The sequence below is a fragment of the Lagenorhynchus albirostris genome, chromosome 9 (genome assembly GCF_949774975.1).
Source record: "Lagenorhynchus albirostris chromosome 9, mLagAlb1.1, whole genome shotgun sequence".
NCBI lineage: Eukaryota > Metazoa > Chordata > Mammalia > Artiodactyla > Delphinidae > Lagenorhynchus > Lagenorhynchus albirostris.
The window spans coordinates 8,547,313-8,673,499 of NC_083103.1; the positions used below are offsets into that span (position 1 = coordinate 8,547,313).

General features: G+C 42.2%; 4 protein-coding genes across 5 annotated transcripts; 1 reads left to right on the forward strand and 3 right to left on the reverse strand.

Annotated features, from left to right (window-relative positions):
* Positions 1 to 13,843: 13,843 nt before the first annotated feature.
* Positions 13,844 to 21,257, reverse strand: LGALS12 (galectin 12). 2 transcript variants are annotated; one of them, XM_060157636.1, is made up of 9 exons: positions 21,174 to 21,257; positions 19,360 to 19,448; positions 19,052 to 19,265; positions 18,108 to 18,227; positions 17,508 to 17,546; positions 16,849 to 16,875; positions 16,136 to 16,224; positions 14,519 to 14,669; positions 13,844 to 14,054 (listed from the first exon to the last, which is right to left on the reverse strand). In XM_060157636.1, the coding sequence occupies exons 1-9, from the start codon at positions 21,240 to 21,242 to the stop codon at positions 13,908 to 13,910; spliced, it is 945 nt and encodes a 314-aa protein (XP_060013619.1). In that variant the 5' UTR covers positions 21,243 to 21,257; the 3' UTR covers positions 13,844 to 13,907. The 2 variants fall into 2 exon arrangements, with proteins under 2 accessions (XP_060013619.1, XP_060013620.1); XM_060157637.1 differs by lacking the exon at positions 16,849 to 16,875.
* A 9,196-nt stretch (positions 21,258 to 30,453) lies between these two features.
* On the forward strand, positions 30,454 to 63,774 carry PLAAT5 (phospholipase A and acyltransferase 5). The gene is given in 9 exon segments (XM_060157639.1): positions 30,454 to 30,529; positions 30,532 to 30,705; positions 31,259 to 31,352; positions 32,641 to 32,740; positions 49,224 to 49,242; positions 49,245 to 49,336; positions 51,266 to 51,523; positions 53,601 to 53,792; positions 63,736 to 63,774. Coding segments are annotated over 8 exon segments (906 nt in total). The 3' UTR covers positions 53,694 to 53,792; positions 63,736 to 63,774.
* Positions 63,775 to 66,594: 2,820 nt separating this feature from the next.
* LOC132525120 (organic anion transporter 7) lies at positions 66,595 to 99,944 on the reverse strand. Its single transcript, XM_060157638.1, has 10 exons — positions 99,543 to 99,944; positions 98,783 to 98,886; positions 83,396 to 83,550; positions 83,125 to 83,293; positions 81,871 to 81,994; positions 70,841 to 70,956; positions 69,956 to 70,170; positions 68,225 to 68,333; positions 67,555 to 67,758; positions 66,595 to 66,655 (listed from the first exon to the last, which is right to left on the reverse strand). Exons 1-10 carry the CDS (start codon positions 99,942 to 99,944, stop codon positions 66,595 to 66,597), a joined length of 1,659 nt encoding a protein of 552 aa, XP_060013621.1.
* Positions 99,945 to 114,562: 14,618 nt separating this feature from the next.
* Positions 114,563 to 116,326, reverse strand: LOC132526111 (steroid transmembrane transporter SLC22A24-like). Its single transcript, XM_060159956.1, has 3 exons — positions 116,221 to 116,326; positions 115,703 to 116,012; positions 114,563 to 114,671 (listed from the first exon to the last, which is right to left on the reverse strand). The coding sequence occupies exons 1-3, from the start codon at positions 116,324 to 116,326 to the stop codon at positions 114,563 to 114,565; spliced, it is 525 nt and encodes a 174-aa protein (XP_060015939.1).
* Positions 116,327 to 126,187: the final 9,861 nt, after the last annotated feature.

Consider the following 126,187-nt stretch of genomic DNA (forward strand, 5'->3'; position numbering starts at 1 on the left):
CCGGAGTCCGTAGTTTACCTTACGGGTCACTCTTGGTGTTGTACGTTCTACGGATTTGGACGTGTGTAATGACATGTATCTGCCGTTACCGTATCATACAGAGTAGTTTAACTGACCTAACAATTGAGGTGGCTAATTTTCAGCATTCAACCCAGGGGCAGCTGAGCCATGGGCAATTCGGGCATAGAAAGATAGTGTCATTCCATCTGGTAGTCCCAGAGGAGTGAGGACTAGATCTCAGGCAGGATCCTACGTGCTCGTCCCTCCCTCCCCGCATCTCCAGCATCCAGCGAGGGGCCTGGCTTGGAACGGGAGCAAAGCAATTGTGCAGGCAGGAGGGCTGGAGGCTGAAGGGGCCAAGACTCCTGCCCGGTTCCTCTGCAGACTCTCTCACCTCAAGGCACCCCGTCAGCCAGGGCCGGGCCAGAGACGGTTCTCATCGGAGAACATGTAAGGACTCATCCCTAGATGTCCGCAGATGTCTAAGACCATGGCCAGGGCACTGACGACAGCAGCCAGTGGAAAGGCAAGACTTCAGCTGTGTCCCTACTTGGAAAGGAAATGGAGCAGGACGTAGGCACAGAGCAGCACAGAGCAAGGCTAGATGCTGCCCCTTTCCCCCTTCCTGTGAAATCCGAGACACCTCTCCCCGGAACTGGTTGATTTTCAGTAATGGCAGGAACCGAGCTTGTTCCTTCCCAGCTGCACACCGCAAAAGGAGCCTGCCGCCCACTGAAACTTCTCTCATTCAGAAACATTGGGCTACTTGGGAGGGGAGATTTCAGAGTCAGAATACTGAAATGCAAATGCGCTTTCCAGGGCGGGACAAATGCCTTGGGGGATGGAGGAGGCCCCAAACTCCAGCCAGTGGCTGAGGCGGAATAGGTGGGATGCGCTCACTCCCCAAGTCCCAGGGTACCCCCCTCACTCCCCAACACGTCGCCCACAGCACCCGCCGCTCCTCCCCGCGGAGGTCCCTGCCCCTCACTGAGCTGGACGCAGAGAGGAGGCTCTCTCTGCCCAAAGACCTCACGGTCCTACAGGAAAAGGGACTTCCAAACACCAAATGTATTTTCGCATGAAAGTCTTCTCAAGACAGGCTGTGGCAGCCAGACTGAGGCCTTAATATGAGCGGAGCTGCCCTCTCACCACAGAGTCAGTGATGGGAACTTTCAGGGCACTTACCGAAGCCATCTGGAAGCCAGGGCTGTGTCTGGGGTTCAGCTGTTCCTGAACCCAGTTTTATGTTAAAGTTAAGAATTTTGCTTTCACTTTCCTTCTGACACTTAAAAAGCTTTAAACACTAAACTTTTCTTTTAAGGGAGACTAAAGATTTGCTTTAATTGGAAAGGTCCATAGTTACCTACATCAAAACATGGAATCGCCGAGGCTTCAAAGCCACCTAAAAGCAGTCAGAGTAGGAGGGAGACCTTATGATCTGCTCCTGCTTGAGAAAACCAAGGTCTCTTTCAACAAAAACCTGGACAACTATTCCTACTCCAGGAAGGGGGGCCTTTAGAGGCACAGAGGTGCCAACCCCGAGTGCACTTACCTAGGCCATCATAAAAACTCCAGGAAATATTAGGTCAGAAGCCATGGGGGAGGCCAAATGGGGTGCTGCACTCCACAGGGCAAGGCTTCAGGAGGTGGGGGCCTTGGAGCACGTGGATCCAGGAGTTCATTGCCCCTGGAGGACACATCGGGCTGCAAGAAGCAGAACTTAACTAAAGGGGGTTTTGACAGCCTGGATAGTCAGTGTCTCCGTAACAAAAAGACAGAGGCAGGTGACTCCGATTCAGTTCAGCAGCTCACCAAGCCCACCAAGGACCCAATCATTTTACAAATCTGAGGAAAACTGTAAATTCAAAGTTTGCAAAGTTCAACAAGTCCCAAGCAGGACAAAAACAAAGAAAATCACACAAAGTCAACAGCACAACCAAATTGTCGAAAAGCAAAACATTAAAGAGAAAAGCCTTAGAATCAGCTAGAGAAAAAGACACATTAAAAACAGTAGAACAGGGCTTCCCTGGTGGCGCAGTGATTGAGAGTCCGCCTGCCGATGCAGGGGACACGGGTTCGTGCCCCCATCCGGGAGGATCCCACATGTCGCGGAGCGGCCGGGCCCGTGAGCCATGGCCGCTGAGCCTGCGCGTCCGGAGCCTGTGCTCCACAACGGTGAGAGGCCCACGTACCGCAAAAAACAAAACAAAACAAAACACAGTAGAACAGTTTATCACCAGAAACAGAATAAGCCAGAAGACAATTAAACATCTGTAGAGTGATGAAAAATAAAATGAGAAATCAGAGTACGTATCCAGCTAAAATATTTTTCAAGAGCAAAAGTGAAAGAAAAATGTATTCTGATAAATAACACGTAGGAGACTTCATTGCCAGCACTCTTGCACTATAAGAAATATATTTCCTCTTTCACCTCAATCAGTTTTCACCTCATGTATTTGAAGCTCTGTTGTTCGGTACATTCATATTTGCGATTGGTAAATATTCTTGGTGGATTGACCCCTGTATTATTATAAAATGTTCCTCTCTGTCCCTGGTCATTTTCTTTGCTCTGAAGTCTACTTTTTCTGATATTATTATGGTCTCCCTGATCTCTTCTGAGTAATGTTTGTGTGTGTATATTTTTCTCTCTGTTTACGTTTGACCTACGCATATCATTATATCGATACTTGAAGTGAGTTTCTTGTAGACAACATGCTTTTTAAAAAATCCATTCTATCGATCTCTCTCTCTCTTTTTTTTTTTTTTTTTTTTGCGGTACGCGGGCCTCTCACTGCTGTGGCCTCTCCCGTTGCGGAGCACAGGCTCCGGACGCACAGGCTCAGCAGCCATGGCTCACGGGCCCAGCCGCTCCGCGGCATGTGGGATCTTCCCGGACCGGGGCACGAACCCGCGTCCGCTGCATCGGCAGGCGGACTCTCAACCACTGCGCCCCCAGGGAAGCCCTCGATCTCTCTTTTAACTGATTTATTAAGCCATTTGTATTTTATGTAATTGTTGATATGTTAGGGGCATGGGTCTGCCATTATACTGTTTTGAACACTTTCTCTGTTCCTTCTGTATTTGTTCTTCTGCTTCACTTTTCTTGCCTTTGTATGTCTTACCTGAACATTTTTAGAATTCTATTATCTATAGTGTTTTTGTAGATTTTTTTGGTGGTTGCTCTAGGTATTATATTATCGTTATAATCGATGAACCCACATTGACACATCATTATCACCTGAAATCTATAGTTTACGTTCACATTCACTCTTCCAAGGGACATTTTTACGCAGTTTTGGGGGCCTCTTTCTCTGCAGCTCCCTGTTCTCTGGTACCCTACTCCTTGAATCCCAGTGGTCTTAGAAAATCCCTGAACTCGGATCTGCTTCCTGTCAGTCTACGTCTGACCCTGTTTACCTGCACCAAGGTTTGGGAAATACCCTCAGGCATAAGTCTGGGCGCATGTGAGCCTTGCCTCCATCACGTCCCTTCTATCAAGGATCTTTGTTGCTCTCCAGTGGTTACAAACCCTTTTGAAAATAGTTCAGAGATTCACAGGAAGTTGCAAAGATAATACAGAGAAGTCCTGTTATCTTCAGCCAGTTTCCCCCAATAGTTACATCGAACAAAACTATAGTACAATAACAGAACCAGGAAATTGTCATCAGCATAAGTGTGTGTACAGTTTTATGTCATTTTATCACATGTATAGATTCATGTAACCACCATAACCACCAGAAGACAGACGGTTCCGTTACAACAAAGCTCTCCGTCAAGCTACCTCTTTATAATCACAGCTCTTCCTCTCCCTCCTACCATTGCTAACCCCTGGAAAATGCTTATCTGTCCTTTATAATTTTGTCTTTCTTGAGAATGCTGTATAAATAAAATCACACATGTGAAGTTTTGAGACTGGCTTTTTTCACTCAATATATTTCCCTCGATATCCATCCAAGTTGTTGCCTGCATCAACAGTTTGTTCCTTTTTTATTGCTGAGTAATATTCCTTGATATGGGTGTATCACTGTTTGTTTAACAGTTCACTTGTTGTAGGATAACTTTAGTTGTTTTTAGTTTTGGGCGATTACAAATAAAGCTGCCATGAACAATTGTGTCCAGGTATTTATGTGAACATAAATTCAATTTCCTCCTTCCATGTGTGATGGGCCAACTGCATACTGTGGTCCCCTTCTCAGGCTTCGGAGTTTTGATCAAAGTTTGATCAGTGAATCATAGACTGAGCAGTGCAGATGAAACCAAGAGTGAGGCGCTGGAATCCATCTAGAAGGCCGGGCAGGAGAGCACACACAGCCTGGGCTCCATGATGTCTACGCTATGTCCTCTTGATTGATAAGGGAAGATCCGTAGTGGATTGGCTCCCTCACTTCCCTTTGCTGGTCTTGGGAAGAGCGGGCGTCAGCTGCTATTTTGCAAACTTGTATAAGGATTCTGCTATTACATAAGAGCCTCTTTTCCCTGGGGGACCATGAGGTCTTTGCAGAGTGGGTATCTCTTTTCTGTGACCACAGACTACATGTCTGGCACATGGGGGAGGGGGAGGCACTGTGAGTGATACAGGTGGGGATCTGGTCCTTGTTCTAGAAGCTGTGTCTGTCTGGGTCTTGGGGCCCAGCTTGTTCACGCCCAGTTCACAGAGGAGCCTCGATACTGAGTCTGTGGGGGAAACCTTGGGTCTCTGGGAGGTGAACTAATCCCTGTCTTTCCTCCCTCTGCTGCTGGTGAGGGTTTAGACCCTTCTCAGCCCCCAAACAGCACCTCTGTCCCCCGTTTCCTTTCACAGTCTTTTCCTCCCAGTTCAAGACCATTCTAGTTTAAGCTGTGTAATATCCAGCAGCGTTGATTTTCTGTGTGATTGAAGTTCTAGGCGGGGTGGGATTCAGCTCAGGGGTGTGCAGCTGAAAAAGATAAGCTGCGTTCATACATTTATTCCCGGAATCGGAACAATTCCAGGAAGGCATGTATCATAATCTTAAAAAAAGGAGCTTGTCTGGCCTAGTTCCAGAAGGGAACTTCCCCACCCCTAGTGACCATTCCCTGTTTCTTCATCCAGATGGAGGTCAAGGGTAGACTTCAGCTCAGCATTGCTATTGACAGTGCCCTGGCCATGGTCTTAGACATCTGGGGACATTTAGGGATGGAGTGAATAGTCCCTACATGTCCTCCAGATGGAGACCATCTCTGGCCCTGCCCTGGCTGACAAGGTGCCTTGGGATGAGACAGCAGAGGAGCTGCGTAGGAGTCCTGGCCCCACGGAGCCTCCAGCCCTCCTGCTTGCACAATTGCTTTGCTTCTCTCCCAAGCCAAGCCCCTCAGTGGATGCTGGAGATGCAGAGAGGGAGGGACGAGCACACAGAATCCTGCCTGAATGGAGCTCCAAGTCCAGAGGGGTGCAGACAGGAACAGGGAATCACAGCACGACACAACCATGGGGGAGATGGGGAGGTCCTGGGCGCCTGGGGACCCAGAGGGTGGCAGCTGACCGGGCTGGGGCCTGCAGGGCAGCTTCTCAGTTGTGGGGTGTCTGATGGGGAAGAAGAGGAGGGGGGGTATGGAGCAGGGTGTGAGGTCAGAGAGAACTGGATGTGCACAGGAGCTGAGGCAACGACAAACAGTGGGTCAGGGAAAGGGCAAATCATCCAGTCAGCCTGGGTGGAGCAGGAAGGGCGAGGAGAGGTGAGGAGGGCAGGTCAGGAAGAGCTGTGAGCTGCCCAAAGGACCTTCCCTGTGCTCTGACGTCAGAGGAAATTCATGGGCAGACGTGCCCTTAGGAGGCAGGTCACAGAGAGTCTTGGGGACACTGGATGTGGAGTGATGGGAGCAGGGGGGGGCACAGTCAGAGGGCCGAGGGGGTCACAGAGGCAGGGACGGGGCTGCCCTGGACCAAGTCAGTGGATGGGAGATGGACAAGGCAGTGAATTCAGGAGAAACTTCCAGGGTTGGCATTGACTGGACTTCGTGATTGGATGCAGGTGGCAGGAGTTGGGGTGAAGGAGGGGAAGAGGGAAAGGATGTGCTAGGGAGATGGAAGACTTAGGATGGTCCTCTTTTGGGACTGGGAAACCTGGAGGAGGGGTTGGAAGGGGGGATGGCATTCCCCAGATCAGGAATGTAGAGGGAATAGAAAAAGTATTAGTTCTTGCAGCTGGGGTGCCCTGGGGTGGAACATGGACGGTGAGGAATGGGGTGAGGAAGGGAAGAGAGTCAGGACCATGGGGTGCCTAGTGAGAGATGTGGGCAGAGGAAAGACCCAGTTCGAACTCTTCACACAAGTGACCTTGAGCAGGTCATCGCCCTTGAGGGCCACATGGTAGACACAGCTGTGTGATCCCACAAGGTCCTGGTCCCTGGCCGAATTGCCTGTTGGGTCACATTAAGATCCCTTCAACTTGCATCTTCAGGACATCAGCTCTGAGAGAAGGGCATCCTGAGGCCAGGAGGGGATCTAAGTGGGGGCTCAATGTGACCCTGAACACCACGAGCGGGGGGTGCCGGGCTTGAGGGTCAGTGTGCAGGAAGGGCAGGGACTCGACTGACTGCTCAGTGCTGTCCTGGGTGGGCCTGGCTCTTGGACATGTTGGAAAGATGCTGTACATACCGTGTCATGAGTACACATGTGCAGAAACACATCCACACAGCCCTGTGCATGTGGAGGCACATCTGAATGAACGTGTACTCAGCCAGCAGAGTCCCTGGACCCTCCCTCCTTTCCCATGTCTCAGTGGTGGGGGGGGGGGTGCCGGCCAAGACAACTGCTTGCACCTTCCGAGTTTCCCACCAGTTGATGAAGCTGAAGCATCCCCCCTTACCCCCAGAGAAGCCACTCTCTGGGCGGTGGGGCTCAGGTTCATGTACCTCTGGCTGTTCTAGGGCAGGCAGGCCCGACACTACACCTGGAGACCTGGTTGAGATTTTTCAAAGTGGCTACGAGATGAGAACGTGATCCATCTGGCCCCCGCAAGCAGGGAAGGATTTTCTGTCTAAATATCATCCCTTGAGTTTGGAAGCATGAACGTGTGCACACTGGATTGTGTTCTTTTCCACCTTGAGTTCTTTGGACATATTGTAAAAGACTCCGAAACTTTATTCTCTATAGGATGGAATTTGTTGTACATTGATTGAGCTGCACTTTTTGGTAAGTCCTCTCACATGTCCCCAGAGGAGCTTGTTTGCAAAAGATCCACACAGCGTCAGTCTGGCTCCAAGGAGAGGGCAGGGCCTTCGGAGCTTGCAAGTCCTGTTTCCAAATCCTGGCTCCACCATATCTCAGCAGAGTCCTTGGGTGCTACTCCATCTCCCTGAGGCTCAAGAGACAACTTCTTAAGGGGAGATGATAATACTTGTAACCCTTTGGAATAGGGGAGGGATGAAACGAGACAGCAAGCTCTAGAGCGCAGGCTCAGTAGTTGTGGCGCACGGGCTTATTTGCTCCGTGGCATGTGTGATCTTCCTGGACCAGGGCTCGAACCTGTGTCTCCTGCATTAGCGGGTGGATTCTTAAGCACTGCGCTACCAGGGAAGTCCCAAGAGAGTAGATCTTATAAGTCCTTATAAGTTCTCATCACAAGAAACAAATTGTAACTATGTATGGGGGTGGGTGTTAACTAGACGTATTGTGGGGATCATTTCACAATATATACGTATATTGAATCATTATGTTGTACACCTGAAACTAATATCATGTTATATGTCAATTATATCTTAATACAATTAAAAAAAATTTAAGTATGTATATTATAATTCCTAGAGGTAGCACTAAAATAATTATGCAAAGAGATATAGTAAAAAAAGACAATAGGTTAATTGAAATTGGATGCTAAAACTGTTCAAATAATCCAAAAAAAAAAAAAAGAAAAAAGGCAGGAAAGGGAAAAACAGAGAACTAAAAAACAGTGGGAACAAATAGAAAACAAACAATAAAATGGTACACCTAAAACCAAACCTATCAATGACTACTTTAAATGTAAATGGTCTAAACACACCAATTAAAAGAAAGATATTGTCAGAATGGATTAAAAAAACAAACCAACCAACAAACAAAAACTAAAACCATAACCCAACTATGTGCTATATACACAAAACTCAGTTCAAGTATAACGATACAGATAGGTTAAAAGTAAAACGGTGCTCTGTGATGATCTAGATGGCTGGGATGGTGGGTGGGGTGGGAGGGAGGTCCAAGAGGGAGGGGATATACGTATACATATAGCTGATCCACAAACAGCAGAAACTAACACAACATTGTAAAGCAATTATACTTCAGTTAAAAAAAAAGAAGTAAAAGGATGCCAAAAAGATACAACATACACACACTAATCAAAGAAAGCTGGAGTGACTATATTGATATCAGACAAAGTGGACTTCAGAGTAAAGGGATAACTAGGGACTTTGCAAAATGACAAAAGAGTCAATTCATTAAGAAGAAGACATATGTGTTGGGGATCCCCAAGACCACCCCAGGTTCAGTGATTCACTAGAAGGACTCATAGGACTTATCATATAGTCATACTTCCAGCTAAGATTTATTACAGTAATGGATACAAAGTGAAATCAGCAAAGGGAAAAGGCACATGGGGTGATGTCCAGAAGAAAACCAAAGGCAAACTTCCAAAGTTCTCTCCAGTGCATTCACACGGGATGTGCTTAATTCTTCCATTGATGAGTTGTGACATGTGCAGTGTTGTCTACCAGGGAAGTTCTCTGAGTCTAGAAATTCAGGCTTTTATAAAGGGTAAGTAATATAGGCACCCTCTGCCTAGCGTGTACCAAAATTCTAGATTCCCAGAAGGAAACTGGGTATTCAGCATAAACTATATTTTTAATATAAACGGTTTAGGCACAGTGAGCCACTCTTAATAGTTAGGAATGTTTCATGTCAGTATAGGGAATTGTTTACCAGTTAAGTTTCCAGATACTAGCCAAGAGCCAACCTTGCAAGCAGGCTTTTCTAAGAATCGCTGTTTCAGGACTAGCATGGTCATTTTTTTTCTGCACAACATAATAATCCAAAGTTTTTTGCACAGTATTTTTTTTATTCTACATGATTAATATACAAAATGTCTCCACTTCCCTGGAGAAACAGTATCATATCTAAAACACACTTTGATATGCACTGAACAATAGAGCTTCAAAATAAAGGAAGCAAAACCAGACAGAACTGAAAGGAGAAATAGATAAATATGCAATTGTAGCTGAAGGCTTTCACATTCCTCTCTGAAAACCTGACAGGACCTGTAGACCAGAAAACCAGCCATAATACAGAAGAACTGAAAAACACCATCAACAAATTGGATCTAATTGACATTTACTGAACACTCAACTCAACATCAGAGTACACATTCTTTTCAATTGTCCACAGAACATTCACTAAAGCTTATATTCTGGATCATAAGAAAATAAAATTTTAAAATTTTTAAATAATTGAAATGATACAAAGTGTGAGTTAAACTACAGCTCAATGACGGAAAGATATCAGAATGATCTACAACACTTGGAATTAAATGACATACTTCTAAATAATCCATTGGTCAAAGAGGAAGTCTCAATGGACATTAGCAAATATTTTAAAATGGACAAAATGTAAACCCAAAATATAAAAATTTGTGTGTTATAGCTAAAGTGCCGAGAAGAAATTTATTGTATTAAATGCTTGTGCTAGAAAAGAAGAAAAGTTTAAAATCAGTATTCTGAGCTTCCAACTGAAGAAATTAGAAAAAAAGAGCAAAATAAACCAAAGCAAGCAGAAAGAAGGAAATAATAAAGATAAGAGTGGAAATCTATAAAACTGGAAAGTGAAAACAGAAGAGGAAATCAATAGGGCCAAAGCTGTTTTTCTGAAAAGGTCAATTAAAAAAAGGGAAAAAGATTCAAATTACAAATATCAGAAGTGAAAAAAGGGCTTTCACTAAAGATCCCCCAGACATTAAAACGATAAGAAAATAATATTATGCACTCTACCTACATATATACATTGGATGACTAAGATTAACTGGACCAATTTCTTGAAAAACACAAACTACCAAAACCAACCCAAGATGGAATAGATACGTAGCCTATTTCTATGTCCTATTACAGGAATTGAATTTTTAATTAAAAATCTTCCAAATGGGAATATCCAGGTCTAGATAGCTTCCCTGGTAAATTCTATGAAAGATTAAAGAAATAGCCCCAATTTTTACAAACTCTTCCAGAAAATAGAGGAGGGGACAGCATTACCCTGATACCAAAAACAGACAATGATAGTGCAGGAAAGTAATATTAGAGATCATTATCCTTCATAAACCAGATGTTAAAATCCTCAAAAATATTTGAGCAAATCAAATCCAGCTACAGGCATACCTCAGATATTGTGGGTTTGGTTCCACATCACCACAATAAAGCGAATATCACAATAAAGAGAGTCACAGGAATTTTTTGGTATTCCAGTGCACATGAAAGTTATGTTTGCACTGTACTGTAGTCTATTAAGCATACAATAGCATTCTATCTAAAAAACAACATACATACCTTAATTAAAAAATTATGCTGTTGGAAAAAATGGCACTGATAGACTTGCATGACACAGGGTTGCCATAAACCTCGAATTTGTTAAAAAATGCAATATCTGTGAAGCACAATAAGATGAAGCACAGTAAAATGAGGTATGTCTATATTTTCAAAATGAATAATACACCACGGCAAAGTAGAGTTTATCACAGAAATGCAAGTCTGGTTGAATATTTGATTATCAATTATGTAATACACCATATTTATAGCCTAAAGAATAAAAAACAAATGTTCATATCATCTGATGCAGAAAAAACCTTTGACAAGATTCAACATCCATTCATAATAATTTGTGATAAATTCATAATAATAGTAATAATAATAAAAACTCTCAGTAAACTAAAATATAAGGGTATGTCCTTAACTTGATAAGGGGCATCTACAAAAAATCTATAGTTAATATTATAAGGCTTCCTCCCTAATATTGGGAACAAGGCAAAGAAGTCTACTCTCATTCGTCCTACTCAACATTGCACTAGAATTCTTAGCCAGCATAATAAGACAGGAAAAATAAAGCCTTATAGATTGGAAAGGAAGAAGTAAAATTGCCCCTTTTCACAGACAACATGTAAAAGATTTATGTAAAAGATTCTGTGTAATAGACAAAAACACTTCTATATATAGAAAATCAATCATATTTCTATATAATTACAATAAACAATTGCAAACTGAAGTTAAAAAATACCACTTACAAGAACCCTAAAAAGATGAAATACTTAGCTATAAATCTAACAACACATGTATAGGATTTGTATGCTAAAAACTAGAAGATGCTGATGAAATAAATCAAAGACCTAAGTAAATGGTAAGACCTGTTGTGTTAGTGGATTGAAAGATTCAACATAATAAAGAGGTCAATTTTTCCCAAGTTGCTTTATAAATTTTAATGCAATTCCCTTCAAAATCCCTGCAGGATATCTTGTAGGTATGGACAAGCTGCTTCTAAAATTTATAAGAAAAGGCAAAGGATCAAGAAGAGTCAAAATAATTTTGAAGAAGAATAAAGTTGGAGGAATTACATTACCCATTATCAAGATTTACTACAAAGATGCAGTAGTCAAGACAGTGTGGTATTGGCCAAGAGACGGACACATAGATTAATGGAACAGAATAGAGTCCAAAAATAAGCTTGCCCAAATATGGCCAATTGATTTTTGACAAAGTTGCAAAAGCACTTCAACAGAGGATAGATAGTCTTTTCAAAAATGTTACTGGAATAATTGGACATCCAAATGCAAAAACCAAACCAAACCAAAAGAAACCTCATAAAACTTCAACCTAAACTGCACAACACAATTAACAATTAATTTAAAATGGATCATAGATCTATATGTGAACTATGAAGTATAAAACTTTTAGAAGAAAACAAAGGAGAAAATCTTCATTAGGCAAAAACTTCTTAGATATGACACCAAAAATACGATTCCAGAAAAAATTGATGAATTGGACTTTATCAAAATTAAAAACTTTTGCTCTGTGAAAGAAACTGTTTAGAGAATGAAAAGATAAGCTAAGACTGGGAGAAATTACTTACAAACCACATATTTAACAAAGGACATTTATCCAGCCTATATAAAGAAACTCTTAAAAGTCAGTGATAAGAAAACAAACAACTCAATTAAAAATGGAGAAAAGATCTGAACAGGCACTGCACCAGAGAGAATACACAGATGGAAAATTAGCACATAAAAAGATGCTCAACATCTTTAGCCACTAGGCAAATACAAATTAAAGCCACAATGAGATACCCCTACACACGGATGAAGATGGCTAACATAAAAAATACTGACAATTATGAGCATTGATGAGCATACAGAACGACTGGAAATCTCATAGATTGCTGGTGGGAAAGCAAAATTCCCAAAACTACTCTGAAACAACTCTGGAAAATTGTGACAGTTTCTTATAAAGTTAAACATGCATTTACCATATGATCCATCAATCTCACTAGTAGGTATTAACCCAAGAGAAATGAAAAGTTACATTCATACAAAGACTTGTATACAAATGATTTTAGCTGCTCTATTCATTAATTGTCAAAAACTGAAATGTTCTTCAGTGGGTCAATTGTGGTACAACGGGATACTACTGAGTAATAAACAGGAATGAGTCACTGATACAAACAGCCACTTAGATTAATCTCCAAAGGGTAATGCTGATTGAAAGAAATCAGTTTCAAAAGGTCACATCCTACCTGATTCCATTTATATGACATTCTCAAAAACACAAAATAGAGTCATGGAGAGCAGATCAGGGAGTTGCTGGGGGTTAAGGGAGCGGATGGAGGAGGTGCAAACACACAGAAGTAACACCAGGGCATTTTTTGGAATGATGGAGCTGTTATATATCTTGATTGTGGTAGGGGCCACACAGATCTACATATATGTTAAAACTCAGAATTTTACCCACCCCCCAAAGTCAATTTTATTGTGTTAACTAAAAAAATAAAATAAAGAGTAAGGACAACCACTAGAAGTATAAAATGGAATTTACAACTTCCAAATCAGCATAAGGAAAAAAAGGGGGAGGGTGATAAAGAAGACTTTATCAATCCAATAGCAAGTCTGAAAGCTGAAAATACGATGAAAAATAGCAATGGTAAATAGAAAACACAAAATATGATGGTAAAATGTAAATAAACCAGATATTCCGGGAACCACAGGAGTAGAACTACGGTCAGGCACGTGGTCCTCCCGTGGAGGACGCTTCCAGCCTCCCTTGCAGATAACGTGGCTGCGTGACTGAGTACTTGCCAATGAGATGTGAGTGATAGCGTGTGCTAATCCCAGGTCTGGGCTTATGACATCAGATGGGCCTTGTCCGTATTCTCTATTTGCCTTCTCAGCGGTTGAAACCTAGATATGGTGGCTACTGAGCTTCTGCCATACAGGTGATGCTGATGCCCTGGGGGGTGGTGGCATGATGACTAGGATGACCCAGAAGGCCCATAATGAACAAAGTGGCCCCCCTGACCTGGACGATTTTTCTGTTTAGATGAGAAGGAAATAAACATCTAAATGTTTAAAGCCGCTGCATTTTGGAGTACCTTCATTGGGCTACAAAGCCTGCCTCCTCGTCTAGGCCCTGAAGGAAGGCATAGTCAAATCCCAGGCTCCTGGTGGAGGGAACTGCAGTTTCTGGAGCCTTCACACTCTTGTGCCCCCTTTCTGCTGTGGGGTCCAAAGCACCTGCAGACTCAGGCTCCTGGTTCCAGAAGTGAGCCAGGCCTGAAACCCTGTTGGCAGGTGGAGATTTTAATGAGGGTAGGAGAGTGGGGCCTTCTGGTGGGGCCCCGGCTATAGGCTGGCCCTCTTCTTCTCTGGCTGGGCTCTCTGGACCCCTCCTCAGTAGTGGACGCAGTAGAGCTGGACGCTGCCACTGATTCGCAGCTCCCGCAGCCGCTCCAGGGCCTGCTGGCCCAGGCTGGTGGCCCCCACACCCTGCCCACTGAGCGCCAGCTTCAGCTCTCCCTCTTGGCATAGGAGCAGAACCTGGGAAAGGAGGGCATGGGGCTCTGCAGGCTTCCAGACCCTCCCTTGCCTGCCTGATGCCCCACCTGGCAAGGACACAAAGATTGCACCCATGGGGCACCCAGTGGTGGAAAAGACCAGGACTAGGGGCCCAGCTCATCATCAGCCCTTCCACAAGGATCTGCCCAGGCTTTGGCCTCAGTTTCACCATCTGTAAAAGGGGTCGTTGCTCTCCCTGGACGAGTGGTCTCAACCTCAGCGGCACACTGGAGTCATTAGGGGGGCTTTTTGATAATGCTGAGGCCAGGGCCCCCCCTGATTAATTAAAGAGGGGTTTTTGGGCATGGGACCCCCAGCCCAGATCTCCTCTCCCCCAGTGGGCACTGGCTTCCCTGCCCCGCCCCCGACACACCCCCAGTCTCCCGGATGGGAATGTGGCTCTGCACTCCACCCCAGAGGGACCAGGCATATTGGCTCTGACCCACCTCGAAGAATCGCTGCGGGTAGAAGAGGAAGGGGGCCAAGATCAGTTTCTTCCGGCCCCAGCGGGAGACCCAGGCCAGAGTTCTGTCGGCGAAGGAAGCCCTGAGCGTCACAGGAACGTGGGCGGCCTCGTCCAGCAGACTGAGCGTGAAACTGCGGAAAGGGGCCGGAGAAGGGGCTGAAGGCTTGCTAAGTGCCAGGGGCGGTGCTAAGCCTTGATGTCTGTGGCCCAGGGCTGACTTAACCTGTAGAAATGTTCTGGCTGGTCCACGGCATTCTTCAACTTTAAAGTAATACCATTTTCAAAAATTGAGAAAGTTTATATAAAAGATAGCTTTCAGCTTCTCTTTTAAATAATTAGAAGATCTGGCGTCAGAAGATCTATGGAAATATTCTTTCCACTTCACCACATTCCCAACCTGGTGCCTCACTATGTGACCTGCCTGGCCTCTGAGGACACGTGAATCATGGCCCTTGAGAGAGACAGCAGTAAAATCATTCGCTGTGTCACTAATAATAACCACGTGAATTGAGCTAAGATAAGCACCTGGTCTCCTGGCTCCAAGCTTGGGGAGGAGTGGGGTTCTTTCCCTCACTGGGAACTTTTTCATTTTCCCTGTAGAGTGGGATTATCTTTCTCCTTTTTTTCTGATGGGGGAACTCAGCACTCCAGGCTAAGAGAGGTGTAGTGACCTGGCCAAGACCACAGATTTTTTTTTTTTTTTTTTTGCTATACGCGGGCCTCTCACTGTTGTGGCCTCTCCCGCTGCGGAGCACAGGCTCCGGACGCGCAGGCTCAGCGGCCATGGCTCACGGGCCCAGCCGCTCCACGGCATGTGGGATCTTCCCGGACCGGGGCACGAACCCGCGTCCCCTGCATCGGCAGGCGGACTCTCAACCACTGCGCCACCAGGGAAGCCCTGCACAGGTTTTAAGTGTCCTCAGCAGAAGTCAAACCCAGGAAATCTGGCCCAGAAAAGTCATGAAATCCAATGCAATTCCAGAAGGAAGGAAGGGAGGAGGGAAGGAAGGATGGAGGGGAAGAAGGAAAGGAAAGAAGGAAAAGGAAAGAAACAAAGGGAACGAGAAAGACACTTGTCTAAGTGGCGTGGAATCCGCAGGTTTGGGAAATGAAGCATGAGCACCCCCTATGGGAGAAGTCAGGAAGCATCCACTTGGTTACTGCGTCCCTCCAAGTCCCCACCTCCCAGCACTGGGCCTCTTCTCTGGGGTCGCCTGGCTGCGTTTCCTAAACCAGGGCACTGTGGGAGGTCACATCCTCTCTCTGGGTCTCAGCCTGTGCCTTTAAGGGCCTTTCTTGAGGCTCCAGCTGGGACCTGCGGTGAGAGGCTGGTTGGCCTGACCACATGCACGGACAGGGAAGATACTCCCGGAGTGGGAGTTGCTGGTGCCACGAAGGCACCAGAGCCCTGGACCCGACCCCAGATCAGACTTTCACAAGCCCTGCAACCTTGGGCAACTTACTTCTGCTCTCTGCTCCTCCGTTTCCTGATCTGGAGGATGGGGATTGAGCAGTGGTGCTGGGGGTTAAAGCGATGTTTATCAAGCTTGTGCCTGGCACAGAGATGCCCCTCCTGCCCCTCCTCCTGCATACTTACTCCTTTGGCTCCGGCAAGACCAGCCCCCTCACTATGATGACCTGTCCGGGCCAGAGACCCTGGGGAAGGGCACGCGAGCAGGGCACCTCCTGAGGGAACACGGGAGATGACTGAGAGGGGGACTCACAGAGGGGCTCGGGGAGGGATACTGCCCCTAGGAGCTGCTTCATGGGCTGCCCTCAGGGGCCAGGGAGCCCCGGGGCTGGTTAATCTCTGCCTCTAGGCCTGCATCCAGGAGACACTTCTGCTCAGTTATTAAACACCTACTGCAGGCCTGTCTCCAGTACTCGGCTCTCTCTGGCCTCCCCCCCACCCGCCCAGCCCCCGTGCTGGGAGCCCCTAATGCTGTGCTCCAAACTGTAATGGCTCATTCATTGGTCTGCCCCCCTACCAGCCTGTGGGCAGCTGGGGGGTGGCGCTGGGACTGATTTGTCCCTCCATCCTAGAGCCTGGCTCTGGGCCTAGCACAGGAGAGTATCAGATAATTGTGTGCAGAATAAATGGAGAAAAGGTAAAATGAAGCTGGAGTTTCAGCCTGAAGTCGACTGGCCCACCCATAGCCTGCAGTTTCCTATAAAGAAGGGGAGACCCTGATGCTGAGGCCATATGCCACCAGCATATGGGATATGAGTGGGAGGGGGTGCCCTCCCACTCCTGATGGAGCAGGTGAGGGACTGTCCCTCTGCCAGGCCGAGAAGGGGGAGGTCACTCACCAGGCTGGGGCTCTTCAGCAGGAAAGGCTGTCAAGGAGAGAAAAAGGGGACATGGAGGCCACATGGTGTTTGCTCATTGAAAGGGAACCTCGATATTATTCTTTAAAAATGGGGATATTTGGGGTTTGCCCCTCTCAGAGATAATACAGGGAAATGACTGGAACCCCAGTGGGGCCCTCTTGAATTCAGATGGACACCAGCTCTGGAATAATGCAGGAGAACTGGACGGGGGTGGGGGGGCGGTCCTGTCATGCACGCACTCTGTGGCTCTGAGCAAGTCCCTGGGCGCGTCATCTCCCCTTCTGCCCTGCTGGCCAACCCACTACCTCACAGGGATGCTAAGAACTGAAAGCTCCAATTGAGACGGATCTTCTGATAGGAAGACTGGGGCCCTGCCCGTTCCGGGAAGCCAGCCTACCCCCAGCCATCCTCCCGAGCTGGTCCTGGTGCTGGGAGAGGCAAATCCAGGCTCCCAGGGACTGAGGTGGGGCCAGCCGTCTCCATGGCAACCGCACAGTGAGGGAGGGGGCAGCTGGGCCTTGTGCAAAATGAGCAGCAGCCCAGCGAGGGGCGGGTCCCGCTGGGGGAGGAGGGAGAGTCAGTGGCTCAGCTGGCGTGGCTGGGACCGTGAGGGCCAACCCTGCTCGCAGGAGACTCACGTGTCCAATCGGATACTCGCTACCGCCCTCCACAAATGGCTGTTAGGAGAGAGAAAAAGCAGCAGGCCATATTCGGGACCACTGCAAGCCCCAGAGCTTGATTGATTTCGCTCCCACCTGCCCTCCTGTGCCTGGGAGGGGGCAGAGGCCAGCTTTGGCCTTGAGAGCTCCTCCTCTCCCCGAGGCCTCGTCGGGGCTTCTCCAACCCGGCATTTTGAACACGCTGATTCCCGGGCCCCACCTCCGACTTACTGAATCACAATCTCTGATGGCGGGTCTCAGAAATCTGCATTTTTAATCAGCTCCTCAGCTGGGAATGATACCCCACAGGTCCAAGACTCCAAGTCATCTGCCTCTGGCCACTGCTCCTCATTGACCAGACCCCATGCCCAGGCTAGGATTCTGCCCGAGGCTCTTGGACCCACCTTCTGTGGTCACCTCACCCCTCCTCGTGTCCAACACCTGGATGGATGCCCTCCACCTTGGCTATAATTGGTGTGACAGGGCTTGTCTGGGGCGGGAGGGGGTCCTGGGCCTGTCCAGGCATCAGGGGAAGTCAGAGGCTGCTGCCACCCAGGACTTGGCCCCAAGGGAACTTACGCTGATGTTCAGGAATCCAACGGCCGTCACCAGGATGTCTCCATATATGCCCAAGGTGTCTACACGAGACAGCGGGAGCTGGTAGCGGTAATGGAGAAAGTGTTGTCCATTTACACTCACCTAGAGAGACAGACAGACTAGGCTGGCTCAGCAGCAGCTGATGGTCCTGAGTTCATACTAACGTGCCAGGCATCATGAACATCCTTTCTGGAATTTTCCTCATTTAACTTCACACCAACTCTACAAGGCAGGCATGTTTTACAGACCAGGTGCCCGAGGCTTGGGGAGCTGGCAACTTCAACGCCCCTCCGGGCCCCTGACACCCCATGCTGGCCCCATTTCGCCTCTCAGCTGACCCACCAGCAGCTGGAGCAGCAGCCCCCGAGCCCTCCCCACCATCCACAGGTGAGGAGCCTCCAGAGGCTGTGTGACCCCTGTCCCACAGGTGCCCCCCTCCACTGCTGGCTCCCACCAGCTCCCTCTCCCCTGGAGAAGTCTGAAGATCTTCCTGGCAGGAGTTCACATCAGCGGTGGAAGCCCTGAGGCTTCACTCTCCCTGTCCCTTCCCCCTCTTCCGTGAGACGGGGAGAATGACGGTGCCCTCCTCATGGCTTGTTGTGAAGATGCAGTGAGCTAATATTTAAGGGATTAGAACAGCGCCCGGCATACTGCAGGCGCTCTCTAGACGCTCCCTGTGACGGTAGCAGTGGCACCCTCTGCAGGGCCGGCACCATAGGGCCCGCTGAATGCTGCCATCTGTATCGGGCCAAGTGGGCCCAGGGCAGCTTGGGACTGGGCTTGGCAGCTCCTTGGTCCTCTGGGTACTGGACTCTGTGCGCCATCCCCCGAAATACCGCTAACGCAGTGACATGGGGAACTTGGCTGAAGGAAAGAGAAGCAGAGGGACACAAGTTCTAGACTCCCTGATTTCCCCTTCCGTTCACCTTCATCTCCTCATTTCCAAAGAGAAAGAGGATGAGGAAGCTCGCTCCTTTCTGCAGGGCCAGATGGGGCCACCGGGCCTCGGCTTGCCAGCGCCCGCCGCGCAGGGTGTTGCAGATGACGTGCGGCTTGGTGGTGTGGAAGCGAGGGTTGAAGTGGATGGCGATATCTGGCCGGGGGTGCAGGCTGCAGCCGCACTGGAAGTCCACCTGGAACCTAGGGGAGATGAGGCCCCCAAAGGGCACCTGCGGTCAGAGACTCCCGGAGACCCTGAAGGTAGAGAGGGAGCCCTGCCGAGCACTTCCCTTACCTGCGTGCATTTAGAGGAACCGCTCCCTGGAGCACGACCATCTTGCCTGCTCGCAGGCCACCAAAAATCGTCGCGACATAAGGAACCACCTGAACAAGGGGATAAACCCATCCATACAGGGTTGAAGAAAGGGCCTAGGGACCCCTGGGTCGGGGGGTGCGGTGGGGAGGAAAGAGGAACAAGAAGACTCAGCGCTCCCACCCCAAACTGAAAATGTCCTAATGGGGAAAAATTAGTTTTCTCTGAAGTGTTCTCTTCCATCTTCTCCCCTTTCCTGGACCATCACACATCAAAGCCACACTCACGGGCAAACCAGATTCAGCCCCACTGCCCCCTTGGAGCACCTGTCCAGCCCCTTACCCCAGCTCCTAGGGCACAGTAGCGCCCCCAGTGAGGCTTACTGTTCCCCGGTTGCCACCCTGGCCTCCAGAAGCCTGGTGTCGAGGCTTCCCAGGGACTGTTTATTGGCCAGAACCTGGGAAGTGGGAGGCAGAAGGGTGGACAGATTGGGATCTGAGCGCAGACCCTGATATGGACACCTGGAAAGATACCTGATAATGACCCCAGCCTACCTTCCCAGCTCACCTTTCCCCTGGCATCCCTAAAATACAGCGTACACTTTGACCACTCCTGACCCTTGCTGGGGTGTTTCCTCTGCTCTCCTTCTACTCTGTGAAATCTGACTTGACTTTCCAGGCTCTGACACCTTCTCCAAGCATCACCCATTCTGGTGCCTGCATTATTCCTTCCCTCGCCGTGCTCTCCCCTGGCGTGGCTAGTTTGGCCCTCGGCCGTCTGGCTTCGAGGGAGCCGTGCGGCTGGTGGTTCGTGCTGGAAGGCACAAGCCCTTCAGAGCCGAAGCCCTGTCTTTCGCTTCTGCAGGCTCAGTGCCTGGCCTGGCACAGAGTGGGCTCTGAGCAGGTGTGTGCAGAATAAATGTGAACATGCAGCAGGTACTCATTGGGCAGCATCTCAAGATTGGGCCTCGTGCGGTGTTCTCCAACTCCCAGCAGCCTTCAGAAGCCTGACCTGCCCAGAAAGAGCTGAGATCCAACAGCGTTGCCCTCCAGGTGGGATTTCGCAGCTTGCAAAGCAAGGAGCCACTGTAACCTGGGCGGCTGCTTCATCCCATCACTCAGGCACCTGGGGAAGTGTGGGAGACCCCGGGCTGTCAGAGCACCCACAGCTTAGCCAGGCTCAGCACGTCAGTCCCTCCTGCTTCCCAGGCTCTGGGCCTGGCCTGTAATTAACTGAGCCAAAGCAGTTCTCCTGGGAGGCGAGGACCAAGTAAAGGGAAAGTGATAATTAGTGTTCGTTAGTGGGAGGGTGGAGTCTGCTGGGAGTTCAGCCTTCTGTAAAGCGCTGTCAGGCTTCAGGAAATCTGCAGGGCACTGGGCTGAAGGAGGAATTGAGGAAACCCCGACACCATCTCTCACTTGGAGGTTCCGACCTGACTCCCAGGCTGGAGATGAGCCTGCCCTTCCTAGTGATCAGTGTTCCCCCAATGATACTACGCACTCCCCCAGACCCTCCTAGCCACCCATCGTACAGTAGGGGACACCACTCTGTCTCCAGGCCCTACTACTTTTAAAATGCAAGGACCCTGTGAACCCAGCAGTCATTGACACGCGAGTGGGAATGAGCTGTCAGCCACTTTGCTAAGCTCAGGATGGCCTTCCAGAGCCCGTGGGCAGGGGCCAGGGAAACAGGACCTGTGACTGAGGGCCTCTCCAGCCCCCAGCCCGGGATACTGGGCCCAGGTGGAAGGGGGAGCCCTGAGACCCAGGAGGTTCTGGACCCGAGCGGCTGCTCACCGGGTGGAAGACTGGCGGCTGCAGGATGAAAGTGTCAGGAAGCGGGTCCAGTTTTTCTCCAGGCAACATGGTGGAGGGGGGGCCTCCAACTTGGGCTGCAGGTCCTGATTCCAGGAGCCCTGCCCCCACTGGACTGACTCACCTTTCCCAGCCAGGTCCTAAATGCCTGGGGCAGCTCTCCCAGCTGTCAGTCTCACCTGCACCTGGCAGGGTCCTTCCTAATGGTGCTTGGAGCAGGTCTGGGAGGGCAGCTGTCCAGTGCCCCACACCAGCTCCAGCCCCACCGGATGGACTGGGTGTCAGAAGAGATCCGTGTTGAAGGGCGCGTAGCTTGTACTAACTAACCCTCAGGGTCTGAAGCACAGAGCCCGTTGCCGAGGGAAGCCAGAGGCTGGCTCCTTTGGGGCCAGCGGGGTTTGTGATTTCCCGGGCTGCAGCCTGAGCCCTCCAGGGGTCAGAGGCAGAGGCGATGGTACACGGGGGCAGGTCCCAGGAGAAGCCCCGCCCCCAGCTTCCTGGACACCAAATGAGTGACTTCCCCTCCCCTCCCCACAAAGGTTTCCATCTCTCTCCCTCATTTCCCCACCCCTTTCCCCACTCTTCTCCCTTTGGCAAATTTTACAGTCCTTTGGGGTTCCATTTCAGCACTGGGTGGAAATGCCGGGGCCCAGACGGGGTCACAAGAAAGTGGGATGGGGAGAGGTGAGAAAAGGCAGGGAGAGAGAAGACCGTCTTAGGCTCAGAAAAGGGAGTGGTGGGCAGTGGGGAGCACACAGCTGCACCGAAGGAGACCTGGGTTCTTGCTCAGCTTCTGCTCTACTGTGCTGTGTGCCCTGGAACAAGTCACTGAGCCTCTCTGGGGCTCCCTTTGATTATCTGTATATAGAAAGGGTGATCACAGTAGCGTGTCTCCTGTCTCGAAGGGAGGTCTGTATCTGGGGGTGGGTCTAGATTTCTGTCTTTTTGTTTTTTTCAAGCTCCCCTATGATCCTCTGGACTGGAATCATTCCGGTTCTGGTTCAAATTCCAATAAGCCTTTCCCTTTAAAAAGCAGCACAACCTCTCAACTTTATCCTGAGTTGGGAGGCCCCAGGATCTGACCACAGCGTCAGACGTGGCAGCAGGGAATTGCTGGCAGGGCCGGGCTGGGCAAAGGCTCAAGGGCACGGGGTGGTGAGGGAAAAGTAAGCGGCTGCTCTGATGGTGGGGCGAGTACTTGGGCAGTGCTGCGGAAAGACGTGTGTTAGCCGTGCTACTGAAGGGCTGCCTGGAAGCTTGTCAGAAATGCAAGGGCCCCACCCCAGAACTACTGGGGGGCAGCGCCCAGGAATCAGCATTTTAACGTACTCTCCCGGTGATTCTGATGCATGTTAATGTTTGAGAAACACTGACTTAGGTCCAAACCGGCAGGGCTTGGGATACAGAGCCAAGGTGTTTGTTCAGATCCTGCCGGGTAGGTGGAGCTGCGTGGCTGAAGGCGTTTCGTGCGGGAAATTTGATCAGAGGTGTATTGAGGAAGGAGGAGAAATGAAAGGTGGAGAAACCATTTGGGCAGGGACAAGGCTGGCCTTGCCGCTGGGAGTCAGATCTGGGTCCTGGTCCCAGCCTAGTAGCGCCCCAATGGTGCCCCTCCCCCACTCCCATCCCAGCCTCAGCGCCTCTTCTGTGAATTGAGGAGCCAGGGCCACCATAGCGAAATACCAGCGACTGCGTGGCTGAAACAACAGGAGTTTATTTTCTCACAGTTCTGGAGGCTGGAAGCCCAGATCAGGATGTCAGCAGGGTTGTTTTCTTCTGGGGCCTCTCTCCTTGGCTTGCCGATTTTGTGTCCTAATTTCTTCTTGTAGGGAGACTGGTCATATTGGATTAGGGTCCACCTACTTGACCTCATTTTACCTTAATCATCTTTTTAAAGGCCTTATCTCCAAATACAGTCACATCCTATGTACTGGGGGTTAAGGCTCAACGTATGACCTGGGGGTGGGGAACACAGTTCAGCCCATAACAGAAGAGTAGTTATAACTGTTCTCTGTTTGAAACTCCAAGGTATTGCAGCAGTCGGGAGAGGGGGATGCTGAGGGCCTGCAGTGGGAAGGCAGCAGAAGGAAGGGGGATGGTGCATTTCATTTCTCTTTTCAGGTGACCCCAGCTTTTGACAACTGGGAGGGACCTGGTTGGCTTAAAGCATATGTCCAGAACTTGTTGAATCTGATCTAAGAGGCTCCAGCATAAGAGAGGGTCTTAGTGTCTGTTGTTCTGTCTTGGGGTGGACACAGGGGGGTAAATTCCTCTTCCTGAGCCAGAGTGAGGGGGGGACTTGTGGGAGAGCTCCAGGAAAGGGCTGATGGTGACCCTGACACTGGCAGGTGGGTTTCCCCTGCCCCAGACGGGCACCCTCCCACCCCATCCTCCCAATTCCCGCCACCCTGTGCTTTTTCCTCAGAGCACTTAACATAACTTGTCATTATATACTGAAGAATTGTTTGGAACTTCCCTGGTGGTCCAGTGGTCAAGACTCCGCGTTCCCAATGCAGGGGGCCCGGGTTCGATCCCTGGTCAGGGAACTAGATCCCGCATACCACAACTAAAAAACAAAACAAAACATCCCACATGCTGCAACGAAGACCTGGCACAGCCAAATAAATAAATAAATATTTAAAAAAAGAATTGTTTAATGTTTGTCTCCCATTCCCCCTACTCCCCACCTATAAGTTCCACGAGGGAGAGTTATTCTTACACTCTCAGTACCAAGCAAATGCCTGACACAGAGGAAGTGCTCAAAATCTATTCGAAGACTGAATGACTATAAGAGGGGATGGTTTATGGCTCCTGTCCTGTCTCTGCCTCCTTCTCTGTCTCTCCCCCAGCAGGTGTGGAATTGTGGCCCAAGTACAAAATTGTCCCTATACTCCCCTAGCTGGCCACAGACTGTAATTGAGGCAATTTTATTGGTATCTGTCCATTACCAGTTAATAGCCTGGGAAACATTATCCATTTTCAGGGATCTCAAGGTGCCCCACTCTCCCCCTTTCTATGGTCCAGCAGCCTCTTTCACAGTCCCTGCTCCTGAATGGGTATAACTCTCCGGGCCTAGGGAGGGACTAATGCATAGATTAATCTGCTTTGGTCTACATTTCCACCCCTTTCTTCTGTCTGATTCCTTCTATCTGGAAACTCTCATGGATCCTCTTTCTCTTGGGACCAGTTTTGCATCATCCTGGAACAGAGGGTAGGATAATTAGGAGAAATACTAGGCAAGAAGAATTGACAGAACCCAACAGCTGCCTGGATAAGGGAGACAAGGAGAAAGGGCCCCCAAAAGTGACTCCAGCATCTTGAATCAAATGATTGGGAAGGGCTTCCCTGGTGGCGCAGGGGTTGAGAGTCCGTCTGCCGATGCAGGGGACGCGGGTTCGTGCCCCGGTCCGGGAAGATCCCACATGCCGCGGAGCGGCTGGGCCCGTGAGCCATGGCCACTGAGCCTGTGCGTCCGGAGCCTGTGCTCCGCAACGGGAGAGGCCACAACAGTGAGAGGCCCATGTACCGCAAAAAAAAAAAAAAAAAAAAAAAGATTGGGAAGATTCTGGAAAAACAGAGAAGATTTACGTATAATCTGGGGCGGTGGCAAGCGGGCTAATTTCAGCCAAGACCATTTTGGAGGAGGTGGGCGCACAGGAATCAGTCTGGATGGAGCCCGGACACCAGGGATGTCCAGTCAGTGTTTTTGAAGGAATGGATGCTACTGCCTAAAAGCATGTTCATATACTCTTGAGAAAACAGCTTCAATTTCTTTTGGTGCTATTCTGCCCTGTAAGTGAGTTTTAGTGGCTGCAACAATTTTTCATAACTGGGTGCTGTGGACGTTAAAGGGATCAACAATCAATCTTGCTCTCAGGGAGCTTCCAGTCTAATTGGAGAGAGAAGACATACACTTGGAGGGGAGAACCAATAGGACAAAGCCAGCTTCTTTTTATTTATCTTTTCCCCCCAAAGAGATAGAACCATTTGATTAGAAATATAAAATCGGGCAAAGAACAAGCATCACCCATAACCTCAGTAAGCTAACACGACACTTCTTGTTACTTTGATGTATATCCTACTGAACTTCTTCCCTCCCCCGCGGATCATATATTTATTATGGAATCTCAACTCAAAACCTGAAGTAGCTTGATTTTTTTCCAACCACTGCTTTTGCGCATATATGTTGACTCTCTCTTCTCTGATGGGTCGAAGACCCCATAATATCCCAGGCAGTTCCTATCACTTTCCAATCACTTTTGGTTACTGAAACTCAACCCTGTTTAGCACTGATCATCAATGGTTGTTGACATCACACAAAGAAAGAGAAGCAGACATATTTACTTCCTGATGGTAGAACACATCGTCACTAATGACATCCTCTTGAAGAAAAAGCCATCTGACCTAAATTTGATTGAACCTCTAGACTTAACCACCAGCGTACAGGGATACAGGGCACAAATGATCATCTCGAACAATAGCAGCAAAATTCAGATGCTGGGAGACTTTACAGGACCAATGACCCAGTTTCTTCAATTAAAAAATTAAAAGGGAAAAAAAAGGTGGAGGAGAAACCCATAAGATCAGAGGTTGGCAAACTTTTTCTGTAAAGGGCCAGAGAGTAAATATTTTAGGCTTTGAAGGCCATGAAGTCTCAGATGCCACAGCAACTATGCGACCCTGACCTTGTAGTGGGAAATTTGCATCGACAATATGTAAACGATGGGCATGGCTATGTTCAAATAAAACTTTATGGATGCTGAAAGTTGAATTTCATATAATTTTCACATGACGCAAATATTCTTTTATTTTCGAAACCATTTAACAATGTATAAAACCAATCTTAGCACTTAGGCCACACAAAAACGGGCAGTGGGTGGTAGTTTATGGGTAGCTTGCTGACTCCTGCTTTAGTTAAAGAAAGTACGAGGCACATCAACGAGTTCTAACTTATGGGGTTTTTAAAAATTTTCTTAATTGATTTATTTATTGGCTGAGTTGGGTCTTCATTGCTGCATATGGGCTTTCTCTAGTTGCGGAGAGCGGGTGCTACTCTTCGTTGCGGTGCGCAGACCTCTCAGAGCGCAGTCTCAGTAGTTGTGGCACACGGGCCCAGCTGCTCCGCGGCACGTGGTATCCTCCGGGACCAGGGCTCAAACCCGCGCCCCCTGCATTGGCAGGCGGGCTCCCAACCACTGCGCCACCAGGGAAGTCCCTAACTTACGGTTTTATTTGGATTTTGGTTCAAAAAAAAAAGAGTTAAACAACGTACAAACAGTCAGGGAGACGTGAATGTTGATTGCCTATTTGAGGACATGGAACTGCTAGAATGTTTTAAAATGTGCTAATGATATTGTGTTCATCTTTATTTTGTATCCTTTAGAAATATGTAGTGAAATATTTACAGATGAAAGACTAAAGCATCTGCCATGTGCTCCAAAATAATCTGGGTGTAGAGGAAGCGGGTGGGGATATAGACGAACCAAGACTGGCCATGTCCTGATGACTGGAGAAGCTGGGTGAAAGGTAAATGGGGGTCCATTATTCTGTTCCCTCTATTTTTATTTGTGTGTGAACATTTTCGTAATAAAAAGTGAAAATACCCAAACCAAACCAAAACCAACATCAACCGAACGAAAAACCCAAATCCAAAACCACAGCTCAATCAGTGTACAGCTTTTGATCTCCTATACTATTCACCTGGGGAGAAATGTATGGCTTAATGGCCTGGAAGTGCGGGAGCACAGTCTGCTCCTGTGGGCACCGTCCTACTACAGTACCCTGAATGGCAGGGGTGGTGGGAGCTACTGCAGTTGGGGGCAGGGGTGAAGAACAATGTTGACAGTTCCCAGGCAAGCTATGGGGGCTGTCATGGACTCGCTCTAGCTCTGGGCAGTTCTAGTCTTAGGGGTGGGAGCCTTGGTAGAAACAGTGTGCACTATTTCTATCAAGTAGTAGAAAGTGTTCCAGCGCTCTCTGCCATGGAGGAGCCCCTCAGAGAGATACCTGGAGCTCCCTCTGGGCCCTTCCAGAAGTAGGAGCCCATCCCCCCCCAGCCCTCCTGCCCAGCCTGGCTGCCTGAACAGCCCTGTGGCGCTCACTGCTCCACCTCAGTTCCTTCACACGATGCCAGGAACCTCATGAGAGCCAGGAGTTAATCACCCACAGATGTTCACTACAGGAATTTCAAAGGGCTATATTTTAGGAAGAAGAAAGATGACCTCAGAGGGACCCACCGGGCAAATCTAAGCAAATGTCTGTATAATATAATAATGGTAATAATAATAATAATAATGTGAATTTGGGGTTAAAAAAAGGGCAGAACTAAAATAGCGTGGAAGGGGCAGATTGGAGTGGGAGCATTCCAAGGCCCTCACATTGTTTCAGAGGGGTGTTCAGGATATTACTTTTAGACTTTGAGCATGAATGTTAAAATTTCAAGGGCAATAAATAAAAAAATAGAGTGTAAACTTCCAAATGAATAGAGAGAAAAATGTAATACACAGCTAAGATCAGATCTGTATGAAGAATATTATAAAACTCCATTGAAATACATTAAAGAAGTCCTAACAAATAGAGAGACATAATACGTAATAGATCGAAGACTCAATTTTGTAAAGATGTCAAAATTGCCAAATTGATTTATGGATTCAGTGTAATGTCAATCAAGATGCCAAGAGAGTATTTTGAGCACCTTGACAAGCTAATTCTGAAATGTTTATGGAAGGGAAAAAGCTCAAGAAGAGTCAAGAAACTCCTGAGGAAGAATAAGGAGGGGGAATCTGAAGATATCCGTATATTAAGATTTGTCATAAAGGTATAGTAATAAAGATTGTATGAGAGTAGCACAAAGACAGACACATTTGCCAGTGGGGTGGAATAGAGCCAGCAACGTTCTGCTCATCCATGAAAACCTGACACGTGACAGAGGTGGTCTTGCTCATCACGGAGCGGGGGAAGGAGAAACTGTCAGTAAGTGATGTTGAAATAAATGATTATTCATATAGGGAAAAATCAGATTGGATCTCTGCCTCACACATACACAAAAATCAACTCCAGGTTGATTAAACGAAAAAGACAACATTTTAAAACTTTTACAAGAAAATACAGGAGGGGCTTCCCTGGTGGCGCAGTGGTTGGGAGTCCGCCTGCCGATGCAGGGGACGCGGGTTCGTGCCCCGGTCCGGGAGGGTCTCACATGCCGCGGAGTGGCTGGGCCCGTGAGCCATGGCCACTGAGCCTGCGCGTCCGGAGCCTGTGCTCCGCAACGGGAGAGGCCGCGGCAGTGAGAGGCCCGCGTACCGCAAAAAAAAAAAAAAAAAAAAAAAATAGGAGAATATTTTTCTGACTGCAGGGCAAGGAAGGACTTCATGAAAAGACACAAAGAGCTGACCACAAAAGAAAGAATTGGTAAATTCTACTTCTTTGAAGTCCATAATTTCTCTTCATCGAAAGACTTCATAAAGAGAGTGAAGAGACAAGCCAGGAACTGGAAGAAAATACGTGTAAACAAATACAACCGACTAAAGATGAGTATCGAGGATATATAAACAGCTCCTCCAAATCAGTAAGAAAGCAACTCCAAAGAAAAATGGGCAAAAGACACGAACAGGCACTTTTTAAAAGAGGAAGTCTAAATGACTAATAAATACATGTAAAGGTCTCAATCTTATTAACGATCAGTTAAATGCAAATTAAAACTTCAGTGAAGTACTATTTTACATCCACTCACCTGGAAAAATTAAGTTAGATAGTACTAAGTGTTGGTGAAGATGTAAATCAACAAGAATTCTTACACATTGCTGGTGGAAGTGAAATTGGTACCACCAATTGGGAAAACGTTTTAGTGTTCTATTGTAAAGTGGAACATTTTCATACCTTCTTAGCTATTAAATCCTATAGACTCTCTTGCATGCATACACCAGGATACAATTTGGGTTCTTTTCAATAGTTTTCTAAATCCAAATTAGAAAACAAAACAGAACAAAACCAAGTGGTTTTATCACCATATCAATAAAATGTGGTCTAGTCACATAATGGAATATTTTCCAGCACGGGAAACAAATTACAGATCTGTACAGCAATGTGTATGTATTATAGAGACAACTTTTTTTTTTTTGCTGTACGCGGGCCTCTCACTGTTGTGGCCTCTCCTGTTGCGGAGCACAGGCTCCGGACGCGCAGGCTCAGCGGCCATGGCTCATGGGCCCAGCCGCTCCGCGGCATGTGGGATCTTTCACGGACCAGGGCACGAACCCGCGTCCCCTGCATCGGTAGGCAGACTCTCAACCACTGCGCCACCAGGGAAGCCCTAGAGACAACTTTAAAAGAAGCAGATTGCAGAAGATAATACAGCGTGATACGATTTTTTTTTCTGTGTGTGATACGATTATTACAAGCTTCAAATAAGCAAAACGAAACAACGTGTTAGGACTACAAAGAAGAGATTTTTTAAAAGTTTTAAAAAGCAAGAGCATGATAGACTGGAGAGAGGTGACCTCTGGGGGATGGGGGTGGAGGTGAGGATGGGGCTGGGATATGGGATAAGGGAAGAACACACAGGTAGGAGGAGCCTCTGTGCTAGGTGTGTTGCGGTTCTTAGTAGGATGGTGTTTTCACGGGTGGTAATTTTATCGTCATGTTTCATAACTACATGTATTCCATGGATTCTTTTGTATATATATTACATATTATGTATATAATTTTAATAAAAACATATAAAAGATTATCTATCGATCGCTCGATCTGGTCTGAATCGCCCAAGACTTTAACTCCCGAGCGTACCTCCCCAAGCCCTCCTAACTTGGCCTCAACCCCTATCTCCAGATGTCGCTCCTCTGTCTGCTCCGTGGACCTTCAGCTTCTCCAGCCACATCAGATGCCACCTCTGAGTCTTACAGAAACTATTCTGTTACTTTCCACCCCAATCGCCTCCTACGCCGCTTTTCCCTGCCTTTCCTCTCAAAGCGCCCCCCAGCCCCCGGCCCCGCGCAGGTTCCTGGGCTTTCAAGCGCCCCCATCAGCGCCGGCTGTGTTCGGACACGTGCTCACCGCGCCCGCGCCGCCCTCGCCCCGCGCGCTCTGGCCGCGCGCCCCCGCCGTTCGCTGCGCGCTCGTGTGCCCACTCCGCGCCCCTCCGCCCTCCCAGCAAGCAGCGTCCCGGACCCCGCGGCTCTGCCGACCCGGGGCCGCGCCGACAGGGAACTGGCCTGGCGCGTCGCCCCCAGCGAGGCCCGGGGACCGGCGGGGCGGCAGCAGCGGGATGGGCCTGAGCCCCGCCGCCGAGCGCGAGTGCGGGCGCCTCCTCCCTAGGTTCCCCCGGCCCCGCCTCAGGCCGCCTCGGAAACCGCGAGTGGACGGACGAATGACACCCAGCCTGCTCCTGGACTTTCGCCTGGGCCCCAGTCGGGTCGCCGCGGGAGGGGGGCTCCTCCTCACCAAGCCCCCACGCCTGGGCCTGGAACCTTCCGGGGTCGTTCTCCAGGCCCCAGCAGGCCGTTGGACTCCCAGAAAGGTCACCGTGGTTTCTTTCAACTCTCCTTCTCGTAGATATTTGTTCATTGTGCGAAATGCTTGTTAACCGAAATGAGTGAATATTTTGGAATGATCGTTGGTTATTAATGTAATCGAAGCGAACCAGGCGTCCAGTGACTCTCTCGAGTATTTACCTTCCTGTTGTATTTAGGGTGGAAATGGGACAGACGGGGTAGCTGCCGGGCAGGTAGAGTTATAACAGCTCTGGCTCCGCAGAAGCTTCTGCCATTGGGTTTGGCCCCGAGGATTCTGCCATCTGGGATAGAGGCATCCTCTTCCCGAGTCTGTACCCAGGAATTCCAAAGCCTCTCTTTCCCGGAGGAACTGAGCCCTCTCCAGGATGGTCTCACAACCCCCTTTATCCCAAAGTTTATTGAGGGCTAACCAGGTGCCAGGCTTGGTTCTAGACTGGAGCTCCCACCTCTGCATAGCTGTCAAGGTGCTCGCTCCAATCCTCCTTTCATGGGTTTCACGCCCTATAGAAGGCAGTTGTGGTTTAAATATTCAATAACATTTTTTTCCCCTTGAATTAGAAGAATCTGTGGGATCTCAAGAGTTGGTCCAGCTCTTGCCCAAGCAGCCACAGCAGGGCACGTTAGAACAGGGCAGAAGCAGCGTCCGGCAGGGGTAAGATTCTTTCTTCGTATGTAAGGACTGGGTCTTTGGGTGGTTAGAAGCCTTTTGAAGAACCGACTTTGATGACAGTTTTGTAAAACAAATCCTGAGCTGGTTTTGCGAACCAGCCTACCACTAACGAAGGCTGGTGTGCTCCTGGTAATAACAGCCAGAGGGCAGTCCTGGGACCTGGTGGAGGGAGGCTACCTTGTAGCAGTTTCTAGCCGCAAGGCCATTCTACAGACTCTTGAGAACTGAATTGCTTTCCAAGAGTGCTTACAATATTTTGCCAGCTGGGCTCAGTAACTAATGAATGATGCAACCTTCTTGCCAATTTCTGCAATTCGCTTTCATTAAAAACATGATAGTTGCTTCTGTTTAAAATTCTGAGAGCTGAAAGTTTGGAGAAGAGCAATATGGAAAATGAGGGGTTCCCCCACTCCCCCGCTCCCATATACTGTACTTTTGGAGAAGAGTTAAAATTTGGGGAAGGTAAAGAAAATGCCATTTGGGAGTTGGTAATGTATTAGATGTGTACATATGCTTTCTCATTTAACCCTCTTGACAACTCTGCGAGAAAAATATTAGCATCTCTATTTAATAGACAATCAAACTGAGGTTCAGACAGACTAGTTTACTAGCTCAAGGTTGAACAGCACATATCAGAGCCAGGATTCAAACCCAGGTCTTTTTGGCCCCCATATATTTCACTCTACTTTTCTACCCCAAAAGCATACTCCTACCTTTAGTTTCAGTCCTCTCCTGTAACATTTTGTTTCTAGGGACAAAATATACTGATTTCTTTCACATTACTTGCAGTTACAGTGTTGTCAACAAGATTTCTCAGAAACATGGAGCTAATTATTGGAAGAAACAGCTCAAGAGTTCCAGGGGCTTGCCTCTGGCCAGGAGGACTGGGAGGGGAAGGGAAAGAGCAGAGGCCTGTTGCATTTCCGTATAAGTCATTATGTACAGTTACCATTTTTTAAAAAGCTATGTCCAAGTATCACTTTGATAAATATTAAAAAAAAAAGATTATCAGAGGAGGGGGGGAAAGCCCCTGAAAGCAACTCATTGCTATCATTAGCATTTTAAACAATTGTCTGAAAAGCAAAAAACAGCCATTATTTTGTATGACAGCAAATGGCATCACAGAAACAAGCTTGGGGGGGGGGAATGTTTCCTATAATCTGAAAACTAAAAGATATCTTAAAATCGTAAATCTGAAGTAATACAGAATTTCCAATAATTGTGAAAAAGTGTTTTGTTTATTAACTGTATAATCACAAAATTCATTTAGGGAGAAGCCCTTGGAGTCCACACCCAACCAGAAGAGAGCAGAGTGGAATTCAGCTCTGGAGCCTGGGAGTGCGGGAAGGTTAATAAAGCAGGCAGCAGAGGTGGGTATCTCGGGAATTCTCAGACCAGGCATATCTTTAACTTCCTGGCGACTTCTTCCCTACATAATATTGTCTTTTACTTTATTTATACTGTGGCAGGTTGAATTGCACACTGATTTGGGATGTTGCTTATGCCTTTAACATTTTTTAAAAACAGCTTTACGGAGCTGATTATTGAGCTTTATTGAGGTGTAACTGACATACGATAAACTTCATCTATTCAGAATATGCAGTATACATTTGGATATGTTTTGACATATGTATTCACCCATGAAACCATCACCACAATCAAGATAACGAACATCTCCATCACTCCCAAAGCTTTCTTTGTTCCCTTCTGTAAACCCCTCCCTCTTCCCACTCCCATCCCCAGGCAACAACTGATGCACTTTCTGTCATTATGCGTTAGTTTGCGTTTTCTAGAGACTTATATAAATGGAATCATATTGTATGTGCTCTTTTTTGTCTGCCTCCTTTCACGTAATTATTTCAAATTATATCCATGTTGCAGGTTATCAGTAGTTTATTCCTTGTTATTACTGAGCAGGATTTCATTGTATGGATAGACCACTATTTATCCATTCACCCGTTGATGGGCATTTGGGTTGTTTCCAGTTCTGGCTGTTACAAATAAAGCCGCTATGAACATTTGTTTACAGATCTTTGTATAGACATATGTTTTCTCTTGGGTGAATACGTAGGAATATAGTGGCTAAATCATTTGGTAGATGTTTGTTTAACTTACTGTTTTCCAAAGTGGTTGTGCCATTTTACCTTCCCACCCGCAGTATGTGAGAGTTCCAGTTCCTTCTCGTCCTCATCAGCATTTGGTTTGGTCAATCTCTTTAGCTTTAGCTCTCCCAATATGTATGTCGGTATCTCATTGCTGTTGTAATTTGCATTCCCTTAATGACTAATGATGTTGAAAATCTTTGCATGTGTTTATTTGCTTTCCTTATATTTATATATAATCTTTGGTGAAGTATCCAAATCTTTTGCCTATATTTTCTCTTGGTTTATCTGAGAGTTCTTCAGAAATTCTGTATACAAGTACAGATGGAGTTCATCATCACTTGCAATATTCTCTCTCAGTCTGTGGTTTGTGTTTTTGTTTTCTTAACAGTATCTCTTGAAGAACAAAATATTTTAACTCTGTTGAGGACCAATTTATAAGTTTTTCTTTTATGAATTGTGCCTTTGGTGTTGTATCTGAGAAATCTTTGCCTAAACCAAGGTCACAAAGGTTTTCTCCTCTTTTCTTCCAGCTATTTTAAAGTTTTAGTTTTTACATTTAGTTTTTACACATTACCTTTACATCTTTGATACATTTTGAGTTGATTTTTGTATATGGCATGAGGTATAGATCACGTTTATTTTTTTTTCCTCGTGGCTATCAAGCTGTTCCAGCACCATTTCTAGAAACGACTATCCTTTTCCCACTGAGTTGCCTTTGCACCTTGTAAAAACCAGTTAGCCACATACTAGTGGGTCCCTTTCTGGGCTGTTTTATTCCATTGATCCTATTTGCCTATTGTAAGGCCAATACCACACTATGTTGATTACTGTAGCTTTGTAATAACTCTTGAAGTCAAGAGTGTTAGCCCTCCGATTCTGTTGTTCTTCTTCAAAGTAGTTTTGGCTATCCTAGGTTCTATAAAACGCCTGCTGAGATTTTCCCTGGAATCACATCAAATTTTAAGAGAATTGGTGTCTTCACAATGTTGTCTCCTGGCTCATGAACAAGGTGTTCTGTTTACTTAGGTCTTCTTTAATTTCTCTCAGCAGTGTTTTGTAAATTTCAGCTTCGGATCCTGCACATCTTTTTGAAAGTATTTCATACTTCTTGATGCTATTGAAATGGTATTTCAGAAAATTTAAAATTTCAATTTTGAACATTTAAAGTGAAAAAAATGTCAATTTCTGATTGTTTATTGCTAGTAATTGGAAATATAATTGACTTTTGCCAGGGTACTTAGATAAGGATACTTATCTTGTATCCTTCAACCTTATTTACTGACTTATGTACTTGAGTAACTTTTTTGGGGTCGATTCCATTAGACTTTTTACATATCATGTCACCTCTAAAGACAGTTTCACTTTTTCCTTTCCTAGCTGGATGCCTTTATTTTTGTCTTAAATTGTACTGATACTAGCCAGAATCTTCAGTACAATGCTTAATGGAAGTGGTGGGAGCAGACATCTTTATCTAATTCCTTAACTTAGAGGGAAAGCATTCAGTCTTTACCATTTAGTATGATGTAAGCTGTAGGTTTTTCATAGATGCCTTTTATTAGGTTAAGAAAGTTCCTTTCTTTTACCAGTTTGTTGAGAGTTTCTTTGGGAAAAAAAATCAGGAATAGACATTGAATTTTAACAAATGCTTTTTCTGTACCTATTGAGATGATCATATAATTTTTCTTTTTTAGTTTGAATTATATTGGCTGGTGTTCAGATGTTATAACAACCTAGAAATCCTGGGGGGGAAAAACACATGTGACCATGATGTATTATTCTTTTTATATATTGTTTTATGCAATTTACAAAATTTTGCTTTGAATTTTTGCATTTATATTCATAAAGGGTATTAATTTGTTAAATTTTATTTTCTTGTATTTGTCTGTTTTGGTATTACGGTAATGCAAGCCTCATAGAATGAGTTTGGAAGTATTCCTACTCCACAGAATTCTTGTGAAGAATTGGTATTATTTTTTCCTTTAATGTTGGTTAGAATTTACCAGTGAAGCTGTCTGGGCCTGGTGTTTTCTTTGTTTGAAGGATTTTAAACTACAAAATCAATTTCCTTCATATATTTTGGGATATTCATATTATCTGTTTCTTCTTGAGTGAGCTTTGTCAAATATATTGGCATAAAGTTGTTCATAATTTTCCCTTGTTATCCATTTAGTATCTGTAGGACATGTAATGATGTCACCTCTCTCATTCCTGATATTGGTAATTTGCGTCTTCTCTTTTTTTCCCTGATCAATTCGGTTAGAGTTTTAACAATTTTATGGATTTTCTCAGAGAACCAGCTCTTGATTTCATTGATTTTCTTCTGTTGTTTTTCTGTTTTCTATATCTCTGATCCTGTTCTGATTTTTATTATTTCCTTTTTTCTATTTACTTTGGTTTTAATTTGCACTTCTTTTTCTGTCTTAAGGTGGAAGTAGAGGACACTGATTTCAGACTTTTCTTCTTATCTATTATAGGCATTTATTACTATAAACTTCCCCTTAAGCACTGCTTTGTGGTGTCCCACAAATTTTGGCATGTTGTATTTTCATTTTTGTTCAATTCAAAGTAATCCCCCCCTTTTTATCTCCTGTGGGTTATGAAAAATGTTATTTAGTTTCCAAATGCTTGGAGATTTTCCAAGATATATTTTGGTTATTAAGTTATTCTGTTGTGGTCAGAGAATGTATTTTGTATGACTTGAATCCATTTCAATTTAACGAGACTTGTTTTACAGCACCAGATATGGTCCTTCTTGGTAAATATTGTTAGTTTTTGGGAAGAACGTGTATTCTGCTATTGTTGGATGGAGTAGTCTATAAATATCTATTAGGTCAAGTTGGTTCATAGTGTTATTCAGGTCTTCTGTTTATATTTTTCTATTAATTACATAGAGGAGTACTGAAATTTTTGACTATAATTGTAGATTTGTTTATTTCTCTTTGTAGTTTTATCAGTTTGTTTTTAATGAATCATAAGGTCGTATCATTAGATATGTAAACATTTAGTATTGTTATTCATTATTGATGAATTGATTCCTTTATTATTACAAATAATACCTTCTTTATTCCTAGAAAGATTCATTGCTTTGAAGTCTACTTTGTCTGATATTAATATAGTCACTCCAGCTCTTTCAATTAGTGTTAGCATAGTATGTCATTTTCTTCCTTCTCCTTTTAACCTATTTATGCATTTATATTTAAAATGTGTTTCTTGTAGGCAGCATAGAGTTGGGTTTTATTTTTTTATCCAATCAACAATCTCTACCTTTTCACTAGGACGTTTAGACTATGTACTTTAATGTGACTATTAATAGGCTGAGATTTAAGTCTGCCATCCCTATTTGTCCTATCTGTATTTGTCCTATCTGTTATTTCCTATTTGTCCTATCTGTTTTTTTGTTTCCTTTCTCCTTTTTTTCCCTGACTTCTTTTTGATTGTTTTTGTGATTCAGTTTTATTTCATTTGTGGTTTATTGACTATAATTCCTTGTGTTTTGTAATTTTAATTCTTGTTTTAGTTTTTATATTCTACATTTTTAACTTATTATGGTCTACCTTCGAGTGATACTGTACCACTTTATTTATAGTATAAGAAGCTTACAGTAGCTCCATTTCTCCATATCTGGCGTCACTGCATTATTAACATCCATTTTGCTTCTACATATGTTATAAATCCCAACATACGTTGTTGTTATCGTACTTCTGCTTAAGCTGTCAGTTACCTTTTTAAAAAATGACAACCTTATTGAGATACAATTCACGTATACCTAAAATTTATCCTTTTAAAGTGTACCGTGTGGTGGTCTTTAGTATATTCACAGAGTTGTGCAACCATCATAATGGTCTAATTTTAGAATGTTTTCATCCCCCTAAAAAGAAACTCCACCTCATTAGCAGTCTCCTCATTTTCCCTTGTCCCTAGTCCCTGGAAACCACTAACCTGATTTTTGTCTCTAAGTATTTGCCTCTTCTGGACGTTTCATGTGAATGGAATCATACAATCTGTGATCTCTTGTATCTGGCTCCTTTCACTTAGCATAATGTTTATAAGGTCCATCCATGTTGTAGCCCGTGTCAGTATTTCATTCATTTTTATTGGCCAGTAGTGTTCCATTGTATGGATATACGATCAGTACATTTTGTTTAGCCATTCATCCGTTGATGGACGTTTGGGTTGCGTCCACCTTTGGTTGTTAGGAATAATGCTGCTATGAACATTCATGTACAAGGGTGGACCTGTGTCCACACTTTCAGTTCTCTTGGATATGTACAGTTATCTTCTAAAAGAATTTAAATTATAAGAAAACATGAGTAGATTGATCCGAAGTTTTGAAGGTGTCTTCTAGCAGTGATTATAGTGTCACGTGATCCGAGGTACTCAGGGTCTGCTAGAGAGCTTGGCCATCAGTTACTGCTGGACTTACTATGACTCGCTACGTTGTACTTGTTCAAATGGTGGTGAGACTCTTAATCTCTTTAGTAAAATAAAAATCCTTACAGTCAAAGGTTTTTATTTCTCATTCTATGATGGGAGAGGAAGGCGCCAATTGAGTTGGTCTCAATTGTATGGTTTAGGAATATAGAGGCGTCAAGATTCCAACATTATTACCAGGCCCAACCACCAATAGGAATTTCAGTTCCTCCTTGAACTACAACAATTTCTAGAATGTCTCAACACCACTTTGTTCAGATGATATTCTAAGGACTGATTTATATTAACAGAGAACAGAACAAGTTGGTGACGGTTAATGAACATTCAGGAAGCCTCCATATTGCACAGTATCTCAAACCTGATACTCTTGTGTTTTCAATTTGATACTTTGTCAAGTCAGATTCTTTAGCAAGCTTGATGCCATGGAAAGATACAGCTATCTCTGCAGCTGCAGGGTGGCCATCACTTTAAACACTTAATTTTATTTATTTATTTTTAACATCTTTATTGGGGTATAATTGCTTTACAATGGTGTGTTAGTTCCTGCTTTATAACAAAGTGAATTAGCTATACGTATACATATATCCCCATATCTCCTGCCTCTTGCATCTCCCTCCCACCCTCCGTATCCCACCCCTCTAGGTGGTCACAAAGTGAAGATTCCTTTTAAATGGAAATTTATAAGGACTTGCTTTTTTTTTTTTTTTTTGCGGTACACGGGCCTCTCACTGCTGTGGCCTCTCTCGCCGCGGAGCACAGGCTCCGGACGCGCAGGCTCAGCGGCCATGGCTCACAGGCCCAGCCGCTCGGCGGCATGCGGGATCCTCCTGGACCAGGGCACGAACCCGCGTCCCCTGCGTCGGCAGGCGGACCCCCAATCACTGCGCCACCAGGACTTGCATTTTTTAAGGTTAGGCTCTGGAGTTTCTTTAGTATATGTGCTGCCGAAGTGAGCACTCTGGAGTTTCTTTTGATAACGTTATAAGCAAAAGCAGGTCTGTAGACCTCAGTGTTAATGGCAAAAATGTAATACAAGATGAATAGGATTTTACTTAATAGCGAAATCAGGAGTGTATAGCATTGCTCCTCTACAGTGTTTTACTCAGCAGAGATCTGGGAGGCTAGTCTTGTCCTTGGCCTCAAGGTGCTTGTGGACTATTTGGGTAATAGGAGGAAGAGAGGAATTTATCTTATAAAATGACAAGCAACATCATTACCAGCTCCCCATATGAAACTTTGTGTAACATTAATACATGGTTTCATTCACTTGCCCCTGTTTCAGAGAGTCAGGACAAAAACCTGCTGGGATGTATCACTTCAAGCTGTTCTGTTTTCATCTTAACCCGATTGAGGTCTATGTGTAGGTCTTTGACGGACATGCTTACTTTTCACCTTCACTAACCTCATGCCATTTTGAGGCTCTATCATTTGACTCCTATTTCTGCTGATTTCATCAAGACATGTACATACCCTTTAAAATACATGGAACGACTTACTGCTTTGTGTAACAGGGGTGAATTAATGCCAAGATAGGACAGATGAAATAAATGCATCTTGAGGTCCTAGCACATGAGGAGCGCCAGCTCTTTTACTCAAATGAGGCCTCAGAGATTGCTCACCATGGACACACGTCCACCCCCCACCCTGCCCACATTCTCTCCTTTTGGCTTTCTATTGTCTGGATCTGTATATCATCTCCAGGTTCATCTTGTATCTCTCTCCTCCCCCGATCACCCTGTACCAACCATCCCCGCCATTCTGTACAGTTCATGAACCCAAGTCCTCCCTTTCTCAGAGCCTTTGCACTCACTGGGTTGCCAAGACTGCTCTTTCCTGGTTTTGCAAATCCAGCTCACATATGTTGTTATGGACTCAGTGTATGTGGGTCCCTCCCTCCCCCCACCACATTCATATATTGGAGTCCTAATCTTCAGCATGACTCTATTTGGAGTAAGAAGTAATTAAGGTTAAATGGGATCATAAGGGTGGGGCCTTAACATGATAGGATTAGTGCCCTTATAAGAAGGGACACCAGAGAGCTAGCGCTCTCTCTCCACACACAAAGAAGTAGTCACTTGGGAGTTCCCTGGTGGTCTAGCGGTTAGGATTAGGAGCTTTCATTGTTGTGGCCAGGGCTCAGTCCCGGGTTGGGGAACTGAGATCTCCCATGTGTCGTCATGTGAGCTTGCAGTGAGGTGGCAGCTGCCTACAAGCCAAGAGAAGAGGCCTCAGGGTGAAACCTACCTTTCTGGCACCTTGGTCTTTGGATTCACCAGCCTCCAGAACTGTGAGAAGATAAATTTCCCTTGTTTAAGCCACCCAGCATGTGGTATTTTGTTATGGCAGCCCAGGCATACCAGTGCGTGTCTTCTGGTCAGAAAGGCCCTCCCTGACCTCTCTATGGGGAGGCCAGCTCCTCCTCGGGGGCTCTTGATCTCAGCCCCTCCCACTTTTTTCAGGACCCTTTGCTGCTGATTAATCTTCTCCCTCTGCCGCCTTCAATATCTCCCTCCCGCTAGAGCCGTGCTACCAGCACTCATGTGCTGTCGTCCTTCCTGTCTTGAAAATGCCCTCCCTGGACCCCTGTTTCTGTCCATTTCCCACCTGGTGCCCCTCCTCCCTTTCACAACCAGTATCCTGAAGGACTCGTCTGCCCTCATGGTCTCCTGTCTATAACTGGTGTCGGAAAGACCTCCACCTCTACCACGACGGGGTCCTTTTCTTCTTCTACAGTCTCATCAGACCTTCCCTCCCTTCATATTCAGCCACACTAAACCCTCCTGCCCAAGAGTCTTTGTCCTGCCCCTGCCTGGAGTGACCCTCCAGATGGTCACATAATTTTCTTCCTCGTGCCTTTACCTTCTCAGCCTAAATCTTACCTCTTCATAGAGGTCTCTCCTGCCCTTGGGGCCCAGAGTGTAGCCACAGTCACTCTGTGTCACACCACTCCCCTTTCAGTTGGATTATAGAAAACCAGCTTTGCTAGTATAAGTCAAGAAGAGATTTTTTAAATTGGAAGGTTACTAGGGTAACTTAGAGTCAGGGAGGACTCACCGTAGGAACCTGGGCAGATCTGGGCTCTTAGAGACTGGAACCAGGATCTGGGCCTCTGCCGCTGCCAGGGGATCCTGTCTGTCTGGCCACCTCTCCCCTTGGTTTCTTTCAGATCGATGGCCTCAATTTTCCTCTACATCAACAGCTTCTTCCATGCGGTTTAGAGAAGGGAGGTCCCACTTAGCAACCCCAGAGGAAATAGACAGCATCTCTTCCCTTGCTTTAAACACAAAAAATCCTGAAAACAGACAAACCAACCCCAACCAACCAACCAAGCAAACAAACCCCCCCCCACGAGCTCATAGATACAGAGAACAGATTGGTGGTCGCCAGAGGCAGGGGGTGGGAGATGGGCAAAATGGGTGAAGGGGGTCAAATGGTACAAATGTTCTGTTATAAAACCGAACAGGCTGTGATGTACAGCGTGGCGGCTATAATTAATAATGCTGTATTGCGTATTTGAAAGTTGCTGAGAGACTAAATCTTAACAGTTCTCTTCACAAGGAAAAACAAATTCTGTAACTATGTATGGTGATGGGTGTTAACTAGACTTATTGTGGTGGTGACCATTCTGCAATATATACAAATATCAAATTATTATGTTGGATACCTGAAACTAATATAATGTTGCATGCCAGTTATACCTCAATAATAATTTAAAAAAAAAATCCCAAGGGAAAGGCTCGGATTGGCCTGAGTTGAAAGGGTACAATGATTGGCATCCCCACGAGGATCACAGGGCTGGGGAGGAAGGGAGAAATTACCTGAAGAGAAATGAGAGGGCTGCTGTCAGAAGAATCCAAACCATCTACCATGGCTACACTTTAGTACATATGGTACTAAAGTAGTCTTAGCATTCCATCACATCACCCCATTTATTGCCTTAATAGCATGTATCACATTATATAGTCATTTTGCTTATTGACTGTCTGTCTCCTTCCAAAAGAGGGCAGAGCTTTTGTCAGCCTTATTCACTGCTGTATTCCCAGTGCTTAAACTAGTAGGTGCTTGATAAATATTTGTTGATTGAATACATAAAGGGAGAATTTCTGAGGGGAATAAGACCATCGTATTCACTGCAAGGGATTAGAAAAAAGTTCACCATGGCAGATTCATAACAGAGTAATTAGGAGTGAGGCGCTCCATTGGGGCATACAATAATCTTTCGACATTTGTAAAATGTTCTTTTGTAAAGACCAACATCTTTGCTTTCTCGGAAGTTCTCCTGAGAATGTGTCGAACACCTAGTAAGTGGCAGAGTTGGGATTTGAATGAGGTCTCCTAACAACAAACCCTGTCTTCTTTCTATGACTTTGTAGCTGCCTACCATTCTTTTTTTTTTTTTAAAAGAAATATGCACATTTTATTTCAATAAATACATACACACAAAACCCCTACAAATGAACATTTATATGTATATATATGCTAATCTGTTGACTTGGGGTAAAACTTTTTCTTTGAGTATGAATCTTGCTTAAGTACAGAAAGTATCTTCTATGATTTCTATTTGCCATTTCTGTTAGATGGTACATAAACTTGAAGATGCTTGTTAAGCAGTCTGAGTGCAGATATCTTTTAAGTATTTACAATTTTTCCAAATCTTTTACGATTATCTTCCCTATACCTTTTTCTTTCTTTCTTTCTTTCTTTTCTTATTAGTCATCCATTTTATACACATCAGTGTATACATGTCAAAACCAATCTTTGTTTGGTTTGTTTTTGTAGGTCCTTTTCTTCTCTTGTGTTTCCCACTTAGAGAAGTTCCTTTAGCATTTGTTGTAGAGCTGGTTTGGTGGTGCTGAATTCTCTTAGCTTTTGCTTGTCTGTAAAGCTTTTGATTTCTCCATCGAATTTGAATGAGATCCTTGCTGGGTAGAGTAATCTTGGTTGTAGGTTCTTCCCTTTCATCACTTTAAGTATATCATGTCACTCACTCCCTTCTGGCTTGTAGAGTTTCTGCTGAGAAATCAGCTGTTAACCTTATGGGAGTTCCCTTGTATGTTATTTGTCGTTTTTCCCTTGCTGCTTTCAATAATTTTTCTTTGTCTTTAATTTTTGTCAATTTGATTACTATGTGTCTCGGAGTGTTTCTCCTTGGGTTTATCCTGCCTGGGACTCTCTGCGCTTCCTGGACTTGGATGGCTATTTCCTTTCCCATGTTAGGGAAGTTTTCGACTATAACCTCTTCAAATATTTTCTCGGGGTCCTTTCTCTCTCCTCCTTTTGGGACCCCTGTAATGTGAATGTTGTTGCGTTTAATGTTGTCCCAGAGGTCTCTTAGGCTGTCTTCATTTCTTTTCATTCTTTTTTCTTTATTCTGTTCTGCAGCAGTGAATTCCACCATTCTGTCTTCCAGGTCACTTATCTGTTGTTCTGCCTCAGTTATTCTGCAATTGATTCCTTCTGGTGCATTTTTCATTTCAGTTATTGTACTGTTCATCTCTGTTTGTTTGTTCTTTAATTCTTCTAGGTGTTTGTTCTTTAGTTCTTGTAGGTGTTTGTTCTTTAATTCTTCTAGGTCTTTGTTAAACATGTCTTGCATCTTCTCTACCTTTGCCTCCATTGTTTTTCCGAGGTCCTGGATCATCTTCACTATCATTACTCTGAATTCTTTTTCTGGAAGGTTGCCTATCTCCATTTCATTTAGTTGTTTTTCTGGGGTATTATCTTGTTCCTTCATCTGGTACATAGCCCTCTGCCTTTTCATTTTGTCTATCTTTCTGTGAATGTGGTTTTTGTTCCACAGGCTGCAGGATTGTAGTTCTTGCTTCTGCTGTCTGCCCTCTGGTGGATGAGGCTATCTAAGAGGCTTGTGGAAGTTTCCTGATGGGTGGGACTGGTGGATGGTAGAGCTGGCTTTTCTCTGCCTACCGTTGTAACTCGAATTCTCTGCTTGGTGTCATGTCTGTGTCTGAGGCTTCAGGTTTTATTTCTGAGGTATCATCTGGGTTAGGATCAGAGCTGAAAGTGAAATTCCTAATACCTGTATCATGATGATTTTCTTCTGCTCCCAGCTTCCCACATCTGCTCCAGTGCCTGGTCAGGAACTGACCCAAGAATCAGTGTGTTTCAGAAACAGCTAGGGACTTTACATTTTTACTCCCAGGAGTTCAAAATAAAGCTCTGTCTTTGTGGTTTTGTTCCTGCCTCCCTGCCACATGCTGCAGGCAGGAATGAGCCCTCCACCCACTTCCCTGCACCACCCCTGTCATAGTTATAAGACTTTCAGAAACTGTTATCATCCAGCGGCCTTATGAAAGACTGGTTTTTCCAACCAGGTGCCTATTTCTGGGAGAAGGGCCAGAGCTGGGTTGCCAGCTTGTGCAAAGGAAATAAATAGCAGATGGATGGAAGATTTCAAAGTCATATCTTATTCCAAAGAGAGAAAAAGGGGCAGGGAAACCTTAATCTGGATTTGAAGATTGGAGCATCAGCTGGGAGTGGAGTTCGCCCTGGAGGATATAGACAGGTTCCCTAAGGTTCATGAAATGCTGGGGACAGGCTAAAGTTAAGGAAAAAGGAAGGATGGGACCTTGGAAAAGCTCCCAATATGGCTACAACCTTGGCTGCCATTAGAGTCACCCGGGGAGCTCTTAAAATTCTGGTTCCCAGGCCATACTCCACATCAATCTTAATTTTTAAAAGCTCTGCAGGTGATTTCCGTGTGCAGCCAAGGTTGAGACTCAAAGCTCAATACCATCAATTTATAGAGGGAGAAACTTCAGCAAGAGAGCAGGTAACTCTAGGTGACTGTTAAGTCTGTTGTGAATCCCATTCAAGTTTCCACCTGACTACCCCTATCCAGAGGCAATATTGCAGGTGGAGAGTATTAAGGAACAAAAGAAAACTTAAAATTCTAAAATCCACTCCCCTCAACCCCAGAATTTTTTGTTTCCTGTACCACAAAGCTTGTTCAATATCCTTGATGACCAGCACGTGGATTTCTTTTGTTTTTTTGTTTTTTTGCTTAGACTAGCATCACAATGAATTGTGCTGTCTTCTTACTGGCAGATAATTCGAGGAAAAAACAGCAAGGATAGTGATTCTGCTTTCCAGATGAGAAGGCTAGTTTGGAGCGCCCTCTAGTGGGAGCTCAGTTGCCACCGTATTTTCTCTTTAAGGCAGAAGGAGTTGGTTTGGTCCAGGACCCCAGTTCTGGTCCTAGCTCTGCCACTGACTTGCCTAGGACCTTGGACGAAGCACTTCATCTTTCTTGGCCTGATTTTTGCCCATAAAAATTCTAAAATCCACTCCCTTTCTTGGCCTCAATTCCTTCCATGTAATATCACTGAGTAGATGGTCTGCTTTTTGCCCATAAAAATTCATTCCGTCAAGTGGGCAGGACATCTGGAGTGGCTAACTGAGCATCTCAGAAAAATATCCCCAAAAAGCAAAAATAAAGCTGGACAGAACCATCAAAGACAACCATTTAAAGACTCTGGAATTTGACCAAAGGCATACAACAAATTGATAAGTGTTGAATTAAGAAAGCCTACTGAATCTTGGAATCTCAGAACAATGGAGAGCTGTAGTGTCTTAGTAAGTCCCCCACCTCCCCCAGCTCTGTGGTGGGGAAGTTGTTACCTGGGTGGGTGGGACCTGCCAGGAGGACTGGCAGTGGCAGCAGAGGGCAACTTTATTTGTTGGAAAATTCCACGCCCAGAGATGTTGTGGAAAACAATAGTTATCTCAGTGACAAACATCATGGAAGGCCTAGCCTGAGGTTGCAATACTGGTTGGGACAAATGATGGACTAACAGACCAGCCAGACCTTTAATACGGAAACCCAGGTAATGAGACAGCTGAAGAGGGTCTAGAAAAGCTGCTGTTCTCTAAGGGGTGCACAAGGCTGCACACACATTTGGGAGAGAACAGAGGGGCCTGCGTGAGTCTCTAGCTCCTGGAGGAACACGAGGCCTTGTGAATGCAGAAAGTAACAGCTGGGACAGACTTCTAAACTTGAGAACCTGAATGAATTCTCCAAACCACACCGAGCTCCGTAGGAAAGGAGTGATGCCTTATTGGCCCAAGATGTGGCTTAACCTCTGCCCAGTCACTGGCTGACCATTATTTTTATGCCAGGCTTGAAAATAAGAGCAAGAAAAAACAAACAAACAAACAAAACTGAAGCAGATACACCAGTGGTTGCTCTGAGGGAAACAGACATCACAGAACCAATCCAGGCAAACCTCTAAACAAACAGACAGACAACGGCAACCACCAGCCCTGGGGGGGAATCAGAATCCAAACGGCTGAAAGCCAAACACAAAGAGAAAATCTTGAAAGCAGCAAGAGAAAGAAAGACTCATCATGTACAAGGGAACCACAATAAAATTGATAGCTGGCTTTTCATCAGAAACGACGGAGGCCAGAAAGCAGTGGAATGGCATTTGAAAAGTTCCAAAAGAAAAAATGTCAACCAAAAATCCTATATCCAGTAAACTGTCTTTCAAAAATGAAAGTAGGGGCCTCCCTGGTGGCGCAGTGGTTGAGAGTCCGCCTGCCGATGCAGGGGACGCGGGTTCGTGCCCCGGTCCGGGAGGATCCCACATGCCGCAGAGCAGCTGGGCCCGTGAGCCATGGCCGCTGAGCCTGCGCGTCTGGAGCCTGTGCTCCACAACGGGAGGGACCACAACAGTGAGAGGCCCACGTACCACAAAAAAAAAAAAAAAAAAGAAGGTAGAATAAAGGTAGTCTCAGATAAGTGAAGACTGCCTTAAAGGGAATAGCAAAGAAAATTCTTCAGGCTGAAAGGAAGTCACACCAGATAGTAACTAATCCACATGAAAGAATACAAAGCATGGGAGATTCCTGGTGGTCCAGTGGTTAAGACTCTGCTCTGTCACTGCTTAGGGCCCAGGTTCAATCCCTGGTCAGGCAACTAAGCTCCTACAAGCCATGCGGTGTGGCAAAAAGGAAAAGAAGAAAAGCACCCATAAAGGTAATTACATTGGTTTTTATTATCAAAGAGTATAAATATATATTTTAGCTTTTATCCTAATTAAAAAGACAATCGAATTAAACAGTAATTATAAAATTTTATTATTGGCCTTTTAACATGCCAAGATGTAATAAATATGACAATAATAGCACAAGGGAGGGAGGCTGAAAGGAACAGGGAGAAATCCAATCCACAGGGAGAAATGTGACTCAATTAAACAGTCCAGAAAAGGCAGAGATCATCTGACTTGATAATACAAGATCCAGTTATATGCCACCTACAAGAGGCATAGTTTAGATTCAAGGTCATAAATAGGTTGGAAGTAAAAGGATGTAAAAAGACGCAAGCAGAACCACAGCTGGAGTGGTTACACTAATACCAGAAAAAATAGACTTTAAGGGAAGAAGTATTACTAGGAAAAAAGAGAAACTGTTTGCAATGATAAAACGTTAATTCATCATGAAGATATAACAGTTATAAACACACACATTTAACAACATAATCCCCAGATTCATGAAGCAAAAGTTGATAGAATTGAAGAGAGAAATAGACAATTCAGAAATAATAGTTGGGGGTTTTAAATACTACACTGTCAATGCTGGATAGAACAATGTGACAGAAAATCAGTGAGCATATAGAAGATTTGAACGACGATATTAACCAACTTGACCTAACTGACGTTTACAGAATAGTCCACTCAACAATAGCAGAATACATATTCTTCATAAGCAGATATGAATGTTCCCCAGGATAGGCCATATTCTAGGCCATAAAGCAAGTCTCAGCAAATTTAAAGGGATTGAAATAATATAAAATATTTCTTTGTTCACATGAAATTAAATTAGAAATTAATAACAGAATGAAATTTGGGAAATCTACAAGTATTTGGAAATTAAAAAACATACTTCTAAATAACCCATGGGTAAAAGAAAAAATAGAGAAATTGGAAGATATTTTGAGTTGAATGAAAATGAAAACAGCATATCAAGTTTTATGAGATGCAGTTAAAGCAGTGCTTAGAATAAAATTTAATATGGGCTGGTGTGGGTTCGATCCTTGGTCGGGGAGCTAGTATCCCACATGCATCGTGGCCAAAAAACCAAAACATAATAAACAGAAGCAATATTGTAACAAATTCAATAAAGACTTTAAAAATGGTCCACATCAAAAAAATCTTTAAAAAAAAAAGGAAGATTTCAAATCAATAATCCAAATTCCTACCTCAGTAAACTGGAAAAAGGAAAGCAAACTAAACCCAAAGCAAGCAGAAGGAAGGAAATAATAAGTATTGGAGCAGAAATCAATGAAATAGAAAACGGAAATAAATGGAGAAAATCAGTGAGGCCATATGTTGGTTCTCTGAGAAGATAAATAAAATCGACAAAACCTTGGCTACGTTCATTGCCCAAGAAAAAGAAAACTCAAGTTACCAAAATCAAGAATGGAAGAGGTGGTTTACTACCAGTCTTACAGAAATTAAAAGGATAATAAAGGAATACTATGAATAACTTTATGCTAACAAATTAGAAAACTTACATGAAATGAACAAACTCTTAGAAAGACACAGATTACAAAACTGGCTCAGGAATAACTAGAAAATCTGAACAGACCTATAACAGGTAAATTGAATTAGTAAATAAAAATCTTTTCACAAGGAAAAATTCAGGCCCAGAGGGCTTCACCATACATTTGAAGAAGAAGAATTACCAATTACCAGTCCCTCACAAACTCTAAAAATAGAGGAGGGAATGCTTCCCAACTCATTCTGAGGTCAATGTTACCCTGATACTAAAGTCAGGCAAAGAAAAGAACTACAGACTAATATCCCTTATGAATGTAGATGTGAAAGTCCTCAACAAAATAGTAGCAAACTGAATTCAGCAACATATAAAAAGGATTATACATCATTACTAGGTGAGATTTATCCCAAGAATGGGAGTTTGGTGTAACTCCCCAGCCCAAAGCCAGAACCTGCAGGAGAACCTTTTCCTCTTGCAGTGTCTCTCTAGCGCCCTCTATTGAGAAAGCTCGCATGGTGCTGAGTTTCAAGGAGAAATGCTTACAGGAGCTCCTTCGCTTATCACAGGGCATGTATGCAGACGGAGCTGTGCATTTGGAGCTGGGACTGTCAGCCTCGGTGGCTTTAATAACGAGGGTGGTAGCAGGAGTGGGCGGGTGCCTCGGTCATTTGTGTGAAGAGAGCTTTTTGCAGCCTGGGTTTCTGTAAAGTGATGAAAGGCAGTGTCTTCAGGCTGCGCTATAGCTGATCCCCAAACAAGGAGGTCTCTGGACTTCCTCCATTCCATTCCATTTCTATCATAGGGTAAACCAAGACCCAGACCTGAGACCTGATTGAGATTTTCCGGGTTGGCTACGAGCACCGGGCCGTCTATGTGGAAGATGACTGTGTGGTCCACCTGCTCCCACAAGTCAGAGTGAATACTCTATTGAAATATTGATATTGAAGTTAGCAAAGTAAAAAGAAGGACAGCTAATTACTGTGTTCCTCAGCTGCTGCCTTACTTTAGCAACAGAACACCCAAAGCATGACTGGACCTTAATTTACTGTGTGACAGAGCTTGGTCTCTGTCCACCAAAACCACTGAGTGTCCAGCCCTACGACAGATAAAAGTATAAAGATCATTCCTAAGTTCCCTGACCACCTAGACCACTCTTTCTTTTAAAATAGAAGCGTAAGAACCAGAGCCTCCATTTGGTAATGACAGCAGTTCAGTATCCTTCTGAGGGTCCCCTGGGAGGGGTGCAGATGCTTACGCGTTCTGATTGTCACTTGCTTCCTATTGCCCCAAATGCTGCATCCATCTGGCTTCCTGGTCACCTCTGGCACCTCCATCCTCACCTTGTCTCCCTGCTTTTCCAACCCGTCCCAGGCTGCTCCATCCCCAGTGTGGGCATCGTTCTCCTTTCATTGCAGCATTAACACAGGGCTGAGATTAAACGGGTGACTCATTAAATTTTGGTGGAGATTCGATGGGGGCAGAAGTGGTGATAGTGGAAGATTACAGCACAGAATGTGAAACAGCTTAAAACTGGACATCCAGAACCATTGGTCACATGGTGGCCTCAGGAGATGGGGGAGCTGGGAGAAGGGGAGGCAGGGGCTCCTCTGTGTAATCTTTGATGCTTTGGGGATTTTGCCTCCTGTGCAAGTACTGCCCGTTCAAGATTAGATTACAGAAGGGCTCTGGTACCAAATGCCTGTGGCCGCACCTTGTTCACAGCTCTCATCCTTGTCTCCTGTCCCCCTCGGTGGGCCCCGCCCCTCACCTGGCTGAGACCTTCCTGCAGAGCAGAGTCCCTCTCCCCTCGCTTTGCTTCCCCACCCCATCCACCCACACCCGTCCCCCTTCCTGCCTGGATGCCTACACGAAGAATGAAAAATTGCTCCACATTGCATTCATCTTCACCTCTCCTTTCCAGACTAAGTCCAGGAGCCTTCCTCTTGCATAACCAAAGAGTTGTACAAGTTAACAGTTTTGTCACCACCGCCCCCATCAGATCTTCCTTCAAAAATGAATTCTGCCATCTTTGTTCCTGAGAGCCGAATTGCCTACTGCCAGCTTTTGCAAAATCAGCAGATAGTCCTCAAATACTTCAGAAAGGAACAAGGGACATTTCTTGCACTCAGACAACTTACAGAGGGGGAAGGTTCCCACGTTTGCCTGTCCATATGGTTGTAGCAGAAAAACAGTCCTGATATTAAATCACCACCCACCTGGCCTTGGGCAGCTTCCAGACCTTCTCTGGAGCTCTCTCTCCTCTAAGGACTGAATATGATAATACAGCAGTTTTCAGAAGTTTCTGTTTTTCCAAGCTGTGGAACCCTGTTTTCAAACAAACACTCAGTGAGAATCCTGATACTTGAGCAGAGGGAAAGGCAGAGTGCCTCTGGGTGGAAGCGGGTTGGAGCGGGTCTGCATGGTGGCAGAGGGAGGCCTATCCTGGAACCGCATGACAGCCCCTTGTCCAGGAGCTGACTCTTACCTGTAAGGGGATTCGTCACATGTTTGTGAAGATTGCTGGAGTCTGGTTAGGAAAGCAAGACCCCAGTCCTAGGACTTGATCAGGTCTGTACACGGAGTGGAGTCTGGGCCTACACCATAAGGTACCCCTGGAGCTTGATGAGAAAGAGATTGAGAGTGGTGGTTGAAACTGGGGAGTGCGGAAAGCTGGCCCTTTGCAGTTCATTTAGTCCAACTTCCCATCCTCTGCTGTGCCTTTTAGAGACGGTGAAACCAGGACCCCAAGAGGAGCCACTGATCCAGCGGCTGGAGTGAGCCGGTGCTCTGCCCCACTGCCCCTTGCAGCTTCCAACTTTGGCTTGTCTTTGGCCTCTAGGTGAGGAATTTGAGGCCAGCAGCATCACGTCTGTCTTCAGCAACCGGGCGGTGGTGAAATACAGTTGTCTGGAGGACGTGCTGCATGGCTGCTCCTGGAAGGTCAACAACGAGCTGGATGGGACATACCTGCCCCTGCCCGTGGACAAGGTCATCCAGCAGACGAAAAAGATGACCAGCAAGATAGTGCAGTACAGCCTGATCGACGGGAACTGCAAGTGCTTTGTCAATGACCTGAGGTACGGCGTGCCCAGGAGCCAGCAGGTGTGGCACCCCCTGCCCCCGCCCGGCTCTGACCCGGGGTCTTGGGGCTTGTTGCTGCATCAGGGGTCCAATTGGTGATCGGTGTTTTCATTATTATTTGTTGGGCTTGTGGGGCCTTCCGTTGCTCCAGGACGGCTCAGGAGGTGTTTTCACCTCTACTGACGCATGGAGGAGTAGAGGGGGCACTGGGCTGCATAGTAAGACCACCAGGTGGAATCCCTCCTCAGCCACTTAAACTGGCATGCTCTCCTCGGCCAAATCATCTTATTTCTGAAACTGTTTTCTTCCTTTACAAAAAGGGGAAAAACTGCGGTAGATACTCAGAGCTAAAGTTGCAAACTAGCAGCCCGCGGGCCACATCTGGCCCACAGATGTGTTTAGCTTGGATGACTAGTATTTTTTTTTCTTAATTTGAATGACTTGCAAACATTTAAGAATATAGAAATTTTATATAAAAAGATCTGGATTCCCAGCCTCTCTTGGACAACCTATTTTTTAATTTAATTTTATTTTTTAACATCTTTATTGGGGTATAATTGCTTTACAATGGTGTGTTAGTTTCTGCTTTATAACAAAGTGAATCAGTTATACATATACATATGTTCCCATATCTCTTCCCTCTTGCGTCTCCCTCCCTTCCACCCTCTCTATCCCACCCCTCTAGGCGGTCGGTCACAAAGCACCGAGCTGATCTCCCTGTGCTATGCGGCTGCTTCCCACTAGCTATCTACCTTACGTTTGGTAGTGTATATATGTCCATGCTTCTCTCTTGCTTTGTCACAGCTTACCCTTCCCCCTCCCCATATCTTCAAGTCCATTCTCTAGTAGGTCTGTGTCTTTATTCCTGTCTTACCCCTAGGTTCTTCATGACATTTTTTTTTCTTAAATTCCATAGATATGCGTTAGCATACGGTATTTGTCTTTTTCTTTCTGACTTACTTCACTCTGTATGATAGACTCTTGATCAGGCCACTGGGCCCTCGTTCCAGCTTGCTAACACTCTACAGGGCCGAGTAGGAGCTCCCCCTTTAGAAGGGGTGTGGGGCATCGGTATGTCACCTACCAGCTTCACCCACATTCCCTGCCTGGCTTGTGTGTACTTGGGTCTGTCATCCTTCCCCCCCTCGCCCGCTTCCCCCACGTATAGGATGGTGATAAATTAAATGTGGTACGCTATGTGTGAAAAAGCTTTGGAAGCCTAAATACCTGTGACAATTTGAGCTGCTCTTGTTACTGTTTGGACCTTACTAAAACCCCATGAGATGAGAGGAGGAAGTGTGTACTGTTGCCTTTTTAATAGATTAGAAGGATCAAGATTGAAAGGTGGAACATAATTTTCCCATTTTCTTTTCTATGTTACCTGTGTTCTCTTGACCTATGGGGCTCGAATCCCAGTGCTGGTCTCTCTACTGTCCCTCTCCCGTTTCTCAGCGAGGGTTAGCAGCCCCGCCCACTGGCCCCCCCTCCACTCTCTGCATCTTCCTCCTTCCTGCTCTGCCTCTTCTCCCAGCCATTCCATGCTTGTGAGACCTTGTACTAGTGCTCGGGCCTGGTGGGCTCTGGTGTGAGGGATCTCCTGTCTCCTGAGCATCTGTGCATGGAAAGAAGACCCCAGGGCGCAAGGGGGTTATAGGAGGTCCTGCTAAGGAGTCTGGGCCTGGCGTGCATGAGACCCGAGCCCAGATCTAAGTGCGGATGCCGTTCACTGTGTGACTTTGTCCAAGTGAGCTCCCCTCCCTGGCTCTCAGGTTCCCTGTGTGTAGAATAAGGGACTCAGTGGCTGTGCTCCTCTGAGCCCCATGCTAGTGGCAGACCGTGGGCTGAATGGCTCTCGGGGGGAGGAAGGGGACCAGGGGCCCTGGATGCCTCCTGGGGAAAGGGCTCGCTCCTGCCTCTGATGTGCACCTCAGGCCGTCCTGGCTTCTCCAGGTCTCTTGCAGCTCTAGGGTCTTTGGGAATCGAGGGTGGCTGCTTCTTAGGCAGGCCAGCTCCTGACGGGGTGTGGTGAGGTAGGGGTGGGGCAGGGTGCGAGCCTAGGAGCCTCACGGAGGGTCCTATGAACTGGTCAGCTTTGCAGGTAGAGCACATGCTGACAGAGGGAGCCAAGGCTGCAGGGGCGGTGCTTTCAGCCGTGGTGGACAGCCTAAGGCCCAAAGCAGCAATGGCCTGAAGCCTCTGAAGAAGAGGAAGAGCTACTGACCTCGGCAGAGAGAATGTGCCTCCTTCCCTCCCCTGCCTCGCTCTCCCCACCGCCCCGTGTGAGAAAATTGTGAGTTTCTGGAAGAACCTAGAATGTACCCAATTACCCCACCAGAAATACATCCAATATATGTGCTCATTGACCCCTGGCCTCTCAGGGTGGGGAGAACCTAATATTTATTCTGCATCTATTAGGTGCCAGGCACTGTGCTAGGCATTTCACATACTTCATCTTACTCTCTTTGGAGGAAGGAGCCTTACTTGCTTTTTAGGCTGAACCTAGTCTGTGGCGCTTGAAACATCCTGGAAATCTCTGCCGAACGTTCCCAGGAATGAAGAACTCTTTGCAGAAGGTCGTTTTATTGCCCTTTCAGACCCACAGTGCGAGTCAGGGGAGGAGGCCTTTTAGGAAACCTGTAACTCGCTGCTCAGGGCCACCTGTGCCTTGATCTAGGAACACCTTTCCCAAGAAATATTTTCTTTTAAAAATTATACATGACTTTTATTTTTTTTTATTGAAGTAAAGTTGAGTCACAGTGTTGCGTTAAATACTGCTGTACAGCAAAGTGACTCTTATACATACACACGTACATTCTTTTTCATATTCTTTTCATTATGGTTTATCACAGGATATTGAATATAGTTCCCTTTGCTATACAGTAGGACCTTGGTGTTTATCCATAGCTTTATTCTTTATTGTCTAAAAAACCTCCCAACTTAAAGTTTAATCAACGAGAGCATTTATCTTGCTTTTCTGTCTCATAAGCACCAGAAAATTAGAAGTTTCTATCTTCACCGATTTCAGAGGAATACTTAAAATAACTTAATCAATGGACTTCGGTGTGAATGCGGGAGAGAAAGGAGTGGGTTTTGTGCTTTGAACAATGTGGACATGATGGAAGGTCTATGATGATGGCTGGAGATCCTTAGTGCCGGCTGAGAGCTGAAGCCACCCAGAAAGCCAGAGAAGGGCTCTCGAAATGCCCTGGGGAAACATGAGGAACGTGAAGAGAGCGGGATGGAACCCCCGAGCATCTTACGTAAGATCTGTTAGGATCTTCTAGAGTCTTTCTCCTGTTTGGAGGAAACAGACCTGCAGGGAAACTCTTCAGTTTCCCCCGCTCTGTTCTGTTCTTAGCAGTCCAAGCTTGACTGCCTCTCTCTGTTTCCTAGATGCTGGAGTCTGGGTGTGTCTCTTTGATGGTCTTCCCTCTGCTCGTCCCGAGCGGCCCCTCTCTCTGCTTTGCACAGCAGTTACAGGTGCTGGTAGGTGGAGCTCGCCCCCGTTTCTGTGAATCACGACTAGGATAAAGCCATTGTCCCTAGTTCCCGTAATCACCTCCTCCCCACCCCACAAGATCACTGGAGTTCCCAATACCCCTCCCTCAGTCTCTTTATTCATGATATGGTCTAAGTTGGAATCTTCCTTTGGAGGAGAACCCAAGTGCCGGGAATTTATACTTTATAAATTTTAGCTTTGAATTAACTCAGTCATGGGTTAGTAAACCTTTTGATCTGAAGATCACTTTGAACTCATAGACCATATTAATCATTAATCAAGGGAATCAGGTGTTGTTTGATTAACAGACCAACAACTCCCCCACGCCAGGGTGTACGTAGTAACTTCGAAATACAGCACACATCTGTCTCTCGCTTATTATGCTTGGGACAGAAAGACACTTCCCTGGGTCCTTTCTGGTTTGTACCCAGTGAGGCAGAGACCCTCAGGAGCATTTCAGGGCTTATGTTCACTCATTCATCCAACAGACATTTTGGAGTGTCTGCCACGTGCCAAGCCCTGGCTCCGCCCGCCTCTGCCTGAACCCATGAGCGCTGGTCAGGGCTGGCAGTGAGCAGTTCTGAGATGGTTGGGGGGATGCAAGACACAGTGGAGCATGGGGTGGAGACTACCTGCTGGACAGTGGTCTCCCCCTGCTTCCGAGCTGTCCTTAAAGTCATGAGCTTTGGAATGCACACACCATACTTTGCAGATGAAGAGGGGAGCATTTCCTGAAGTGTTACTAAAAAACCTGTAGCGGTTCCTGCATTCTAGGGTAAAAACAACTCTGCTTTGAGTGGGACCCCTTGGTGAGCCTATTTGGTCTTGTAGATATAAGGCACACACCCACTGTTGGAGGGGAGATTCCAAGGGAAAGTCATCTGAATGCAAATGTTTCTGAGATGTTAAATACTGATCTTTTGTTTGTGTTCTTATTTTTTTTTTAGTGTTTATTCCTTTTTGCTTTGGGGGCATGGGTGAGTGGGGACAGTGGTGGCATTGGTTCGCTTGGCATATCACAGGGAACAGAGAACAGAAGCGTGCTGTGTTCCTTAATTAGGGAGGCCCAGTCTAAGTGACACATGGCCCGGCAGGTGCTACGTACAACCCAGATGTTTTGCTTAAGGATGGAAAGATGGACTTCGGGAGACCCTGAATAACCTCTGCAGAGATTATTGTGATGACAAAGGGATCTGGTGTTGCTGGCCAGGAGTGGGAGATAACGAGGGGAAAATATACCAGTCAGGCGTGCCAACTGACACGTGGGGAATGAACCCCATCTCTGGGGCAGCAGGCCAGAGGCTGCGGAGAGAACCAGACAGAGGGGACCCCCTAGTGACACCGGGAGTAGGGATGAGCTGCTCCCCAGTTCCTAGTTTTATGTTTTTGTCTTACGCTTATAATCACCTTCTGTTAGCCGCAAGCCACCTGCTCGCCGTGTGTGGGGGCCATAAAGGAAGGGGCTAGTGTGCACGGCTTTTAGCACCCGAGAGGGCTGCAGCTACGGGGAGAAGAGGTTCAGGGACGCCCCAGAGGGAGTCCGTTGGGAGCAAGCAGACCAGAGTTTCCATGTGGGAGTCCTCTGGAACCTTCTGGGACGGAATTGGATTTCCCGCAGTCAGGCGGGAGGGGAGCTTGTTCAAAATGTAAAGATTTAAAGGGAATCATGACTTTTGATTCTGCAGGACTGGGATTTTTATGTCACATGTAGTCAAGCACAGCACAAGGGGAGGGGGTGTTGGATGCATGGCATGCTGATGCTAATAGACCATTCTGACCCTACACTGTTCCTGTTGAAACTTCTTTTATCACTTTAGCCGAACAATATAAACTCTAAGAATGCTTTCTGAGCCACTCAAAGTTCTGTTCTCTTCAAGTGTCTGTTCCCAGTGCTTTTTTTTTGTGGTACGCGGGCCTCTCACTGCCGTGGCCTCTCCCGCCGCAGAGCACAGGCTCCGGACGCGCAGGCTCAGCGGCCATGGCTCACGGGCCCAGCCGCTCCGCGGCATGTGGGATCTTCCCAGACCGGGGCACGAACCCGTGTCCCCTGCATCGGCAGGCGGACTCTCAACCACTGTGCCACCAGGGAAGCCTAGTTCCCAGTGCTTTTGAAGCCCACCAGCCCATCGTTAACTGGGCAGATGCTTTAACCAGAAGACAACTATTTATGGACCACACGATGTTTCTTGGTGCAAAGTGGTTCGTTTTTTTGTTTTCTTCTTCTTTTTGTTTGATTATGGTGGGTATTAAAATATATTCGGTTAGCTAGGTTAAATATAAAAAGACGAATTTTTTCCGTGTGCTTTCAGAAAGATTGCTTAAAGTTCAACTTCAAAGTTAAAGCATATTTGAGTTTGTAGCAACATGGGGGGGTGCCTTGTAAATGAGTAATTTGGGGTTCTGCCAGTTCCGTTTCAAAAGAAGGGCGTTTGAAAAGAAACCAGTGGAGGCCACAGGTTCCTGGTATTTCCGTCTTCATGCAGGATGGCTCCCCCAACCTTTGCTTGATCCTGCGAGTCCTGAGCGTGTTGGCAGAGAGAGTTCTGAGTTGGAAAGACAAGGGAGGTCTGGCTGGCTTTAGTGGATTTTCCAGAGCCCTGGCTTCTGCACTTTGCATGAGCATCAGAACCCTCCCTTTAGGCATAATATCATCGAGCTGCCTGATGAGTGAAACGGGGAAAATGGAGCAGCTCTGGGCTAGGCAGGGCCCAGAGCTTCACTTGGGCAGCCTTGGGGGCGTGTGCTAGACCCGAAGCCCTGGCGGACAGGCTCCACCAACAGTTGAGGGCAATAAAGTAATAATGACAAGGACAGCAGTGACATTCGTGGAGCGTTCACGCTGTTCCAGGCGCCGTTTCTTTCTTTTTAAAAAATTTATAGTGAATTTTGTTAAAAAAATTTTTTAATGTAATTTTTATTTTATATTGGGGTATAGTTGATTTACAATGTTGTGTTAGTTTCAGATGTACAGCAGAGTGGTTCAGTTATACGTATACATATACCCATTATTTTTCAGATCCTTTTCGCATATAGGTCATTACAGAGTATTGAGTAGAGTTCCTTGTGCTATACAGTAGTTCCTTGTTGATTATCTATTTTATATATAGTAGCGTGTATATGTTAATCCCAGCCTCCTCATTTATCCCTGTGCCGTTTTAAATACTTTTGGACGACCTTCAGTCACCCTGTGGCTCTATGTGTTCATTATCTCCATTACAGACTTGGCCCCCGTGAACACGTGGCACCCACTCACCCAGCTTTACATGGTGCTCCAACTGGGTAAATGTTTATAGCAGTAATGTCTCCACTTGGCAAAATAAGGACTTTAAAATCAAGAGCTGCTTTATCATGAACCCAGAGATAAATACCAGAAGAGGGTATTTAAGGCCCGGAGATGCATAATTGAAAAGGGAAATGTGGGCAGGGAGAAAGGGCTAGTCATCCACGGGGCTCACAGCAGAGGCAGAATTAATTGCATATAATCCTAATACCAGACCTTGGCTTTTGGGTGAATAGTAATAGATATTCATGAGTAGGATAAGCTTTCGAGCTGACCTATGATACCTTTGGGACAGAAAGTCCCTGCAGGGTACAAACACTGAATTGTGATTACCCAAATTCAGTGTCTCTCACAGGGCTGAAGCAACAAGGTATGTGCTCTTTACCGGGAGGTGGCGGGAAAAAACTCAATCCCGGGAGGAACTCGGGAGCCGTGGATCGTCAGAACCCCTTTGGTGGGAATCCACTTCCAGGATTGATGCTGCACAGGCCCCCCCACCAGTGGCTGCAGCAGAGCTTGCCCGGACGCTGAAACCCACCGGGAGGGCAGCTCTGGCGTCTCGGGGATCCCCGTCTGGTACATTGTAGCAGCAGCCTTCACCGCCATCTCGGCTCAGGGCGATAAAACAAGAAGTTTCAATATTTCTCACTCACTTGCAGACGCTGAGGGTTCTGTTCTTCCACTCCTCTGTGCCCCATGGGTGGCAGCCCTGGGGCTTCACTGGGCAATAGGAAAGCAGTGCTCTAAACTGATGAAACTGCCTTTTGGGGGCTCACACTCAGGACTTCTACTCTGCAAGGCTGGGCTCCGGAAGGGCGAGGCAGGAGGTTACTTGTCGGTTTAAGGGCACTACCCAGACCCCAAACACGAGGACCCGGCCAGACATATAATATTAAGAAAAGTGTGGAAAGAAGGATATTTGGCATGGTTGAGCTGTGATCCTCCAAATACAGGGAAATGACCTGTTAGAGACGTCTTGAAGTCTCACCCCTGGACATTCCCTGAGCCACAAGTAGACCTGTGTCAGGACTCTCTTAGTTTCAAGGGACAGAATACTCAACAACAAAGGTGCTTAAGCGAAGTGACGCATTTACTGGCTGAAGTGACTGTCAAATCCTGGAACAGAAAAGAGTACATCTGGACTTAGGCCTTCATAGCATCAGCGTCAAAATACCCTGATGGGCCAGTTCTCCAGAACTGTGTGATTATTGTGGATTCGGAAGTGAAGGAGTCAGACGGGCAGAAACAGCCAATGACCACAGTATACCTTACGATCTCAGATCTTTGCTCTTCCTCTCCCAGTAGGACCCCAAACATGCTCTAGTGCACAGAAGCTGATCGTTCCGTCCAGACTCATGGCTGGGATTCCTTAGAGAAGCTTTCTATGTGGTGAGACACACGGGTAGCACTGGTGAACAGATTTCCCCCCTTAGGTTATTCCATAGGAAATGTGTGTTTTCTCCTGCTCCTTGGACAATAACATATTCTCTTGTGTTTCTGGAAAATGATTCCGCTCCTGGGCAATAAAAACCACAGAATTAAAGCCTGCACGCAAACTATGGTATATGCTCTTTAGGCTACTGGGCAGTTATACAGGCCAATTGAAGATCCGTACTGTAGGACTCTTACGTATCTGATGATTACTTTAGGGGGTACCCACAGAAGTGACTGATAACGTTCTCATGATGGATGTTACCTATTGATAACAGGCCAGCAAATGGCAACAGAATTTTAAGATCCAGATTGAAGATCAGTGAGCTCTCTCATTTATAGTGCAAAATGTGACTCCCTCCCGCCTATGCTGAGTGGACTGGTATTGATTCAATGACTTTGACGTAATCCCTGTAGTCAAACTTTATCCGTTCAAGGAAAAACAGAACTGGGGCAAAGTCTAAAATTCATCAGTTCCTAAGGAGCACCAGAGACGTTATGCACTGATGAAGGTGTATTGGGGAACTTATGGCAACAAAGGAATCTCTTCATATTTTTGGATACTGAGGAATAATTCACTGTGCTGCCAGGAGGTACTCATGTTACACTGGGAAATTACTTTAACTGGATATGGAAATAACTTTCCGATTGGACAATGGACTGTTATAATTTTGTGGGTGGGAACTTCAGGGCTGATACACGTCAAGTAGTGGTGATTGATACTGCTGAATGTATTGTGGGAATCAATATGTTATAGATGTGTAGTATTCTGGTTATTGTAAGGGATGTTCCCAATGGGGAAATGTTGTAATTCGAAGCAGATTAGTAAGATAAGTGCACACCAAGAACCATCTATCTTCCCCAGCATTGTCACGTAGTTCCTTTGTGATAGTAGAGGATAGCATTGTAGAGGGAAGCAGGTTACTACAGTAATCATGGAGATAATGGAGGAAGAAGAGCTTAATAAAAATACCACATTATTAAATAGCTTTGTGTGATCAATCAAAAAAGTCCAATGAAGCTTGGTGGTCCACTGTGGACCCCTGAAATTTAGGGAGGCATTATCTCCCTTGCAACTGCAGTTGTGATATCATGAAGTCATGGAGTCGTCATGGAGTCCGTTGTGCAGACCGAGGGCACGTGTTAAGCAGTGATGATGACATTGCTAATGCCTGTTAAGAGACAGTTTCTTATTGCCATTTGGGTTCTAGTGAGGTATGAGCCTTCCTGCTCTGCCTCCCTCAGAAAGGAGCTGCCGAGTATAAAATAGATATTTTAGCTGCAGACTAGCATCAGCTCTGCATCAGTGGGGTGTCCCACAACTCAGACGGTAGTCTTCTGATCCCTTTGTGTGACGTCCTTTGTGGGTTGTGGGACAAAAACGATGAAGAACTTGTATCCTTGGCTACTTGTCACTTCACTGTCTATGTAGATAAATAAAAATGGTTTGTTTTATCTGGACTCTCTGAATCAGTCAAGGCTCTGATCTTTTGATGGGATCTTGACAGACGAAGGATGAGCTCTTGGAGTTGTGGTTCGAAAAGGGAGCATGGAGGAAATATAACCAGCAAAAGAGATGTTAGGAATAGCTAGGAAATCTATGTTAGATATTGTCTACTTCAGATATTCTTTTACTTATCATTGCTTGCTTCTCCTGATGTCTCTGTACATTTTACCCTCATCCATACAAATGGATACAAATCCATGTAAATGGATTAATTTTCATTTCATCCAAATAAAATGCCTGGTTTTCCCTTAACTCTTTATTGTCATTCCCTCAAAATTCAAACAATGTCAAATTCGGTCAATTCTATCCACTAAATCTATTTCTATCATCATAATGAAATCAGAATGAAAATCATAACATTTCCTGACCTAATACAATTTTAACCCAAAATGAAGAAACAGTATCCACGGTCTCTTGGTGTGCAGTAAAGACTTTAACTCAATGGCCTAGGATGTTCAAAACCTGCTCTATCTGAGGAAAGGACTGGCCTTTTTCTCTCTCCTGGGAGACAACCTATATGTCTTTTGAATATTTGATTTGATCAGGGTTTATTTGTATATTTGGGACTTGGGCTGTGACAGATAGTTTAGCTATGAATCTGATTTACGGTGAATGAGTGCTTTTGTTAACCTGGGGCCATGGGTCATTTTATATCAGTCTGACCTCTTGGGGGACTAGAACTGAGTAGTTAAGGGCAGTCACCTGGGGCTGTCCAACTTATGAGACAGACGCCCAATAAAAACCCTGGACACCTAGGCCTGGGAGAGTTTCTGTGGCTGGAATTTCTTCATACGTCTTGTCATGTACCACACACGTGTTGCTGGTAAAATTAAGCGGTGTACTTAACTCCAAACAGGAAAGGCCAACAGGAAGCTTGTGCTTGATTCCTTCTGGGTTCCACCTAAGGCATTTTTCCTTTTCTGATTTTAATTTTTCTTTTCGCTGTAATAAGCCATAAGCATACTATAAGAGCTTTTCAGAATTCTGTTACTCCTTCCAGGAAATCATGAGACTCAAATGTGTTCTTGGGGACCCCCAACACTCTTGGGATACTTCAGTGAAGGTAAATTAACAGATCAGTCTTTGTTTTGCGTCTGGTGTTTTGGGATTAAAAAAAACCTCTTCACCATTCATTTTCATGCAGGAGGTGTATTAGAACTACAATCTATAAGTTTGTGAGGAAGGCATGACTGGTTCCAGCTAAATGTTGAACCAGTATTGCTGCAACAGAGTGCCCAGGCAAGCTACGGGAGGAGGTAGAGATGGAAGAGCCCTTCAGAAATGTCTGGTATCGAGTCACAGAATGAGCCAAGTTAACGCCACAAGGATGAGTTATTGTGTATGAGCAGTCCCTCAGGAGTGTAACATTGAAGGGTGTACGTCACTTTGACCAAGGACCAGTCCAAGGAATAGATGTGTGCATTAAGTCATACTCTTGTTGTAGCCCATCTGTCTTGCCCATAGGGATGGTATGCTGTATTTATCATTGCCATAGGTTATCTAAAATGGAACAATATCTCTATATCTAGGAAGTGAAACACATTGATAAATGACAAAAAGCAGCTCTTTAGTTGAGATGTCCTTGTATAAGAGTTTTCAGCTCCTATAGAACATGCTATACAGACAGTGGCTTATGGTGACTAAGCCACTTAGTCTCTGTCTTGTGATCCACAGCAGCTCATGGACTCTGGAAAAAATAGATTCTGGGAAACAGGGATCAACTAATGTATCTTTAAGTTTTCTGAAAAGAAAGACGATAGGATGGTAAAAAACAAAAACAAACAAACCCCAGCTTTACTAAATTGCATGAGTGCAATTGCAGGTCTCTAGTTTTCACACATTTCCTTTTCTCAGGTTCACTACAAGACTGTATTCCACTCAGTGGTGTCCTAATAACTTTGAGAATAATAAAGCGTAATAACTTAGAGAGGGTACCGACGGAAGCCTCCTTCAGCAGAGATTTCCATGCCACGTCATTACATAAATCACCTGTGTCCTAAAAATAGCTGCACTTGCTTTATGTACTGTCCTTCTTTAGGAACCATGATAGATTCCATGATACTATTTCTGAATAATTAATAGAATCAGATTTTATATAACGATTGTCAAAAATTATATACCGCCTCATGGTTCAAAAGGGTATGGTTGACAAGGCCTCTGTTAGTGGGTAGTCTGTGTCTATGTCCAGGAAGAAGCTCTGATACTACAATTAGGAGGCAAGATTTGCCATATAGCATTTCCTCACTTGATTTTAAATGTCATTAGTTATCTGAATTCGGTTTTTCCTTTTATAAAAATCCTTTTAAGAAATACTACAAAATACAGAGTAAACGAAACATGTTCACGGATAATCCTGTTGCAGAACAATGACAGATTGGACGTTTTTGAAGAATGACCCTGCAACTCTGTGTCAGACTGAAAGGAAAATTCCCCAACCCTCTCACCACAATTTTCTATACTTGTGCTTACTATACTTCTCCACCAAAATATACCTCACTCTACTCTCTCTATCACAGAGCATCTGCTGGGCCACAGCTGCTGGTGTAATGTCAGAGACCCATGAGGACCTGTGGGACTTTATCTGCCATGAAACATCAGATTTTATGGACTGGCAGCTAAGCTAGCCTTTGGGGTGATGCACAATAGATGCTGTCTAGTCTTTCTCCTGATGGGATATCGAACATTTCATTAGGAAGAAGACCAGATAAACCAATGACATTCATTATTGATAATTCCTTGGCATTCCCTTTCTCTCTTTCCCACTTTCTGCAAGTGGTAATTTCTGTGCTTCTTGATCTCTTGGAAGTCATTTGGCAGGAAAAAGGCAAAAGAAGACATAAGACTGGGGCTTCCCTGGTGGTGCAGTGGTTAAGAATCCACCTGCCAATGCAGGGGACACAGGTTCAAGCCCTGGTCCGGGAAGATCCCACATACCGTGGAACAACTAACCCCCTGAGCCACAACTACTGAAGCCCGCGCACCTAGAGCCTGAGCTCCGCAACAAGAGAAGCCACCGCAATAAGAAGCGTGTGCACCAAACGAAGAGGAGCCCCCTCTTTCTCGCTGCAACTAGAGAAAGCCCTTGCACAGCAATGAAGACCCAACGCAGCCAAAAATAAATAAATTAATTAATTTATTTATTTTAAAAAGAACTGAAATTAAAAAAAAAAGACTGTAAGACTGATTGACTTGATTGTGTTTCAAAAACTAAAGCCCATGGGGTAACTAGAAGGTTTGTGTGGAAGAGCTAATAAGAGAAAGAAGTTGAGTGTCTAGGAAGTCTGAGGATGGAGGAGTGCTTGTAGGCTCTGGGGGAGCAGGAACCCAGTCCTGAGCCCTGGCAACACTCTATGGAAACAGAAGACCCCTTCCATTGTGACTGTAAAAGGAGCTGAGTGTCAGATGAGAAGCCCCAGATTCCAACATTTCGTTGTGGTGTGAATGGCAGAATTGCTGCACTTGAGTGTCCACTGGTCCAGTAGCAACCTCTTTGAACAGGTAACTGATAACCAGTGCAGCTCCTCCTTGTAACCGTATATACTCCTGGAATCTGGATAGCTCTGGTGTGGAAGTCTTGTGGAAATAATTTCCCAAAGTAACTGATTTGCAATTTTCTACCAGCCTGGAGGGAATGAGGACTTTAAAATAAATTTTCTTTGCCCATAGCAAATAAAAATGTGATGCCACGCCAGTACACAGAGACTAATATCTGCTACATCTGTTTTTATACATTTTTTTTTCATTTCCTCTTTGTATCCAAGGCTCCTGTCATACTGCTTGGTAACTATTACATGCTGAATAAATGGTTGCTGAATCAGTGAAAGATTTTTAAAGCTCTTTATAATGACACCATTCTGTTTTGTGCAGTTGTGTGGTATATGTTATTTTATAACTCCACCATCAATTAACAAATTTCCATTTACATTCCTCAGAAAAGTTGGTATTTTACTTAGCTTGTATGTCTTCAAATTTCAGTCGTTTTGTAGTTTTTCATAAATTTATTAGTCATAGGATTTTTTTCTTTTGAAAATTATATGCTCTTGCCTTTTGACCATCTAATATTGAATTATGTATTCTTTTCATGAATATTTATTAGAATCCTACATATTAATATATAATAATTTTGAAAATTGTTAATTTGTCTTTTGCAGTTTATTTTTGATAGTATCTTGTAATATTTTAGAATGTTGCATTATCCTTTTAAAACTTAGAGTACAGAAACTTACAAAGAAGCAAGTAAAATCTCATAAAGGTACACCACTGGCTTCCCTGGTGGCGCAGTGGTTGAGAGTCCACCTGCCGATGCAGGGGACGCAGGTTCGTGCCCCGGTCCGGGAAGATCCCACATGCCGCGGAGCGGCTGGGCCCGTGAGCCATGGCCACTGAGCCTGCGCGTCCGGAGCCTGTGCTCCGCAACAGGAGAGGCCACAACAGTGAGAGGCCGGCGTACCACAAAAAAAAAAAAAAAAAAAAAAAAGGTACACCACTAAAAGTTAACAGCTTTTATCCTTTTGGTGAATATTTTGTCTAGACGTCTCCCATAAGTTTTTCGAGTTTTGTCCAGCAGAGGTTTTAAATGAGTATTTAGTCAAATCTACCTATATTTAAATCGTTGGCATTTGCTTTACTTATCAGAACATTTTCTTAATCCCAAGACCTTGTATCCACGTTTTCTATTGAATAACATGGCTTAATTGTTCCATTTGTCATTTTAACCATATGGAATATATATTTTTTTGGTTTAGAGAATGAAATCAAATTATTAGTCATTTATTTCTAAAGTTAGTTAATGATATTTATTACATAATCATTTTTTCTACCAGTGATTTATGATGCCCAAATTATCAAATTTTAAGGGTTCTCCACACCACCGTCTCATTCTGGACTTCTTTTGATTTGTAAATACATCTGCATTTCATTTCAGCGTATGCGGCCCCAAATACTTGCACCACTTTCCCTCCATAAACTTCATTTTTCTGGATCTTGTCTATAATTAATTTGTAGATATATTTGGAACTTTTTCAGATTGTCCCCAAAGTAATTATTACATCACTTACTCTGTCATTAATTAGAGCAGAATCAATGTTTTAAATACTATTCTATCTTTCTTTCCAGAAACATGCTAGGGTTCTACAATTATACACATATTTTATTATGGTCCCTTTAAAAGTATTATGACTTTCCTCAAACTTCTTATTATGATTAGTCATAGGCATTTTTTATATAGTTATTTAGAACTGCAATTGTAAATGGGGTCCATTTTTCCTTTATATCTTTTTATTTATTTGTTTTCCAAATTTTGCCAATATCTGGGAATGATCCTAATTTTTCTTGTTTATCTTGCTCTTTGATTAGCAGTTAGTTCCTGGAATCCTTTAAAACTGTGTCACTTTCATGGAAGTATCTTCCTGCTTTGCTTTTCTTGAGCCTTTTCTCCTAGAACAAATACAATGAAAACAACAAACGAACAAAATTTTAAAAACATGGAAAAACATCTATGTCCTGCATTCTTTAGAGCAAGCTGATTCTTGGTCCACGAGTTTTGATAAAAACCATGACACCTGCCCTGAGAATTTGAGTAAATTTTGTGAAGAAAAAAGCCAAGCTCTCGGGACAGAATCTGGAGAGGCAGCTTTGATAGTTTCAGCGCTCACCCTTGGACACCATGGTATTGGCTAACGGGGTCTTTGGAAGAGACAAGGGAAGTATATTAAAATTTTTAAACCCTTTCAAATTCTTGATCACTTAAAAATACCAATAACTACCACCCTTTTCCTCTCTTTTCTTAACACTTTCATTCCCAGTGAAAACCAGATGGTCTGAATCTTACAGGCAGCACAGTAGGACTCCTTCCCCTGAGATATATTGTCATCTGTGGAAGGGGATCTTGTCCTCTCCCTGATCTCCCTCAGATCTTCAGTGACCAGGGCAGGTCACAGACCTACAGACACCAGCAATCTCAGGGAGGTTACTGCCCTCATTGGGCTGAGGGCTGCCAGGATCTGAGGGATGAGAATCTGGTGTCTGGATCTGTGCATGTTTGTGAAACACTTTCAAGGGTATGTATGTCACACTAGGGCATTAATTTTGGCTTCTTCATCACTAAACCTACTGGTGCCTACTGGTGTTGGTCTGTGTGATCTAGGGAGGCTCGGGGGAGTCTGAGGTCACTGTGAGGAGGGATGAGGCTGTAGCTAAACCAAACGCACTGACCCCCTGGAGTAGTCTAGGTGTAAGCCTTCTCCTGGGGACAGTGACCCTGCATGGTGCCTTGCCCTCCTAGCGCGAACCTGTATCACACAGCAACCCGAAGGGAGAGCCAGCGGTTTACTCACTCCTTTTCCACATCCTGGATGGAGTCAGGCAGAGGCTTATTCCTGGTTTCAGGAAGGAGTGGAACAACAAGGCCAGCGAGGATGGAGCAGGCTCCATAGATGATCCAGGGTAGGTGGGGAGAATATACTGTTAGGATCATCAAGAGGGGAGCCAGGGCTGCCCCAATATTAGAAGCAATTCCCATGAATCCTGAGGCTGTTACCCTTGGAGTGCAAACAACAATACAAAAATAATCTGGTATAAATCCATACAAGTAATTTGTGATTTATTATTTTGCTTTGATTATGGGAGACACCTCAGCAATGTTTAGACACATGAAGGCTGATGACGTACTCTTACGTTTAAAATATGCTCTTATTTGCTCACAAATTTTTCAAGTGCACAAGTGCATTAAGATATGTTTTCATTATTGAAAAAATACTCTTACCAACAGCACCTACCCTTTAATGGTTCAGCAGATTATGGGAGATGATACATTAAAGGGCTTAACTCATGCCTGACAAAAGTGAGATTTTAACAAAAATTTTGGCTATAATTTTTGTTATTATTAATACTATTATAATCAATGCTTTTGGTAATGAATCAGATTAGTTTTCTTTCCACTATAAGTCTTGATTAGCTGGGAAAGGTCTGTTTTGACCCTGATAGAGCTTCCATGAGATTGTGTACCTGACAATGGTGGGGACTAGTTCATTTCCATGGGCAAAAGAACACATGAGAGCCATAGAAGAAACTGCTATTCCCAAAGTTGACAAAGCCACACGCAAGGTCTGTATTTCTGGAGAAGAAGACAAGTGAGACTCAGGAAATCTGAGCTGAAGAAATCACCATCCACCAAATTATAAATGAAAAAGACACAGTTGCGGGACATCCCTGGTGGTCCAGTGGCTAAGATTCCACGATCCCAAGGCAGGGGTCCTGGGTTCGACCCCTGGTCAGGGAACTAGATCCCACATGCCGCAACTGAAGATCCTGCACATGGCAATGAAGGTCCCGCGTGCTGCAACTAAGACGTGGTGCAGCCAAATAATTAAGTAAATAAATAAATATTTAAAAAGAAAAAGACAATTGGAGACACTTGCATGTGTTAAATACCTGGTAGAGAAAGCACACAGGGGCAGAGAATGTGCACAGCCTAATAGCAACTTAATTACAACTTAAATAAGAAACTAATAACCTGAGTTATTGCATCAACTCTTCCTACATATCAGAGATTTCAGAAATTTGCCAAAGATGGAGAGGGGAACAAAAACCCAGCAAGAATTTGCTTTCATTTACTTTGTCCAGTGTCTCCTCTGCCTTTCATGTATAACATAGGACTATTATATGAGCAATTACTGATGGATGTAAGACTCACCAATATCCTCCAGGAGTTCAAAACCTGGGTGTTTACACAATGTTGACATGGGGCTAGTAATGCAGTAGAGAGTAATAAAAGAATGGGGCTCGGGCTTCCCTGGTGGCGCAGTGGTTGAGAGTCCGCCTGCCGATGCAGGGGACACGGGTTCGTGCCCCGGTCCGGGAAGATCCCACATGCCGCAGAGCGGCTGAGCCCGTGAGCCATGGCCGCTGAGCCTGCGCTCCGCAACGGGAGAGGCCACAGCAGTGAGAGGCCCGCGTACCGCAAAACAAAAAATCATGAAAGCGTGACAACGTGGGAGTGAGCTCTGTTGTAAGGCAGCAAATTTGCGTTGATGCTGATATTCAAGATGGGCTCCTGTAAAGTGCATCACTGCACTGGGAGCTAGCTGAAGCATGGTGACCACCTGGGTTCCCCTGTGAATTACATATGGTCATTTAATTTAGTAAAATTGATTTTAAGAGAGGCTGTTAACAGCTTAATGCCTTTTTCCTACTCTCTGTACCTTCTATGCTTGAAGACAAAGGATTAAAAATACCTTAGAGTCAAGATGACACCCTGGGACCAGGGTTGCAGTTATGGCGACCTAATTCCAGACACAAGAGTGGATACATAGAATCAGGGAGTAAATTTTCACTGAAACTGTAGTAATAAGAAAGAGACCAGACCAAGGAAGTGACAGTTGTGTCCTCACATGAGATATAATTATATATAGTGACATAATACTGTCATTTACAGTTACAAGTGTGATTGGCCAAAGAGAAAGTGATCAATTGCTCTCCCAGAGAAACTGTCAGCAATAAATGGCACGGATTACCAAACACATCTCTGATATGATGAAGACAACCACATGTCTGAACTGACTTTTACTGACCTTTGCCTATTTCTCAGCCACTTAATGACAGAATCTATCCTAAATCCTCAGATTGGTTTTGGAAAATCCTTAGAACCCTTGTCTTCACTTCCTTCTGCCTTCAGATCCTGTCTTCAAATCTCTGAGATAAGACATTTTCTTATTTCAACCTGTGCTCTCTTCTCACCTTGAGGCACAAATGTGATGGCCAGAATGGAGACTCCAAGGAGAAACATGAAGAGCGTTTGGCTTACTTGACGGCCCAGGTGATTCAGTGCCAAAAATGCAACATAATTGGCTGGGAGGTTGACTGCGCCAAAAAGAACCTGGAACAGGAAAACATTGCTCCCTATGTACTGGAGGTGGAGAATCAGGCCAAAAAAGGACATGAAGTTTGCAAATCTGTGGTGAACAAAAATGAAAGACACTTATCATAAGGTTTAGAGCCTTTGTCTTACAAATGATGATAATAAATATTAGCCATGCAGCCAACGGTTGGATTTAAAGTATAAAAACATGGTATATTTTATGGAATGATCCCTCGCAAGGTGATGATTTTAAAATTCTAAAATTGGAGCTCCTAATTATTGTTAAGTTTGGGGGGAGGGTTTGGAGTGTTTTTTGTGGAGGATGCATGATGGAGCCTTCTAGAGTTTTAGAGCTTTTTTCTATATCTTCATCTGGGTGATGGTTGCCTATTTACATATGGAAATATTCATTGAGCTGTATATTTTTGTGCACTTTACTGCTTGTAATTTTACCTCCATTAAAATGGAAACAAACAAGTGAAGAAAGTTAAAGCCAATGTCTGTACCATGACTGAAGTTCTCAGTCTCAGTTTCCAGTGATGAGATTGGTAGGGTGATATGATAAACAAAACTCGCCGTTGTATAAATAGCTCTGGGTCAGTATTTTTCATAACCCTTTGACTGCTCTAAACACAGCAATTATCATTATGGCTTCCTCTGTATTTTATCTCAAATCTGTTCCCACAACATGTTGTATCCTTTGATATGGAATAGATTCATGTCTCCACTATTTTAGCGTCCCTCATGCACTCTGAGAAGCCCACCTCACAAAGGACAGGAGACAGACGCTCTTACGCAGGTTGGGTGTGCGGAACAAGTCAAACACAGAAGGTTTGGTCTGTGCGGCCTCCAGCTCTTCCTGCAGGATGGATCTCACGACCTTCAACAACAACAACAACAGACTGTTCAGTTGTCACACAACGGGAGGCACTGTGAGGCCCTCAACAGATGACAGGATAGATGATGTCCCTTTCCGTCTACTGGAAAATATAGCCACTGAGGATGTAATGACAGGAGTAAAAGTGGTATGACTAGCGAATTACAGAGTTAAAGGGGACTGAAGGAAATGATGTAGCAACAAAAATATTCAAACACAAGATTCGAGAGGACTACAGGGCATCAGAAAGGGAGTGTACCTTAGATACTCAGATTAGAAAGGGAATCAAATGCAGAGTTGCTTGGGTTATGTTCCAAAGCTCCATTTGTGCCAGATGGGCATGAAAGACCTGAGAACTAAGCTTGGTTATCAGCTGGCTGTCCTGTGCAGAGAAACTGTTTGTCTCAGGAAAAAGAACATTTCCTGAGAATCTTTATTTTGGTTCTTTTCTCAGTCCCTTTGGGGGAAATCCTGGCATGTTGTGCCTCCGTGAATGAGATGCCTAGAATTAAAACTGAGGATGAAATTAGGAGAGCTCTTGGTATAGAATGATTTAAACCCAGAGTTGGTTATAATCTGGAGTTACTTAATAGCCCTGCAACATGCTAGGTATATACCTTGAGGAAGGTAATTAAATATTTCTAAAACTCAATTTACTTGTCATTTAAAAGAAGAATAGGTAGAAGAATCAGAGTAGGAGGAGAAGAGGTGGAGAAAAATCATGGCATTTCCCTCACAAGGATTTCCTGGTCCATACATGAGGCTAAAAATATGCATAAGGAATTATATCCAGCATACCTCAGATACTTACTTATTAGTTATTCAAACAATATAGTCTTAATTCTTATCCCACCTCTACAAATGAAAACGTACCTTGAAGTCCATTGGAATAATTCCATGAGGAATTCAGAGAAATGAAAGGCCACCCTAACTGAGGACCTACACATGCAAGAATGTCCTTTCATTTAAAGAACAAGCCCAAATAGTGAAATCTTGGACTTAACACTTTTAGAAGAGAGGAGTCAGGATCGCATCTAACACCAGAATCCCATGACCACAGGCCATTGTCATGGACGATAATGTAAGAATGTGCTCAAATAATACTTTAAACTTGGGCCAGATGAGGGATGCAATGCCTGCAAGACTAGCCTTAAATTACATCCAATATCAAAGTTAAAGTTTGGGATGTGGTGTGGTTATTTTACACTGGCCGTTCATTTTTGGTGAGCAAGCAGAGACGTGAATAGTGTTGGCAGATGTATTTGGGGGGTGATGCCGGATCACTTACAGGAGCTCAAGGAGCTCCTCCTACCTGGTAAAATCCTTACTCAGGGGAAAAGAGACCCGTATTCAAATGGCAGCCTGCTGTATCTTCACTTTTTAAAAGGTACTCTTCTCTCTGACCTTCACTTCATTTTCTTGCTTAAAAAATGCTTTGTACCACTCATAACACTATCCTGGGGTAAAAAGCATGAAACAGCCCTCATCTGAACCCTTGCCCAGTGGCGTTCTGGAATCGGTGTGTACAAATTCACAAAAGCCCTTTGTTCAATTTTTAGATGGTTTGTAAAGCAGTTGCCGTCTTGTTGGTGGCATGAAACTCACTGTGGTGGTGATGGTCGCACCACGGAAAGTGATAATTGCCACATCTGAGATCTATGCTTCTCTTCCTCTTGTAATGTTAAGTGTTAAACATTTACCAGCACACCCTGGTTTGACCCCTCTGTAAGTCATTTGGACTGCTCTCAACTGCAAATTTAATCATCTCTCTGCCTGGTTTAAACCTGGATAGTTCTACCTTAACCTGTAAGACCCATTTCATATATAACTACTTCCAAGATGCATTCATTGCCCACATATCTGCAGTTCAGATTTTATGTCCCTCCTTGACAGTCACATTCCACCCTTGCTTTAATTCAAAGAGACTTTATCAAGCCCATTTTACTTGTTGAGTGTGATCTTTCTGAAGATAGAAACTGTAGACTTTTCCCCTCTGCGACTGTCACAGGATCTGTCATCAAGTAGTCCTGAAATAAATTTGGAAGGGAAAGAGGAAGACAAAAAGAAAGAGGGAAGACAGGGAGGGTGGAAGAAACTGGCTGAAGGTGGAATGCATTTAGAAGCTGAAAGACTTGAAATTCAAGAACCAATATAGGTATAAAACATGGATTGGGAGAGCTTTGAGAAGATGTTTGTCAATGAGATCAGAAATGGAGAAAATGGACATTTATTTCTTCAAAATTACAATTTATGATATTTAGAAAGAAACGTCTCTTAATGTAGAATAGTTGGGAAAACTCTGAAGTTTTATGGATGTAAGAGAAACCTGCAGAGGATTCAGGGGAGAAATTTGTGTTGGTCTCTCATAGTTGCCATGTCACTTACCATCACATAAGTGCGCCATCATTGAGTTTGTGAGAATTGAGTTTCAACTGAATACTTTTTAATGGTTTCATTGGACAGTGCGCCTTGGGATCCTTTAAGAAAGTGTATTTCTTATACAGCCTGAAGTGTATTTCAGGCTGGGCTACTGTGGAGCATGAGTTCTTGTGTTTCTACTGGGTCTGAAACAATTAGGACAATAGAAAAGAAGACTGAAAAAGACTGTAGATGTCACACAGGAATAGGAGAAGGAAATTGGACAGAGCAGAGGTGAGAGGAGAGTATCAGAATTTGGAATGTACAGAGTTTAGAGCAGGAAGGAAGGTAGATAAGACCACAATTGCATTGAAATACCAGAACCAGTAGAATGAAATGAGCAGGGGAGGAGGACAATTTATTAAAAGATAAAGAAGGAAAAGATGGAAAAATGAATCTGCCAAAGGATGACTGAAATAAGAACTGACCAAAAAGAAGTTGCCTGAGAAACACTGGTGGCTTAGGGTAGGGGCACTTTCTTCATAATCTTCATGTTTCCAAGAAGAAAGACTTTGAAAGAGTAATACTACAGACCACTTTATACCTACCCTCACTGCCCCTTGGAGGACTGAGGTATTTGACTGGTAAATTAGGAGAATGCAATGGATATGCTTCAGTGACCCAGAATGCCTTTAGAATGAAAATTCATTCAGATTTGCTGCCTGGGTCACACCTTATATTTAGCAATGCAGGCTCTGCATCTGTGGAAAAACCTGGCACTTGTGAATAAGTTCAGTTGTGGGCTGAAGTGTTAGCAAACTTATTGTTGCTTGAAATTTAGACACTTCCTCTATCTCAGTTTTCACTGTAGTGAAAAACATAAGTTTTTATTGTCATCTTTCTGAGCACATTAACTATCCCTCAGTTGGGTGTGATTTAGGCAGAGGAAACGTTTATCATTTACTGGACTCCAAGACAGCCAAAACTGGATTAATCAATGGATTGTTATTGATATGAAGGGGAAGAGCTTTAAGTAAGAAGGATTGTCTGGAGTGAATGTGTTTGGCAATCTGTCAGATGGAGGTTAAACAAGACTAAGACCACAAATTTCTGAATAATCTTTACAAAATTTAAAAAATGAAATTAAGGCGATCTTGGGTACTCATTCATGCATAGAATCCAGTTCCTAAACCAAATTTCATTTGTTCCCCTTGTACAATGTTGTCTTTCTTCTTCTTGCCACTGAGGTGATTGTCATTTGCCATTTACCCTGATAATGCATTGTTCCTTTCTTTCTTCCAGCTCGTAACACTTATTTTTTGTTATTTACCTGGCAAATAACTTTCCTGTAAGACTTAAGCTTTAATTCTTTGGATTGGGCCAACCTGGTAGACAAAATACTAGGTGCGGGCTTGGAACTAAAGATACTTCCAAGATGTTAGTTGGCACAAAATAATTTCCTATAAGTCAGGTATATATTGATACAGTCTCAGAGTGCCATAGAGCTCCACCTAAATTTCAAAATTTCTTTAAAAAAAGGACGATACTGGGGCTTCCCTGGTGGCGCAGTGGTTGAGAATCCACCTGCCGATGCAGGGGACACGGGTTCGAGCCCTGGTCTGGGAAGATCTCACATGCTGTGGAGCAAGTAGGCCCGTGAGCCACAACTACTGAGCCTGCACCTCTGGAGCCTGTGCTCTGCAACAAGAGAGGCCACGATAGTGAGAGACCCGTGCACCACAATGAAGAGTGGCCCCCGCTTGCCGCAACTAGAGAAAGCCCTCCCACAGAAATGAAGACCCAACACAGCCAAAAATAAATAAATAAATAAATATTTACAAAAAAAAAAAAAAAAAGGACTATGCCAATGGCTCTTTATCATCTCAGGGCCTCTCAGGGCCACTGCATCTGTGTTAATAACCCCAGGCACCACGCCACCCTTCTCAGGACCCCAACAACATGTCTGCCTGTGGATCCCATCACCAGACCTGCCTTTGGCCCATGACCAGCAGCAGGTCCATCCAGGGACCCTGAAATGAAACTTGCCTACCAACAACAGTACCTGTGGACTCTGGCATCTAGCCTGTCCACAGACAATGGCACCAGGCCTGTCCACAGACCCCAGAACAAGTTCTGCCTCTCCATGGACGCTGGCAGTGGGCCCTCCCACCTGCAGAACCTGGCTGAAGGCACAGCCGTATGTGGACCGAGGCAGTAGGACCACTATTGAACCCTGCTAACTGGCCCACCTGTAGTCTCTGCCAAGTGGCCTGCCCAGAATTTCCAGGGGCTGGTGAAGAGCTTCCCTGCCAAAGCCAGACTGTAAAGACTGGAAGAAATAACTGCTTCTTCATATGCACAAACACCAATACAAGGCTGCAAGGATCACAAAGAATCAGGAAAACATGACATCACCAAAAGAACAAAATAAAGCACTAGTAACCAGTTCTTAAGAGGTGTAGATCTACAGACTGCCTACAAATATTTAACAATAATCATAAAAAAGCTAGTGAGCTGCAAGAGAACCCAGAAAGACAACAAAATGAAACAAGGAAAACAACACATAAAGAATATAAGGAGTTCAACAAAGAGACAGAAACCATAAAAAAGAACCAAACAGAAATTCTGGAGCTGAAGCATATAATAAATGAACTAAAAAATTCAATTAAGAGCTTCAACAGCATATTTGATCAAACAAAATAAAGGACCTATGAACTCAAAGACAGGCCATTTGAAATTACATAGTCAGAGGAACAGAAAGAAAACAGAATGGAAAAGAATAAAGACAGCCTAAGGAACTTATGGAACAATATAAAAAAATCAATATACACGTTATAGGAATCACATAAGGAGAAGAGAGAGAGAAAGGACCAGAAAACTCATTTAAAGAAATGATGGATGAAAACTTCCCTTCTCTGGGGAGAGTGGTGGATATTCAGATTCATGAAGCACAAAGGACTCCCAGTAGGTAGACCCTAAAGAGGTCTACATGAAAACATATTATAACTAAATACTCAAAAGTGAAATATAAAGAGAGAATTTTGAAAGCAGCAAGAGAAAAGTGACTCAACACACTCAACAAAACTCCCATAAGACCGTCAGTGGATTTCTCAGCAGAAATTCTGTAGGAAAGGAAAGAGTGGAATAATATATTCAAAGTACTGAGAGAAAAACCTGCCAACCAAGAATGGAGTACCCAGCAAAAATGTTCTTTAAAAATGAGGAAGATAAAAACTTTCCCAGAGAAAAACTGAGGGAATTTGTCACTAATAGACATGCCTTACAGGAAAGGCTAAAGGAAGTTGAAATGAAAAAGATACTAAACAGCAACACGAAAGCATATGAAAGTAAAAATCTCTATGGTTAAAGTAAATATAAGACAAATACAGAATAATCTAATACCGTAATGGTGGCATGTAAATTTCTTTAACACTAGTATAAAAGTTAAAAGACAAAACTGTTAAGAATAACTAGAACCACAAAAATTATTAATAGATACATGATTTGAGAGAAGTGAACTCTGGCATTAATAACATCAAACATGTGTTTAGGGAAAGTAAAGGTATAGTTTTTGCTCATAATAGAATTTAAGTTGTTATCAGCTTAAAATAGACTGTTATAACTATAAGAAGTTTTATGCAAGTCTCATGGAAACAACAAAGAGAAAACCTACAGTAGATATACAAAATAAAAACAGAAAAGAATCAAAGTATTGTACATCACTATAAAAAATCAAATCACAAGGGAAGATAGCAATAGAAGAGAGGAAAAAAGAACAATAAAACAGAGAGGAAACAATTTATCAATTGTAAGTACTTACCTATCAATAATTACTTTAAATGTAAATGGATTAAGCTCATCCATCAGAAGATATAGGGTGGCTGAATGAATTTTTAAAAAAAGATCCAATTTTATGCTATCTGTAAGACAGTCACTTTAGATTTAAAAACACAGTAGACATAAAGTGAACAGATAAAAAAAGACATTCCATGCAAATGATAACCAAAACAGAGCAGGGATAGTCAACTTGTATACATAAAATAGACTTTAATCAAATACTGTCACAAGAGACAAAGAAGGTAATTTATAATGATAAAAGGATCACTGCAACACAAAGATATGACATATAACCCACAAAGATTGAATCAAGAAGAAACAGAAAGCCTCAATAGGCCAATAACTAATAAAGTGTATATGGCAGTAATTTTAAAAATTCCAGAAACAAAAGCCTAACATCATAGGGCTTTTCAGGTGAATTCTACCAAACATTTGAAGATTAATTAATTAGATATTAATTAATTAATACCAATCCTCTCAAACTCTTCCAAAAAATAGAAGACAGGGACAGTTCTAAACTCATTTTGTCAGACCAATATGATCCTGATACCAAAGTGAGACAAAGATACCATAAGAAAAGAAAAGAAAAGAAAAATGCAGGCCAATATTCCGGAAGAACATAGTTGAAAAAATCATCAAGATATTAGCAAACCAAATTCAACAGCATATTGAAAGGATCGTGCACCATTACCCAGTGGGCTTTATTCCTGGGATGTAAGGATGGTTCAATATAAGCAAATCAATGCAAAACACCAAATTAACAGAATGAAGGCTAAAGATCATGTGATTACCTCAATAAATGCAGAAAACACATTTGACAAAATTCAATGCACTTCTATGGTAAAAATTCTCAACAAATTAGGTATTGAAGGAACTTACATGAAAGGCCATGTATGTAAAGCCCACAGCTAACATCATACTCTATGGTGAAAAACGGAAAGCTTTTCCCTTAAGATCTGGAACAAGACAAGGGTCACACTTCAATGTAGGACTGGAAGTCCTGGCCACAGCAATTAGGTAAGAAAAAAAATAATAAAAGGCATTCAAATCAGAAAGGAAGAAGTAAAATTGTCTGTTTGAAGACAACAAGATCTAATTTGTAGAAAACCCTAATGCATATCCAAAAAATTGTTAGAACTAATAAATGAATTCAGTAAAGTTACAGGATACAAAATTAACATATAAAATCAGTTATATTTCTATACACCAGCCACAAACTGTCTAAAAATAAAATTAAGAAAACAATCCTGTTTGCAGTAGCATCAAAATAATAAAGTATTTAGGGATAAACTTAACCAAGGAGGTGAAAGACTTGTATACTGAAAACTATAATCCCTGAAGAAAGAAATTAAGGCAGATACTAGAAAATTGAGAGACATCATGTTCATGGATTAAACAAATAAATTAATACTGTTAAGATGTCCATACAACGCAAAGCAATATGCAGATTCAATAAATCCCTGTCAAAATCCCAATGGCATTCTTTACAGAAATAGAAAATCCTAAAATTCATATGGAAACATAGACGGTCCCCACAGTCAAAGCATTTTTGAACAGAAACAAAGCTGGAAGCATCACATATTCTGATTTCAAAATACATTACGAAGCCACAGTAACCAAGAGTGTGATACTGGCACAAAAACAGACATATAGACCAATGGAACAGAATAGAGAGCCCAGCAATAAACTCATGCACATACAGACAATTGATTTCTGACAGTTGTGCCAAGAATTCACAATGGGGACAGGATATTGTCAATAAATCGTGCTGGGAAAACTGGATATCCACATGCAAAGGAATGAAACTGGAAACTTACACTATACACAAAATCAACACAAATGGACTACAGACTAAAATGTAAGATCTAAACTGTAAAATTCCTAAAGAAAACATAGGAGAAAAGTTTGTTGATATTGGTCTTAGCAATAATTTTTTGGATGTGACGCCAAAAGCACAGGCCATGAGCAGAAATAGACAAATCGTACTAAATACATCAAACTGAAAAGCTTCTACACAGATAGGAAATAACTGACGAAATGAAAAAGCACCTACAGAATGGGAGAAAATATTTGCAAGCCATATGTCTTATCGAGGGTTAATATCCAAAATACATAGGAAACTCGTACAACTCAATAGTAAAAAAGCCAAATAACTTAATTTAAAAATTGGCATACGAACTGAATACACATTTCTGCAAAGACAGCATACGAGTGGCCAAGAGGTACATGAAAAAGTGCTTAACACCACTAGTTGTTAGGGAAAGGCAAATCAAAATTACGAGTTATCACTTCACACCAGTTAGGATGGCAATTATAAAAAAAGTAATTAGTGTTGGTGAAGATGTGGAGAAAAGGGTACCCTTGTACACTGCCGTTAGGAATGTGAAATGGTGTAGCCACTATGAAGACAGTATGGAGTTTCCTCAAAAAATTAAAAATAGAACTAGTATATTATCCTGTAATCCCTCTTCTGGGTATTTATCCAAAGGAATTAAAATCAAGATCTTGAAGAGATATCTGCACTCACATGTCCACTGGATCATTATTCACAATAGCTAAGATATGGAAACAACCTAAATGTCCATCCATGGATGAATAGAAAATATATATATATGTGTGTGTGTATACACATATATATGTAAAATGGCATATTATTCAGCAATAAAAAGAAGGAAATTCCACCCTTTTCCACAGCATAATGAACCTAGAGGTCATTATGCTAAGTAAAATAATCCATGTGCAAAAGAACAAATACTACATGATACCACTTATACGAGGAATCTGAAAGAGTCAAACTCAAAGAAGCAGAGAGTAGAATGGTGTTTGCCAGGTGCTGGGGGATGTGAGAAATGGGGAAATATTTGTCATAGAGTACAAAGTTTCAGTTGTGCAAGATAAATCAATCCTAGGGATCTACTTTACAGTCTAGTGTCTAGGGTTATAATACTGTACCGTATACTTAAAATTTGCTGTGAGGGTAGATCTTATGTTGAGTGTTATCACAAAAAAATAATGAATAAAGGGCAGAGAGAGTTTTAGGAGGTAATGGATATGTTTATTGCATAAACTGTGGTGATGATATTTAGATGTATACTCATCTGCAAATACATCAAGTTGTGTACATTAAATACGTACAGCTCTTTGTATGTTAATCATACCTCAGTAAAGTGTTTTTTAAAAAATCTATCACACGTGTAATTGAACTTATTTGCAGGAATGTTTTATTGCTTCTCTTTGGCTGTCTAGCTCCTAGCACTTTCTTTTTCCTGTTAAATGAGGGCAGATGATTTCTCCTTGTCTCTATTAGCATTCTTTTCATTCTCTTATTGTTGCAAACAAAAAAGTTAACAGCAGAAATACCATATGATCTGGCAATATCAATTATGGTTATATAGCCAAGAGAATTGTACACAGGATATTGAAGAGATATTTTCATACTCATATTCATTGCCACACTATTCACATATGGAAACAACCTAAATGCCCATCAACGGATGAATGGATAAAGAAAATGTAGTATGTTCATACCATAGGATATTATTCAACCATAAAGATGAGGAAATCCTGCCATATGCTATATCATAGATGAATCTAGAAAATTTTGCTAAGTGAAGTAAGTCAGTCACAAAAGGATAAATAATTCTCATAGAAGGACAAATACTGCATGATTCCACTTATAGGAGGTATCTAAAATATTAAAATAATAGAACAATAAGTAGAATGGTGGTCACCAGGGACTGGGGACAAGGGAATTGAGAAATTGTTGTTTAATGAGTACAGAGTTTTAGTCATGCAAGATGAAAAAGTCCTAGAGCTCATTGTACTTACAGTTAACAATACTGTATTGTACAGTTAAAATTTTTAGATTTCATTCTATGCATTTTGACCACAATAAAAGCTATTTTAAAATATATGTTAAAATTTCTCTTTTTAATATTAAAACGCTGTGAAAAATGGAATTCTGACTCATACAGCTATTCATGAGCAAGCACCGTGCCTACTACATTATAATTTTTCGATAAATAATTTATACATTCATGACATGATGAATGGTCTACTTTATGACACACAGCAGCGTCTGCCTTCCATGCCTGGGGAGGAAAATAAAAAAAGAGAAAGATCTCTCTGAAGCATTTCCACTCAGTCATGTTCTTGGAACTTGTAATAAGTAGAATGTAAACTCCACGAAACAGGGGTTTGGACTATTGTGGTTATTACCATATTTCCTATATAGAACAGAATGCCCTTTCAGTAAATATACCATGAATGGAAGCATATATGATTGACTTGACAAATAAGCCTCCTTATGCTCTGTTCTGCATGGTCACTAAGCTGCCCTTCAACTTGCCCTACTATCCTGAAAAAAAAACCATTGAAGTGTTAATTGGAAAGAAATGGATTAGTTTCGGTTACTTTCTCTAACACAAAGTGAGAACAATAACAACCTCTACAATCATAAATACTGTACCATTTTTCTAGCTTCCACATATATGCGTGATCTGCCTCTGTTGAGTAAAATATCTCCATCCAGTCCTTTCGGCATGAGCATCCTAATGTTCACTCAAACCCTGTTGACAGCTACTGAAGACCAGGACAATGAGGTAAGAAGATCCCAAACCACACCAGTGTTCCCACCCTTTATTCACTTTATGGACGCCGACTAGTGTATATGTCAGGTCATGTGTTTCCTATATTCCATAACCAACTCCCTCTCCTGTTCACCTCCATGGTTAGAGCGTCTCCAGCATTCTTCCTTCCATTCTTGTGAGCAGCTTTTCTGAGTTCCTTTAAGCCCTCCTCGGGTTTGTTGGTGATCATCAACCACCGAGCAGACTCCGCCAGCCACCTGATCAAAGAAGAGGACAGAAGTGCCATCAACTCTCATTTTCCCATTTTTTTCTCACAAAGGCTTTTTCCTGAAATGCCTCTCCCCACCCATCTAATACCTATCTCTTGTTTTGTTATACCAGGAAATATAAACTTAGGTTCTTTTGTACCATAACTAGGAAGCTGTGAAGATGACCTCTCCATGCAGTACACCTTCACTGACTGCCGGGAATATAGAGTTGGAGTCATAGTGCCCTCCCCCCATTATTCAGGGGGATATTATCAGTTTTAGCAAATAAAACGCTGTGTTTGGGCTTCCCTGGTGGCGCAGTGGTTGGGAATCCGCCTGCCAATGCAGGGGACACAGGTTCGAGCCCTGGTCCGGTAGGATCCCACATGCCGCGGAGCAACTAAGCCCGTGCGCCACAGCTACTGAGCCTGCGCTCTAGAGCCCACGAGCCACAGCTGCTGAGCCTGTGTACCACAACTACTGAAGCCCATGCTCCTTGGAGCCCGTGCTCTGCAACAACAGGGGCCACCGTGATGAGAGGCCCGCGCACCGCAGCGAGGGGTAGCCCCCACTTGCCACAACTGGAGAGAGCCCGCGCGCAGCAAGAAGACCCAAGGCAGCCATAAATAAATAAATAAATAAAACCCCAAACAACAAGAAAACCCACTGTGTTTAGTTAAATTTGAATTCAGATAAACAGTGAATATGGGTAATTCTTGAGTATGACTATGTCCCATGCAATATTTTGGACATACACTAAAAAGTATTTGCTGTTTATTTGAAATTTTACTTTAATGAGACACTGTATTTTATCTGGTTAGTAGATGAAAATACAGAATTCTTAGGTAAGTAGAGATTTCATATAAACAATGAATAATTTTTAGCGTAACTATGCTCCATACAATATTTGGCGTACTATACAAAAAGTTTGTTGTTTTATCTAAAATTCGAGTTTAACTGAATGCCCTGGGTATTATCTGGCAACCCTACCCGTTCTGCTTCTTTAATTGTACATAGGGCACAGATTAGTAGAGCATGTGCTCAAGTGTTGACTAAGACCACCCAGAATTCTTGCATCCTAATTTCAGGTACCTTGCATCTAGGATCCTCTAAGACAAAGGGTGTAAGAAAGCTTATACCTTGAGCAAAGAAAGAAGACAAATAATGGTACAGAAAACACCAGCTGAAGGGTGTGCCAGTCTCGAATGGCAAAAGCTATCCCTCCTAGGGCGATCTGTCCCATGCAAGCGGCACAGATGGACATGGTCATTCCCATGACTTGGAATTGGGGCCCTGTCCATTCTACAACTGAAAGAAAACACAAACAGGATTTTGACTTCAAACAAAGTTAGAGTTTCAAAGTCAAAGTTAAGGCTTGGAAAATGTCAAAGACCCAAAGTATTGACTTACTAAGCACAGAAATATTTGTCAGGATGCTCATGGTAGAAAACCCAGCCAAGAAGCGTAGGGAGCAGTAAATGAGGAAGGTGGGAGCAAAGGCTGCACAGGTGTCAGTAATGGCGAGCTGGAGCAAACACCATCTGAGCATTAACCTCCTCCCAAACCTGAGAAATGGAAACAGGTTAGATATAGTAATAGTAACAACCTGTTGTAGAAATGAACAAAAAGAAGACACACTTTGAAATTTAGGGGATGTTTTGTTATTTTTATTTTATTTTAAAATTTTTTCTGTTTTCCTTTTTTCCCCCGTTTTATTGAGATATAATTGACATACAGCACTGGACAAGTTTAAGGTGTACAGCATAATGATTTGTCTTACATACATCATGAAATGATTATCACAGTGTTTAGTGAACATTCATCATCTCATATAGATACAAAATTAAAGAAATAGAAAAAAATTTTCCTTGTGATGAGAACTCTTAGGATTTACCATACTAACAGCTTTCATATATAACACACAGCAGTGTTAATTATATTTATCATGTTATACATTACATCACTAGTACTTATTATCTTATAACTGGAAATTTCTACCTTTTGACTGCCTTCATCCAGTTGCCCTTCCCCTCATGCCCGACTCTGGTAACCACAAAACTGATCTCTTTTTCTATGAATTTGTTTTTGGAGTATAATTGACCTACAACACTGTGTTAGTTCCTGTTACACAACATAGTAATTCCATATTTCTATACATTTCAAAATGATCACCACGATAAATCGTCTGTCACCATACAAAGATATTACATTGTTATTGACTCTATTCCCCACACTGTACATTTCATACCCTTGACTCATTTATTTTGCACCTGGAAGTTTATACCTCTTAATCTCCCTCACCTATTTCTTTCCCCACACACCTGTCCCCTCTGGTAACTACCTGTTTGTTTGTTCTCTGTATCTATAACTGCTTCTGTTTTGTTATGTTTGTTCACTGTTTTCTTTTTTAGATTCCACATTTAAGTGAAATCAGTATTTGTCTTTCTCTGCCTGAATTATTTCACTTAGCATAATACCCACTAGGTCCATCCATGTTGTTGAAAATGGCAAGATTTCATTCTTTCATATGTTTCATATATATATATATATATATATATATATAAAACATATCTTCTTTATCCATTAATCTATTGATGGACACTTAGGTTGCTTCTATATCTTGGCTATTGTAAATAATGCTGCAATGAACTTAGGGGTGCATATATTTTTTTGAATCATTCCTTTTTTTTTCTTCAGATAAATATCTAGGAGTGGAATTTGTGGGTCATACGGTAGTTCTATTTTTAATTTTTGAGGAATCTCCATACTGTTTTCCATAGTGGCTGTACCAATTTACATTCCCACCAACAGTACATAAGCGTTCCCTTGTCTCCACATCCTCATCAATTTATTGTCTTTTTGATAATAGCCATTCTGACAGATGTGAGGCCGTTTCTCATTGTGGTTTTGACTTGCATTTCTCTGATGATTACTGATGCTGAGCATCTTTTCATGTGTCTGTTGGCCATCTGTATGTCTTCCTTGGAAAAATGTTTATTCAGATCCTCTGCCCACTTTTTAATTAGGTTGTTTGCTTTTTTGATGTTGAATTCTATGAATTCCAGTATATTTTGGATATTATACCCTTATTGTATGTATCTTCTCCTATTAAGTAGTAGCCTTTCATTTTGTTGATAGATTCCTTCCCTGTGTAAAAGCTTTTTAGTTTGATGTAGTCCCATTTGTTTATTTTTACTTTTGTTTCCCTTGCCTGAGGAGACATACACCCCGCCCCTCAAAATTACTAAGACCCATGTCAAAGAGTGTGCTGCTTATGTTTTCTTCTAGAAGTTTTATGGTTTCAGGCCTTACATATAAGTCTTCAATTCATTTTAAATTTATTTTTGTGCTTGGTGTGAGAGAGTGATCTAGTTTGATTTTGTGTGTAGCTGTCCAGTTTTCTCAACACCATTTATTGAAGAGGCTGTCTTTTTCCATTGTATATTCTTGCCTCCTTTGATGAGACTAATTGCCCATATAAATGTGGGTTTATTTCTGGGTTTTCTCTTGTGTTCCATTGATCTATGTGTCTGTTTTTGAGCCAGTATCATACTGTTTTGATTACTGTAGCTTTGTAGTATAGTTTGAAACCAGAGAGCATGATACTCCAGCTTTGTTCTTTTATCTCAGGATTGTTTTGGCTGTTTGGGGTCTTTCATGTTTCCATACAAATTTTAGAATTATTTTTACTAGTTCTATGAGAAATACCGTTGGTATTTTGATAGGGAGTGCATTGAATTTGGAGATTGCCTTGGGCAGTATGGTCATTTTAACAATATTTACTCTTCTAATCCTTGAGGACGGTTTATCTTTCCATTTGTTTTGTTGTCTTCAGTTTCTTTTATCAGTGCCTTATAATTTTCCAAGTACAGGCCTTTTACTCCCTCAGTTGGACTTATCCTTAGGAATTTTATTCTTTTTGTTGCAATTGTAAATGGGATTGTTTTCTTAATTTTTCTTTCTGATAGATTCTTGGTTAGTGTATAGAAATGCAACGGATTTCTGTATACGGTAAGTTCCCTACATATGAATGGGTTCCATTCTGAGAGCACATTCGTAAGTCCAATTTGTTCGTAAGTCCAACAAAGTTAGCTTAGGTACCCAACTAACACAATCAGCTGTACAGTACAGTACTGTACTGTAATAGGTTTATAATACTTTTCAAACAAATAATGCATAAAAAACCAACACAAAAATAAAGAAAACGTTTTTAATCTTATAGTACAGTACCTTGAAAAGTACAGTAGTACAGTACAACAGCTGGCATACAGGAGCTGGCATCAGGTGAACAGGCAAGAAGAGTTACTGACTGGAGGAGGGAGGGGAGGTGGGAGATGGTAGAGCTGAAAGATCGTCAGCAATAGGAGATGGAGGGCGAGCTGCAGTTACACTCATGGGTGTGGTTGACGGCACAGCTTCTGGTTCCTTGCTAGATTCAATTCTATCTACCCTCTTGAAAAAACAATCCAGTGATGTCTTTGTAGTAGATTTTTTTTTTTTTCTCATCATAGATGACACAGTAGCACTGGATTCCGTTCTGAATGGCTGCTGCGAACTTCATGTACTGTTCTACATTTTGGTCCTGTGTCTCAAAAACTAACAGTGCCTCCTCAAAGAAAGAAAATCCCCTTGCCATTTCCTGCATCATGAATCTCTTTGGTTCTTCAGTTACTTTTTCTTCCTCTTCTCTCTCTTCGCCCTTACTCTGGGCACATTCGCATCTTTGAAAGTTTGCAACTTACTGTATTAATTTTATATCCTGCAACTTTTGCCAAGTTCATTGATGAGTTCTAGTAGTTTTTTGGTAGCATCTTTAGGATTTTCTGTGTATAGTATCTTGGCATTTACAAACAGTGACTGTTTTACTTCTTCGTTTCCAATTTGGATTACTTTTTTTTTTTTCTTTTTTTTTGCGGTACGCGGGCCTCTCACTGCTGCAGCCCCTCCTGTTGCGGAGCACAGGCTCCGGACGCGCAGGCTCAGCGGCCACGGCTCATGGGCCCAGCCGCTCCGCGGCATGTGGGATCCTCCCAGACCGGGGCACGAACCCGCGTCCCCTGCATCGGCAGGCAGACTCCCAACCACTGTGCCACCAGGGAAGCCCTGGATTACTTTTATTTCTTTTTTCAACTGGTTGTTGTGACTAGGACTTCCAAATCTATGTAAATAAAAGTGAATAAAATTGGTGAGAGTGGGCATCCTTGTCTTCATCCTGATATTACTAGAAATGCTTTCAATTTTTCACCATTGAGTATGATGCTACTTAGCTATGGGCTTGTCACATATGGCCTTTATTGTGTTGTTGTCACATATGGCCTTTATTGTGTTGAGGTATGTTCCCTCTTTGTTGAGAGGTTTCTTTTTTATCATAAATGGATGTTGAATTTGTCAAGGTTTTTCTGCATCTATTGAGATGATCATATGATTTTTATTCTTCAGTGGTGTATCACATTGATTGACTTACAGATATTGAACCATTCTTGCATCCCTGGGATAAGTCCCATTTGATCGTGGTTTGTGATACTTTTAATGTATTATTGATTTCTGCTCTGATATTTATGATTTTTTTCTTTCTATTAACTTTGGGTTTTGTTTGTTCTTCTTTTTCTCGTTCCTTTAGGTGTAAGTTTAGGTTGTTTATTTGAGATTTTTCTTGTTTTCTGAGGTAAGCTTGTATAAAACTCCCTCTTAGCACTGTTTTTGTTGTATCCCATAGATTTCAGATTGTTGTGTTTTCATTTTCATTTGTCTCTAGGTATTTTTAAATTTCTTCTTTGATTTATTTAGTGAACCATTGGTTATTTAGTAGCATTTGTTTAACCTCCACATTCTTGTGGTTTTTGCAGTTTTTTTCTCGTATTGGATTTCTAGTCTCACAGCATTGTGGTCAGAAAAGATGCTTGATATGATTTCAGTTTTCTTAAATTTACTGAGACTTGTTTTGTGCCCTATCATATGACTTATCCTGGGAAATGTTCCATGAGTACTTGAAAAGAATGTGTATTCTGCTGCTTTTTGATGGGATAGTCTATATATATCTATTAACTCCATCTGATTTAATGTGTCATTTAAAGCCCTTATTGATTTTCTGTCTGGAAGATGTCTCCATTGGTGTGATTGAGGTGTTGAAGTCCCCTAGTATTACTGTGCCATGTTGATTTCTCCCTTTATGTCTGTAAATATTTCCTTTATGTATTTAGGTGCTCCTATGTTTTATATATATATATACACACATATATATTTGTGTATGTGTGTATATATATATATATATAATTTTTATATCTTCTTCCTGAATTGAGCCCTTGATCATTATGAAATGGCCCTCTTTGCCTCTTGTTACAGTCTTTGTTTTAAAGTCTCTTTTGTCTAATATAAGTATTGCTATTCTGGCTTTCTTTTGATTTCCATTTGTATGGAATAACTTTCTCCATTCCCTCATTTTCAGCCTGTATGTGTCTCTAGATATGAAGTAAGTCTCTTGTAGGCAGCATATATAGGGGTCTGTTTTTAGGTGTGTGTATCCATTCAGCAACACTATGTCTTTCAAGTGGAGCATTTAGTCTATTTACATTTTTAATACTTATTGTTAGGTATGTACTAATTGTCATTTTGTTAATTGTTTTTATAGTTCTTTTTTGTTCCTTTCTTCTCTTTTGTTCTCTTCCCTTGTGATTTGATTTTACCTGTGATAGGTTTTACTATCTTTATTGTTATCTTTGGATTCATTTCTCTTTTTTGGGGAGGTGGGGAGTGCATCTATTGTAGGTTTTTGGTTTCTGGTTACCATGAGGTATATATATATATCAGTCTCTCTATATGTGTGATTATTTTAAGCTGCTGATCTCTTAACTTAAATGCATTTTAACAACCCTGCATTATTACTCCCCTCCCCCAACAATTATGGTTTTTGATGTCATATTTTACATCTTTTTTTTTTTTTGGCGATACGTGGGCCTCTCACTGTTGTGGCCTCTCCTGTTGTGGAGCACAGGCTCTGGAGGTGCAGCCTCAGCAGCCATGGCTCACGGGCCTAGCTGCTCTGCAGCATGTGGGGTCTTCCTGGACCGGGGCACGAACCCACGTCGCCTGCATTGGCAGGTGGACTCTCAGCCACTGCGCCACCAGGGAACCCCTCTTTTTGTTTTTGGAATCCTTTAAATACTTATTGCACATAGAGATGATTTAACTAATTTTCTTTTAACCTTTAGCTTTAACCTGGTTCATTTACTACCTTTACTGTATATATGCCTTAACCAATGAGATTTTTCCTTTCACAATTTTCTTGTTTCTTATTTTTTTTTTTTTTTTTTTTTTTTTTTTTTTTTTTTGCGGTACGTGGCCTCTCAGTGTTGTGGCCTCTCCCGTTGCGGAGCACAGGCTCTGGATGCGCAGGCTCACCGGCCATGGCTCACAGGCCCAGCCGCTCTGCGGCATGTGGGATCTTCCCGGACCGGGACACGAACCCGTGTCCCCTGCATCGGCAGGCGGACTCTCAACCACTGCGCCACCAGGGAAGCCCTTGTTTCTTATTTTTTGAGTTTTGTACTCTTTGTACTTCCTGGACCAGGCTGTCTCTTTTCTTTCCCAGGTTAGGAAAGTTTTCAGCTATTATGTCTTCACATATGTTCTCTGCCCCTTTCTCTCTCTCTTCTCCTTTTGAGATCCTTATAATGTGAACGTTAGCCCACTTGATGTTGTCCCAGAGGTCTCTTAAACTGTACTTATTTCTTTTTATTGTTTTTTCTTTTTCTTTTGTTCAGCTTTAGTGATTTCCACTACTCTGTCTTCCAGTTTGCTGATTTTTTCCTCTTTATCACTTACTCTACTGATTCCTTCTAGTGTATTTTTCATTTCAGTTATTGAATTCTTCATCTCTGTTTGGTTCTTCTTTATATTTTCTAACTCTTTGTTAAAAGCTTCTTACTTTTCATTCTGTTCATCCAATCTTCTCTCAATTTCTTTGATCATCATTATGATCATTACTTTGAATTCTTTATTGGGTAGATTGGCTATCTCCACTTCATTTAGTTCTTCTGGGGTCTATCTTGTTCCTTCATTTGGAATGTCTTTCCTCTGTTTCCTCATTTTGCCTAATTTGCTGGGTTTTTTTTTAACATCTTTATTGGAGTATAATTGCTTTACAATTGTGTGTTAGTTTCTGCTGTATAACAAAGTGAATCAGCTATATGTATACATATATCCCCATATCTCCTCCCTCTTGCATGTCCCTCCCACCCTCCCTATCCCACCCCTCTAGGTGGTCACAAAGCACTGAGCTGATCTCCCTGTGCTATGCGGCTGCTTCCCACTAGCTGTCTATTTTACATTTGGTAGTGAATATATGTCCATGCCACTCTCTCACTTCATCCCAGCTTCTCCCTCCCCATGTCCTGAAGTCCATTCTCTTTGTCTGCATCTTTATTCCTGTCCTGTCCCTAGGTTCTTCAGAACATTTATTTTTTTTAGATTCCATATATATGTGCTAGCTCTCTTTATAATTTGCTGTTTTTATTTCTATGTATTTGGTAGGTTGGTTATGTTTCCTGACCTGAAGAAGTGGCCTTTTGTAGGAGTTGTCCTATCCATGCCAGCGGTGCAACTCCCTTTGGTCACCAGAGCTATATGCTCTAGAGGTGCCCCCTATGTGGGCTGCATGGGTCCTTCTGTTGTTGTGGATGCCTACTGTGCACAGTCTCATAGGAGTTGCTGGTCCCCAGTCCAGTTGGTTGCCAGGCCCTGCCTTGTGCAGAGGCTGCTGGTTGGCTGGGCTCTGTTGTAAGGAGGCTGATGCAGAGTCCTGCATTGTCCCAGGGCTAGTGCTGACCCTCTGGTGGGTGTGTTCTGGGGTGGCTGCTTTTTTGACCAGTGTTCCAGATCTAGTGTTGACTTGCTCGTCGTTTGGGTCAGTTCCTGACATACCTGGCTGTGAGGTCTGGGTTATTTTAAAGCTGTTTCTGGCCTGTTGGTGAGTGGGGCTGGATCCTGGGGCAGCTGGCTGAGGGGTCCAAGGTGTCTTGGAGCTGGTGTTAGCCTGCTGGTGAATGGGCTGGGTCCTGACATGGTGAGCAGTGGAGCTGCCATGGTCCTGGGGCTGGAGTTTGCCTGCTGGTGGGCAGGGCTGGGGCCCAGTGGGTCCTGGAGTTGATGCCTGTCCACTGCCATGTGTGTGGCTGGCCCAGGGCTAGTGCTGGCCATCTGGTGGGTGAAGCTGGCCATCTGGTGGGTTCCAGATTCTCTGGTTGCAGGGCCCTGGGTGTCCTGTGTCTAGTGATGGCACACTGGTGTGTGTTGCTGGGTCCTGGGTCCTCTGGTGGAAATGGATGTGTGCTGGGGTGGCTGTGGCCTCAGGGGATCTTAAGGCTGCTCTCTTGCTGGTGGGTGGGGCTGTGTTCCTACATGGCTAGTGGCTTGGCCTGAGGCATCTCAGTACTGGTGTTGACAAGCTGGTGAGCAGGGCCAGGTTCTGGGAAAGGGAGGATTCCAAAATGGCACTGGCCAGCAGCAGTGTCCACATTGTAGAATGAGCTCCCTAGATGGCTGATGCCAGTGTCTATGAGTTCCAGTTACTACCTGCGTCTCTGGGAGGCTCCCCAAGATCAGCAAGTGGGTCTGACCCAGGCTCCTTTCAAATTTCTCTTTCTGCACTGCATCGCAGAGCATGTGAGATTTTGTGTGAGCCCTTTAATAGTGGAGTCTCTATTTCCCACAACCCTCTGGCTCCCCTGAAATTAAGCTCTGCTTGCCTTCAGAGCCAAACCTTCTGGGGGCTCATCTTCCTGATGCAGGACCCCAAGGCTGGGGAGATCAATGTAAAGTTTGGGCTCCTGGCTTCTTGGGGAGAACCTCAGCAATTGTAATTATCCTCCCTGTTTGTGGGTCACCCACCTGGGGGTATAGGTATTGACTATACTGAATCTCTGCCCTTCCTCCCTGTCTTTTTGTGGTTGGTTCCTTCTTTATATCTTTAGTTGTAAAAGATTTTTTTCCTGCTAGATTCTGGTCTTTCTTATCAATAGTTGCTATGTAAATAGTTGTAATTTTGGTGTGCCCAAGGGAGGAAGTGAGCTCAGGGTCTTCCTACTCCAATTATCTTGGCCACCTCCCCCAGAACAGCAGTCTTGACTTTCTCCTCTATATGTGCCTCATTCCCTTCATCTCACTAAATGGTATCAGCATTCATCCATTTCCTCAGCCTGGACACATAGATATCTTCCTTGACCCTCTGCCACACCATCACCTCCTTAAAAATCTGAAAGCATCAGGAAGTTCTACCACACTGTCCTCAAATTATGACCCAAATCCAGCTATTTGTTACCATTTCTGCGGACATCTTCCTAATTCAAATTCCCACCATCTTTCCTAAGGCCTATTTTGACAGACTTTTAAAATGTCTTCCCTAACATGATTCTGGCTCTCTCAGTTAATTATCAATGGAGATTCAAGAATTAGGTTTAAAATATTCTATTATAATACTCCTCTTAAAAGCCTCTGATGCATACATTTCTGGTTCCAGGAATAAAGGCCTTAAACCCTACTATTTGCCCTCCATTCCCTCAGAAAAGAAATATAATGCAGGTACATACACAAAAAGGAGCTACTGGAACATAGGTGAGAGTGAACAAAAGCAGATAGACTGTAATGGGGAGTGTATACTCTCTCAGATAAGAGCAGAGGGAGAACAATATAAAGAACATCCTGTTTCCATGGCTCTTAGCCTGGAATAAGGTGCAGTCCTCACAGTAAAGTGAATGAGGTGCATGAAAAAAACCTGCCATCCTGCAATCTGGAGAATCAGGGCACAGATGGTGGGAAACTGGGAACAATGAGAAAAGTGGGGGTTCCAGCAAGGGAAAGTGGTAAAGAGGGGATCCCAAAATTGTGTCTACCACACATCCACCAGATGGCCCCTGAAACATACACCTGCAGAATAAGTTCAACTAAGGACAAAGATCTAAACTGAGGTCAGAGCTGCTGCATAAGAAACAGTTTTTAGTTTAATTTCAGGCATGAAAATTACTTGCTAAAATGAAGGAATCAGTATTACTGATGAATAATAATGGAAAATAGAATCTTCACAACTTAATATTTATAATATTCAAGATATAATTCAAAATATCTTGATATGTGAAGAACCAAGAAAATGGAACTCATTCCCAAGAGAATGGAAATCTTTCAGATCTTCTCCTGAGATGAGACAGATTTTGGAACTAACCAACAAGGATTTTAAATATCAAAGATCCATTTGATACGATTGATGAACCTACAATTATACGTCATTATCCCCCAATGTTCATAGTTTACATTAGGATACACTCTTGGTGTTGTACATTTTATGGGTTTTGACAAATGTATAATGACATGTGCCCACCATTACAGTATCATAAAGAGTAGTTTCACTGTCCTAAAATACCTCTGTACACTGCTTATTCATTTATTTCCACCCCCACCAACTACTTATCCTTTTACTGTTTACATAGTTTTGACTTTTCCAGAACGTTATATAGTTAGAATCACACAATATGTAGCCTTTTCAGATTAGCTTTTTTCACTTTGTGATACATATCTAAGGTTCCTCCATGTCTTTTCATGGCTTGATAGCTCATTTACTTTTAGCATTGAGTAAGATTCTATGGTTTGATGTAACACAATTTATTTATGCGTTCATCTCCTAAAGGACATGTTGGTTGCTTCCAAGTTTTGGCAATTATGAATAAAGCTACTATGAACATCCACAGGTAGGTTTTTGTGTGGACATAACTTTTCAAGTCCTTTGAGAAAGTACCAAGGAACTTGATTGTTAGATTATTTGCCAAGAGTGTGCTTAATTTTGTAAGAAACTGACAAAATGTCTTCAAACGTGGCTGTAACATTTTGCATTCCCATCAGCAACGAATGAGAGAGAGTTCCTGTTGCTCCTCATCTCTGTCAGCATTTGGTGTTGTCAGTGTTTTGCTTTTTGCCGTTCTAATAGGCGTGCAGTAGTATATCATTGTTTTAGTTTGCATTTCCCTAATGACATATGTTGTGGAGCATCTTTTCATATGCTTATTCACCATCTGTATAATTTCTTTGGTGGGGTGCCTTTCAAGTTTTCTGACCATTTTTAAATTGGAATGTACATTTTCCTTTTGTTAAGCATTCTTTGTATATTTTGGATAACGATTCTTTTTCAGGTGTCTTTTGCAAGTATTTTTTCCAAGTCTGTGGTTTGTCTTCTCATGCTCTTGATTAAGTTTCTTTTTAATTTCAGTATAATATATAAAATATGATTCGCTATTTTAACCACTTTTGGCTGTATAGATCACTCACTGGTATTAATTACATTTACAATGTTGTGCAACCATCGTCACTAGCTACTGCCAAAATTTTTCAAAATCCTCAACAGAAACTTTGTACCCATTAAGCAATAACTCTCCATTCCTCTTTCCCCCCCATCTTCTGGTATCTATATTCTACATTATTCTCTATGAATTTTCCTATTCTACATATTTTATATAAGTGGAATCATAAATATTTGTCTTGTCTTTTCTTATTTTACTTTACATGTTTTCATGGTTTTAGTATGATTCAGAACTTTGTTTCCTTTATGGCTGAACAATTTCCATTGTATGTACGTATCACATTTTATCCATCTGTTGATGGATACTTGGGTTGTTTTCATTTTCTGACTATGGTGAATAATGCTGCAATGACATTGTTGTATAAGCTATCTGTTTGAGTTCCTGTTTTCAATTCTTTCTGTTTTATACCTAGCAGTGGAATGCTGGGTCGTGTGGTTTCCCTAAATTTAGCTTTTGAAGAACTCCCAAAGTATTTGTCATAGTGGTGGCACCATTTTACCTCCCCATCAGTAATGTACAAGATTCTAATTTCTCTATATCTTTGTGAATACATGTTATTTTCCTTTTTTTTTTGAATTATAGCCATCCTAGTAGGTGTGAAGTGGTATTTTATTGTGGTTTTTTTTTTTTTTTTTTTTTGTGGTACGCGGGCCTCTTACTGTTGTGGCCTCTCCCGTTGCGGAGCACAGGCTCCGGACGCGCAGGCTCAGCGGCCATGGCTCACGGGCCCAGCCGCTCCGCGGCATGTGGGATCTTCCCGGACCGGGGCACGAACCCGCGTCCCTGCATCGGCAGGCGGACTCTCAACCACTGCGCCACCAGGGAAGCCCATTTATTGTGGGTTTTGACTTGCATTTTTTTTAAATGACATCATGTTGAGCATCTTTTTATGTACTTATGCACTATTTGTATAACTTCATAAAATAAATGTATATTCAAGTCCTTTGCCCATTTAAAAATTGAGTATTTTGTCTTTTTGTTGTTGAGTTGGAGTTCTTTGTATAGTCTAGATATTAAACCCTATTCCATTGGTCTATTTGCCTATCTATTCTTTATATATGATTTACAAATATTTTCTCCCATCAGATAGGTTACCTTTTCACTTTCTTGATAATGTCCTTTGATGTGCAAAAGTTTTTAATTTTGATGAAGTCCTATCTCTATATATTTTCTTTTGTTACTCAGGCTTTTGGTATTATATCTAAGAATACATTGCCAAACCCAAAGTCATGTAGATTTCCACCTGTTTTTTCCTGAGTTTTATAGTTTTATATCTTATATTTAAGTTGCTAATCCATTTTGTGTTAATATTTATTATGGTTTTAGGTTTATTCACATTCTTTTGCATGTGGATATCCAATTGTCACAGCACCATTTGTTAAATGGGCCATATTTTACGCATTGAATGGTCTTGGAAGCTTTTTCAAAAATCAATCAGCATAGATATATTGTTTTATTTTTATTTCTGCAAGATGAGTAGTTCTGTGTTATAGAACTGTTAGAAATGAACATTCTGACTCTGAAAACTTTTATAAGGTACCTTTTATAAGGTCATAAATTCAGAATTCACAGTTTTCACCTGAGATAACAGATGGCATTATGCTAGTAGTGGTAAGGGGCACCTTAATTCCCCATATCCTTTAGAGGAGACAGGCTTGGGTGGTGGCAAATGTTGGCTGTCTAATTCAGAAGTGGTATGGTCAGGCACAGGGTATTCCAATTTCTAATACCACAAATGGTGACAGAAGTTGTCATTAGATTAATTCCCTACATGGTTGAAAAATTTACCTTTAAAGTAATGTTTCAGCAAAAATAAAAATCAAGGTCCTTGGAAGACACCACCAAGACACTTTGCTATGTATAACACAGGTTTCTTCGGAATGTCTACCCATCACACTTGAGAAACAGGGACATGATGACCATGCTCTGAAAATCCACAAGCATTCAGCTAAGAGGGACTGAACACGGCCCCCTGGCTAAGGCATGCAACACTGTTTTCCATATTGTATCATTGAGCGCGTTGAATCTCATGATGTGAAACATCTTCCTCTCTGTTCCCATAGGTACCTCTTTCTTGTCTTTATAAGCCACATGTTGTGGCACCTCTGTTCTAAACCTCATCCTAAAATGCTCCCATGTCTGATGGAGATGTTGTTTCTGTATCCCATAAACAGTGCTCACAGCTGATAAAATAGCCCTCACCACATGGACTGTAATTCTCCATTTGTTTGTGTTTCTAGATCCCTGGAGAGCAAGGAAGCCCCAGGGCAGTGTAATTTGCCATAAATGTTTTTTTTTAACATTTTTATTGGAGTACAATTGCTTTACAATGGTGTGTTAGTTTCTGCTTTATAACAAAGTGAATCAGTTATACCTATACATATGTTCCCATATATCTTCCCTCTTGCATCTCCCTCCCTCCCACCCTCCCTATCCCACCCCTCTAGGTGGTCACAAAGCACCAAGCTGATCTCCCTGTGCTATGCGGCTGCTTCCCACTAGCTATCTATTTTACATTTGGTAGTGTATATATGTCCATGCCACCCTCTCACTTTGTCCCAGCTTACCCTTCCCCCTCCCTGTATCCTCAAGTCCATTCTCTAGTAAGTCTGTGTCTTTATTCCCGTCTTACCCCTAGGTTCTTCATGACCTTTTTTTCCTTAGATTCCATATATATGTGTTAGCATACAGTATTTGTTTTTCTCTTTCTGACTTACTTCACTCTGTATGACAGACTCTAGGTCCATCCACCTCACTACAAATAACTCAATTTCGTTTCTTTTTATGCCGGAGTAATATTCCATTGTATATATGTGCCACATCTTCTTTATCCATTCATCCGATGATGGACACTTAGGTTGCTTCCATGTCCTGGCTATTGTAAATGGAGCTGCAATGAACATTTTGGTACATGACTCTTTTTGAACTATGGTTTTCTCAGGGTATATGCCCAGTAGTGGGATTGCTGGGTCGTATGGTAGTTCTATTTTTAGTTTTTTAAGGAACCTCCATACTGTTCTCCATAGTGGGGGTATCAATTTACATTCCCACCAACAGTGCAAGAGGGTTCCCTTTTCTCCACACCCTCTCCAGCATTTATTGTTTCTAGATTTTTTGATGATGGCCATTCTGACTGGTGTGAGATGATGTGTCATTGTAGTTTTGATTTGCATTTCTCTAATGATTAATGATGTTGAGCATCCTTTCATGTGTTTGTTGGCAATCTGTATCTCTTCTTTGGAGAAATGTCTATTTAGGTCTTCTGCCCATTTTTGGTTTGGATTGTTTGTTTTTTTGATATTGAGCTGCATGAGCTGCTTGTAAAATTTGGAGATTAATCCTTTGTCAGTTGCTTCATTTGCAAATATTTTCTCCCATTCTGAGGGTTGCCTTTTCATCTTGTTTATGGTTTCCTTTGCTGTGCAAAAGCTTTGAAGTTTCATTAGGTCCCATTTGTTTATTTTTGTTTTTATTTCCATTTCTCTAGGAGGTGGGTCAAAAAGGATCTTGCTGTGATTTATGTCATAGAGTGTTCTGCCTATGTTTTCCTCCAAGAGTTTGATAGTGTCTGGCCTTACATTTAGGGCTTTAATCCATTTTGAGTTTATTTTTGTATTTGGTGTTAGGGAGTGTTCTAATTTCATACTTTTACAGTATGTAAAAGTCCAGTTTTCCCAGCACCACTTATTGAAGAGGCTGTCTTTTCTCCACTGTATATTCTTGTCTCCTTTATCAAAGATAAGGTGACCATAGGTGCGTTGGTTTATCTCTGGGCCTTCTATCCTGTTCCATTTGTCTATATTTCTGTTTTTGTGCCAGTATCGTACTGACATGATCCTATACATAGAGAATCCTAAAGATGCTAGCAGAAAACTACTAGAGCTAATCAATGAATTTGGTAAAGTTGCAGGATACAAAATTAATGCACAGAAATCTCTGGCATTCCTATACACTAATGATGAAAAATATGAAAGTGAAATTAAGAAAACACTCCCATTTACCATTGCAACAAAAAGAATAAAATATCTAGGAATAAACCTACCTAAGGAGACAAAAGACCTGTATGCAGAAAATTATAAGACACTGATGAAAGAAATTAAAGATGATACAAATAAATGGAGAGATATACCATGTTCCTGGATTGGAAAAATCAACATTGTGAAAATGACTCTACTACCCAAAGCAATCTACAGATTCAATGCAATCCCTCTCAAACTACCAATGGCATTTTTCACAGAACTAGAATAAAAAATTTCACAATTTGTATGGAAACGCAAAAGACCCCGAATAGCCAAGGCAATCTTGGGAACGAAAAATGGAGCTGGAGGAATCAGGCTCCCTGACTTCAGACTATACTACAAAGCTACAGTAATCATAAGTGTTGCTTAATGGAAGAATGATTTATGAGTTCATGAAAATACATGAGTAAAGAGAGCTGTGATCCAGAGACACTCACCTGTCTGATAAATGGCCATATATGATGCTTCCCACCAGCATTCCAGCCATGAATAAGAATTTGGCCATTGATTTTAGTGACTGAGATTCACATACCAGGTCCCACTGGAAGAGAAGGAAACCAACAAAGGAGAGCTCCACAACTTATAACCCCTCAGTGGAAACCTGATTGAAACAGTTTAAATGATTTACACGTTTCTTTGTTTCAGCCCTTTTTTCCTCTCCAGCTTCCTTTTTTACTTTAGTTGACTTTTATCATTCAGGTATCAGCTTAAACCTGTTGGTTATATTTATGCCTTTTTAAATTCCATAATAAGTGATCCTCAAACATGGCCACAGAGTGCAATCATTTGAGGAGATTTAAAAATTTACTGAGGCCAGAATTTCATTACAGATCTTCTCATATGGTTGCTCTGGGGTACAGCGCTTGGAGGTTTTGATCAATATCCCTGATATTTCTAATTTTCAAGCCAGGCTGAGCATTACTGACCTTTTAAACACATCGCATAAATTACTTGCTTAACCTTTGGTCTTTTAAATAATAAAAGCCATATAATAGCAAGGTCACATCTATTTTTGAGTTCATTAGACTCATGAAATATATAGATGTCTGGCATTCAGTAAAGAAGTAATTAATATTTGCTGAAAGAATGAAGAATGAGCACCTAATAGTGACTAAAAATTCTAGAAGCTTGTTCATTACCCTGTTACCCTTAAACACCCAGACCATGCACTCATAAGATGTAAATGGGGCCTCTTACCTCAGTCACGACAGTGGAGGAGAAGGAGCTTTGGTCATACACCCAGCCATCCACACAGGGTTCTGTGTCCATATCACTCATGTTGGGGAAGGTCCCGTTCAGGTGAAGGAGCTGCCACTGGGGGAGGAGGAAGCGACGACACTTCTCTGGCCTCAGGTTTGAGTCCAGTGGGATGGAGATTCTCAGGAGGGTGTCTTCGCTGAGGGTCCCAGTGCCATTAGCAGAGTCAGTGTCATTGTCAAGGATGTGAACCCAGCAGCGATGACCAGGAACAGCTGCAGTGAAGTTCTCCAATAGAATATGAGGGTACACTATGAGGCTGGAGATACAAAGGAAAACCATCTGAAGGATCTGGAATCTCCCCAGGCCTCCAACTTGATCCAGGAGGTCCTGAAAGGCCATTGAGCTGAGCAGTGATCCCCAAGCGGAGGCAAAATGACTATTTAGAGAAGTTCAAAGGGAGAAAAAGTTTCCTTTCACTATGTCACACACTAAGTGTGTATTGATCCTGATCTCAGTATTAGCTCAATGGGCCCTGTCTCACCTTCACAGCAAGGCCACGGAAGCTATTTCTCCAGCTTGTTTGGGGATCAGGTCGGTAACTGTCTTCTTTAAAGTCACAGAGAAATATTTTGCTGAGATGCTTCCAGCAATTGACAAAACTGTTTAAAGGTCTACTTTGTGAAAATTCTTTTTATCAGCAGTGTCCCAAAGTGACACTGGACTTTGAGCTACACATCTGTCAATAAAATAAAATAAACCTGCTACATGGTTTGCAGTCCCTTTCAGAACATGTCATTTGTCAGACTCGAAAGTGAAACGTGTTTTGTTTTTCTGTGGAAAGTACTGAAAGTAAGTGCTTTGCTTTTTAGTACTGACTTTTGATTAAAAGAGTTAATGAAAATAGTCCTGAGTTAATTTAAAGCAAGTGAAATATGATACAATATTTTTCTTTTGGTAAATGACATTATTCTGCTGAAAGTCAAATCAAACCATGATTTCACATTGAAAATAAGTTACTCAAAATGGGGTCAGGGTGGGTAGTGATGGAGGGCAGAGGGCTAAGTCAGTGCATAGAGAAGTTTATTTTTTACAGGCTTATAGATTCATTCGGATAACATTTGTGAGGACCTGCTCTGTTCTAGGAATACAGCATTGTGTTAGACAAGGTCTTCAAGTGTAAGACTATGGTGAGTAAGGGAGAGGTATGTAAATAACTACAATCTGATATTATAAAACATATATATGGCAAATGCACAATGTGCTATGGAAGAACTGAAGAGCGATATAGGAAAACTGTCACCTTTGTTAGCACTAAATTTTCCATTAAAAAATTTTTGAAGACTTATTGTGGTATAATTCATAGAACACGTAATTCTCTTTAAAATATACACTTACACGGATTTTATTTGTTCACAGTTGTGCATCCATGACTACGCTCTCATTACAGAACATTTTCGTCACTGCAAAAGAAACCTGTACCCATGAGGAGTCACACCCCATTCCCCACTTTACCCCTAACTCTTAGCAACCACTAATCTACGTCTGTCTCTATGGATTTGCCTAATTTATGTATTTCATAGAAATCACGTTATAAAATATGTGGGCCTTTGTATCTGGCTTTTTTCTGTTTTTTTTTTTCACTTAACAAAATGTTTTCAAGTTTCATCTATGTTGTAACATATGCCATTCTTTCATTCCTTTTTATGACTAATTAATTCTATTTTTGGCAATTAATTTGACTTTATTTTCTACATATATATTTAATTTTTACTTTATATTGGAGTATAGTGGATTAACAATGTTGTGTTAGTTTCAGGTGTACAGTAAAGCGATTCAGTTATACATATACATGTATCTATCCTTTTTCAAATTCTTTTCCCATTTAGGTTATTACAGAATACTGGGCAAAGTTCCCTGTGCTATACAGTAGGTCCTTGTTGGTTATCTATTTTAAATATAGCAGTGCGTAAATGTCAATCCCAAATTCCCAATTTATCCCTCCCCCCACCTTTCCTGTGAAACTGTTTCTGTTTTGTAAATAAGTTCATTTGTATCATTTTTTTAAAAGATTCTGCATATAAGAGATATATTTGTCTTTCTCTTTCTGACTTAGTATGATAATCTCCAGGTACATCCATGTTGCTGCAAATGGCATTATTTCATTCTTTCTTACAGTTGAGTAATATTCCACTGTATATATGTACTACATCTTTTTTTTTTTTTTTCCTTTGCGTTATGCGGGCCTCTCACTGTTGTGGCCTCTCCCATTGCGGAGCACAGGCTCCGGATGCGCAGGCTCAGCGGCCATGGTTCACGGGCCTAGCCGCTCTGAGGCATGTGGGATCTTCCCGGACCGGGGCACGAACACGTGTCCCCTGCACCAGCAGGCGTACTCTCAACCACTGCGCCACCAGGGAAGCCCTGTACTACATCTTCTTTATCCATTCCTCTGTTGATGGACATTTAGGTTGCTTCCATGTCCTGGCTATTGTAAATCTCATTGTAGTTTGCATTTATCTAATAATTAGTGATGTTGTACATCTTTTCATGTGTTTTTGGCCATCTGTATGTCTTCTTTGGAGAAATGTCTATTTAGATCTTTTGCCAACTTTTTGATTGGGTTGTTTGCTTTTTTTTTTTTTTTTTTTGCTGTACACGGGCCTCTCACTGTTGTGGCCTCTCCCGTTGCGAAGCACAGGCTCCGGACGCACAGGCTCAGCGGCCATGGCTCACGGGCCCAGCCACTCCGCAGCATGTGGGATCTTCCCGGACCGGGGCACGAACCCATGTCCCCTGCATCAGCAGGCGGACTCTCAACCACTGTGCCACCAGGGAAGCCCTGTTTGCTTTTTTGATATTGAGCCATATGAGCTGTTTGTATATTTTGGAGATTAATCTGTTGGTCGCTTCATTTGCAAATATTTTCTTCCATTCTGTGAGTTGTCTTTTCGGTTTTTTTTTTGTTTGTTTGTTTTTATGGTTTCCTTCGCTGTGCAAAAGCTTTTCAGTTTAATTAGATCCCATTTGTTTATTTTTGTTTTTATTTTCATTACTCTAGGAGGTGGCTCCAAAAAATATTACTGTGATTTATGTCAAAGAGTGTTCTATGTTTTCTTCTAGGAGTTTTATTGTATCTGATCTTACATTTAGGACTTTAATCCATTTTGAGTTTATTTTTGTGTAAGATGTTAGAGAACGTTTTAATTTCATTTTTTTACATGAAGCTGTCCAGTTTTCCAAGCACCACTTATTGAAGAGACTATCTTTTCTTCATTGTATATTCTTGATTCCTTTGTCATAGATTAATTGACTATAGGTGCGTAGGTTTACTTCTGGGCTTTCTATCCTGTTCCCTTGATCTCTATTTCTGTTTTTGTGCCAGTACCATACTGTTTTGATTATTGTACATTTGTAGTGTAGTCTGAAGTCTGGGATTCTTCCAGCTCCGTTTTTCTTTCTCAAGATTGCTTTGGCTATTGGTGGTCTTTCGTGTATCCATACAAATTTTAAGATTTTTTTGTTCTAGTTCTGTGAAAAATACTATTGGTAATTTGACAGGGATTGCATTGAGTCTGTAGATTGCCTTGGGTAGTATAGTCATTTTGACAATATTGATTCTTCCAGTACAAGAACTTTCATATATCTTTCCATCTGTTTATGTCATCTTCAATTTCTTTCATCAGCGACTTACAGTTTTCAGAGTACAGGTATTTTGCCTCCTTAATTAGGTTTATTTCTAGGTATTTTATTCTTTTTGATGCAATGGTAAATGGGATTGTTTCCTTCATTTCTCTTTCTGATTTTTCATTGTTAGTGTATACAAATGCAAGAGATTTCTCTGTATTAATTTTGTATCCTGCAAATTTACTGAATTCATTGATGACCTCTAGTAGTTTTCTGGTAGCACCTTTAGGATGTTCTATGTATAGTTTCATGTCATCTGCAAACACTGACAGTTTTAATTCTTTCTTTCCAATGTGGATTCCTTTTATTTCTTTTTCTTCTCTGATTGCTGTGGCATTTGCCTTATATATTGACTTGCTCCTATGTTGGGTGCATATATATTTACAATTGTCATAACTTATTCTTGGACTGATGCCTTGATCATTATGTACTGTCCTTCTTTGTAACAGTCTTTTTTTTTAAACAACTTTATTGGAATATAATTGCTTTACAATGGTGTGTTAGTTTCTGCTGTATAACAAAGTGAATCAGCTTTATGTATACATATATCCACAAATCTCCTCCTTCTTGCCTCTCCCTCCCACCATCCCTATCTCACCCATCTAGGTGGTCACAGAGCACTGAGCTGATCTCCTTGTGCATTGCAGCTGCTTCCCACTAGCTATCTATTTTACATTTGGTAGGGTACATATGTCCATGCCACTCTCTCACATTGTCCCAGCTTACCCTTCCCTCTCCTCATGTCCTCAAGTCCATTCTCTATGTCTGCGTCTTCATTCCTGTTCTGCCCTTATATTCTTTTTTTTTAAACATCTTTATTGAAATATAACCGCTTTACAATGGTGTGTTTGTTTCTGCTTTATAACAAAATCAGTTATACATATACATATGTCCACATATCTCTTCCCTCTTGCATCTCCCTCCCTCACACCCTCCCTATCCCACCCCTCAAGGTGGTCACAAAACACCAAGCTGATCTCCCTGTGCTATGTGGCTGCTTCCCACTAGCTACCTATTTTACATTTGGTAGTGTATATATGTCTATGTCACTCTCTCACTTTGTTCCATCTTACCCTTCCCCTCCCTGTATCCTCAAGTCCATTCTCTAGTAGGTCTGTGTCTTTATTCCCATCTTGCCCCTAGGTTCTTCTGACCTTTTTTTTCTTTTTCTACATTCCATATATATGTGTTAGCATATGGTATTTGTTTTTCTCTTTTGGACTTACTTCACTCTGTATGACAGACTCTAGGTCCATCCACCTCACTACAAATAACTCAATTTTGTTTCTTTTTATGGCTGAGTAATATTCCATTGTATATATGTGCCACACCTTCTTTATCCTTTCATCTGTTGATGGGCACTTAGGTTGCTTCCATGTCCTGGCTACTGTAAATAGAGCTGCAAGGAACATTGTGGTAATTGACTCTTTTTGAATTATTGTTTTCTCAGGGTATATGCCCAGTAGGGGGGTTGCTGGGTCGTATGGTAGTTCTGTTTTTAGTTTTTAAAGGAACCTCCATACTGTTGTATATATGGGGGTATCAATTTACATTCCCACTAACAGTGCAAGAGGGTTCCCTTTTCTCCACACCCTCTCCAGCATTTATTGTTTGTAGATTTTTTGATGATGGCCATTTTCACCAGTGTGAGGTGATATGTCATTGTAGTTTTGATTTGCATTTCTCTAATGATTAATGATGTTGAGCATTCTTTCATGTGTTTCTGGGCCATCTGTATATCTCCTTTGGAGAAATGTGTATGTAGGTATTCTGCCCATTTTTGGATTGGGTTTTTGTTTTTTTGATATTGAACTGCATGAGCTGCTTGTAAATTCTGGAGATTAATCCTTTGTCAGTTGCTTCATTTGCAAATATTTTCTCCCATTCTGATGGTTGCCTTTTCCTCTTGTTTATGTTTTCCTTTGCTGTCCAAAAGCTTTTAAGTATCATTTGGTCACATTTGTTTTTGTTTGTTTGTTTTTATTTCTATTTCTCTAAGAGGTAGGTCAAAAATGATCTTGTGTGATTTATGTCATAGAGTGTGCTGCCTATGTTTTCCTCTAAGAGTTTCATAGTGTCTGGCCTTACATTTAGGTCTTTAATCCATTTTGAATTTATTTTTGTGTATGGTGTTAGGGAATGTTCTAATTTCATTCTTTTACATGTAGCTGTCCAGTTTTCCCAGCACCACTTATTGAAGAGGCTGTCTTTTCTCCATTGTATATTCTTTCCTCCTTTATTAAAAATAAGGTGACTATATGTGCATGAGTTTATCTCTGGGCTCTCTATCCTGTTCCAATGATCTATATTTCTGTTTTTGTGCCAGTACCACACTTTCTTGATTACTGTAGCTTTGTAGTATAGTCTGAAGTCAGGGAGTCTGATTCCTCCAGCTCCGTTATTCTTTCTTAAGATTGCTTTGGCTATTCAGGGTCTTTTATGTTTCCATACAAATTGTGAAATTTTTTATTCTAGTTCTGTGAAAAATACCATTGGTAGTTTGATAGGGATTGCATTGAATCTGTAGATTGCTTTGGGTAGCAGAGTCATTTTCACAATGTTGATTCTTCCAATCCAAGCACATGGTATATCTCTCCATCTGTTTGTACCATCTTTAACTTTTTTCATCAGCATCTTGTAGTTTTCTGCATACAGGTCTTTGGTCTCCTTAAGTTGGTTTATTCCTAGGTATTTTATTCTTTTTGTTGCAATGGTAAATGGGAGTGTTTCCTTAACTTCAGTTTCAGATTTTCCATAATTAGTGTATAGGAATGCAAGAGATTTCTGTGCATTCATTTTGTTTCCTGCAACTTTACCAAATTCATTGATTAGCTCTAGTAGTTTTCTGCTAGCATCTTTAGGATTCTCTATGTATAGTGTCATGTCATCTGCAAACAATGACAGCTTTACTTCTTCTTTTCCGATTTGGTTCCTTTTATTTCCTTTTCCTCTCTGATTGATGTGGCTAAAACTTCCAAAACTATGTTGAATAATAGTGGTGAGAGTGGGCAACCTTGTCTTCTTCCTGACCTTAGTGGAAATGGTTTCAGTTTTTCACCATTGAGAATGATGTTGGCTGTGGATTTGTCATATATGGCCTTTATTATGTTGAGGTAACTTCCCTCTATGCCTACTTTCTGGAGGGTTTTTATCATAAATTGGTGTTGAATTTTGTTGAAAACTTTTCCTGCATCTACTGAGATGATCATATGCTGTTTATCCTTCAGTTTGTTAATATGATGTATCACATTGATTGATTTGTGTATAATGAAGAATCCTTGCATTCCTGGGATAAACCCCACTTGATCATGGTGTATGATCCTTTTAATGTGCTGTTGGATTCTGTTTGCTAGTATTTTGTTGACGATTTTTGCATCTATGTTCATCAGTGATATTGGCCTGTAGTTTTCTTTCTTTGTGGCATCTTTGTCTGGTTTTGGTATCAGGGTGATGGTGGTCTCATAGAATGAGTTTCGTAGTGTTCCTCCCTCTGCTATATTTTGGAAGAGTTTGAGAAGGATAGGTGTTAGCTCTTCTCTAAATGTTTGGTAGAATTCGCCTGTGAAGCCATCTGGTCCTGGGCTTTTGTTTGTTGGAAGATATTTAATCACAATCTCAATTTCAGTGCTTGTGATTGGTCTGTTTATATTTTCTATTTCTTCCTGGTTCAGTGTTGAAGATTGTGCTTTTCTAAGAATTTGTCCATTTCTTCCAGGTTGTCCAATTTATTGGCAAATAGTTGCTTGCAGTAATCTCTCATGATCCTTTGTATTTCTGCTCTTTCAGTTGTTACTTCTCCTTTTTCCTTTCTAATTCTGTTGATTTGAGTCTTCTTTTTTTTCTTGATGAGTCTGGCTAATGGTTTATCAATTTTGTTTATCTTCTCAAAGAACCAGCTTTTAGTTTTATTGATCTTTGCTATCGTTTCCTTCATTTCTTTTTCATTTATTTCTGATCTGATCTTTATGATTTCTTTTCTTCTGCTAACTTTGGGGTTTATTTATTCTTCTTTCTCTAATTGCTTAGATGTAAGTTTAGGTTGTTTATCTGAGATGTTTCTGTTTCTTAAGGTAGGATTGTGTTGCTATAAACTTCCCACTTAGAACTGCTTTTGCTGCATCCCATAGGTTTTGGCTCATCGTGTTTTATTGTCATTTGTTTCTAGGTATTTTTTGATTTCCTCTTTGATTTCTTCAGTGATCTCTTCGTTATTAAGTAATGTATTGTTTAGCCTCCATGTGTTTGTATTTTTTACAGATTTTTTTCCTGTAATTGATATCTAGTCTCATAGCGTTGTGGTCAGAAAAGATACTTGATATGATTTCAATTTTCTTAAATTTACCATGCCTGATTTTGTGACCCAAGATATGATTTATCCTGGAGAATGTTCCATGTGCACTTGAGAAGAATGTGTATTCTGTTGTTTGGGGATGGAATGTCCTATAAATATGAATTAAGTCCATCTTGTTTAATGTACCATTTAAAGCTTGTGTTTCCTTATTTATTTTCATTTTAGATGATCTGTCCATTGTTGAAAGTGGGGTGTTAAAGTCCCCTACTATCATGGTGTTACTGTTGATTTTCCCTTTTCTGGCTGCTAGTATTTGTCTTAGGTATTGAGGTGCTCCTATGTTGGGTGCATAAATATTTACAATTGTTATATCTTCTTTTGGTTTGATCCCTTGATCATTATGTAGTGTCCTTTGTCACGTGTAGTAGGCTTTGTTTTCAAGTCTATTTTGTCTGATATGAGAATTGCTGCTCCAGCTTTCTTTTGATTTCCATTTGCATGGAATATCTTTTTCCCTCCCCTCACTTTCAGTCTGTATGTGTCCCTAGGTCTGAAATGGGTCTCTTGTAGACAGCGTATATACAGGTCTTGTTTTTGTATCCATTCAGCCAGTCTATGTCTTTTGGTTGGAGCATTTAATCCTTTTACATTTAAGGTAATTATCGATGTGTATGTTCTTATTACCATTTTCTTATTTGTTTTGGGTTTGTTATTGTAGGTCTTTTCTTTCTCTGTGTTTCCTGCCTAGAGTAGTTCCTTTAGCATTTTTTGTAAAGCTGCTTTGGTGGTGCTGAGTTCTCTTAGCTTTTGCTTGTCTCTAAAGGTTTTAATTTCTCTGTCAAATCTGAATGAGATCCTTGCTGGTTAGAGTAATCTTGGCTGTAGGTTTTTCTCCTTCATCACTTTAAATATGTCCTGCCACTCCTTTCTGGCTTGCAAAGTTTCTGCTGAAAGATCAGCTGTTAATCTTATGGGGATTCCCTAGTGTGTTATTTGTTATTTTTCCCTTGCTGCTTTTAATATTTTTTCTTTGTATATAATTTTTGATAGTTTGATTAATATGTGTCTTGGCGTGTTTCTCCTTGGATTTATCCTGTGTGGGACTCTCTGTGCTTCCTGGACTTGATTAACTATTTCCTTTCCCATGTTAGGGAAGTTTTCAACTATAATCTCTTCAAATATTTTCTGAGTTCCTTTCTTTTTCTCTTCTTCTTCTGGGACCCCTATAATTTGAATATTGGTGCATTTAATGCTTCTGTAATCTTGACTGTTAACTTCCTTCTACTAACTTTGGGCTTAGTTTGTTCTTTTTTCTACTTCTTTGAGGTATAAAGTTAGATTGTTTATTTAAGATCTTTTTTTCTTTCTAACATAGACATTTGTTAATATAAAATTCACTTTTACTAGTATCTTGCCACATCTCAGAAATTATGGTGTGCTGTGATTTTGTTTTTGTTTGTCTCAGATATTTTTAAAACCGTCTTTCAATTTCCTCTTCAGTGGAATGTTTGTTCAAGAATGTGTTGTTAATGTCTACGTATTTGTGATAAAAATATAAGTGCCCAATTAACTGGGTATAGAAGGAACATACCTGAACATAATAAAGATGATATACAACAGGTCTTCAGATAACATCACACACAGTAGTGACACTTTGAAATATTTCCCTCTATGTTCAGGGGAAAAAAGTGTGCCCACTCACACCTCTCCTATCAACATAATCCTGGAATTCCTACTCAGAGCTACCAGGAGAGAAAAAGAAGTAAAATGTATCCATACTGGAAAGGAGGAATTATATTCTCTATGGTTGAAGATGATATGAACTTGTACATAGAAAATCTGTCAACTCAACCAAAAAAATTTGTTAGAACTAATCTACAAATTCAGTAACTTTGTAGGATACAAAATCAACATATAGAGATCAAATGCATTTCTACACGCTAACAAAGAAATATCTGATTCCTCCAGCTCCGTTTTTCTTTCTCAAGATTGCTTTGGCTATTCAGGGTCTTTTGTGTTTCCATACAAATTGTGAAATTTTTGTTCTAGTTCTGTGAAAAATGCCAGTGGTAGTTTGATAGTGGTTGCATTGAATCTGTAGATTGCTTTGGGTAGTAGAGTCATTTTCACAATGTTGATTCTTCCAATCCAGGAACATGGTATATCTCTCCATCTATTTGTATCATCTTTAATTTCTTTTATCAGTGTCTTGTAATTTTCTGCATACAGGTCTTTTGTCTCCTTAGGTCAGTTTATTCCTAGATATTTTATTCTTTTTGTTGCAGTTGTAAATGGGAGTGTTTTCTTAATTTCACTTTCAGATTTTTCATCATTAGTGTATAGGAATGCAAGAGATGTCTGTGCATTCATTTTGTATCCTGCTACTTTAACAAATTCATCAATTAGCTCTAGTAGTTTTCTGGTAGCATCTTTAGGATTCTCTTTGTATAATATCATGTCATCTGCAAACAGTGACAGCTTTACTTCTTTTCCAATTTGTATTCCTTTTCTTTCTTTTTCTTCTCTGATTGCTGTGGCTAAAATTTCCAAAACTATGTTGAATAGTAGTGGTGAGAGTGGGCAACCTGGTCTTGTTCCTGATCTTAGTGGAAATAGTTTCAGTTTTTCACCATTGAGGATGATGTTGGCTGTGGGTTTGTCATATATGGCCTTTATTATGTTGAGGAACGTTCCCTCTAAGCCTACTTTCTGGAGGGTTTTTACCATAAATCGATGTTGAATTTTGTCAAAAGCTTTCTCTGCATCTATTGAGATGATCATATGGTTTTTCTCCTTCAGTTTGTTAATATGGTGTATCACATTGATTGATTTGCGTATATTGAAGAATCCTTGGATTCCTGGGATAAACTCCACTTGATCATAGTGTACGATCCTTTTATGTGCTGTTGGATTCTGTTTGCTAGCATTTTGTTGAGGAATTTTGCATCTATGTTCATCAGTGATATTGGCCTGTAGCTTTCGTTCTTTGTGACATCTTTGTCTGGTTTTGGTATCAGAGTGATGGTCCCTGACTTCCGACTATACTACAAAGCTAAGGTAATCAAGACAGTATGGTACTGGCACAAAAACAGAAATATAGGTCAATGGAACAGGATAGAAAGCCCAGAGATAAACCCACGCACATATGGTCACCTTACCTTTGATAAAGGAGGCAAGAATATACAGTGGAGAAAATACAGCCTCTTCAGTAAGTTGTTCTGGGAAAACTGGACAGCTACATGTAAAAGAATGAAATTAGAACATTCCCTAACACCATACACAAAAATAAACTCAAAATGGATTAAAGACCTAAATATAAGGCCATACACCATCAAACTCTTGGAGGAAAACATAGGCAGAACACTCTATGACATAAATCACAGCAAGATCCTTTTTGGCCCACCTCCTAGAGAAATGGAAATAAAAACAAAAATAAACAAATGGGACCTAATCAAACTTAGAAGCTTTTGCACAACAAAGGAAACCATAAACAAGATGAAAAGACAACCCTCAGAATGGGAGAAAATATTTGCAAATGAAGCAACTGACAAAGGATTAATCTCCAAAATTTAGAAGCAGCTCATGCAGCTTAACATTAAAAAAACAAACAACCCAATCCAAAAATGGGCAGAAGACCTAAATAGACATTTCTCCAAAGAAGATATACAGATTGCCAACAGACACATGAAAGAATGCTCAACATCATTAATCATTAGAGAAATGCAAATCAAAACTACAATGAGATATTATCTCACACCAGTCAGAATGGCCATCATCAAAAAATCTAGAAACAATAAATGCTGGAGAGGGTGTGGAGAAAAGGGAACCCTCTTGCACTGTTGGTGGGAATGTAAATTGATACAGCCACTATGGAGAACAGTATGGACGTTCCTTAGAAAACTAAAAATAGAACTACCATGCCACCCAGCAATCCCACTACTGAGCATATACCCTGAGATAACCACAATTCAAAAAGAGTCATGTACCGAAACGTTCATTGCAGCTCTATTTACAATAGCCAGGACATGGAAGCAACCAAAGTTTCCATCAACAGATGAATGGATAAACAAGATGTGGCACATATATACAATGGAATATTACTCAAAAGGAACGAAACTAAGTTATTTGTAGTAAGGTGGATGGACCTAGAGACTGTCATACAGAGTGAAGTAAGTCAAAACGAGAGAAAAAAATACCATATGTTAACACATATATATGGAGTCTAAAAAAAAAAAACAATGGTCATGAAGAACCTAGGGGCAAGATGGGAATAAAGATGCAGACCTACTAGAGAATGGATTTGAGGATATGAGGGGGGGAAAGGTAAGCTGGGGCAAAGTGAAAGAGTGGCATGGACATATATTCACTACCAAACGTAAAATAGATAGCTAGTGGGAAGCAGCCACATAGCACAGGGAGATCAGCTTGGTGCTTTGTGACCACCTTGAGGCGTGGGATAGGGAGGGTGGGAGGGAGGGAGATGAAAGAGGGAGGAGATATGGGGACATATGTATATGTATAACTGATTCACTTTGTTATAAAGCAGAAACTAACACACCATTGTAAAGCAATTATACCCCAATAAAGATGTTAAAAAAAAAAAAGAAGTTCTGAAAAAGCTGATAAAACAACAGTCCCCACAGACCTACTAGAGAAATGACTTGAGGATACAGGGAAGGGGACGGGTAAGCTGGGACTAAGTGAGTGAGTGGCATGGACATATATACAGTACGAAACCTAAAATAGATAGCTAGTGGGAAGCAGCCGCATAGCACAGGGAGATCAGCTCGGTGCTCTGTGACCACCTAGAGGGGTGGGAGAGGGAGGGTGGGAGGGAGGGATACGAAAGATGGAGGAGATATGGGGACATGTATATGTATAACTGATTCACTTTGTTATAAAGCAGAAACTAACACACCATTGTAAAGCAATTGTACTCCAGTAAAGATGTTAAAAAATAAAAAAGAAAGGAACAGTCCCATTTACTATAGCATCAAAAACAATAAAATAATTAAGTATAATTTTATCCAAGGAGATGAAATATCTGGACACTGAAAACAAGACTTTGATGAAAGAACGTAAGATACAAATAAATGGAAAGATGACCCAAGTTCATATTAGAAAAATCAGTATTTTTACAATGTCCATAGTATGCAAAGCCATCTATAGATTCAGTGCAATCGCTTTCAAACTTCTAATGACATTTTTCACAGAAATAGAAAAACTATCCTAAAATTTATGTGAAATCACCAATGACCCTAAATAGTCAAAGCAATCCTCACAAAGAAGATCCAAGCTAGAAGCAACACACTTTTGATTTCAAACTATACTACAAAGCTATAGTAATAAAACAGAATGGTACTGGCATTAAAATAGACCATAAACCAATAGAAAAGATTTATGATTCCAGAAATTAAGTCTTCAGATAACATATGTGGTAAAGAAGCCAATAACAGTGTCTTCAGTAATGGTATTGAAAAAACTGTATAATCACATAGAGAAGAATGAAGTTTGACCCCCTATATACACAATTGAAAAAATTCACTCAAAATGGATTAGACTTACACAATACCCTGAAACAGTAAAATTCCTGGAAAAAAAGATAAGGACAAAGCCCCTTGACATTGGTCTTGAAAACAGTGTTTTGGATATATTAGCCTTCTGAACTGGCATAAGGGTACATCTCATTGTTTTCATTTGTAATTCTCTAATGATTAGAGATGTTATGCATCTTTTCATATACCTGTTCACAATTTCTATGGGATCTTTGGAGAAATACCTATTGATTTCCTTTGCCCATTTAAAAAGTCAGGTTATTTGTGGATTTTTGCCATTGGTTGTAGTAGTTCCCTGTAAATTTTGGATAGTAACTCTTTATCAGCTATATGACTTTCAAATATTTTCTCTCATTCTGTAGGTTTCCTTTTCATTTTGTTGATCATTTCCTTTGGTTTGCAAAGATTTTTAGTTTGACATAATCCCACTTTGTTTTTCCTTTTCATGATGGTGTTCAGAAGCTTTTTAGTTTAAAATCTTTAGCTTAGCTATAAGGCTCCCTCTTCTTTCCTTAAGTTTCCACACTCATCACCTGTCATAACCCACTTCCACACACAGCCACACATATCTATCACCCTATGCCCATATAAAGAGATCAATCAGCATTTTACTGTGAATCATCATAAAGGGTTCAGTTGGAAGACTGGCCAATATGAGCACTCTGACCCTGAAATCTTTTATGAATTACACTGAGGTGATACATTCAGAGTCCACAATTTTCAGCTGTAGGATTAAATGATGTTAGGCTTATAGACAACAAGGGATACTTTAAGCCTTTCACCTCCCCTACAGGAGACTTGCATGTATGGCTGCCATGGTTGTCCTCTTACTTTCAAATGATTACTGCCAGGCACAGAATAACCCAAACCTCTCACACACAAGTTATAACAGCAGGGGTCTACAGATTAATTACCTTACATGTTGTAAGTATGACCTCTAACGAGGCTTTTTTTTTTTTTGTACAGAATCAAACATCCAGATTATAGCCACAACATGTCTTAATTCAACTTCAGTACCAAATAACAAAGCACCAGGTTTCATAGAATGACTACTAATTACAGTGGGGTAACCACAGCATGATGACTGATGTAGGAAGCCACAGCATTTAGCTCACTGAATCTGTAAGGTGCTTAATATAGAAGCTATGGAAAAGGCCTGCATTCCTTTTACTTCCCATTGGCAACTCCTTCTCATCTTTATAAATGAAGTTTAGGGCAACTTGCCTCTAAATGCTGTTCTGAAATGTTCCCAGATCTCATAAAGAGGTCATTTCTGTCTCCAGTACAGAGAGCTCTGTGGCAACAAAATGGCATTTATCACAATGAGTCTAATTCTGCATTTCCATCTATAGCTGCCTGGGGACCAAGGCAACCCACAACAGTTTAAGTTGTATACTGGGGGAGCTCAGTAAAGACTTCTTTATGAAACAGTTAATCATAAACTGTGAAAACACCACAGAGGAAGGGCAGCAGTGTACTAGAGACACTCATGCATCTGAGAGATGGCCATATATGAGGCCCCACACCAGCATTCCAGCCATGAATCGGGATTGAACCACTGGTTTCTGTGACTGATGATCACATACGAGGTCCCACCGGAAGAGAAGGAAACCAGCACAGAGGAGCTTCACATCATCTTGTATCCCTCGATGTGCACTGACTCCAATAGCCCTCAGTGAACACACCCTCTGGCTTCCTTTACTACATCTACTCATCTGAATCATTCATGTCTCAGCTTAAGCATATATTTTCTAGAATTCCTCAGCTAACTCTCCTAGGTTATCTTGGGGCCAATCTTTACGTTCACTTAGCACTGCATACCTCAGTAGACCTCAATATTTGCACACATTGAAAACACTGAAGTTTTTTTTTTTGAAAATGTTGGGGGTAGGAGTTTATTAATTAATTAATTTATTTTTGCTGTGTTGCATCTTCGTTTCTGTGCGAGGGCTTTCTCTAGTTGTGGCAAGCGCGGGCCACTCTTCATCGCGGTGCGTGGGCCTCTTACTATCGCGGCCTCTCTTGTTGCGGAGCACAGGCTCCAGACGCTCAGGCTCAGTAGTTGTGGCTCACGGGCCTAGTTGCTCCACGGCATATGGTATCCTCCCAGACCAGGGCTCGAACCCGTGTCCCCTGCATTAGCAGGCAGATTCTCAACCACTGCACCACCAGGGAAGCCCCACTGAAGTTTTTTTTCAACACTGATTCCCAGATTTCACACCCAGAGTGAAATGCACTCCGATCTGTTTCTCAGACAAGTAGCCAGGACATGAAATTTTTTAAAAAACTAACAAATAGTTGCAATTTGCAACTAGGTTGAGAGCAAATGACCAAGAATAATTTTCCACAATTTATATCAAGTACTTATCCAACCATCAATCTTCACATTAAATTTAAAGCTTTGTGATAGTAAAATTCATGTCTAGTTTGTTGATTTCGATTTCACTGTCATCAATTGTGCTATAAGTGCTTGGCAATTAAATAGATAAGCAATCACTTTTCCTAAAAGAATGAAGGAGAGGTGGCTACATCATCTACTCAGCAACTGAACAGTTGAACTGTGTTTATTTTATGCTATTGTAAACACCCATAACATGAACTCACGAGAGGTAAATGGGGACTTGACCTCAGTCACGATGGTGGAGGAGAAGGAGCTTCGGTCATACACCCAGCCGCCCACGCAGGGCTCCGTGTCCAGGTCAGTCATGTTGGGGAAGGTCCCATTCAGGTGAAGGAGATGCCACTGGGGGAGGAGGAAATGATGACATTTCTCTGGTTTCAAGGTAGCATCTAACGGGATGGAGATTCTCAGGAGGACATCAGGGCTGAGGGTCCCAGTGTCATTATCAGAGACAGTGCCATTATCAAGGATGTGGACCCAGCAGCGATGACCAGGAATGGCTGCAGTGAAATTCTCCAACAGTAGATGACAAACTACTATCATGAGAGAAGGAAGAATTAAAACCAGCTGAAGGGGCTTCCCTGGTGGCGCAGTGGTTGGGAGTCCGCCTGCCGATGCAGGGGATGCAGGTTCGTGCGCCGGTCCGGGAAGATCCCACATGCCGCGGAGCGGCTGGGCCCGTGGGCCATGGCCGCTGAGCCTGCGCGTCCGGAGCCTGTGCTCCGCAGCGGGAGAGGCCACAACAGTGAGAGGCCAGCGTATCGCCAAAAAAAAAAAAAAAAAAAAACAACTGAAGGATCTGGAAGTTCCCCAGGTCACCAAATTCATCCAGGAGTTCCTCAAAGGCCATTGTGTACAGGTGATCCTCACGAAGAGTCAGGATGACTTTAGCTACAACTTCAAAGGGAGAAAAACATTTCCTTTCACTAATTGACACTAAGTCTATGTGACCTCACACCAGTTTCTCATCAATGGTTCCTGTGACCTCACTACCGCAACAGAGCAGTGGAAGCAATTTCCCCAGTCCTTTTGGAATCAGGACGTATTTCTTCTTTAGAAAAGTCACAGAGAAAATAATTTACCAAAGATACTTCTCTCTGATGACCATTAAATCTGTTTGAAGTTTTACTTTCTGAATGTGCTTGGGCTCAGTGATTTCTGTAAAGTCAAATTTGGACTTTGGCATGTACAATGGTCTCTAAACAAGCTAAAATAAGGCTGATACAGGGTCTTCAGTCACTTCCAGAAAATGGAATTTTAGACACACAGAAGTGAACTGCTTTATGATTTTCCCGTGGAAAGAACAGAAAACAAGTGTTTTTATTGTTTACACTGAATTTAGATTAAAATAATTAACAAAATACAATCTTTTTTTTTCAGTTTTAGGATCAGCTTTAGTCTGCATTTTATCTTCACCAGGGAGAAGAAGGCAAAGAAGCTGGAGAACAGACCAGCCTGCACCACACAGTCACAGATCTCACATCTCTAAAGAGTAGACATGGTGGAAATTAAGGGCCTAAAGCAGGTCAGCAGTGAAGCACAAAGATCAACCACCAGGATCCCAAACATCTCATCTCGTGTTTCCTTATTGGCTGTTTGGAATCAGTCATTTATATTTCATTTAGTTTCCTTTTCTAAAGCACAACCAACATTCCAACAAATAATCGTTTTCTGTTCTTTTTTGGGGATGCAGAGACAAAATTACCCAGTTTTTGATTTTTTCAATATCACCAACTTGTTCTCCACAACCATGGTGATGGTGATCCACGCAGTCCACAAAATTCAGTTTATTTTGAGGTTCAAGTGAGAGGTTGACACTCTGAAAGATGGATGGAGGCATCCTGGGCTGTTACACACCCTGGGCTGGGTGAATTTTTGCCCCAAAGGAGCTGAACTAGGTTTCTGTGGTCTCCCCTGATAACCACATCATTCCTACAGCTGAGACCCTCTTTTTTTTTTTTTAACATCTTTATTGGAGTATAATTGCTTTACAATGGTGTGTTAGTTTCTGCCGTATAACAAAGTGAATCAGCTATATGTATACATATGTCCCCATATCTCCTCCCTCTTGCATCTCCCTCCTACCTTCCCTATCCCACCCCTCTAAGTGGACACAAAGTACCGAGCTGATCTCCCTGTGCCATGTAGCTGCTTCCCACTAGCTGTCTATTTTACATTTGGTAGTGTATATATGTCCATGCCACTCTCTCACTTTGTCCCAGCTTACCCATCCCCCTACCCGTGTCCTCAAGTCCATTCTCTATGTCTGTGTTTTTATTGCTGCCCTGCCCCTAGGTTCTTCAAAACCATTTTCATTTTTTTTAGATTCTATACACATGTGTTAGCATACGGTATTTGTTTTTCCCTTTCTGACTTACTTCACTCTGTATGACAGTCTCTAGGTCCATCCACCTCACTACAAATAACTGAATGTCATTACTTTTTATGGTTGAGTAATATTCCATTGTATATATGTGCCACATCTTCTTTATCATCTGTCGATGGACACTTAGGTTGCTTCCATGTCCTGGGAATTGTAAATGGTGCTGCATTGAACAGTGGGCTATATGATTCTTTCTTTTTTTTTTTTTTTTTACGGTACACGGGCCTCTCACTGTTGTGGCCTCTCCCGTTGCGGAGCACAGGCTCTGGATGCGCAGGCTCAGCAGCCATGGCTCACGGGCCCAGCTGCTCTGCGGCACGTGGGATCTTCCTGGACCGGGACACGAACCCATGTCCCCTGAATCTGCAGGTGGACTCTCAACCACTGCAACACCAGGGAAGCCCTATATGATTCTTTTTGAATTATGGTTTTCTCAGGATATATGCCCAGTAGTGGGATTGCTGGGTCATATGGTAGTTCTATTTTTAGTTTTTTAAGGAACCTCTATAATGTTCTCCATAGTGGCTGTATCAATTTACATTCCCACAAAGAGTGCAAGAGGGTTCCCTTTTCTCAACACCCTCTCCAGCATTTATTGTTTGTAGATTTTTTTATTTTTTATTTTTTTGCAGTACACGGGCCTCTGTTGTGGCCTCTCCCGTTGCGGAGCACAGGCTCCGGATGCGCAGGCTCAGCGGCCATGGCCCACGGGCCCAGCTGCTCCGCGGCATGTGGGATCTTCCCGGACCGGTGCACGAACCCGTGTCCCCTGCATCAGCAGGTGGACTCCCAACCACTGTGCCACCAGGGAAGCCCCTGTTTGTAGATTTTTTGCTGATGGCCATTCCAACCAGAGTGATGTGATACCTCATTGTAGTTTTGATTTCCATTTCTCTAATGATTAGTGATTTTGAGCATGCTTTCATGTGTTTGTAGGCAATCTGTATATCTTCTTTGGAGAAATGTCTACTTAGATCTTCTGCCCATTTTTGAATTGGGTTGTTTGTTTTTTTGATATTGAGCTGCATGAGCTGCTTGTGAATTTTGGAGATTAATTCTTTGTCACTTGCTTCATTTACAAATATTTTCTCCCATTCTGAGGGTTGTTTTTTCATGTTGTTTATGTTTTCCTTTGCTGTGCAAAAGCTTTTAAGTTTCTTTAGGGCCCATTTTTTAATTTATGTTTTTATTTCCATTTCTCTAGGAGGTGGGTCAAAGAGGATCTGCTGTGATTTACATCATAGAGTGTTCTTCCTGTGTTTTCCTCTAAGAGTTTTATAGTGTCTGGCCTTATGTTTAGGTCTTTAAACCATTTTGAGTTTATTTTTGTGTATGGTGTTAGGGAGTGTTCTAATTTTACTCTTTTACATGTAGCTGTCCAGTTTTCCCAGCACCACTTATTGAAGAGGCTGTCTTTTCTCCATTGTATATTCTGAATCCTTTATCAAAGATAAGGTGGCCATATATGCTTGAGTTTATCTTGGGGATTTCTATGCTGTTTCATTGATCTATATTTCTAGACAGTACCATACTGTCTTGATTACTGTAGCTTTGTAGTATAGTCTGAACTCAGGGAGCCTGATTCCTCCATCTCCATTTTTCTTTCTCAACATTGCTTTGGCTATTCAGGGTCTTTTGTGTTTCCATACTAATTGAGAAATTTTTTGTTCTAGTACTGTGAAGAATGTCATTGGTAGTTTGATAGGGATTGCACTGAATCTGTAGGTTGCTTTGGGTAGTATAGTCATTTTCACAATGCTGATTCTTCCAATCCAAGAACATTGTATATCTCTCCATCTCTTTGTATCATTAATTTCTTTCCCCAGCATCTTATAGTTTTCTGTATTCAGGTCTTTTGTCTCCTTTAGTTGGTTTATTCCTAGGTATTTTATTCTTTTTGTTGCAATGGTAAATGCAAGTGTTTCCTTAATTTCTCTTTCAGATTTTTCACCATTAGTGTATATGAATGCAAGAGATTTCTGTGCATTAATTTTGTATCCTGCTACTTTACCAAACTCATTGATTAGCTCTAGTAGATTTCTAGTAGCACCTTTAGGATTCTCTGGTAGCATCTTTAGGAAACTCTATAGTTTCATGTCATCTGCAAACAGTGAGAGTTTTACATCTTCATTCCCTCTTAGGATTCCTTTTATTTATTTTTCTTCTCGGGTTTCTGTGGCTAAAACTTTCAAAACTATGTTGAATAATAGTGGTGAGAGTGTGCACTCTTGTCTTGTTCCTGATTTTAGTGGAAATAGTTTCAGTTTTTCACCATCAAGAATGATGTTGGGGCTTCCCTGGTGGTGCAGTAGTTGAGAGTCCGCCTGCTGATGCAGGGGACACGGGTTCGTGCCCCGGTCTGGGAAGATCACACATGCTGCGGAGCGGCTGGGCCCGTGAGCCATGGCCGCTGAGCCTGCACGTCCGGAGCCTGTGCTCCGCAACGGGAGAGGCCACAGCAGTGAGAGGCCCGCGTACTGCAAAATATATATATATATATGGTCACCTTATCTTTGACAGTGGTGGCAAGAATATACAATGGAGAAAAGACATCCTCTTCAATAAGTGGTGCTGGGAAAACTGGACAGCTTCATGTAAAAGAATGAAATCAGGACACTTCCTAACACCATTCACAAAACTAAACTCAAAATGGATTAAAGACCTAAATGTAAGGCCAGATACTATAAACCTCTTAGAGGAAAACATAGGCAGAACACTCTCTGACATATATCACAGCAAGAGTTTTTTGACCTACCTTCTTGAGTAATGGAAATAAAATAAAAAATAAACAAATGGGACCTAATGAAACTAAAATCTTTTTTCACGGCAAATGAAACAATCAAAAATCAAAAAGACAACCTATAAAATGGGAGAAAATATTTGCAATTGATGCAGCTGACTTGGGGTTAATATCCAAAATATATAAACAGCTTGTAACACTGAAGAAACAAATAATCTGAACAAAAATGGGCAGAAGACCTGTACACACATTTTTCCAAAGGAGACAAATGGATGACTAACAGGCAAATGAAATGATGCTCAACATCGCTAATGACTAGAGAAATGAAAATCAAAACCACAGTGGGGTATTAGCTCACAGCTGTCAGAATGGCTATCATCAAAAAGACCACAAATAACAAATGTTGGTGAAGATATGGTGAAAAGGGAGCCCTCGTACACTGCTGATGGGAATGTAATTTGGTGTACCCACTATGGAAAACAGTGTGGAGATTCCTCAAAAAAAACTAGAAAAGAAATTACTATATGATCCAGCAATTCCACTCCTGGGTATACATCCCCCAAAAACCAAAACACTAATTAGAAAAGATACAGGCACACTAATGTTTGTAGCAGCATTATTTACAATAGCCAAAACATGGAAGCAACTCAAATGCCCATCAGCAGATGACTGGATTAAGAAGATATATTCCATATGTATATACAGAACATTACTCAGTCAAGAAAAAGAATGAAATATTGCCATTTGTAGCAACATGGATGGATCTAGAGAATATCATGCTTAGTGAAGTAACTTAGATAGAGAAAGACAAATACTATATGATATCAGTCACATGTAGAATCTAAAAAATAATACAAACGAATATATATACAAAACAGAAACAGACTGACAGACATAGAAAACAAATTTATGGTTACCAAAAGGGAGAGGGAGTGGGAAGGGACAAATTAGGGGTATGGGTTTAACAGAAGCAAACTACTATACATAAAATAGATAAGCAACAAGGATTTACTGTGTACAGGAAATTATACCTAATATCTTGTAATAACCTATAATGGAAAAAATCTTTAAAATCCCTGAAACACTATGCTATACACCTGAAAATGACACAATATTGCACATAAACTATATATCAAATTACAAAAAAAAAACCCTAACAATCTGATTTAAAAATGGTCCGAGGAACTGAACAGACATTTCTTCAAAGAAGATATTCAAAAGGCCAACAGATGCATGACAAGGATTTCAACATCACTGGTCATCAGGGAAATGTAAATCAAATCTGCAGTGAGATACTACCTTACACCTGTTAGAACAATTATTGTATAAAAGAGGGGAGATGTTAAGTGCTGGTGAAGATGTGGAGGAAAAGAACACATGTAGACAACTGATAGCAATGTGAATTGGAACAGCAACTAAAGAAAACAGTATGGAGGGTCCTCCAAATATTAAAAATATAAACACAATATGATCCAACAATCCTACTTCTGGGTACTTAACCAAAAGAATGAAATCTCCATCTTAAAGAGATATCTGCACTACCATGTTCATTGCAGCATTATTTATAATACCCAAGACACGGAAACAACCTAAGTATCCACCAATAAGTGAATTAGAAAAATATATGTATGTACCACCTATGAGATATAGATAGATGAAATATAACAGATAGAGGTATAATAGATAAATAATATGGAGAATATTATTCAGCCATGTGAAAAGTCAAGAAGTCCTGCCATTTACAACACGGATGACTCCTTGAGGGCATTATGCTAAGTGAAATAAGTCATAAAGAGAAAGACAGGGCTTCCCTGGTGGTGCAGTGGTTGAGAGTCTGCCTGCCGATGCAAGGGACACAGGTTCGTGCCCCGGGCCGGGGAGATCCCACATACTGTGAAGTGACTAGGCCCGTGAGCCGTGGCCGCTGAGCCTGCGCGTCCAGAGCCTGTGCTCCGCCACGGGAGAGGCCACAACAGTGAGAGGCCCGCGTACCGCCAAAAAAAAAAAGTAAAGAGAAAGACAAACACTGTATAACCTTCCATATATGTGTAATCTAAAAAGCCTGAACTCATAGAAACAGGGAAGTGATTACCAGGTTGGTTGCCAGGGGTAGCAGAATTGAGTGACGTGTTCAAAGGGCACAGACTTCCAGTTTACACTTAATAAGTTTTGGGAATGTTATGTACAGCTTGTTGACTAGAGTCAGCAATATTTTACTGTAAATTTGAAAGTTCCTAAAATATTAGATTTTTAAAGTGCCCAACAAAAAAATATAACTATGTGAGGTGATGGATGTGTTAACATACCTTATTGTGGTAATTATTTCACAACATGTACCTATATCTAATCATTATGTTGTACATTTTAAATGTACACAATTTTATATAAATCTTATCTCAATAAGCAGATTTTTTTAAATTTTAAAAAAGAAATAATTTGATTTGTAATCTTTTGGAATTGGCTTTTTTCACTAAGCAAAATTATACAGCTATCCATCCAAGTTGCTATGTTTATCTATAGTTTGTTTTCTTTTTATTGGTGAGTACACAAAATGTATATGCAAAAGTTAGTTTAACCAATCTTCTGGGGAAGACCATCTGGATTGTTTCAAGTTTTTGTTTGCTTGTTCTTTATTGTAATATAATTGACATATAAGCTGTATAAGGTTAATGTACACAACATGTTGATTTGATACATTTGTATATTGCAGTATGATTACCAGCATAGTGTTAGCTAACACTTTATTCATGTCAGAAATTTATTATTTATTTTTTGTATTGAAAACAATTAAGATCTAACTTATCAAGTTTGACATTTATAAAATAATATTGTCGACTATAATCACTAGCTGTGCATTACATCTCCAGACTTTATTTATCTACTAGTTGCAAGTTTGTAACATTGAACGTTTCCCCATTTCCCCCGTCCCCTGATAACCACTATCCTACTCTGTTCCATGAATTTTTTTTTCTTTTTTAGATCTGACATCTAAGTTACCTACAGAATCTGTCAATCTCTGTCTAACTTAATCTCACTTATCACAGCGTCCTCAAGGTCCATCCATGCTGTCACAAAGAGCAGCACTTCCATTTTTATCATGGCTGAATTATATTCCATTTTTTATACATATATCATATCTTTGTCCATTCATCTGTGGATGGACACTTAGGTTGCTTCCATATCTTGGCTATTGTAAATAATGATGCAATAAACATGAGAGTGCAGGTAACTTTTCATTATCTTGCTTTCATTCCCTTTAGATATATGACAAGAAGTAGGATTGCTGGATTTTATGGTGTTTTAAAAAAAAAGTTGTGGATCCTTCATACTGTTTTCTGTAGTGGCTGTACCAATTTACATCAGCATCAACAGTGTACAAGTATTCCCTTTACTGAGCATAACTTATTATCTCTCGTTTTCAGATGAGAGCTGCTGATGAAAATTAATCAATCTTCAATCAAAAGGGAGAAATAAAGAATTTTATTCGAGCCAAGCTGAGCATTATAACCCAGGAGAAAGCCTTCCAGAAAATTCTGAAGCCTCTCCTGTTTGTTAGGTCAAAGGCACAGTCACATACATCTTTGAGACAAAGAATTTTGCATCAAAATGACACACTGACATTTTACATCAAGTTCACCAAAGATACATAGTCCAGTTCTGCACATACCAAGCAAGCAGCAGGTCACCATGACCTGTTAAATCAAGCATGCATTCCCTCCTTTCAGGAGGTCTGGTTAATGTATAATGCAGAAGCACATTGCCTACTAAGGAGAGCCCAATATGGGCAGGGAATATGCTATGCTTAAAATTTCTCGTCCTGCCTTAAAACATAAATTTTTTTCCATCATAGTCATTCTAAGAGGTTGAGATGATTCCCCGTTGTATTTTTTTTTTTTTTTTTTTTTTTTTTTTTTTTTTTTGCGGTACGCGGGCCTCTCACTGTTGTGGCCTCTCTCGTTGAGGAGCACAGGCTCCGGACGCGCAGGCTCAGCAGCCATGGCTCACGGGCCCAGCCGCTCCACGGCATGCGGGATCTTCCCACACCGGAGCACGAACCCGTGTCCTCTGCATCGGCAGGCGGATTCTCAACCACTGCGCCACCAGGGAAGCCCCAATACGTTTTTATTTAACTTTTATGTCAGTGCTAAAAGGTAATTTACATATCACTGGTCCAGTATTACGTTATTATTTGTCTATATATTTCCCTTTCCCTTTATCAGTGAGATTTGCACTTTCCTATTCTTTCATATTGCTGCTTAGCATCATTTCATTGCAACTTAAAGATCTGCCTGAACTTCTCTGAGATGATTAGTTTGAATTCTTTGTCAGGCAGTTCATAGATATCCATTTCTTTAGGGTCAATTAGTGCAGCTGCATTTTGTTTCCTTGGTTGTATCATATTCCCCCAAGTCTTCATGGTCCTTGCAGCCTTGCATTTCTGTCTGCCCATTTGAAGAAGCAGTCACACTTTCCAGTCTTTACCTACTGGCTTAGGCAGGGAAAAGTCTGCACCAGACAGCTTGGCCAGAGACTCTGTACAGTCCAGTTGTCAGGGACCCTGGGCAGGCTGCCTGGTGACGTCCATGGTTATGGCCTGATGCTAGAATCCAGAGTCTTTCTCTCTCCTTCACCAGTGAAAGAACTTGTGGGCCAAGGGGATCTTTCTCAGTGCTGCTCTGTGACTTGTTGGGAGGAAAGTGGAACTTTTCTGTTCACCCTTTCAAACAGGGCTTTTCTCATTTCTGTGCTGCACCACGCTGATGAACCCTCTCACCTGGATTCCAGGTATCTCATAAAGGAATTTTCATCATGGACAGTTGTTAAATTGGTGTTACTGTGGGAGAGGAGGGCTGGGACCTCCTATCCTGCTATCTTTCTGATGTCAATCTCTTTTATCATTTGTTCTTTTGTGTCACATTTAAGAAATCATTGTCTAACCAAAATTGTGAATATTTGCTCTTATGTTCTCTTCTGAAAATTAATAGTTTTAGTTCTTATATTTAAGTCTATGATTCATTTTGAGACTTGTTTGTTTATGGTATAAGATAGAGGTCCTGAAACTTTTTGTATGTGTATATCTATTTCTCCAAGCATCATTTCTTTTTTTTTTTTTTTACTGTCAAAGTAAGATGAGCAGTTTATTAAAATAAGCAGCAAATTTGGGGTGGCAGGCCGGCGAGGGCTTGACCTGCAGAGATATGCGGAGATGGTCAAAATAGCACAATACTTCTAAAAGTAACTTACATGGAAAGCTAATCAGGATATTGCTTAATTTCTATAACAAAAAATCAAGGATGTATCTTTTTGAATTAGTGTTTGGGGGATTTTTTTGGATAAATACCCAGGACTGGAATTGTTGGTTCATATGGTAGATCTATTTTTAGTCTTTTGAGAAACTTCCATAGTGAGTGCACCAATTTACATTCCCACCAACCGTGTACGAGGATTCCCTTTTCTCCACATACTAGGCAACATCTCTTATCGTGGTCTTTGACGATATCCATCCTGACAGGGGTGAGGGAACGTCTCATTGTGGTTTAAATTTGCATTTCTCTGCTGTTTGAGGATATTGAGCATCTTTTCATATG

Bases quoted from the DNA above. Each gene is read 5' to 3' on its own strand.
- LGALS12 (XM_060157636.1), bottom strand. From the start codon at position 21,242: ATGTTGCCTGGAGAAAAACTGGACCCGCTTCCTGACACTTTCATCCTG. The intron at 18,228-19,051 runs GTGAACGGAAGG...CTGTCTCTCTAG, and splicing joins TTGGAAATGAGGAGATGAAG to GTGAGTGTAAATGGACAACA. The intron at 14,055-14,518 runs GTGGGTCAGAGC...CTCCTTTCCCAG, and splicing joins ACCCGCAGCGATTCTTCGAG to GTTCTGCTCCTATGCCAAGA.
- LOC132525120 (XM_060157638.1), bottom strand. From the start codon at position 99,944: ATGGCCTTTCAGGACCTCCTGGATCAAGTTGGAGGCCTGGGGAGATTC. The intron at 83,551-98,782 runs GTGAGTGTCTCT...TCCATTTCTCAG, and splicing joins TATGGCCATTTATCAGACAG to GTTTGGGAGGAGGTTAATGC. The intron at 68,334-69,955 runs GTGAGAAGAGAG...CTTCTTCTCCAG, and splicing joins CATCACATTTGTGCCTCAAG to AAATACAGACCTTGCGTGTG.
- LOC132526111 (XM_060159956.1), bottom strand. From the start codon at position 116,326: ATGGCCTTTGAGGAACTCCTGGATGAATTTGGTGACCTGGGGAACTTC. The intron at 116,013-116,220 runs GTTGTGGCCTCT...CTCTCATGATAG, and splicing joins CGATACGCTGGCCTCTCACT to TAGTTTGTCATCTACTGTTG. The intron at 114,672-115,702 runs GGTCAAGTCCCC...CCTTCTCTTCCG, and splicing joins TCCTCCACCATCGTGACTGA to GTGGGACCTCGTATGTGATC.